The following is a 144,179-nucleotide window of genomic DNA, read 5'->3' as shown; positions in this document are numbered from 1 at the left end:
ATGCTATTAATCAAACTTGTGATGAATTGATATCACTGTTGCTGTTTAATAGCTGCTGTCTCAACAATCAGCTTTGCAAGCGCTGTGAAATTATATCGATTATATTGTCACTGTGCAGCTAAATCAAATATACCGTCTCTATAAGATAATGAAAAGCTGAGCATTTCTTAAATAATAATATTCTAGTATCGCCAACAATGTTTCAAAGTATCAATTGTTTCTAAATTGCTTATTTAATTACCAATGGTTTTATTAAAATAATCAGAATTGTGATAAAATTGATATCACTGTTGTTGCTTAATAGGTCCTGGCAAAATGATCGACTATCCAACCACTGTAAACTTATATCAACTTTAATGTCACTGTGCAATTAATTAATTATACTGTCACTGTAAGATAATCAATTACTGAGTGGTTATGAAATAATAATATTCTACTATCACTATCAAATGTTTTTAAGTATCAATTGTCACAGCAAAAAAAAAACCAAACCCAGCTGCACAACACTGGAGTAAAGTGAGCAGCGGCAATAGGAAGGCAATAGGAAGACAAGGGGCTCCAGCGATAAGGGTAAAGTCAGGGAAGCTCGCCTTTAAGCCTCCAAAACAAAAGGCAGCCAAAGACGCAATAAATGCTGGCTTCCCGGCCACAATGCTAAGCTTCCTGTTGTTCTTCAAACCAGGGGGCTGTGAATGGTGCAGCTGCCGAGCAACAATGTAAAATTAGCCTGGCGATCACTTGAGCCACTAGGGACAAAGAATAACCCTTGGGATGCAGCTTCAGGAAACGCTGTCTCTTACAAATGAGAAGGCTGAAGAACAAAGCCCTTAACTATCGCTTGTTAACTACTATGTTTCTGTTCTGCCCTTAGGCAGCAACTGCTTCTATGGCCCCAGAATGAGTTGCTTGGAAACAGGCAATATTTCCATGGCAACAGAATGCGATTTTACGAAATGAAATAAATGAGAAGGAAGGGGGAGGGAATGTTGGAGGGGGGGATAACAGGATTTTCAAATTAAATAAGCTCCGAGGGGCAGAAACAGCCTGGCTATACGAAATCCCCTTCACCCAATACAATTTCAACAGCAAGAGAGAGGCTGGTTGTTTTGAATGCACAGAGCTGGCCAGCGAAGGGGGAGGGGGGACAATCAACAGAGGGGGCAGTGTACACGCACGTGGACAGCCCGCTCCGAGGGAAGAAACACACAGGAACTAACAGGAAATAATGGCGCTGCCTAGCAGCTGGCTTTTACGACACACTCCGCTGATCGCTTATTCCCAGGCAGCGAGCGAAAATTAAATGCCCCCCAAACCCCTCTCAAACAAGCGCAGCAACACTGCAAGCACACACCAACACAGGAGCCCCCCAACCACCACCGATTTAAGTTCACGCACGAAGGGGGGAAGCGCTAAGTCCCCTGTACCAGGCCGCACACCGGACACAAGCTCCTGCGCTGCCTAGCAGCCAAATTTTTAACCGACACGTCCCTGCTCAATATCTTCCTAAGCTGGTAAACAAAAGGCTCTTAAAAGCATGCCCAAATTCCCCTCAACAGGCACAGCAATACTGTGAAACCACGCAGACACGCAGAGCGTCGTCACTTAGAATCCTGTGGGGCGCAAAACAAGCTCTGGGAAAGTGGAAAACACACACACGCTCACAGAGTGTCTGATCCAAGATCGGATGAGCTCTTTTATCAGATAGTCGGACCCCTGGTCGTACTGTTAAAAAGATCGCGCCGCTGCCAAAAGAACGCGCTGCTGCTCTAGATGTTAAGCGAGGACGCAGCACAGGGATACACAAACAGACTCACCCACACACACCTAGTGTCAGATCATAGGTCGCGCTGGTAAAGGCACGCACACACCACACCGTAAAGAAGGCCCCCCAAACCAGCCGACAAACAAAGCAGCAAGAGTTAATAGATTAGCAGAAGGCGTTTATTTATTTTTGCTGTATCTTCCGTGCTCGAGGCTTACTTCATTCATTCATTCATGAAAACACACACACGGCAAGCACACACACCAGGCACACTTACTATCGGATCGAACGTCGCAACGCTGCAGTTCGTGGCTGGTTGAAAACATGCTCAAGCACAACTAGAGAAAACCAGGGGCAACAGGCAAAAAGGATGGGGGAAATGGGGAAAAACTGGCACAGTAAACTGAATAAGGTAAGCAACTGAACAGGGAAAGCAAGGAAAGGTAAGCCAAATATACTTCCCTGCGAAAGGATCCTCTTCCAGTAGAAACCACGTGGTCGCTGCTGAACACACGGACGCGGAGAAAGATCCTGAATTGCGACGCGACGACGAAGAGTGAGGCCGAGAAGGGGCTGGCGCCACAGCATTTAGGCTGCTGTACACGCCCCCTCGGAGGCACCTGGTTGGGTGCCTGCCGATGGGTGTGGGCGCCAGCCAGGTGAGTGGGAGGCAAGGGGCTAACGCCCCCTGCTAGAGGCAGAGCTCGGGCTCCTGCCCACAACCACTCCCCTCTCTTCCAGGAGGAGAGTCTTTCTACACTCAAACACCCCTTTCTCAAGTAGGGCCAGTGATGGATGTGGCCTGGAAAGAGATAGGGTGGCACTGGTATTTCTCCTAATATACATACTTTAGTGTACCAGTTTACCAAATATATCCCTTTTTGTAAGCAGTTCTGCATAATGTAGTATACTGCATGTTTGTGTGTAGTTTTCACTAATGTACACTTTTAATGTTCACTTCCCCCCAATATATGCATTTCAGTATACATTTTAAGATTAAAGAACTGCACACAATATTGAGAACAGTGTGAATTTTGAAGAATATTTGTGTTTACATTTGCCTGTTGTTTCGGGAATTGTAGTTACATAGGTCTGCAATAAAATTTGAACCAAATTGAATTTCTAGTGCAGCTGTGAAAAAGTTGTGAAAAAGAGGAAAAGTGGAGGGGTTGGACAATTTGCACTTGCTCAGCGTAGAGACAGAAAGAGGCACTCTGTATGTGCTCAAAGACACTTTTACTATATTCTGGCTAGCTAGTAGATTTTTTTTTCTTTTTGACTATGAAACCCAGACATTGTTTGTTGACTGCAGCTAATGTGCACAATGATTCTTACTGAGATACATAAACTTGTTGCACTTAGCAAATTAAGTTCCTAAGTTAATATGGGAAATGCTATTCACAATGGTCTTAAACTCATATATATATATATATATATATATATATATATATATATATATATATATAACTTTAGAAAGTTGGTGAGTGTTCCTAAGTAAACAAGGCTTTGGGGATTATGCCTTTTGGAAATACAGAAGTGGAAATAGTTCCATTGTCTATTTATTTCTTTAAAATAAAATAAATTTCTTATGTAACTTGTCTCATTTCCACATATGTTAATCAGGTAGAAGTTTTATTAGACCCTAGCTGCCTTTTGTTTATTTTGCTAATAATGCTGTAACATCAAATATCCCATCTATGGTTTCTAATTACTCCAACAATCATGGGAGAGGGGGGGAAATCAAATTTTTTTTTGGGGGGGGGGGTGTTCTTACCTTGACTTGAGAAGCTACTTCCAGAATACCCCTCCCCCCATAAAAATTCTGACATGTTAATTAATTGCATGTTGAATGTTTATTACATATTTATATAGTTACTTTAATTCAACGACCTCAGTATGGCTATGTCAGGGAACTGCCATCGGAAAGACAGGTGGTGGAAGGGCTCACGGAGGTTGGGAGAGACTCAGCAGCTGAAGAGGGAACCAGCAGGGGGAGAGGCGGGTCTCTGAGGGAAAGTGAGCAGGAGGGATGGCTCAGAGACACTTCCAGCGAGAACAGTGGGGAGGTTTCTGGACCTCCTATAGGGACACCCACTCCACGCCGGAAACTGTCACGACGTGAGTCCAGAAGACGTGTTTCCGTTAAGGAGCTTTTATGTTGGAAGCAATTCTGAAAGCAACCACTGTTGGAATCTGCCAGTGGCTGACGGAGCCATGATTAAGGGGCTCCATTACAGACAGAGGTTTGCGGACTTGAACAAACTCTGAGGGATTTGGATTTTACGCACAAGCAGCTCATCATCCCATCACAGCATTCCGACAGTCATTGAAAGCAGCTTGTGCAGGACAAGGCATCATGAGCAACCCAGCCGGAACCGGAGAAGCAGGAGTTGGAGCGGGTCCTAGCCTGGAAGAAAGGTACCGGGTGTTGGAGGTCCAGCTAGCACTGCAGACGGCGAGGCTTGAGGAGAGGAGGGCTCAAGATGCAGAGAAGGCGAAAACCACCCCGCTAGCCAGAAAGGTGCCAGGATTGGTGCAGAAATTTGGGGGGGGGAGCCCAAGGACTATCTTGCCCTCAGGACAGAGATGCAATATGCCCTCAATCTGCAGTTTGATGACTTTCCCGACGAGGAATCGTGGGTGGCTTTTGTGATTGGGCATCTTGAAAAGGGGGCGAAAGACTGGGTTAGGCCCCTGATGGCAGCAAATAATGACATCCTAAAGGACACGATGAAGTTTTTTCGTGCCATGGACATGATGTTTTCCAGCGATATTGAGCAGGGAGTGGTACGCAGACAGTTAATGGCTTGTAAACAGGGAAGCCGATCTGTCCGTGAGTACTGGACTGAGTTCACCATGTTGATCCATAGATTGGGGTGGGATCTATCGGCGGAACCCATTCAAATGCTCTTTGAAGAAGGGCTTTCTTCGGCTGTGAAAGACGAACTTTCCCGGGGGCCCAAATCCAGCTGACCATAGGAGCACGCCAGGAGGCGAGAGCCTTGGAGAGGCGGGAAGGGAAGGGGGAACGTTGGAGGGAGTTTCACATTCCAGAGATTCCAGAGCCTCCCTTCCCGCCAGGAGAGCCGATGGAAATTGGAACAGCGTGCGCGTGCACAGTTTCAAAGCCCAGTGAAGGGCAGAAGAAGGAGGGGAAAGGCGCCAAGAAATGTTATCTCTGCCAACAGCCAGGTCACTTTGCCAGAGTCTGCCCCCAAAGAAAGGAATGGCAAGGGATGGCGGGAGCTGTTGGGGAGAGGGAGGAAGAAGTTCCGCAGCAAGTAAAAGCCAACGCCTGGCTGCCACCATCGGGGCACAGCAGCCAGGCCAAAGAGCAGTGAAAGTGCCCACGCCGGAACCGCCTAAACCCGCCCTAGTGATAGAGGTGTTACTAGAGCTGCCAAACGGACACCCACTAAAAATAAAGGCGCTATTGGACTCAGGCAGCTCCTGCAATTTCATGAGCAAGGAGTTTGCGGCTGAACACCAGATACAGACTATCCCTTTAAGCAACCATTTGCAGGTGACCACGATTGACGGGAGGGAGCTGTTGGGAGGAGAAGTCAGCCAACAGACCGTCCCAATGATAATGAGGGTAGCAAGACACACTGAGCTAATAGCGTTTAATGTGGCTACCTTGGGAGGAGCTCCCATTATTTTGGGAATGAACTGGCTAGCATTACATGATCTGCTAGTGGGCTGGCATCAGAGAGTGGTCTCCTTTGGGTCAGCACATTGTCTTGAACACTGCAAAGAGGGGGAGGCTCAAGGAGGGGCCAAAGCCACTCTAGCAGGGACGGAAGTAACGGAGAAAGGGAAGGTGCCCCGACAATACGCCGACCTGAGCAACGTCTTCAGCGAGAGGGAAGCAGACAAACTACCCCCGCATAGACCCTTTGACTGTCAAATCAATTTACTCCCTGGGGCGCAGCTCCCTGTAGGCAAGGTGTACGCCATGTCAGACAGGGAGATGCAGGAGTTAAGGGAGTTCATTGACAAGAACCTGAAGAGAGGTTTCATCAGAGAGTCCAGAGCAGTGGGTGGTAGCCCAGTGTTTTTTGTGGACAAGAAAAACACAGACAAGCCGAGGCTGGTCGTGGACTTTCGGGCCTTAAATGCAGTGTCAGAAACAGTGACTTTCCCCATGCCCAGAATTGATGACATTTTGACAAGGGTCAGGAAGGGAAAGATTTTTACTAAACTGGACCTGAGGGGGGCGTATAACCTGATACGAATAAGGAAGGGAGATGAATGGAAGACCACCGTGTTCACCCCATTGGGGGCATTTGAATATCTCGTTATGCCCTTCGGTCTGCAGGCAGGCTCAGCGTGTTTTCAATCGTTTATGAACCACATCTTGGGACCTTTGCTTTACAAGAATTGCGTGGCCTTCTTAGATGAGGAGCAGAATGTGAGAGATGTCAGGGAAGTGTTGGGCAAACTGCAAGCGAACCAGCTGTGGGTGAAACTGGAGAAATGTCAGTTTCATACCAAGGAGGTGGAATTCCTGGGGTACCGCCTGTCAGACAAGGGATTGGCCATGGATCCAGGCAAGGTCCAGGCGGTGCTGGAATGGAAGACACCGAGAACGAAAAAGGATGTGCAAAGATTCCTAGGGTTTGGAAACTTCTATCAGAAGTTCATCAGAAATTTTGCCCACCTGACGGCTCCCATTACGGACTGTCTCAGTAGTAAGAAAAAATTCGTGTGGGCGGTGGAGGCGCAGCGAGCTTTTGAGGAACTGAAAAGGGCGTTCGCTTCTGAAGAACAACTCCTACATGTGGATTTACAAAAACCAATGAGAGTGGAGACCGATGCATCGGACCGGGCGGTGGGGGCGGTGCTTCTGCAGCCTGGGGAGGAGAAGTCAGAGTGGAGACCGTGCGCCTTTTTCTCGCGAAAGCTGAACAAATCCGAGAGGAACTACACGGTGTATGACCGAGAACTACTCGCCATTCACGAAGCGTTCCGAAGATGGAGGCACCCATTGATTGGCGCACAACATAAGGTGCAAGTGTGCACTGACCACAAGAACCTAGAGTATTGGAGGACGGCACGAGTACTCAACCAACAGCAAGTGAGATGGGCCCAGGAGTTCTCCAAATTCCACTTTGAAATTTGTTACGTGCCAGGCCCAGAGAACATCAGGGCGGACGCCCTCTCACGCAAACCTGAATATTTGGAGGGGGAGGGAGCACCCGAAGAGAGACATGTCATCCCAGAGGACCGCTGGGTGTGTGGGGCGGCATTGGTGGGGCAAAGAGAACTGGTAGAGGAAACAGAGAATGATGAATACGCCCAGAATAAGCTCAGAGGTCTCAGGAGGGAGGGAGAGGAACCCGGAGGTTTTGAGGAAAGAAATGGGGCATTATATTATAAGGGGGCACTGTATATACCCGAAGGAGAATTGAGGGGGAGAGTACTCAAGCAGTTGCATGACAGCCCCACAGCGGGGCATTTTGGGCAACATAAGACCATGTGGTTGGTCACCAGGGAATTTTGGTGGCCCAAGGTCAGGGAAGATGTACGGGAGTATGTAAGAGGGTGTGACCAATGCCAGAGAGCCAAAGGGGAGAGGCGGGCGCCAGCAGGGTTATTAGAACCGTAACCCACGCCAGAACGACCATGGGAGGCAGTGTCGATAGATTTTATGACTGATCTGCCGAAGTCCAAAGGGAAAACAGCCATCATGGTCGTGGTAGACCTATTAACAAAAATGTGCCACTTTATAGCCTGTTTGCATGCAGTCACGGGGGAAGAGACAGCTAAATTGTTTGTAGAACACATTTTTAGGTTGCACGGCGCCCCCTTGAGGGTGGTCTCAGACAGAGGGAAACAATTTACGTCCAGGTTCTGGAGGAAACTCATGAGCTCACTGCACGTAGAGGTAAATTTTTCGATGGCCCGGCACCTGGAAACTAACGGGCAGGCGGAAAGGGCAAACGGTATCCTCCAGCAATACCTGAGGTGTTATGTCAATGACAGAGAGAATGATTGGGTAGACAAGTTGGCGCTGGCGGAATTTGCCTACAACAATGCGGAGAATGTGTCCACAGGGATGAGCCCCTTTTTGGCCAATTATGGGTGTCATCCCAGGGCTTTTCCCGGGGGAGGAGGGGAGAGATGGAGCGTCCCGGCAGCCGAACAGTTTGTAGAAGAAATGGAGGCGATCCATCGTCAGCTCCAACTTAATTTAGAAAGGGCCAAGGCAGAGTATAAGAGGCAAGCAGACAAAAACAGAAGGGAAGGTGAAACCATTAGGGTGGGGGACCAGGTGTGGCTGTCAACCCAAGGGTTGCCGTTCAAAGGGGGTTGTAAGAAGTTAAGACCCAAACGATTGGGTCCCTTTGAGGTCACGCAACAGGTCAACCCAGTGGCTTTCAGGCTCCGGTTACCGAACCACATGAAACTGCACCCAGTATTCCACAGGTCTTTACTGTCACCGTATAAGGGGGAACGGGAAGGGATGTTCACCCGGGGACCAGCAATAGAAGAAAAGGAACATAGCAGTCATGTGGCGGAGATCATCGACTCCAGGTGGAAGGGTGATCAGGTGGAGTATTTGGTAATGTGGGAAGGGGAACCGGAGTCAGAAAACACCTGGGTCATGGCAGAGGATGTCGATGACGAGGTCTTAATAGAAACGTTCCATCAAAGGTTCCCACGGAAACCTCAGCCTGTAGCGAGGTTCCGGAGGGAATACTTTGGCACCACCGACGAGGAGGAGGAGTTGGAAGGATTCACAGAATCGGAGTTGGAAGGAGGAATAGATTCCGATGAGGAGGAGCTTAGAGACCAGGAACCGCAACCGGTGGAGGGAAATGTTCGAGACGTCTGAAGATGAAGGAGATTCTTTCCGGGGTTTTACCTCCTCACCGCCCATAAGGGAGGGAGCGGGAGGGGGTGAAGGGGGCCCTGGAGGGGAGGTGGATGTCAGGGAACTGCCATCGGAAAGACAGGTGGTGGAAGGGCTCACGGAGGTTGGGAGAGACTCAGCAGCTGAAGAGGGAACCAGCAGGGGGAGAGGCGGGTCTCTGAGGGAAAGTGAGCAGGAGGGATGGCTCAGAGACACTTCCAGCGAGAACAGTGGGGAGGTTTCTGGACCTCCTATAGGGACACCCACTCCGCGCCGGAAACTGTCACGACGTGAGTCCAGAAGACGTGTTTCCGTTAAGGAGCTTTTATGTTGGAAGCGATTCCGAAAGCAACCACTGTCGGAATCTGCCAGTGGCTGACGGAGCCATGCTTAAGGGGCTCCGTTACAGACAGTGGTTTGCGGACTTGAACAAACTCTGAGGGATTTGGATTTTACGCACAAGCAGCTCGTCATCCCATCACAGGCTATGTTATAGACAATTGCTTTTGTGAATAAGCTCTCCTTTATACAACTCCCCATATGAACTGACCTGAACCCTGCAATCACCTTCTGAGGCCCTTCTTCATGTGCACCCTCCACAAGAGGTCAGGAGGGTGGCAACACAAGAACGGGCCTTTTCTGCAGTGCCTCCCCACTTGTGGAATGCTGTATTGGAAAGTGTCATGATTTTAAAAATTGCTGCTGCTTTATTAAATGACAGGGATGTATGCATTTGTATAATGTAAAACAATACCTGAGAAGGGCAATATAATTATTTTTTTACATTTAATTGGATGGATCCCAATATATTCATACTTAGAGTTGACCCGTTTAAACCAACAGAACAAGTTAACCAAGCCTATATGGTCCCATTGATTTCAGGGGAACTACATTAAGCATAGCCAAGTCTAGATCCACTGAAAAGTAACCATGCACTCTTTCCATTTGAGTATTACTGCTGCTACTACAATGATTGCAATGAGTTTTTTAATGTATGACATGTGTATTTTTGGTCTTTGTGGAAGCTGCCCAGAGTGGCTGGGGAAACCCAGCCAGATGGGCGGGGTACAAATAAATAAATAAATAATAATAATAATAATAATAATAATAATAATAATAATAATAATAATAATAATAATTGCTTCTGCTAACATAAAAACAACCTGCTGGATAGGACCACTGACCCACATAGTCCACCATGTTTTCTCACAGTAGCCAACCAAATGCTTGTAAGAAATCCAGAAACAGGACCTGAACGCAAGGGCCCTCTGCCCTTCTACAATTTTCTGTAACTGATTTTCGGAAGCATACTGCCTCTGACTGTGGAGATGGAGCATAACCATCATGACAAGTAACCACTGATAAACGTACCCACCATGAATTTATCCAATCCTCTCTTAAAACAACCCACGTTGGTGGCCATCACTGCCACCTGTGGGAGAGAGTTCTCTAGTTCAATTACATGCTGTGTGAAGAAGGACTTGCTTATGTATATTGTGAATTTTCTAATATCTAGCTTCATTGGATATCCACAAGTTCTAGAATCCTAAGAGAAGGAGAAAAACGTTTCTCTATCTACTTTCTCCATGTCATACATAACTGTATAAAGTCCCAAATGCTGCAGCCTAATTCCATAGCACTGGGGAAGCATCACAAAACAAAAACACCCACACACAATGTTATATTATTATAACAGAGGTTTCCAGCTTTGTTGAGTCCACAGCTCCGTTGACCAACTGCATTCTTTCTGTGGCACCCCTGTGGGGCTCAGGAGCCGAGTTATGCTACCCTAGTGCTTTCCAAATGCACTCAGTACTTCTGCTCACTAGACCTGCTGGTCATTTATCTGGCTGAAGGCAACACAAAAGGCTGTTTACTTGGAGTGGACCATTTTAAAAGACATTGCCTCATTGCCTGATGGAGATCTGAAAATGTGCATCACCCGGTCATCTTGGTGCAACAATGCTCTTGGAGGGGAGATCAGCCTCTGCAGGTGGATAGGGTGCAATGGCAGTGGCACGTGGTGTGTGCTGTAATGCTCTAGGGTGGCCTGGAAAATCTGTCACCCCTTGATCAGGTTTGAGTTTTCGGACTTCTTTCGCCTAGGTGGGGTGCACCTGTCAGAAAGCGGCAATTAACATTTGATTGGAAGATCTTTATTTGGGCCTTTGGATTGGTTGTGGGGGCAGGTTTGGATTGGCAGGAGTCAGACCATGGTAGGTCCTCCCTTGTGGTGGAAATGGCATTGGTCAGGATCAACATAGTATGGGGGGGCATAATGGGCCTAAGAGGAGGATTGACCATGGCAAACCGAAGCGTGGGTTTGATATTTGCCTGGTTGAAATCTGCACCCTGGTCCCCCCGTGAGAATTTGCTTGCTTGACTTGCACCACGGCAAGGTTCAACACCGGCTGACATCCGTCGTACAGGTTTGGAACGATCCAAACCCAGAGGATCCATTCCAGCAGCCTGAGGCTTGTGAAACGATGAACTGATCCTGGGACCCAATGCCATGCCAACCTTTGCCCTGCCTGTGGCTGTGAAAAACGGATTGGCCTGATTTTATCCCATCACCATTGTACAGTCTGGTTCTTTTGCTGCGCTCATGAGTCACATGGGCAAAAATATCCTAATTAGCAGAATAGCATCCCTTCTTTGGTGTTCTAAAATAAATTAAGCATGTTGGGATTATGGCCAGTGGGGATTTTGAAGAAATAGTGAGCATTAAAAAATGAAAATATCAGATTAAAAGCTCCCTTCTAGACTAAAGTTAGGCTTAACTCATCAGTTAAACAGATTTAAACCCCCACCCCAGTCTATTAGGATTGTTTGCTAGGAAATTTCCAAAATGATCTTACATCCTGTTTTAATGAGCAGTGTTTGATCAACAGCATTAGCAAATCCTTCTACTTGATCAGTTGTTGAATATCAGCCTATATAACAGGTATTTTAGTCAAGGGGTAGAGAGAAAGAGGGGGAGGGGAGTATTTTGATTTTATAAACATTTATGTCATATCATAGGGCTGATATACATACGGAATCTCCCGGACATTGCTGGAAATTTCCAAAAGGTGGTGCTTTGTTCTGGATCTTCAGCAAGTCAATTTTAGGCATATTTTTGGGCATTTTTGTAAAGAAAAGCTCAACAACGTTCGGGTTGTCCTGGTTTTTACTTTTTGAAATATGGCAACCCTAGGTATCATTACAATAAATCAATAACTGGGAGATGATCCACTATCATCAACTTTTCTTCTACTTTTCAAGGAATACAAAGAGGCATTGTTTTGTTTAATTCCCTACTGGGGAGGCTATTTTAAAAAGTTGAAAATAATATTAACCAATTTGTACTTTAATATCAATTTCTCTCTTTGATAGCTCCGGTCCAATATATGGAACCCAATTAGATAAAGGATATTTAATGTAGAAATTAATTCAATTGCTGATTTCTAGGTTCACTTCACAGGAGACCCATACTTTTACCTGTATAGTTTTACATATAAAATCATTCATCTATTTGCTTTTTCTAACATTGTAAGCTACCCCACTCTAGGAAAGTTGGTAATAGGTGAACAGAGGTTAACTGTATTGTATTTTTTACGAATGAATGTGATGTGACACGTAAAAGAACTTCAATGTCATAGAACTATTATTCTCAAAAACAGTGTTTTGAAGTCACTTTTCATAATATTGGCTTAATGCTTTCTAAAACATTGAGATGTGATGGACATGCTTAAATTTATTGTATTTTGCTATTCTCTATGTCTGGCTGTGAAAGATGCAAACATGCCTACCCACAAATGAAATAATCTGTGGAATAATGAGCCCAAAGGACAAGAAATAACAGGTAATAAAGAAAAAGGAGATCAAGAGACAATGCATTTCCCTTTTTCAATTTCAGATCTGCCCTCATGCAGGACATAGGGGAAAATGAGACAGAAGTAACTGAATTTGTTCTCATGGGATGGTCAGGTCGACCCAAGGCAAGAATGGGATTGATGGTCCTCTTCATTGTATCCTATGCAGTCATCCTTGTTGGAAATGGACTCATTATTGTGGTGGTAATAAATGACTCCCGGTTGCACAGTCCTATGTACTTTTTCCTCTGTAATTTGTCCATCATTGACCTTTGTTTCTCATCAACTGGCATCCCACAATCTATAGTCAATTGTTTAGTGGATAGACCTGTTATGCCTCTTCCGCTGTGCTATTCTCAAATTCTTCTGGGTCTCCTTTTTGGAACGTGTGAATGTTTGCTGCTGGCTGTCATGGCTTATGATCGCTATGTGGCCATTTCCAACCCACTGCGATATACACTCATCATGAACAGGAACATTTGCATCACCTTTGCTGCTATGACATGGACTACTGCCTTCATGGTTACAATAGTTCCCTGTCTTGCGAAGCCAGCACGATTCTGTGGGAACAATGAGGTGGACCATTTAGTATGTGAATTCAAAGCTGTCTTTAAGTTACTCTGCACTGATACGTCTGCAAGCACGCTGGGCATGTATTTTACAAGCATTTTCACACTGATTTTACCCCTAGCTTTCATTTCTTTTTCTTATATGCGCATTCTTATTGCCATCATGAGAATGCACTCAGATTCTGAAGGGGGTAGGATGAAGGCTTTTTCCACATGTGGGTCTCATCTGGTTGTGGTGGTCATGTACTATGGCTCAGGTATGTCTGCATACCTTATCCCTCAAACTAAAGAAACTCATTTAGGTGACAAGATTGTTTATATATTTTACACAGTAGTTACACCTATGTTTAACCCTATGATTTATGCACTCAGGAATCAGGAAGTGATGGGAGCACTAAAGAGACTAATGAGCGGGAAGAAATAATGCAAAATTATGTTATTAGATGTTTCAAATCTAACATTCTGTTGATTTTTCAACTGCAGTCTCAGCTTATGTAAGGGAGTGTTCTATGAAAATCTTATGTAGATAGAAATGTGCACAAGTGCAAATTGCCCATATGGCATCACAATTTTCTCATAAGTGTTGGAAGGGATGTTGAAAAAGAGGCACCTTTTTTCACTTATGGTGGTACAGCTCACAAGTATTCAAATTCAGGACAATGGTTAGTTAAGAAATGACCAAAATACCCGAATATCCCATTGCAACTTCACTGTAGCTTTGTTTTCCAAATCAATGGAACAATCAACTGAAAGATTTCTGCCAGGGATTTTTTTCAGTCTGAATTCATTGGAACACAGCTGGCAGCTGCCAGAATCTCAATTGCCCCCAAATGGACAGGACTTGCAACTTTCATTTCGGTATTAAAATTAAAATGTATTAAATTTAGCATCAGCTGGGGGGGGGCACTAATAAATTATGTGTTGCCAAGTGCTTGGAGTATCATGAAAAAGTATATTGTTTGGTGGGATTTTATCATATAAGCAACAAATGCAAACATATAGGACTCCCTCTCCATGGTACAATGTGAAATTGGGCTTCCTTAATGGTCTTTATTACTTTAAATCTCTTCCATATATACTGCGCTGCTTTTTTGTATTTTTATATCAATTATGTTCAAGCATTAGGAAGGGGCACTCATTGTAGTAGAATTTTAAAAGAATGGGAACTCCAACATGCAACCAACATCTTCCAATAACTAGAATGGAGGTATTTATTTTCAGATTAGGATAATTCAGATTAGGATAATTGTGCCTTTTCCAAAACTAAATATAAGTTTTGGATATTTGAAAACTAATCTGTGAAACTATTGTATTCAATAGAGTTGATGATCAGAAAATAAAATATATTGGTTATTTGGGAATTGTACTGCCTGAACATTCTGAACATGCCACTAGAGAAGGACTCGTGTGTCCAACAACTGATGCCAAGTGAGAACTGTGCCCTTACAAAGCACCGTGTTCCTAGCCTATTCTCTGAGGAAGCTGGGAAATAAAATGACCATGGGTTTTGCATGTAGGGGATACATGAAGCCACCAAGAGTTGAAAAGCAAACCCCTAGCCATGAGGCGATGAAGGAGTGGGAAAAGGTCATTTAAAGTGTTCCCAAGAACCAGTACATATGGTCACCCCAGGGATACACAATGTGGTGAATTACAAACAACTCCCATCCAGCATGGCCAATTCAATGTCTACCTTCCCAAACGCTTCCATTGTTCATCCTATTGTCCACAATAGACCCTGTTGGTTTCTGTGCCCTCACTGATTTATAGCATCTTTTCCCACTTATATATTCTTTGAATATATAAACCCCATTGTTTGAGCTGAATCACTATTTTGTGCCTGTCTGAGGTGGCAAGATCAGCTGGACTATTTAAGGTTTGTAGAAATGACAGGGAGAAGCTGCATGGCACATTATGTAGTATGTTATGAGATGTGTGGTGCCATCTGATGAAAGGGGAGTTGGAGGGAATATTTGGCTGTGCTGCAGTTTTGCAATTGTATTGCATTGCTTAATTGTAGAATCACACAAATAGAAAGAGAACATTGGTTTGCAACTATGGCATTGCACTTACAGAAAAAAATCATTTATATCAATTTGAAAGAAGAAGCAAATTCACGCTTCTCTGTATCATAACATATATAACACACCAGGTGAATGCAATTCTGCTATTTATACACTGCTTAACCAACGATGTTTCTAAGTGGTATACATAAAGATTACAAAAAAGGGCACAACATCCATTAAGATTAATCATAAAACAAAAGTACCATAATAAGTGGTATAGAGATAGGGTGAAATTCTATACTTTTCTCACTGTAATGGGAACCGAGTTCATATTTTCTGAAACAATATGCAAACTGGAACACTGCTATCCTTCTGAAGTGGGTAGGATGAAGGCTTTTTCTACCTGTGGTTCTCATTTGCCGTTGGTGGTCATGCACTATGGCTCAAGTAAGTCTGCATGCCTTATCCCTCAAACTGAAGAAGCTATTTAGGTGCTAAATTGTTTATATATGTTACACGGTAGTCACACTCATGTTTTATAGCGATCCTTCCAAATTTGCACTTCTCCAAATTTTGAACTGCAGTTCTGCAGCAAAAAAAAAAAAAAAAGTCCACAAGAAAGCATATATTTTGGGGAAGTGTGTATACACACAAAAATAACACACAAAAATATATTGGGGAAAATCACTTGCAAAAATGTGTATATTAGGATAAATAAACACAAAAAATGCAGACAATCTTTCATTAGGTCATTTTTAAATATAAAAGAGCTTCCAATATGTGCATTGGATTCATGTATACTCGGTACTTTTTCTGGCAGGATGCAGGGGTACGCATACCCCTAAACATTTTGTGGATTTTTTCCATTTACTGTATTTATTTTTCCCAGTTTGAACTACAAAATTGTGGTTCTCTTGAGTCAAAATGAGAGCACCCATATATATATATATATATATATATATATATATATATATATATATATATATATATATATATATTATAGGCAAATTAACAGAACAACATTCAGTCCCTGATTCTAAAACAAATGAGGCATTTGGGATTATGGCCGTTGGGAATTATGAAGAAATTGTAAGTGTTAAACAAAAAATCAGATTAATAATTCTCTTCTAGACTTGAGATCTACACCCAACATTATCTGAATTATTTCCTAGGAACTTTCCAAAATGATTTCCCACACCCTTTTAATAAATCGGCACAGTTAATAAATCCTTCCACTTGCTTAGATGCTGCATTTCAGTACAGAAATTTGAATCAAAGGGGAGAGAGAAGAAGACGGAGAGGAACTATTTAGAATTTATTACTATTCATGTTGCTAGATTATATTCTGTCCTCATCACCCTACTCACATACTTGTGATATCAGTGCAATCTGGAAGATAAATCACTAACTGGGGGACGATTCACTTTGAAAAACTTATACTTCTTCTTTTCAAGGAATACAAAGAGGCAAGTCCTTTGTTTAATTTTCTTATTGCTATATTGAGATATTATTCACATTTTTTTAAAAAAGGAAATAATACTAATTAACTGATTTGTACATTTATGTCAATCTTTATGTTTAAATGCTATATAATATTGATGCCTACATTTAATAATTGAAATCCAAAATATATGTGTACAGTCAAGAGAGCCATATTCCCAATGTGTAGAAATCAATTCCGTTGCTAAATTCTTGAATGATTTTAAAAGGACTTCAACGTATCATTCAAAGGATTGTGCCTGTTGTGTCTAATTGAATCTCTCAGCCTCTATATCATCACAGTCAAAATGGAGTCGCAAACATCATTTAAAAGCTTTTTTAATTTTAAATTTTTTATCCATCACATTCTTCCAATGAGCTTAGGGTGGAATATATGGTAGCCACCTACACACTATCCTTCCAACAACCTTGTAAATAATGTTAAGTCAAGAAATTGGCCTACAGAGAGCTGAATTAAATATAATACATTTTATGGGCTTAACAATTTTTTCAGTGGTTTGCAAGTAGAAGATACATATGGAGGGGAGGGAACCTAGATCAGTGGGAGATGGTGGGTGTTTAAATACTTTGCCTTTTGTTGTGGTTTCAGTCCAGACTAGTCCCCTGCATCTGTTATTTATACTGGAAGTAAAGCTTCCACTGGTGAGAATGGTACTCAACACCCAGTGTATAGAGCAGGTGTGGTATGCATGTGGCAGGTAGAATCCAGATTGAGATTGCAGCAGGAGACTAACAAAAGATTTTCCTATTGCCTCCAAAGTATAGCCTTCACATGAATTAACACATTTTAAAAAATCAAACAATTATCACTTGTGTGAATGATGCCACGTTTAGTTTATCCTTAAGCACTGTGACTGAAAGGATTGGAATTTTTCGTTCCCTCGTTGAAGTCCATCTTTTATACTAGCAATAGCTAATATGGTGTCTTCCATATATCTATTCATTTTACTTATTTCATAAAATTTATATACTGCTTGATCATAGAAGACATCAAAGTGGTTACTGAAAGATTGGTGCTGTTGGACTACACCCCCCATCATCCATAGTCAGCATGTCAAATGCTCAAAGATAATGGGAGCTGTAGTCAAATATCATCTGGAGGTCACTACATTGATATTCCCTGAATTATTCAAAAATGGATCTATTTTTTAAAAGTTTTATTTGGAATGATTTCCAATATAATCAACATGTATTCATTTGATAAAATGTTGCCCATGGATATACCTAAAGTGAAAAGAAAGGAATGAAATGAATTGTTTCCACTTTGATTAAAAACTGACAGAAGCATTGTATTTTTGTCCATTTTCTAAAATTATTAATCTATTTGCTTCCTCTAACATTATTGAAGGCTACCCTGCTCTGGGATGGTACGTAATAGATTAAGGAACAATTACTGGGTTACATTTTTAAAAACATTTTTTTTAAAAAAAAATTTGTATCTCCTTCATGCTCTCTAACCATAAAACCAAACATTGACAATCACTTCTTAATGTATACCTTTACATATAGGCACAATACTATGTGTGATAATGAAAACTCACAGGACAATAAATAAACGGTAAGAAAGAGAAAGGAGATCAAGAGATAATGCATTTCCCTTTCTTCTGTTTCAGGTCTACACCCATGCAAGACGTAGGGGAAAATGAGACGGAAGTAACAGAATTTATCCTTGTGGGGTGGTCAGATCGACCCAAGGCAAGAATGGGATTAATGGTCCTCTTCATTGTATCCTATGCAGTCATCCTTGTTGGAAATGGACTCATTATTGTGGTGGTCATAAATGACTCCCGGTTGCACAGTCCTATGTACTTTTTCCTCTGTAATTTGTCCATCATTGACCTTTGTTTCTCATCGACTGGCATCCCACAATCCATAGTCAACTGTTTAGTGGATAGACCTGTTATGTCCCTTCCACTGTGCTATTCTCAAATTCTTTTGGGTCTCCTTTTTGGAACGTGTGAATGTTTGCTGCTGGCTGTCATGGCTTATGATCGCTATGTGGCCATTTCCAACCCACTGCGATATACACTCATCATGAACAGGAACATTTGCATCACCTTTGCTGCTATGACATGGACTACTGCCTTCATGGTTACAATAGTTCCCTGTCTTGCGAAGCCAGCACGATTCTGTGGGAACAATGAGGTGGATCATTTAGTATGTGAATTCAAAGCTGTCTTTAAGTTACTCTGCACTGATACCTCTGCTGATACATTGGGCATGTTTTTTACAAGCACATTCACGCTTGTTTTCCCTCTGATTTTCATCGTTTTTTCTTATATGCGCATTCTTGTCGCCATCATGAGAATGCACTCAGATTCTGAAGGGGGTAGGATGAAGGCTTTTTCTACATGTGGGTCTCATTTGGCTGTGGTGGTCATGTACTATGGCTCGTGTATGGCCTCCTACCTCACCCCTCAGAGTAAAGAAACCCATTTAGGTGACAAGATAATTTTTGTATTTTACGCAATAGCCACCCCCATGTTTAATCCTCTGATTTATACACTCCGGAATCAGGAAGTAATGGGGTCATTGAAGAGACTGGTGAGTGGAAAAAAGTAATACAGCAGTATGTTATTAGATGCTTTTAGTCCACTGATATATATTGGTGTTTTCCTATATATAAACTGTTATATTCATACCCCAATCCAATCTTTTTTAAAAAATAAAAAATAAACTTGATTTGGTAGTTTATTTAAAATAAATAGGAATATGTCTGAATTTAACTCTGATTCTCAACAAATTGTGTATATATATATGTGTGCTCATGCACATAAGGTGTTTATTTAAAAATAAAAATTAAAATGTAAGATTTCAGACTACTTCTGTCCATATGCATTGATCATCACAAAATAAAATAAATTGGTTGTTCAGGAGCTATACTGCCTGCACAGTCTGGCTCTGGAATTAGACAGACACTCAAGTGCCCAGTTCCTGATGCCAGGCTATTCCTAGTCTAGCCTCTGTGGCAGATAAGACAGAAACTATTGGTATACCCCATTAAAAGCTCCTTATGTCCCCTGAAGATCTCAAAACCCAAGCAGGTTTGTATGTGAGAAGAAGGTCTTTCAGATAGCTTGGACCTAAACCACATAGGGATTTATACATCATAAAACTAGCGCTTTGAATTGTGCAGGAAACAGGCTGGAAGCCAGCATCTATTGTTTTACCAAGAGAGTTGTATGCTACCTATTACCAGCCCCAGTCAACCATCTGGCTGCAGGTCTTTGACCCAGATGAAGTTTCTAAGTCATTTTCAAAGACAGCCCCACATCATGCATTACATCCGAACAGGATGTAACTAAGAAATATATCGCAGCGGCCAAATCAGATATATAAAGGAATGGGTGAAGCTGGCAACAGGTTCATTACTTCCAAAAGCTGTCCGAAAGCACTCCTGGCTGCTGAAGAGACCTGGGCATTTAGGCTGTGAACTTCTATCTTCAGAGGGAACGTTACTCCATCTAGGACTGGTAGAATTAGGTGAAAGCGTAACTAAAAACGCCTATGTTCATGAAAACAACACACACAAAATGCATTGCAACTCAGAAAATTGCTTGCAATATTAATCAAAACTGCACACAAAATGTGTATCTTTGGAGAAATGTGAAGTAATGTGATGAATTTTAATGAGGAAAGTTTTTTCCCCATGCAAAGTACAGTACTGCAGAAATGTGGAGACCATAATTCTGCATACTTTCCAAGTGTCCCTATTTTCCAGGGACATATTGTTACATGGACAAAGTTTATATAATTCTTACTGCAGTTCCTCTTGAAGCAAACTGTTGCAGACTACAGACTCTGGGCCTTTTAGGTAATTCCTGACTCCCTCTCTCTCCTCTACCCCAGCTTACTCTCTCAGTTGTGAAATCTTGATCACAACTCTGTGACATTTAAATGGGCCAATCTATTGTATTACTATAGCCATCTAACTGAGAGCATCAATGGGGTCTGATGTACTTGTCAAGAGACTTATTTCAGATTTTGGATACCAAAGGAAGCGTATGTTCTGCGCCCACCTGGTGCACATCTGAGAGTGAGGGAGATATGGGGAAGAGCCTCAGAAAGGATATTTCAGAAAGGGAGGGGGAGGCTCCTTCAAAAGGTGCTTTTGCCAAGAACTTCAAGACAGTCTCTATGTCTTAAAACTACAGATAAATCTGAAGCAGCCTCTCCCCTCTTTAAACAAGGGGGCAGATGGCAACAGAGTTGTGACTTTTTTGGTCATGGACCTTTTGTGATAGCTCCACATCTCTCATGTGGAGATAAATGGTCTGGGGGATAAATGATAATGCCAAATTGCCAATGGTAAGCAAGCTTAGGACTGATCACTGCCCAAATGGAAGTCAGCCTTGAAAACCCATAAAGATCCATGGTTGAAGAAAGCTGGGACACAAAAATGCTAAACCAATGTACTAAATAATGTTGATGTATAAATATACTAAATAATAATACTGGCAAGGATGCTACATAAATTCCGCTGGAGGAATGATCTGAAATCAACATGGCATTTCACATTGACTGATATTTAACAATTATTTTACCTTCAAGTTGGTTTTTGCAAAGTTATTTACTGCGGTCATAAGTTTTAGTTATGGAGTAACTTCAGAAAGTAATGAGACATTTGGGAATGCACCCAATGGGAAGACAAAAAGCAGAGTACTAAAATAAAATCTAGCCCATTGTTTCCTAAATAAAAACTCCCATTGAAAATTAGTTACATCTCTATTAATTTACTCAGGCGCCATCTGTGTGGTTTGCTTGGCACTTAAAAAATAATAATAATCCTGATTCTCCAGTGCTAATTCTTCTAAGAGTGCTCGAACTATTAGTGCATTAAAAGGTAATGTAAATTGTATTTGTATTAATGAATAGGACTATTTCAAACCAGGATTTCTACCAAGTTATTTCTTTTCTAGTTTTGCTTACAGTTAAATTTTACCTATGTTTTCTTTTTTAAAACAACACCACCACAGTTTTAACCAATTTGATGCAACTAGCTAATACATAAAGTATGGATAGTACTATTAAAATAGATAATATAAAGAAGTAGAATTTCTTCAATGGCTTTTGATTTCAAGGCGTTTTAAGAAGGTAATGAATTTTCTTACACATTTTATTATTTATAATAATTATACATCATAATACATGTTTTATGCATTTATATCAATTTTGTTCCATATATAATGTGCAAAATACTATTCTCTCCCTCACTCTCCTAGAAACAACAGTAACTAGTCATTAGTATTATAATAAAATTATGGATGTTTCCATTGGCTGTGTAATTTTCTTACTAGGGGGCTGCAACCACTGGTAGTCACAGTCTAAGTACTAAAAGACCAGTTAAAATTAATAGAAATGGCTATGCAAGGTTTGCTCATTTCTGTTTTTCTGACTGTATGGGGAAGGGAGAAATGAAAATGTTGTGGATAAAATGTTCACCATGTTATTTTCTTGTTCTGTTTCGCAAGACATATATTTGCATCATAAATTTTCCTTAAAAGTTTACATTGTGGAAAGGAAACATGTGTCCTTTTACCCTCTAAATGGCCACCCATGAAATCATCATCATCATCATCATCATCATCATCATCTAATAATAATCAGACCCTCCAAATCTCTATATTTTCCAAGGACAGTCCTGGATTTACAGAAGGCATCCTAGTTTTTAATTTGGTCCCAGAATGTCCCACTTTTCCTTAGGGCATCCCTATTTCATTGGAGAAATGTTGGAGGGTATGGAGTTATGGGACCCCTGAGCCAATGCGATAAGTAACTGTACAGACTTTAGGAGAAATCTGAAGGCAGCCTTGTGTAGGGAAGTTTTTTTAACGCTTAAAGTTTTATTAAGTTTACATATATACTGGAAGTTGCCCAGAGTGGCTTGGTCAACACAGTCAGGTGTGCAGAGTAGAATTCTTCTTCTTCTTCTTCTTCTTCTTCTTCTTCTTCTTCTTCTTCTTCTTCTTCTTCTTCTTCTTCGACTAGGACAGCCCTATTTTAATCAGAGAAATGGAGGGTATGATAATTTAAGAAAGTTCAGTGGTTGGAGTCTCTTACTTGAGTATAAGAGACGTTTACTGAGGCAAAGTAGAGGTATAGGCTCAGCAATAGGCAGTGAGTCACAGAAGCCTTTGCACTCTAGCCAGGTGACAGGAAAGGTGAGAGTAGGTAACCTAGAAAGAATAGTTCAGCCCTGCAGAGTCCAAGATCGGGGCAAAGAGTTCAGAACTGAAAAGAAGCAACCGAGTTGTCACAACAGGTCGGGCTAGATGAGCTTGGTGGCAAACTCTTTTGAGTGAGCAGACCCTTGCTGTGTCAGGGGAGGGGTACGTCCATAGACTAGTTCCTGCACACACACTCACACTCCTCTCTATCATCTGTCTAGGCAAGCAAGAGACATGATCAGACTTCGAATGCATATTTCAGCCATGCAAATGTACTTAAGGGTTCAAAACAGAGTTGCTGAGTGTTGCAACCTTGAAAGAAAAGAAAGGCCGGGGGGGGCAGAGACCCAGAGGGTTGCATTCAACTTCTGGATCTGAGGGTCCCCAACCCTGCCATAGAAGGGGGTGTGCAAAGAAGGAAACATATTTCTTTCCATACTCTTCTATGTTTCTTCATGCCAAGAGTCTAGTAATCAACTCCTTAATTTGTGAATGACATTGTTTAGTTTCCAAACTGATAGTCACTCATCTACCTGAATTCACTATTACACAGAATTCTGGCCCTTGAAAGTTATGGACCAAAGTCATATTTATAGTATTATGTAGAAGGATTACTCTGTTTCTAAAGATGCAAAATAGGAGAAATTAATGGAAAATTCCATTGGAAAAGGCACTACCTTCCTTTCCCTCAATAAAATAAAAAGTAATATATAAATACATCAGTGCTTTTATATTTTTGCTCTTTTTATATGTTTTTATCATTCTGTTTTACTGTTTTTATGTTATCCTTTTTAACACTTAGGGATTAAGTTGCTTAGAAATGATGGTAAATAAATGAATAAAATAATTAACTCAACCATAACAATTCTAGACACAAAATAACATTGTAAATATTCCCTGGGATCTCCACATCTCAGGCATTTTGTGTCAGCCCACATTAATACACTCATCTGAGATTTAGATGTTTTTTATGCTCACAAATTTTCCTATATGGTCACATTTAATCTCACAGTCTGATGCTTTATTGCTTCATCTTCTGTTACATAAACTAGGCATCTGAAAAAATGGACATGCCCAGTAAATAACAAATAAATTTGTTCAACTGTATTCTAATCTATTTCAAAACTATTTAAACATCATTATTTATCTCTCCCCGTCCCCGTCTTATCAGCCTTTATGCAGGAAGTAGGAGAAAATGAGACCGCAGTGACTGAATTTGTTCTCATTGGATGGTCGGGCCGCCCTAAGGCAAGGATGGGTTTAATGGCATTCATGATAATTGCATATTTGATTACAGTTGTTGGAAATGGACTCATTGTGGTGGTGGTCATAGCTGATCCCCGGCTCCACAACCCCATGTATTTTTTCCTGTGCAATTTGTCCATCCTTGATCTGTGCATGTCATCATCTGGAGTCCCCCAGTCTATAGCCAACTGCATGGTGGACAGACCTGTCGTATCTTTTCCTTTATGTCTCACCCAACTCTACACTGGCCTTTTCTTTGGCTCAACCGAATGCTTCCTTCTTGCTGTCATGGCTTATGATCGATTCATTGCCATCTCCAACCCACTGCGCTACATGCTCATAATGAACAATACAGTTTGCACCGTCTTGGCTTCTGTGACTTGGTTTAGTGCCTTTATGCTAACAGTAGTCCCCTGCCTTGCAAAGCCAGCTAGATTCTGTGGAAACAATGAGGTGGACCATTTATCATGTGAATTTAAAGCTGTTTTCAAACTCATTTGTACAGATACCTCTATGAGCCAAATAAGCATATTCTTCACTAGCACTGTGACACTGGTTCTGCCCCTTGGCTTCATCCTTTTTTCTTACATGCGTATCCTTGCAGCTATCCTGAGGATGAAATCAGGAGGCAGGATAAAGGCATTTTCCACCTGTGGGTCCCACCTGGCTGTGGTTTGCATGTTCTATGGCACATGCATATTTACATACCTCCTCCCTCAAAATAAGAACACGCGTTTAGTTGACAAAATAATTTCTGCATTTTATGGAGTGCTGACGCCCATGTTTAATCCTTTAATTTATACACTCAGAAACCAGGAAGTGTTGGGAGCATTGAAGAAGCTTCTGTTTACAAAAAGCTTATAGGTAACTAATTACACTTTTAAAATAACTTATTTTGTATGTCTTATCTGTAACTGAAATCTGTTATCTGAAAACTGTTGTGTCTGTTGTACATACCCATCCCAATTTCCAGTCTAGAAATTTAAAATGGTTCTTTTAAATAGTATCTCTATGTAGAACACTAACTGTGGTAGGAAATGAAATATTCATCTTAATTTCTACTCACATTGTCATTTGGGGCTGAGGCAACTCTTAAACATGCAAATCTTCCACAACATTTGCAGCTGGAAGTGGTGAAGTGCCAGTTAAACCTGTTAAATGTGTGAACTGGTTATTGTTGTTGTTGTTTAGTCGTTTAGTCGTGTCCGACTCTTCGTGACCCCATGGACCAGAGCACGCCAGGCACTCCTGTCTTCCACTGCCTCCCGCAGTTTGGTCAGACTCATGTTTGTAGCTTCGAGAACACTGTCCAACCATCTCGTCCTCTGCCATCCCCTTCTCCTTGTGCCCTCCATCTTTCCCAGCATCAGGGTCTTTTCCAGGGAGTCTTCTCTTCTCATGAGGTGGCCAAAGTATTGGAGCCTCAGCTTCACGATCTATCCTTCCAGTGAGCACTCAGGGCTGATTTCCTTAAGAATGGATACGTTTGATCTTCTTGCAGTCCATGGGACTCTCAAGAGTCTCCTCCAGCACCATAATTCAAAAGCATCAATTCTTCGGCGATCAGCCTTCTTTATGGTCCAGCTCTCACTTCCATACATCACTACTGGGAAAACCATGGCTTTAACTATGCGGACCTTTGTTGGTAAGGTGATGTCTTTGCTTTTTAAGATGCTGAAACTGGTTATTAGAACTGAACTGGTTATTAGAACCCCTGAATATTCAGTCACTTCAATAGTTTGATTTGATTGGTTTATAACATATATTTGTAATATGTGATTCGGTGTGTTTTAATTTGCTCCGCTCCGCTTAGAGATGTTGAATATATTAATTGGTATAGAAATAATAATTATATAATAATTATATTATATGCAGCCATCTGACTGAAACTGTGTGCAACAATATTTTCATTTTACCAAGCTGGTGCACCATTCCTAACAATAGATGTCATTCCCCAGAATTCTATTATAACAATATTATAAAATATATGGTTTCAGAGCATTACAGAAGTAGTACAGGAAGTTCATAGCCTTTCCTTGCTTCAAAAATGGGTTGTCAGAAATGCACCTCTTGAAACCGAAGTTGCATTGTAACAACAGAGAGGGGCTTTTAACTTAGGACTTCTCCTCCTGGTTTACTAGTGGGTTTATTCTAATGGAAAGGATCATGACAATATTTCTATCAATAACCTAAGAATTTTCCTCCCCCAGTGTCTGCAAATAGTCTTCTATCTGTATAAGCCTCTTTCAAATTACACACACACACCCCAATAGCCTAAAATGCCCTACCTTTTACTTTCTAGCTATTCTGGCTTCACCTTTCTGGCTATTCATTACTCTAAAGATGAATTGACTAAGAACATATAAAATTAGTGCTGTGCCAAAATTTTCTCCAGTATCTTAAAAACCATTTTAAAACCATTCATCATCAACAGATGGGGGGGTATTCAAAAACTATCAAAGGCGAAAGCAAATTCCAGTGAAATTATCATGGGCAGTGCAGGGGACGGGGGTTGGTTGTGTTCAATTATTTTCAAAGAGGCTAAAGGGGACTAGTGAGTGTTCTTCCTACAAATCAATTTCACAGTTGTCTGGATTTTGTTTTGTAGAAAAGCATCACTGTTAGGATATGAGACCCATTTTTTATGTTTTCTGTAGTTCTGGAGACAAGTAGAGAGCATTTCAACAAGCTGTCCCAGCCAGAGTATACTTGAGACTTATGTGGAAGGCAATTTAATCAGCATCAACACCTGCAGCCTCCCAGGAGCTCCTGCCTCCTGAAAAACTAGCCAAGCTTTCTTGTATGTGTCTGGTTGCTCTCCATTGTTATTCTTTTTATTTTTTGAAAGTAGATGGTTTCATCTTAAAGAAGTCAATTTGGATATAAATAAATGCAGAGAGAGGAGGAGGAGGACTTCCGTTAAGAACCATATGCACTGAGGTCAGGCTATCAGCAATTCATAGCTACCTTTCCCAGTTTCCAACACTTCAGTGAAAAGACTGGATAATTCCTCCCAATGCAGCTTTTTCACAGCAGGAAACCCAGGTAGCAAGGAAGGCTGTAGAACTCTGAAGAAATGTTTAATGGAAAGAAATATGAAGCACACAGTCCCGTCCCCCCTGCACCAGCCACTTCACAGTGATAAAGGAAGCTCAAAACCACACCAGAATCCACTGGAATCCAGTGTCCCAAGAAAGAGATAGGAAAACGGAAGTCCCTTTTACAGGGGAAGAAAACTTCTGAGAAAAATGGAGAATAGGCTTTGGCACAGCACTACATAGAAATTCTGCAATGGTCTCATGTTGTTAAGAAGAATATATTACTAGTTGGAGAGTTAAGCAAAGAAGACTCTCTCATTGAAATCAGAACAGTTACAGATTTGAATACATTTCCCCATGTGTATACTAAGAAACTTTCTGTCATCCTCATCTTTATGGTGACTCAACTCTTTGAATGATGAGCAGATTTCTAAAATAGATAGGAGTCACAGAGGTAAAAGCCTGTATCTATGTATATGGCAGAGCTCTGGACTGGGCTGAATAAGAGTGTAATGTGGAAAGCCAAAGCATCAGCCTGACAGAACTGAGAAAAAGAAAGAGTGGGAAGAAATCTCTATTTTTTTTAATGCATTAGAATTGAAGAGAAGCTAAATTTACACTCAAACCGTAATGCTTTAATGTAGCTAATCATAAATACATTCTACATCATCATCATCACCACCACCATCATCATCATCATCAGATATGGGACTAAATAGTCCTCCAGAACTGACTGGGATTGCACCTGTTAAAGACCTTCTGTATCACAGTAATAGGGCTCTGCATCAGGCTAAGAAGACTGATAATCTCTGTGATATGTATCAGTTTTATTCTTAGATGAATGGTGGTGGAAATACAATGCAAACAACAATAAACAATAATAAACAATAATAGGAGTAAGTGTCTCCTTGACCCATCCAGTCCCCCTTTCCCAAATGCCCTCTTTAGGGACTTACACTGGTGTGAATTATACCAGGGGAGCCCTGAAGTGAGACATGTACTCTCATGTCTCTCTGGTTCACCTGGGAGGTAAGGAACTTACGCTGAGCTATCTGTGGCTGAGCCCTGACCTACCCAAGAAAGTACAAGATTAGCCAAATTGAAATTCTTTTGCCCTGGTGGATCTTGGGTCTGGTTTGTGCTGTAAGACACACATGGATCTTTCATTTCTACTATAAAATAATGCTACAGCCACTATTAGATTGGATGATCTACATGGAAATACCAAATAAGTTTTAGCAATCTCCCTGGCAAACATTTTATACATAATTTTGCAAATCCAGTAGGCATAGTAAATGTATTTTCTTATTTTCCATTTGACTCTTTCTGCTTAATAACTATGACTGCAAATGGACTTGTTGCCTAATGTACCATTTCCTTTGCTACTGGCCCATACTTGATATCTATTTTTATTGCAGCTTCATTCCCACAAGCTATTGCTAACTGCTTGTTTTCACTTTTCTGCCTTTTCATTGCTCTGCTATCACATGATAGGCAAAAAAAATGTGTTAGCCCTATTATTATTATTATTATTATTATTATTATTATTATTATTATTATTATTATTAGGTTTAGCCCAGGATTATGTGTGGCAATAATTAAGAGCACTACCAGCACTTGTGCTAAGGGTCTTTCCTTCATGCACAAATTATTGTCATTTGCCCACAGGGATTCCAGGCGAAATGCCATATTCTTTTTGCCATGAGGGGAGATCATGGCCTAAAGACAATGTGGCAGAATGATTCAACAATTGAGCTATAAAATTAATTAAAGATTACAGCCCTAAAAATAATCATTAATTTTCTGATAGAAAATTCCTTCCAGTAGCAGCTTAGAGACCAACTAAGTTTGTTATTAGTATGAGCTTTTGTGTGCATGCACACTTCTTCAGATACACTGAAACAGAAGTCACCAGACCCTTATATATAGTGAGAGGGAGGTGAGGGGTACTACTCAGAAGGGTGGTGGGAATGGGTGATTGGCTGATAGGTGTGGTAAACCTGTTGACAACTGTTAACGACTGCAATTGGTCTTACAGGAAAAAGCAAGGGGTGAGATGGCTAAAGATAGCTTTATCATGTATAATGAGGTCTCTCCATGGTTTTAGATTTGGTAATAAATTGCAGGGAGGCGGGAGGCACTGTGGGTTAAACCACAAAGCCTAGGACTTGCCAATCAGAAGGTCGGCGGTTCGAATTCCCATGATGGGGTGAGCTCCTGTTGCTCAGTCCCTGCCCCTGCCAACCTAGCAGTTTGAAAGCACGTCAAAGTGCAAGTAGATAAATAGGTACCGCTCCGGCAGGAAGGTAAACGGCATTTCTGTGCGCTGCTCTGGTTTGCCAGAAGCGGCTTAGTCATGCTGGCCACATGCTGGCTGGAAGCTCTACGCAGGCTCCCTCGGCCAATAAACCGAGATGAGCGCCACAACCCCAGAGTCGGCCACGACTGGACCTAATGGTCAGGGGTCCCTTTACCTTTACTAATATGTTGCAATTCAGCAACTTCTCTTTCCAGTCTAGAATGTCCTGGGAGAGTGAAGTGTTCTCTTACTGGTTTCTCTGTCTTGTGATTCCTGACGTCAGATTTATGTCCATTTATGTCATTAACAGTCGTCAACAGGTTTACCACACCTATCAGCCAATAACCCATTCCCACCACCCTTCTGAGTAATACCCCTCCCCTCTCTCTCACTATACATAAGGGTATAGTGGCTTCTGTTTCAGTGTATCTGAAGAAGTGTGCATGCACATGAAAGCTCAAATTAATAACAAACTTAGTTGGTCTCTAAGGTGCTACTGGAAGGAATTTTTTTATTTTGTTTTGACTACTGCAGACCAACATGGCTACCTACCTGTTTCTGATAGAATATTGTGTGTGTGTGTTTATAGTACAATTTATTACGCATGATGAAAGATGCAAGACGTATTATATACTGATCAAGAGTACCAAAGATTCATGTTATGATCCTATAGCTGGTCAGACTGCTTAGTTCCTGAGGGCACCACATGGTTTTCCATACACCTGTTTCATCCTTGATGGACAGAATGAGACTTGATTGAAATTTGAAAGTGCTTGCCAATGTGTGTGTGTGCAACTCATTCACACACATGGCACACATGCACAAGAAAGATCACTGATCCAGAGCCAGACAGATATGACACTTTTCCCCCAGAGACCTAAAAATATTTAACAATAAGCTTAAATCAAATTGAAGGAGGACGACCCTCTAAGTGTCCCTATTTTCCAGTAGCATCCCTGATTTAGAAAAGCTATCCTGGTTCCTGATTTTATCCCAAAATGTCCTACTTTTCCTTAGGATGTCCCTATTTACATTGGAGAAATGTTGGAGGGTATGGAGTTATCCGACCCCTAAGCCATCTGAAGGCAATGCTGTATAAGGAAGTTTTTTTTAATGTTTAATGTTTTATGATGTTTTTATGAATGTTGGAAGCTGCCAAGAGTAGCTGGGGCAGCCCAGTAAGATGTGTGGGGTATAAATATTAAAATTATCATTATGGAATGGGAGGTCCCTATTTTCATCAGATAAATGTTGGAGGGTATGCAAGAATGAGTTGGTGGCAGTATAAAGCACAGTGTTACCTAATTATCTAACTAACACTCAAAGTAGAAAAATAAAACAGGCAGTGTAAACAAGAGTTACGGTCCAAGGGACTGACTTTTAGTAAACGGTTTTAGGAAAGAATAGAACTGGGTTTATTTATATATAAAAACACTTGACTTCTACAAGAAGTTAAAATGCAAACACAGAGCAAAATTCACAGCAGCATTTCCAAACATCTGGGTGGGCTTGTCTAATCAAGAATGTTTTTAGTAGGCTCCTAAAAGGATGCACTAAAGGGCCCTGCTTGATATTAATAGGCAGGGAGTTAAGATGAAGCAAAACACAACCCTCAACTCCACAACTCTTGCAGCTCCTTCACACAGGAAGGAGAGATCTACAAGAAACCAAGTGTCAATCTTATAGGCCCTTTAAATGAAATAAGTTGCTGAACGATAACCTGTTTTTCTTCTTTTAGAAAGGTATACTATTGACCTAGTGTTGCTTTATGCAGGGAGTGACTATTAGAACATATGCAGAAACAATAACAGGGAATGCAGGGCAAATACTATAGAGCAAATACTATAGTAGAAGTGGTGGTGTACACTGCAAATATATTAACAATGCCGAGCTGCAATCACAACTGATAGTATACTTACAAAACAGACGAGAATAAATTACATCACTGCTAACATTACAACAAACATAATTGCAGGGAAATACATTTTTGAAGAATTCTGGATGGTGAACATTCATTTAAAGGGCCTGCAATATTAATCTGAAGTTTACTGAACCTTAAATGAAATCTTGTGAAAATAAAACATACAAAATTAGGTGATTTACAGGGGAAACATCCAAATAAAAAAGCTATGTATCTATTTAATATGTCATGTCTGGTTTTTTCTTACCTATCAGCTTTTTCAATGCTCCCAAGACTTCTTGGTTTCTGAGTGTATAAATTAAAGGATTAAACATGGGAGTCAGCACTGCATTGAATGGCGATATTATTTTATCTATCTCATGTGTCCCTGCATTTTGTGGAAGGAGGTAAGTGAATATAGCTGTGCCATAGTACATGATCACTACAGTCAGATGGGAACCACAGGTGGAGAAAGCCTTTGTCCTACCTCCTTCTGAGTGGATCCTAAGGATGGTCACAAGAATGCGCATGTAGGAAAAAAGGATGAAGCCCAGAGGGAGAACTAGTGTCAAAGTGCTAGTGAAGTACATGCTTATCTGGCTTGAAGAGGACTCTGCACAAATGAGCTTAATAATAGATTTAACTTCACACCCTATATGGTCAACCTCATTGTTTCCACAGAATCGAATGGGATTAGTAATAGATGGAATCACAGTAATCATAAAGGAAGCAGTCCATGTTGCAGTGGCGAGGAGGATGCACACTGTTCTGTTCATAATCATGGTGTAGCGCAGTGGATTGGAAATGGCAACATAACGATCATAAGCCATGACAGCCAGAAGGAAACATTCTGTTGTACCAAACAGAAGAAGAGAATACATCTGTGCATAGCACAAAGGAAGAAGCATTACAGGTCTGTCCACTAAGCAATTAGCTATTGATTGCGGGATTGCTGTTGTTGTGAGACAGAGGTCAAGGATGGCCAAATTGCAGAGGAAGAAATACATGGGATTATGAAGCTTTGGATCATGTATGACTACCAAGATAATAAGTCCATTTCCAATAACTATTATTGAATAGGAAATGATCAAAAAGGTCATTAAAGCCATTCTTGATTTTGGTCGATCTGACCACCCAGTGAGAATAAATTCAGTCACTTCTGTCTCATTTTCTCCAGCTTGCTGCATGAAGATGGATCTGAAAGTTTACAGTGTGTTATATATTATATATTAGCACATTTAAATACATTTAATTAGAACAAACTATTGTGTACCATGGTTGGTCTATTTTGGAATCATAGTTCATGCACAAGCAGCAGATGCTGCTATAGAAGATTTCCTGCACTGCATCATATGAGATTGCATGATAGGTTGCCTCTCAAATCCCCACTTAAAAACAATAAACTGGGAGAAGATTCTAGGCTAACCTTCTAGCTGACATGCAACGCTGAAAGTTGCAACTGTGTTCAACACTCATTCTTTTCATTGAGCCTATAAAATCTTTCAAGAAAGTTATCCCAGGATTTTGACAACCGATTAGTCTTATAACACAACACATGCACACGAAAGCTCATATCAATAGCAAACTTAGTTGGTCTCTAAGGTGCTACTGGAAGGATTTTTTTATTTTGTTTCGACTACGGCAGACTAACACGGCTACCTACCTGTAACTAGAACAACACATATATGTATATTTTCTATATCATATTGTAGGAAGATGAAATGAAAAGAATCAGAAACAACAATAGATTGAAAAGCATATTATGGTCACGATCTTTTCAATTAACCCAAATAGTAAGTTATATTGCACTTTTTGAAACACAATGTTATGCATATTTACTCATCATTGCTGCTATGTTCTGTGAGGCTTAGTTCCGGGGAGGTATTCATAAGACAGCAGCTTTATTTAGCATGCATATTAAAATACACCCATACATTAACTACTGTTTAATTATGCTGAGTTTAATAATTCAAGGAAGAGTCTGATAATAGAGCCTGACATATAACTGAGAGAAAACCACTCCAATTCCAACAATAGTTAGTCAGCTAAGCCATCACCCAGGATACATCTATTCCATTTCTTTTCCATCTGAGTTTTGCATATCTCTCTACGCTCCTCCAATAGTGAGTCAGCATTCCACTGGCCACTGAGCATGAAGTTTATTCCCCATTGAGCTACTTCAAGGGTTACCCACTTGGGGTTTTTATCCAAAAAAGAAAATCGTGTACATCTGCAAAACTTTATCCTAAAAAGAAAATGGTGCACAAATGCTAAACCTTTGGTTCTCACCCCCCGCCACAAGCCTTCTGATAAATTTCCCTTTCTTCATTCCAAAAGTGGGATAGGTGTATTTTAGGATTAAAGAAAAAAGAAAAAGGAATAAACAATGAAAAATAAATGTGTCTGCATAAGCAATGGCACTACTACCAAACAGACTGAATGAGAATTCTTACAATGAGGACAACGAAAAGTAGGCAAAAATTATACTTGCCTTCTTAAATCTCATTGAACTCAGAAGAAGATAATCCACTGTTTTTGGATTGCCTAGTGTGTTTAAGAAGTCAGCAATTACAAATTCATAAAAAGAAAGAAAAATGCAGACAAACTGCTTGAATAAGACTCCCCATATCATCTGTGCAAATGAATGGAGAAACAGCTATCTGGCTTTCAGTGGGAGATATTATTTAAGAAACTATGGCATAGCATTTTATTTGCATACTTATTTACTTACTGTTTTTTATTCCCTCTGAGCAGATTCTCTATTGCCTCATTACTGTTTGAAATTATTACAGTAGTTTTAATTAGTAGAAGTTTTAATGGGTTGTCTACAACTAGTTTTCATGCTGAGTTTGGCGAACTCCCTGTGCAAAACAGTGCAAACAAGCAAGAGTTTGTAGAAGTCTTCTGAAATTTCCTCTGTGAATTTGTCTAATCCTCTTTTAAAGCCACCCATGTTGGTGGCTATTGGCTGCCTCCTGTGGGAGCGAGTTCCAGAGTTTAACTATGTGCTGTATATAGAAGTACTTTCCTTTTTCTGTTCTGAATTTGCCAACATTCTATTTAAATGGATGTCCAAGAGTTCTAGTGGAGAGAGAGAGAACTCTTCCACATCCATTTTCTCTATCCCATGTATCATTTAGAAACATCTATATTTTCATTTCTGAGGAATTATATATAATGAAATGAAAAGGATATTTAAAATAACTTTTGTAACAAAAACTAGAAGCTTTTCTTTTGGGAATTATAGTGACCTAAACTGTATAGAAATTTATTCATGCTGCAGCAAGAATGTTACTTGCCCCAAAATGGAAAGAAGCAAAAGTCCCAGCAAAGGAAGAATGGATACAAAAACTTATGGAATATGCAGAAATGGTGAAACTTACTGGAAGAATAAGAAATCAAGATAACAAACTTTTTATTAAAAAATGGAAATGGTTTCTTGAATATTTAAAGATAAATTGTAAACAGATAAGAACATTGGCAGGATTATTGTAATAACCTGTGGTTTCACAAGAGTATATATTTAAAGAAGATGAATAAATGAGCACATTAATTTGGATATGCAGAAGATATTTAAAATAAATTTAAGGAACTGCAGAAAGAGGGGGAAGGAAGTCAAGTTTTGAAATGTCAAAATGATTGTAAAATTAGTGAAATGTATAAACTTGAAAAGTATAATCATTTTAAAAAATAAAATAAAATATTATTTAAAGCGTTTATTAATTTTCCAATAAAAACATCCAATTAACATATCAAATCAAATCCAATAAAAATAAAAACTAAAATAAAAAAGGTCCCATTGTCTTCCAAATTGTAATAATTTTGTTTTGACTTTCCACGGTCTGAATTTCGAAGCGCATAGTCCTGCTTCTCATCATCCTCAATGTTGTTCATAATTCCATGTCCGATTTTTCCCTTCCACATTTTGACTCTGGTTCTATGATCCTCATTCATGTCAGAAAACAGATACTTTTTTTCCTATGGAGTGCAGATTTGTCTGTATATTGTACTCCTTCAGCTGTTTTTTCATTGCACCACTTCATTTAATTGCATCCAATTTCAAAGTTCTATCCAGCTCTTTGAGAGTTGTTATTTTGGCAGCTCCCAGATCGTTAATCTTTCCCGTCCAGGTGTTATCAAAGAAACAGAGAAATTTCCTTCTGTAACCTCCTTGTTGAGTTATCTTAAACAGACTGTTTGCAGTGTAGCCATATATGCAGACAGTTAGCAATTGACCTTTGGAATCCTCCCAGTCCCCCCTCCGGGCCCTAGAGGGGGGCTGCCAGACATCCATTTAGCCCCCTCTCTCGCTCGTAATAAAAAACAACATCTTTTTGCAAACAGTTGTATATGTAACATTGTTTCCAGTCTTTATAACCAACCATCCGTTGGCTCCTGTTTCTCTTAATCAGGGAAGTATTTCAGATATCCAATAACGATGTAGTGGGTAGAAGCCATTTTGTCCTCCTTTGTTTTCGTCTTTAACAGACATTTCCGGTCTTAGAAGAGAAGTGGCTGCGAGTAGATCCCAATTATATATGAAAGTCCATCTGAACTCACTTTTTGAAGAGCAATTTAAGTTCTTAATGAGGCTTGGCATGCATTACGGATTGTTGATGTTAAGAATAAAAGAATGTTTTTTTACATACCAAGCCCCTCCACATTCCAAACGTCATGATGCGGATCTCTTTGAAGTTCGATCTTTTGCACCAGAGACTGTACATACTGCAGGTTTTTTCCAGCTTCTTCAATTCAGAGCGTGTCTGTTTGTTTTCCAAATCTTTATATTTTCCCAAACAGATGCGTCCGGCTATGGGGTGGCGTCGCAGGAGTGTCAGCCGTCCCTAGCTCCGTGACCCAGTGCCCCTGCCGTCTGCCACATCGGCAATCTGGGGCAGACTGCGGGTTGTTGAGACAGTCCTCCCCTGCCCTGGGGAGGCTGCCAGGGCTAATTACCCCATATCAGCCCTGAATTATCGGAACGGCTGAGGTCCGATTGTGTGGGATCAGCCATTTTCCACCGCCAGAAACAGGAAGTCATCCCAAATTTCAGCCCAGCTGGTGTTTGTTGCAGGGGAACCTGTGCAGACTGGAACTCTTCAGGGTCAGGCCCCAGACTTGTTTCAGATGATGCCTGAGACAAACGATCCGGTGCAGATTGAGACTCCTCTGGTTCCGAGTCTGAGCCCGAGTCCCAGGCCATCACACAGAATTTCAAAACTTTCTCAAATTCAATTTACTTTCAAGTTAACCACACTACTGATATTCACTATGACTTGAAGTTTTAGGTAAGAATAACTTTGTGAAGTAATGAGACATTTGGGAGCATGCCTAAAGGGAATAAGAAAGCAATAGTTTTTCTTTTTTTCTTTTTAAAAATCACATACGAGACAAAGTTTTTCTCCAACCATTTTTATTGATGTTAGTAAGGGAATTACACTGCAGCGTCTTACTTGCACATTTTTCTACTTATAAATGCATGTGTTGTATCCTTAGCCATTAGTACACAATTCTGTATTTAAATTAACATCTGATTAAAGTGCATTTTTATTAAGTAGTAAACTATTTCAAAACAAGGCTTCCGACATTTGAAGCACATTTATATTGGCTTAGAGGACATTTTTCATGTTTTTTAAAAATCAACTTGCTACAATTCAGCTTAGAGATAAGAGTTATACCAATTAAGATAAGAATTCAAAAGACAATTGGATATTGTCAGCCTAAAGGATGGTGATTTCTGCTATGCAAAGGGCTTAAAAAGGCAAGTAGTGAATTTTCTTACTCATTACTGACCTCATTGTGATTATCTTTATTTTTTTTTAATGAAGATACGTTTGAATTCATAAATTTCCATTAATTCCCCTTGTATGATTTATGCAAACATCTATTTTCCCTCCCAGTTCTACATTTAAAACCCTATATGGTTAGCCTGTTCAGTACAGCGCCAGTTTTCATTTTAAAATCTGATACAGAGGGTTGAGAAACCTTTGAGATATAACAGAAGGTGGAGCAGGGGGCTGCCAGGGGTGTGTCAGTTGCTCCCCAAAACCCAGCCTTCTTCCCTGTTCCACTAGCAAAAGTAATTTTCTTAATTTATCCGACAGTAGTTTATTTGTTTTTAATGGGCATTTCGCAGAAAATGCTTGGTTGATGTTGTTCTCATGCTAGAATAAGTGCAATCTAACTTTGGTCCACAATGATAAATATTATATAGATTTCCTCTTGACACCCTTCTTATTAGTCATGCCTTCCCTGTGGAATGCCCTCCCATCAAATGTCAAGGAAATAAACATCTATTTGACTTTTAGGAGACATATTAAGGCTACCCTGTACTGGGAGGTTTTGAGTGTTTCTTGGGTTTTTTTGTTTTTAATATTTTATTAGAAGCTGCCCAGAGTGGGTGGGGCAATGCATTCAGATGGGGGGCATATAAATGTTGTTTGAGTCAACAAAAGCTATTTATTGAAATGCTTAAATATTTAATCGAAGAACTCACAGAAACTGCTTTCCAGTGCTGAAATCCTATGCATTTTTACCAGTGAGTAAGCAAGCTACAATGAAAACAATAGGATTTACTTCTGATTAGCTATGTGCTAGCTCATAATGTTTGTGGGGAGCAGAGGCATAGCATAAAGAGAGGAATCATTTTCTTCTGTCCCCATCATTTGTTATTCTATTATTCTATTTGCACCTATCTGAATTTTGCAATGAAAAACTCAGTGTACAACCAAAAACTGTCTCAAAAAATGCTTATATTGGGGAAAAGTATGCCTGAAAATGGACTCATTGGGAGAAATAGCATATTTGCACATTTGGCAAATGTGCATTCAATGTGTATTATAGGAGATTGCATACCAAATTGCTGATGAGGACCTTCATTGTGAATTCCTAGAGCTGACTGGGGAGGAAAGATGAGAAACTTTGAACTGCTTCAGTCAGGCTCTTCTAATGTTCATATGACACACACAGTAAATATTGAAAATAAAAAAATTCCTTCCAGTAGCACCTTAAGGACCAACTAAGTTAGTTCTTGGTATGAGCTTTCGTGTGCATGCACACTTCTTCAGATACACACTTCTTCAGATACACATGTGTGTATCTGAAGAAGTGTGCATGCACACGAAAGCTCATACCAAGAACTAACTTAGTTGGTCTTTAAGGTGCTACTGGAAGGAATTTTTTTATTTTGACTATGGCAGACCAACACGGCTACCTATCTACAACTGGTAAATATTGAGCAGTTCATGCTTACTTGATGCAAGAAATATTTCACGTTTGCACTCTGGTGCCATTTTAGAAAGTTTAGCATACCGTATTTTTCGCCCTATAAGACGCACTTTTTCCCCTCCAAAAATGAAGGGGAAATGTGGGTGCGTCTTATGGGGCGAATGCAGACTCCTTGGCTTCAGCGATAGCAACACGAAGCCTCCGAAGCCTGCGCTCCGGAGGCTTCGCGTTGCTTCCGCTGAAGCCAGGAGAGTCTGCTGTTTGAGGCTGGCGGTGGAGGAAAGCAGCGCTTCCCCCATCGCCAGCCCCAGAGGATGGGGGGCAGCAGGAAGGCGCGCAACGCCTTGCTGCTACTCTCCAACCCGGGTTTGAGGCTGGCGGTGGGGAAAGCAGCGCTTCCCCCATCGCCAGCCCCAGAGGATGGGGGGCAGCAGGAAGGCGCGCGACGCCTTGCCGCTACTCTCCAACCCGGGTTTGAGGCTGGCGGTGGGGAAAGCAGCACTTCCCCCATCGCCAGCCCCAGAGGATGGGGGGCAGCAGGAAGGCGCGCGACGCCTTGCCGCTGCTCTCCAACCCGGGTTTGAGGCTGGCGGTGGGGAAAGCAGCGCTTTCCCCATCGCCAGCCCCAGAGGATGGGGGGCAGCAGGAAGGCGCGCGACGCCTTGCCGCTGCTCTCCAACCCGGGTTTGAGGCTGGCGGTGGGGAAAGCAGCGCTTCCCCCATCGCCAGCCCCAGAGAATGGGGGGCAGCAGGAAGGCGCGCGACGCCTTGCCGCTGCTCTCCAACCCGGGTTTGAGGCTGGCGGTGGGGAAAGCAGCGCTTCCCCCATCGCCAGCCCCAGAGGATGGGGGGCAGCAGGAAGGCGCGCGACGCCTTGCCGCTGCTCTCCAACCCGGGTTTGAGGCTGGCGGTGGAGAAAGCAGCGCTTCCCCCATCGCCAGCCCCAGAGGATGGGGGGCAGCAGGAAGGCGCGCGATGCCTTGCCGCTGCTCTCCAACCCTCCTTTGGGCTTTTGCCGGAGATGGGGAAATTCCCCCACCTCCCGCAAAAGCAGGCAAAAGCCGTGCGCTCTTTAAAGGGGCTCCGCGGCTTCTGCTGGCTTTTCTACGAGGGGGGGGAATTCCCCCACCTCCTAGAAAAGCCTGCAGGAGCCGTGCACCTTTTAAAGAGCGCGCCGCTCTTGGGGGCTTTTCCCCAAGGAGGGAGAAGGGACTGACTAGCCGAATCAGTCCCTTCTCCCTCCTTTGGGCTTTTGCGGGAGATGGGGGAATTCCCCCACCTCCCGCAAAAGCCCGCAAAAGCCGTGTGCTCTTTAAAGGGGCTCCCCGGCTTTTCTAGGAGGTGGGGGAATTCCCCAACCTCCTAGAAAAGCCTGCAGGAGCCGTGCACCTTTTAAAGAGCGCGCCGCTCTTGGGGGCTTTTCCCCAAGCAGGGAGAAGGGACTGACTGGCCCTTTCAGTCCCTTCTCCCTCCTAGTCGAAAAGCCCGCAGGAGTCAAGTGGGGCTCCTGTGGGCTTTTGCGGGAGGTGGGGGAATTCCGCCACCTCCCGCAAAAGCAGGGAGAAGGTCTTGGAGTAGCGCACAGGCTGCGTGCAGCCTGTCCGCTGCTCCCAGAGCTGCGGGGGGGAAATCATATTTTTTTCCTTGATTTCCCCCCCTGAAAACTAGGTGCGTCCTATGGGCCGGTGCGTCTTATAGGGCGAAAAATACGGTATGTTCCATTTTGGTTGTGTAAGAGTCTGTTACCCAAATGTTTTGCAAACTTCCATACCTTCCAAAGGGAAGCAAAATATTTAGATCCTACCTGCTTCTTTACTATAATCATCTATGAAAAGCCCAATGCACCTATATTTATATTTGGGGTGTGTTTGTGTGTTAATAAAGGCATGTGAGATTACAATCTTAATAAAGTGGACGCTCTGGTTGCGAACGTGATCCATGCGGGAAGCACGTCCGCAACCTGCAGCGCTGCATCTGTGCACAGGCGGGTAGCGATTAGGTGCTTCTGCGCATGCCCAAAGCACCATTTAGTGCTTCTGCGCATGTGCAAGCACCGAAACCTGTTCCACTTCCAGGTTCGGCGTGGTGCGCAACCCAAAATCACACAACCCGAAGCATCTGTAACCCGAGGTATGACTGTAGTATTGTCTGAAATTTATTGTATTTAAAATTTGAGGTTCAGGTAGAACTCTCCTCTCTGACACCACAATTTCTAAATGCAAGGTGTTTTTTTCTATATCCAACCATGTTCTCTGAAGTGATATAGTCATGGAAACATTTTACAACCTCATCAGCTGTTTATGTGAACCCAGACACCAAAGGAGACCAAAAGTACAACAACAACAACATCATAGTATCTTACCCTTTATCTACAGATAAAGGGTGGCATAGTATGTTGTTGTTGTTGTGGAAGGCAGTTCACAACAGTTCACAGCATAGAGCGCTGTTATTTTAAATTTGCTTAAGTATAGCTATTTTCAAATTATTCACATTGTATTTCTTTTGCTATGTTCCAGGCCAGCCTTTATGCAGGAAGTAGGCGAAAATGAGACAGCTGTGACTGAATTTATCCTCATCGGCTGGTCAGGTCGACCCAAGTCAAGGATGGTTTTAATGACAGTTTTTATAATTTCCTACTTCATAACAGTTCTTGGGAATGGACTTATTGTTGTGGTAGTGATATGTGACCCACGGCTCCACAACCCCATGTATTTTTTCCTCTGCAATTTGTCCATTATTGACCTCTGCCTCACAACAACGTCACTCCCACAATCTATAGCCAACTGCCTAGTGGATAGGCCTGTAATGTCTCTTGCTGCATGCTATACACAAATGTATTCTATTCTCTTATTTGGTACAACTGAATGTTTCTTCCTGGCTGTTATGGCTTATGACAGATACATTGCCATCTCCAATCCACTGCGCTACACACTCATCATTAACAGGACAGTGTGCATCATGTTGGCCACTTCCACATGGATAGCAGCCTTTCTTATAACAGTAGCCCCTTGTCTTGCTAAGCCAGCTAGGTTTTGTGGAAACAATGAGGTGGACCATATAGGATGTGAATTCAAATCTATGTTTAAGCTCATTTGTACGGATACCTCTATGAGCCAAATAAGCGTATACTTCACCAGCACTTTGTCACTAATTATTCCCCTTAGTTTTATTCTTTTCTCCTATATGCGCATTCTAGCAGCCATTGTAAGAATGCACTCAGAAGGAGGCAGAATGAAGGCTTTCTCTACATGTGGGTCTCACCTGGCGGTAGTGACTATGTACTATGGCACAGCCATATTTGTCTACCTTTTCCCTCAGAATGAGAAGACTCATGAGATGGAAAAAGTACTTGCAGCATTCAGTGCAGTGCTTACACCTGTGTTTAACCCTTTAGTTTACACACTCAGAAACCAGGAAGTTTTAGGAGCACTGAAGAGACTTTTAGGTAACAAAAAGCCAGGCATCACATACTAAACTTGTTTATGCAGCTGTTTAAGTTGCAATGTTCCTTCATAATGTGAAGCAACATTTCCTTGATTGTCCCATAGTGTCACTTCTTTTTACTGTTTTTGGCAATGAAATGGAAATACACTACAAATGTAACAGGAATGTAAAGTTAACGTTCATGTTATGGCATATCTTATCCAAAAATATAATTACCTACAAAATGTGAACTTAGCTGTGGTGTTATTTTTATTCTCCCTGTCTTATAAACCTATCAACAGCTTGATCTCTAGCTCAGCAGAGTATCAATATTGGTGGCCCATTCTTGTATATAGAATTTGCCCAGGAATCTCAATTAATGGTCCTGCAATAAGAACACATATTCCATCTTGGGTGCTTCACAAGTTGGATATAATGGTATAAACACTTGCTAGTTCAAGCACTGAAACTCAAAAATATACTTTTGGTGAAAATAGTGTTTGCATCTCAGCAGCAGACTGGCAGGCTGTTACCTGCTTTTGGCTCGCTCCTAAGACGGGCTTCCTTTCATTTTAGTTGATGGGTTCTATCAGTTTGGGTGGGGAGCAGACATTTTGCCTGAATCCACCAAGTGAAATAAAAGAGGAGGAGAAATATGATTTTCAAGGGAGAAGGAGGGGGAATTACAATTGTCACAAAAAGATTTTGCATCAGTCATGGCTCGTGACTGAAACATTGTTGTCACCAATCCATGAGTACTACACAGATCATTAAGAGGGTGGTTTGCATCATGTTGGTCACTGTTACTTGGACTTTCATAATTATTGTAATCCCATGTCTTGATAAGACAGATAAATTGCTTGGGAAAAATGAGATTGACCATGTAGGATATGAATTCAAATCTTTCTGTAAGCCTAGTTGTATGGATACTTTCTCAGAGTGACAAAAATTGTTCTGACATGGTTTCTATTCTTTATCCCTATTACATACTTTTGCAAATGTAATGTTGACTGCCTTATTTTTCTTCAGTGTCATGCTCAGTCAGTCAATTTATTGTATATAGCCAAAGGCCTTCACACTGAACAACAGGGGGCAACAACAAGGTATTTCTCTAAAATCACACCATAACCTTTAAAGTCTATGGTGTAAAAGCCTACAGCATAAACATTTACAGCATAAAAAATTAGAATTACAATGCACTAACATAACTGGAGCAAAGCTTCTTATCTTCCAGTCCAAATTTGGCTACCAGTTTGTAGATATTTATTGGCTAAGAGTTCAACTACCACGGGGGGGGGGGGTTAGATTGACCTGAAAATCAGTAAAGAATAGGAGATAAAAAATATCTGAGCACTATTTATAAATTTATAAAAACAATTAACAGTACATTATATCGTCAACCTGCTTACATCCATAAATGCATTTCCTTTCCATATGAGCTATTTCAATGTATTTCGCCTCTAAATATGCTGAAGGCATCTGCTGAAACCTAAGTTCAACAAAGGCCCTATATAATTGTGAAAAAGTCAGCCTTTCAAGGTAGTGAGGCCTTGAATGGTTGTTTTTAATTTGAGGGTATCAAATAGAGTATCAGGCAGAAAAAATGGATTTTTTAAATTGGTTAGCACCATAACTGAAGTTCCAAGTTCTAAGTTCACGTAAACTAAGTGATAAATATTTATTCATTTGGAGATTATAAAGCCTAAGATTGTCTTGACACTTCTGTGCCGAACTTCCTGTCCTTAGTTGCTCCAACCAGCAGAGCATGGTAAGAATATGGTCTTCAAAGGTCTACATCATTTAGGCTAGATCAATTATGGCTGCTATCAGGGGAAGACCCAAAGTTCTAAGATGAGCTGGTGGGGTCCCATGAGGTGACAGTAGGAGGCCCTGTAGGAGCCTGTTCATGACACTTAGCATGTGGTGGTGATCAAAACCTTGGGATTTACATGTTGAATGCTTCAAGTTTTCTTTTTTAAATGTAAAACAAATTAGTCAATGGAGATTCGTTCATGTGGGAACCCACAAAGAAGAAATACAAGTCAGAAATAATAAAGTCATCTTCACCTTTACCTATTTGTGGAAACGACTGTGATTTACTTGTATTTATTTATTCACATGTAAACCTGAATCTATATTCTATAAATAAAAGGAGTCACATAAAACTATAGAAACATCAGACCAAGGGAAGTCAGGAACCATAAATGCTGTAGCTAATCTCAGGCATTCATTGTGAGACCTTTATTTGAAGAGGATTTTTAAATGTATTGATAGATGAGCTAAGATAAGAACTGCTCAGAATTTTAGGGATATATGTAAAGTACTAGCTTTTAACATGACAAGAACTTTACTATCTATGTTCTGCCTTCTGAATCCTCTTGAATTACCTTTGGGTCATTTTGCAGATTTATGCTAAATGGAACAGCATCCTTAACGTGGGGGTTTTTTTGCAGGGGGAGGGCGAGAAATGCTCAATGCTCTGAAGGATTTTTTCCACGATTCCTCCTCCAATCTTCAGTGAGTAAAAAAAACCCAACAATAAATGGTAGGCTATTTTGTTTATTCGTTACACATTTTTTAAATATTTGTGGTCACTTCATGAGGCTTGGCTTAATAGGTTTCTCACTGTTCTTGTATGGACTAGCATATTTGTGCCATGAAGTATTCCAAATTACATCTTACACATTTATACATTTTCTCTTAAGATCACCATTTCAGGGAAGCAGGTTGAATGATCTAAATTCAAAATGAGGGGGAATCAATTAAACAGCAACCAGAAATACTTTCAATCAATTGCAAACATTTCATTCTACATACCTTGGAAATCTGTTGGCGGAAGGGAATAAATCCACTAAATAATTGTGTGGAAGCATCCAGATATAATAATGAAATAAATGAATGCAATTCTATATTTTTCTACTCAGAAGTCCCATTAAAATCAATGCTTACTTGTAGAAAAGTTGATATAGTATTGCAGTCAGATAAAAAGTCCAGTTGTAAAGGTACTATTTCTTCCAAATGGAGGTCTCATATTTCTCATAGGAGCATAAGTTTTGTCATGCTTTGTCATGCATTGCCAGTTCAGTGCTTCTAATCAGCGCCTCTCACTGTCAAAGCTGGTGTTACATGAGCTTTTCACAAGCATAACATGAATACACCACCTATTCTTCTTTGTTCCATCTTTGAAGTAAGATGTTTGAACATTACACACTTTGACCATTACAAGCATAGTAGAGACAGCCTTGTACAAATGAATTTCATTATGACTATTTCTCTGGAGACTCAGTGCTTGTAAAGGAAGTCACCTACTACCTCAACTCTCTTTATATTAGAAAAATGAGTAGTGTAGAAATGTCTTAGAAATTTCATATGGTACTTCTGGTGAATGACATCTTTCTTTTCCTCTTGGAAATTATTTTAATAGGATTAAGGGAACATTTATTTAAAATTTGTTTCATTCTGTGTGGTTGTCTAGAGCTACACATTTGTTGTAATTTCTACTAATTTTCAGTTTAAGAATTTACACATGCAGTGTAAGGGAACTTTGCAGCTTCTGTTATAATATCAGTATGATGGCATTAGGTTAGTAGAATTAGACTAAATCAAACCTAAGATCATAGAATCATAGAGTTAGTCACATTTAGGTTTTGTTGAAATTCATGGGACTGATGGCTAATTTTTCACACTGAATTCAATGAAACCCAAGTACTACTAGCATATTAGACCTGACCAGGTTTTAATGATTTTATAATGGCTATAGAAATCCAAATGGCATTTCATTTCTTTTGCTTCAGGTAACATCCTGATGCCACAACTAGGAGAACTGAATAATACTGAGATAACTGAATTCGTCCTCATTGGATTCTCAGGGAAACCCAAGACAAGGATGGGTTTAATGAGCTTTCTTATCTTAGCCTACTTGGTGACAATAATTGGAAATGGACTCATTCTTTTTGTATACGTAGCTGAGTCCCGGCTTCATAATCCAATGTATTTTTTTCTTTGCAATTTGTCCATACTTGATGTCTGTTACACCACAACTTCAGTCCCTCAAGCTATTGCCAACTGCTTGGTGGACAGACCGGTCATGTCCTTTAACATGTGCTACCTTCAAATGTACACTGGGTTATACCTTGGATCAACAGAATGCTTCCTGCTTGCTGTCATGGCTTATGACCGATATATTGCCATCTCCAATCCCTTACGTTATATGGTCATCATGAACTGGAAAGTTTGCATTGCTTTGGCAGCTATCTCCTGGGTAGGTGCCTTCATGCTCTCTATAGTTCCTTGTCTTGCTAACCCAGCACATTTTTGTGGACACAATGAAGTGGATCAGATAACATGTGAGCTCACAGCCCTCATGAAATTAATTTGCTCAGATAACACTGTGGGCCAGCTTGTTATGTATTTTACAAGCAGCTTCACTCTCCTCTTCCCCTTCTCTTTCATCCTCTTTTCCTATTTACGTATTATTGTGGCCATCCTAAGGATTCATTCGTCAGGTGGGAGGTGGAAAGCTTTCTCCACCTGTGGTTCCCACTTGACTGTGGTGTGCATCTACTATGGAACATGCATATTCACCTATCTAAAACCTCAGTCTAAGGTGATGGAAGAAAAAGACAAGGTTATAACTGTGATTTATGGAACCGTTGTTCCTCTGTTAAACCCGCTAATCTACACACTGCGAAACCAAGAAGTGAAAGGTGCACTTAAAAGGCTGACTGGGAAGAAACAGAGATCTCAGCATTGAATCTGTATTTATTTATGAATTCTCATATATATATATATATATATATATATATATATATATATATATATATATGTATATGTATATGTATATGTATATGTATATATATATATATATGTGTGTGTGTGTGTGTGTGTGTGTGTATATATATATATATATATATATATATATATATATATATTGCTTTTTTCTTAAAAAAGGGGGTACTCTCATTTTCCTACTCATATTGAAATACTGCCCCTCACTGAGGCCAAACCTAGATTCAGAAAATGTTTAGGGATATGCATATCCCCACATCCACCCAGAAAAAAGCACTGTATGTATATATTGTGTCCAATGTGGTTTCCGCTTTAGAAAGACTACAGTGGTGCCTCGCAAGACGAAATTAATTCGTTCCGCAAGTCTCTTCGTCTTGCGAGTTTTTCGTCTTCCGATGCACGGTTTCCCATAGGAATGCATTGAAAATCAATTAATGCGTTCCTAGGGAAACCGCCTTCAGACCAGGTCCGGGGACAGTCTGTCCCCGGACCTCTTCTGAAGGCTGGGGGGGGGGGACAAGGGCTTTTCTTCCCACCCCCAGCATTTTAAAAAACCCCGGGACAGCGGAGGATTTCTCCGCTGTCCGGGGCGATTTAAAAGCCCCTGGGAAGGCAGGCAGGGGGGACAAAGACTTTTGCCCCCCGCCAGCCTTCAGAAGGTGTTCCCTCCCCGCCGCCCGGCTTCGGAGCATCGTTCAGAAGCCGGGCAGCGGGGGCAGGTGTTCCCTCCCCGCCGCCCGGCTTCGGAGCATCGTTCAGAAGCCGGGCGGCGGGGGCAGGTGTTCCCTCCCCACCGCCCGGCTTCGGAGCATCGTTCCGAAGCCGGGCGGCGGGGGCAGGTGTTCCCGCCCCACCGCCCGGCTTCGGAGCATCGTTCCGAAGCCGGGCGGCGGGGGCAGGTGTTCCCACCCCACCGCCCGGCTTCGGAGGAGGTCCGAGGACAGTGGGGAAGACGCGCTGCGCTTCCCCGCTGTCCCGGATATTTCCCTATGGGCTGTCGTCTTGCGAAGCAAGCCCATAGGGAAATTCGTCTTGCGAAGCGCCTCCAAAACGGAAAACCCTTTCGTCTAGCGGGTTTTCCGTCTTGCGAGGTGTTCGTCTTGCGAGGTACCACTGTATTTGGGATTTCAGCCTAAAGGTCATAAAAATGCCTGTCTTTTGTATTTCCTTAGGGCCAATATAGACCAGATGGGGTTGGCCATATTTATGGTTCATGTGGCTGTCATATTACCAAACAAGGTGGGGTGTGTGAAGTTTCTTTTATGTCAAGAGTTGTGCTTGGTTTTATAGAGCTCAACCTTCCTCACCCAATTCTGTTGCTTCCTACACATCTCACTTCCAGTACATCAGCAATTTACTGGTGGAAGAATAGGATGTGTGTGAGATGAGAAGGCTCAGTTCCATACTTCCATTCAATAGGTTTTAAACAGCCTCACCTTGCCTTCACTTTATATGATAATGAGGCAGACATGTACAAATTCACTCTTCTTCTATCTGCATTTGCCCTATTTCACATGATAATTTTGTCCTCAAAATAATACTTATTATTTTCCCCAGAATATGTCAGCATCATCAGCATCACTAGTGTAAAATTAGGAAAACTCATTTAAACATGTTTTTCTGTATATATCTACTGTAAGTGTTTTACTATATGTATATTGGGTCTTGGGCTATCTTACCCAAAGGTTTCAAGCTAGAATAAGCTGATAGAAATATATTTTTTCTCTGTCTTGATACACCAAAATGTAAGGAAAAAACAAACTGTAAGGAGGATTAACACTCCCCCAATTATTATATATATACTTTCCAGGTGCATGTATATATCTGCGTATGTAATGAACCAATAATAAAATTATAAGTTATCAAATGTAACTTTGTTGAAATGAGTTTATCATAGTCATATTTACACTTTGGGTTGGGGGACAGCAATCTAAGAACTAGTAATTGATTAAAGTAAAATGTGTCTTAACCAGTAGTTAGAGATAATGAAGCAGTCCATAACTGTAATATATAGTTACTGACTCACACTTGCATGCACAAAAGCATTAACTTGCACCCTGAGTGACTCTCCGAAGCCTTTGTGCTCGCTCTCACTCTCTCTCACATTGCATTGGAATGTGTTTATGCCTACACTCCAGATAGCCATCACCAGTCACGGCCCACCTGATGCCCCGATCCTCCAACTGGGCGAGAACAACCTTGTCATTTGAAAAAGTACGGACTTGATTTTGACAGCAATCGCTGACCTGGAGCAACTGCAGTCTGCATCTTTTGGTCGTAGCTCCTCCCACATTGTCAGTGGCATAGCACAATGAGATCAGCCACCTAAACTATGCCCTTGTAAAAATCAATAGGGCCTTGCGACAAGTAATGCAGCATCTTCAGCATCGCATAATTCAATACCCAGACATTAATCCCAATATGCCCAAATTGTTTCATCCTGATGGTGTCCATTTCTCCCCCTTGGGAAATGAGCATTGGGTAAAACCTGTGTTTTGCGATGAATCCACCCCTGAATAGACTCTGTCGTGCCTCAGTTGCCCCAGAAGGGGGGGCTGAGAGGGATACACACCCAATGCCTATGCCAGGGGTCAGCAAACTAAGGCCCGGAGGCCGGATGCAGCCCACCGGGATTGTAAATCTGGCCCTCAGACTCTGCGGACCCTGCTGCCCACGCGGTCAGTCCCCACACTAAACTAGCGCAGCACAGGGGCCTCGCCACATGGGGACAGATTTCCACTATGCTGGCACGGCTTCAGAATGGCTGCAGGAAGTTCCTGCAGCCAATCCAAAGCTGCGGGCACCTCTGGACGATGCCCCTTCCTGCTGAGGCAGCCGTGTATGGCCAAGAGCCAAGCGGAAGGAAGCAGCAGTGGCGGGGAGGCTGCCTCCACCACCCAGGCCAGTGGCCTGGGCTCTGCGCCCCGTGGACCCCTGGCCAAGGCAGAGGACGACAACACTGCCAAAGAAAAGGCGGCAGTGGCGGCGGTGTGAGTGGCGGCAGGGGGTCCTTTCAGGAGAGGGTGGATCCAGTCCCCACAAGGTCTGAGGGACTCCTGAAAAAGTTTGTGGAACCCTGGCCTAGGCCAAAGCTTCCTACATCTGAAATCAATAAAGTTGTGGCTGTTTAAATCCCAGACAGTTGTGTCCATTCATTTACCACTCAGCTATTAGGCGCGCTGGGATGGGGGACAGTGGCTGGGCATGCAAATGGATCCTTAAAAAAAGAAAAAAAGCAAGTTGAGTGCAAACTGAATGTTTGGAAATTTAAATAGATCACAATGGTTTGCATTTATTTATTTGACAAACATCTGTAAACCCTTTACTAGGGAAAAGAAAAAGTAGTTTTCAAGAAAATCTTTAAAAATAGGTTAAAATGCCAATGAAAAGCCAAATATTGAAAAACGGGTTCTGTTAAACAAAACAAAATTTCAAATAAAAAAAGAATTTTTAAAACTCTTACACCTACTAAAATCACAGGGCTGCACAGGCTATTTGGAACAAAAGCATTTTCACACTAAAAATAAGTGTAGATGCTGCCACCTATACTTTATTTAACTGGATTCATGCGGTGAAATCAAAGCAGATCTTGATTGCTTTCTAGTGAACTCAGTGGAATTCCTTTTGATTAAATGGGTGAGGGCTATTCTCTCTGTTTGAAACATAGATGGTCTTGTGATCATTACTTCAGATTTATATGTTGAATAGTTATCGGTGGTTTTTGAGTGCTCTCAAGCAAATTAATCAGTAGAGATTAGGTCATGTGGGAATGCAGAAGGTTAAAGAAGAAATCAAAAACTAATATAAGGTTACTCCTGTTTACCTGAAAGTAACAATGCTTCAAGATGCATTTTCACTCACATATAGATAGATCCAGCTGTTCAAGAATGGAAGATATGTTTCCTACATAGCTATGGTTATTGGATGCCCAGATTACATAAGAAAAAGAACTTGTAAAGTGAATATGTTGTAGCTAGTTTGATACCTTCATTGTATAACTTTCTTTTTAATTTGCTAATAGTGGATCAAAAAGGATCAATAAAATGGATTCTTAAAATGTATTGGTGTGAGTGCACTAGATTTGGAATAACCTTAAGGAAGAATTTAAAATATTTATTTTTAATCTGTAAAGAACTCCAACTTAGCTTCAAAAGCTCTTTCTCTCACCTTTCCCAAGTCTCTTGAAATTAGCTCAGCTTGCCCCAAGCTTCTGGATTAGCGCAGGGGTCCGCTAGCCCTGGGAGAGGCGCCCGGCTCTCCCACGCTAGCGGAGACCTTGCCGGCACGCAGAAGCTTGGGGCGCGCTGAGCTCCGCACGCCCCAAGCTCCTGGTGTAGCGCAGCGCACCTGGGGGGGGGGGGAAATAAATTTTTTCCCTTTATTTCCCCCCAAAAAATCTAGGTGCGTCTTATGGGCCGGTGCGTCTTATGGGGCGAAAAATACGGTAAACTCACATAATTAATTATACATTGAGGATTAACATATCATTGTGAACTTAAAGTGAACTAAATAGAAAAAAGTGTGGTATGCAAGGAATGGAATGTAGGGATCTGTGTGCCAGGGACAGGCTTTCGCCGTGTGCGTGAAGGAGGGAGAGAAGCGTGTCTGATTATAAACAGACTTTTAAGTCTGTTTAGAAGCGAAAGATGCTAGAAATAATTCCCAGAATGCAAGAGGAAAAAGAACCAGTGTTTTACTATACTGGCACATAAGAATAACATGTCTACAGAGGATAAGGAATCAACAACCTGCACCTGAAAAGGATGATAATCAACAAAACAATAAATAGGGATACTAAAATAGAATACCAGTCATCTACTGTTAAAGATGTCTTAGAAATGTGAAAATGTAACAAATTTAAAATGGGCTTTAAGTAAAATAAATCTCCAGCACCTACGTAATTTGATTATCATGAACTGGTAAAGTTGCATTGCATTGGTGTTTGTTCCATGGTTTGTTGGTTGTTTCATGGATTTCCTATGTTCCCTTTTCCCAGCCTTGCCTAAGCCAGCAGGGACTTGGAAACAATAGAATGTATCATGCAGCTTGTGATGTCAAAGCTTGCATTAAATGGGTCTGCTCAGCTGGTGCTATGGGTCACTTGGTTATGAAATACATATACTGCTCTTTCCCCTTAACAGGTAATATTGTGGCCATTCTGCAACACTTTTCAGCACATGGCAAATGGGAAGCTCTCTCCCACTTGAACCCCACTTAGTTGTAGTTTGCATCTCTATGAAACTTGCACATTCAAATATCTAAAAACCCAGTCTAATATCACACAAGATAAGCCTCAAAATTGCATTTTACTGACCAGTGATTTGTTTGTTAAACAACTTAATCGACACACTGCCATTTATTTATTTATTTTTAAGTTTGCGATCTTTCCCCAAATATAAGTCTCTTTTAGAAAGTTGAAAAAAATAAAAGCAAAACTGACCATAAATTACATGTGGGTTATTGCCCTGTGGGGGGCACTAATTAATGAGCTTAGAGTCCTTAGGGGCCAAAGAAAGAAAGGATGATTCCATACCTGTTTGGTCTGACTTTATTTCATTTGTAAGCAAGGAAGAACATGGCTGAGAAACTCCCTTGGCCTATGAATGATTATGGTTGCGACTCAGAGTATTTGAAAACTTTAATTACTTTTCTCTGGTATAATAGCATCCATGTTTTGTAACCCTCTCTGGTTTAACCATTATGTCTGTCCTATAAATAGTTCTAGTTACTATGTTCCACATATTCAGATACCCGTGGTTTATTTTATTTGGTTTTATTTTATTTCTGATTTCATTTGACAGTGATCTATAATTGTATATGGACTGTGTTTATTGTTGCCAAATCCTGTTTGATAATACTGTATTTTGTTGAATTTTGTATAACATTTCTTTTTAAAATAAAAAAATTAAAATATAGGCTTTTTGCCTGTAATATATGCAATGCATAGAAATAACTCTTGACCTATTTCTCATTGAATAATGTACATATTTTCCCCACTTGTTTTCCTTTTATTCTGTACGATCATTGGCTGTAAAACTAAAAATTGATTTAATTTGACCTATATAACCTGTTTGTGTGTGTCTATGATTCAGATTACAAACATTTTAATCTAGTTATAAAATTATCAATTTCAATATCACGTTTCTACTATTCTTTTTATAAATGCCTGTATTATATGTAGCCAATACTTTCTCAAATATTGTGCATTTTCTGTTTCTTCCCTTGATTACCAAAAGCAAATTCCTTATGCAGAATCTAGGAGACATGAATGAGACTGACATCACTGAATTTGTCCTCATTGGATTTTCCGGACATCCCAAAATAAGAACAGGATTAGCGGCTTTAATGAGCATCATCTACTTAGGAAATGTTGTTGGAAATGGACTCATTGTCTTCGTGGTCACAGCTGATCCTCGGCTTCACAATCCAATGTATTTTTTTCTTTGCAATCTGTCCATCATTGATATTGGTCTTTCTACTTTTTCAGTTCCACAATCTATTGCCAACTGTTTGGAGGACAGACCTGTCATGCCTTTTGCTTCATGTTACATTCAAATGTATGCTGGCATATACCTAGGAGGAACGGAATGTTTCCTGTTAGCAGTCATGGCTTATGACCAGTATGTTGCCATCTCCAGTCCACTGCGTTATATGATTATCATGAACTGGAGAGTTTGTGTTGTTTTGGCTATTGCATCATGGACAATGGCCTTTTTGCTAGCTATTGTTCCCTGTCTTGCAAAACCAGCCCACTTCTGTGGACACAATGAGGTGGATCATTTTGCCTGTGAGCTCACAGCCCTCATGAAGTTGATGTGTTCAGACATGGCAGTGAGCCAACTGATCATGTACTTTACCAGCACCTTCACAGTACTTTTCCCCTTCTGCTTGATCCTTTTTTCCTATTCACGTATAATTGTGACCATTTTGAAAATAGATTCATCTGGTGGCAGAAAGAAAGCTTTCTCTACTTGTGGATCTCACCTGGCTGTGGTGGTGGTTTTCTTTGGAAATGCTATAGTCCAATACATCAAGCCTCAATCTAAGGACAATCAGGATAGTGATAAATTTATTTTTGTCTTCAATGCAGCAATAATACCCATGTTAAACCCTTTAATCTATACACTGAGAAACCAAGATGTGCTGGGGGCACTTAAAAGACTGATACGGAAGAAACTGTAATCATATTGTTGACTGAACCTTAGGGTTTCTCTTAATACTTGAGAGTACAGTGGTACCTCTGTTTACATACTTAATTCGTTCCGGAGGTCCGTTCTTAATCTGAAACTGTACTTAACCTGAAGCACCACTTTAGCTAATGGGGCCTCCTGCTGCTGCCGCGCGATTTCTGTTCTCATCCTGAAGCAAAGTTCTTAACCCGAGGTACTATTTCTGGGTTAGGGGAGTCTGTAACCTGAAGAATATGTAACCTGAAGCATATGTAACCCAAGTTACCACTGTATGTTAAACTGAAATGATGCTTTAAACTTTGCATTTTCCTTAGGCCAAAGAGATGTGAAGGGGCCACATATATATTTATACAGTGCTCTCTTTTAATGTAACCCTTTTAATAGGTTGTTAGTTTTGTTAATTAAGAATATGGAGATGTCTATTTTTTCCTGAAAGGAACAAAAAATGAAAATAAAGGAAATGTGCAGTTTTTCTTCACATAATGTATCTGCTGTATATAAGTACCTTAGCTGTGGCAGATGAAGGCATCAAGTTGTGCTGCAAAGGATGCACAATAGCTCTTCTTCTCATTGTGCTCCTCCCTGTAGGGATTCCTCTTTTGGACACTGCTATGGATACTCAACTTGCCTGTCTGTCTCTAGGCACTGTGGTTGTATACAAGGGTTGATGTTCCCTGCCTTCAGGTCATGTATGCAGACATCTTTGTAACACAGAGTTAGTCTGCCAACAGGCCTGGTGCCAGAAGCCATCTCCACATAGAGCACATCCTTGGAGACCCTGACATATTCCATACTGTGGACATGGGCAAGCCAGCATAGATGTCACTGAGACAGGAGTGTGAACCTAGTCAGATAATAAAATAATAAACATTATTATAAATAAATAAATAAATTCAAGAGGTTAGTTGGTTAACTACTCTATATAACATGAGTTCTCTTCAGTTAGTATGCATCCTTTAATCAGGCTGTGTCAGGTACTGTCTGGATGAGGAGTGTGAGGATCCTTCCATCCAGGAGCTTCCCAGGGAAGATGAAGACTTAGACCCCTGGTCCTGGTGGTGGGACAATGGGGAGGGTTGAGCTGGGTGGTGGTGGAAGCATGAGGGTGGAGTGATCAAGGGGGGTTAGAAGGCCTTTCCAGGACAGGGCTGGAGGTTGAGCATCTTGGTGTGAATGCATACAGAAACAGGGAGGAATCAGAGAGTACACCTGCCATACCATAGCAGGGTAGTCTCAGTCCTGCTGGCTCTCCTCCTCTCACACACCCCTTTAGTAGAGTCCTACATGTTGCCTAGCAATGAGCCAGAAAGACCCAGAGAAGGAGCTCATCCCCACGTCACAGTCTCTTGTCTGTTGGGGACGGCTGCAGAGTGAGAGGCTAGAGGGGAATGGCAGGGCCATAGCCCAAGTTTCCTTTAACGTCTCAAGCTGAAGGAGTTAAGCCCAGGAGAACTCACTATGTTACTTTCTGTGAATAAAAAGTCAAGTGCATTCCAAGTCTCTGGCCTCTTTCTTATTGACCTGCAGGGGCCTGGCACTTCCCTGTTAGCCTTCATTACAGGCTGTAAGGCTAGTTAGAAAATGCAGCATGGACACATTAATGGCAAAATGTAATACTGAATCCTGCTGCCTAGACATGCGGATGATTTCTACTGGTTAGGGTTACAGGTCTGGCCTTCAGGAAAGTGGACACTATCTAGATGATTATGTATTAATGGGGCCAGCTTCATTGCAGGCTTGTTGGCAACTCATGGAGTTCACCACTTTGACAGGGGAACTGTGCATTCCACTGGCCACAGATAAGACCGGCGGTCCAGCCACTATTAGGGATATAATAAGATTCAGTGGCCCAGACTGAAAAGTTAGTCTGTAAGGTCTGATTGATCAGTTGCTACAGCAAAAGAAGGCTACTTCAAGGCAGGTGCAATCCCGTCTCAGTCACCTGAACTTCACTTGCCAGGTTATAGCCCCAGGCAGAGTCTTTTGCATTTCTCTAGCCCAACTCTAGCCCTCCTGCATATTGGCTCCCCATCATCATGTTAGTCTCACAAAAGCTTCCAAAGCTTATGTATTGGTTTGGCTAAAGTTCCTCCAGGATGATAGTACTGGCCTAATATTTCTGGGCAGGAAGTTGCAAAGTGCCACCAGCACTTTAGAAGACTCTACTGTTTTCTAGTAAACTTGGTGTGATTCCTTTTCATTAAATGGTTGAGGCCTAAACACTCTTTGCTGAACATACAGTGGTACCTTGGTTGTCGAAGGGGCTTGGCTCCCGAACAAATCGGCTCCCGAGCACTTCAAACCCTGAAGTGAGTGTTCTGGTTTGCAAATGTTTTTTGGAAGCTGAACGTGTGACACAGCTTCAGCAGTTTCCAATTGAGTGCAGGAAGCTCCTGCAGCCAATCAGAAGCCATGCCTTGGTTTTCGAACAGTTCCAGGAGTCAAACATACTCCCAGAATGGATCAAGTTCAACAACCAAGGTACCACTGTAAATAGTTTTGTGATAATAACTATATATTTATATGACTAGTTATAAGAGTTCCTTGAATGCTTTCAAGTAAATTAGTCAGTCGGGATTATTTCATATGGGAATGCAGAAGGATATAGCTGAAATCAAGAAGTAATATAATGTTATGTATCTTTATCCAGATGTGACAATGCTTCAGTATATTTTTTCATTGAAACATAAATACACCTGATTAAGAACCAAATCTGTGTTATCTATACACAGATAGCTATTGAAGGGCCAGAGAGCATATGAAAAAGAACTCAGAAAGTAAATGCCATATAGCCAGCTTTGAGATTTTAATTGTATTAGTTCATTTTTAAATTGATAAAGCTACTAAGCCAAAAGGAATCAGAAAAAAGGATTCTGCAAACATATTGATATTAATGTGCTAGATACAGAACAGTTTTGAATTTAAGGGATAATTAAAAATATTACTTTTTAATTTGCAAGGAACTCCATCATAGCTGCAAAAAGGCCCACTTTCTTTCCCAAAGTCTCTTGAAATTGTTGTTGTGTTATCCTACCAGAACTATGGGGAAAATATTTGGAAATAACCAGAATACACTGAATGTTTTTAGAGAAAGCCTATTGTCAAAACTGAATAGATTTGAAGATTGTATTTAAAAGGTAAGCTATCATTTTTAATTAACCTTATGTATTCCACTTAGTTATTCTTGGATATGCTAGCTTGTACATTAAATACTATGCCTCTGTTGTATAAAGCTTCATTAGAAGAGTTACATGCATACTTACATATCTACCACTGACATGAATGAAAAAGTACTTAAAAGAAATAAAATTATATTATATGGGAGTCATATATTCAAATGTCTGAAATCTCACTCTAATATAGCACAAGAAATAGACAAAATTATTTTGCATTCTATTGACCTGTTATTTTTATGTTAAACAATTTTTTAGTGAATTCACTTAGAAATCTTTTTAAAATGTGTTCATGATGTTTCCCCAGATGTGGTGTGAGAACGCAGGAACATAGGAAAGAAAAAAAGGGAAACATCTAAAAAGATCTCAGGCTTTCTCAATAAATTACCTGTGATGCATATTAGTTGAGCTGTCTATCCAGGGAGTTTCTATAATTTTGATCCTACACATTTTTATCTAATCATAGCATTATCAATTTCAAGGTTGATACTGTAGTTTCAATACTGTAAATGTCTAGTTTATATATAAATTCTGTTACTTTCTCAAATATTAAGCAACTTTTATTTCTCCCCTGATAACCAAAAACAAATCTTTATACAGGACTTAGAGGATATGAATGAGTCTGAAATAACTGAGTTCATCCTCATTGGATTTTCTGGACATCCCAAAACAAAGATAGGATTGGCGGCTTTAATGACCATCATCTACTTGGGAAACATAATCGGAAATGGACTCATTCTGTTTGTAGTCATAGCTGATCCTCGGCTCCATAATCCAATGTACTTCTTCCTTTGTAATCTGTCCATCATTGATATCTGTCTTTGTACATCTTCAGTTCCACAATCTATTGCCAACTGTTTGGTGGACAGACCCATCATGTCTTTTGCTAAATGTTACACTCAGATGTACACTGGTATATACCTTGGATCAACAGAATGTTTCTTGTTGGCAGTCATGGCTTATGACCGGTATGTTGCCATCTCCAATCCACTCCGTTATATGCTTATCATGAACTGGAAAGTTTGCATTGTTTTGGCTATTGTATCTTGGACAATGGCCTTCTTACTTGCTATTGTTCCCTGTCTTGCAAACCCTGCCCACTTCTGTGGACATAATGAGGTGGATCATTTTGCATGTGAGCTCACAGCCATCATGAAATTAATTTGTTCTAACATGGCTGTGGGACAACTGTCAATGTACTTCACCAGCACCGGCACAATTCTTTTCCCCTTTTGTTTCATCCTTTTTTCGTATGCACGTATCCTTGTGGCCATTTTGAGAATCCATTCATCTGGAAGCAGACTGAAAGCTTTCTCTACTTGTGGATCTCACCTAGCTGTGGTGCTGGTGTTCTTTGGAAATGCTATAGCACTATACATCAAACCTCAGTCTAAAGACAAACAAGCTAGTGACAAAATTATTTATATCTTTAATCAAGCACTGGTACCCATGTTAAACCCTTTAATCTACACACTGAGAAACCAGGATGTATTAGGAGCACTTAAAAAGGTGGTGGGGAAGAACCTGCAGTCATAATATTGGATGAATCTTGTGAGTTTTAATGGCATTTTAAATTATCATATCACTGTCATGTTTTTAATAAGCTTTTTAAAAAAATTCCTTGTAAATAACCCTATATTTCTGAAATGTGCAATAAAAGGAAATAAAAACATAAAAAATAAAACATAATAATAAGAAACTAAAGCACAGGTTTTGTTGTCATAATGTATGACCTCTTTATCTATCATCTATCTATCCAGTTGTTCTGTAAATCAGATATGGGTTATCCTACCCGAATGATTTAATCTGTTCAATATATTAGAAAGATAAGCTATTATTTTACTGATAAAGCAGAAATGGTGAATTGGTGGTCCTACAAATGATCTTTGACTCCTTCTCAGAGCAGCCTGAGACTGAGCAACCGTAATAAGTACTCAGGGATGATAGAAGCTTTAGTCCTGCAATATTTAGAAGTCCACAGGTTCCTCAACCCTATGATAAAGCAAATAATTTGGAAACCAAAAGGCCCAGTTATCAGATGAAATCTTCCTATAACCTAGCATTGAATCACCTCTGGTTTCTGGAACTAAATAAGCCCGGCAGAGATCTTAATTTGTTCTGTAAAGTCATGTTTGCCAAGTCAAGCCACGTTCTTCCACCCTACACCTAATGTCAAAAATTTAAATTCTGAGAAGTTATTTAGAATGTATAAAAATGTTCCAAATACCGGCCGAAAGTGTCAAGAAAAATGAAGGGACATTTTATCATGCTTGGTGGACATGTAAAAAAGCTTTTAAATAGTATTGGATTCAAATACATACGCTGATACAGAGGATTTTGGAGATCAAGTTTCATTTGAAACTAGAACTCTTCCTACTGGGACTAATGGATATAAAATTAGAAAAAGACTGAAACTTTATTTCAATATGTTTCAATATAGCAGAAATACATTTGTTTCAATATAGCAGCAATACATTTATATGCACAGATACCTACAGTTGACGATAGTTATTAAAATTACTGGACTTAGCAGAGTTAGTGAAATCAATGCGCTTAATCAGAATAATCACTGTTAATATTTACTAAAGATTGGAAACTTCTTATAGACTTTTTGCATGAAAAAGAAAATGAACTTTTAATATCTAGCTTTGAAAATTGAAAATAATGTTGGTTTATAGAAGGTGGATTTGCTGTTGGGTGTTATCTTGGAGTGGGTGTGTTGAATAATTTTCTATATAGCTGGCAGATGAAGAATCAGAAGTTCTCTTTATTTTTATCCCCCCCCCTCTTTCCCATTCATTTATTCCCTTCTTTTCCCTATTTCTGCCCTGTGTTTTTATTTAGATTAGCATTCTGGTCTTGATAAAAAGATATCTGATAGTCATATTTGTACCCCCCCCCCAATTTTAATAACATTTACTAAAAAAATAAAAAATAAATAGGCAACTTTTAAAAATTAACGCATACAACTGCAAGGTGATTTTTTAGTCCAATCCACAACCTTGCTATATTTCCAGTCATTTCTTTGGAAAATGAGATACAGCATAATATAGACAACATTTATGTGTTATACAATAGAACAGAAGACCTATAAGCATTTTACAAGTCTATTATATTCTTCCAGAATACCAATAAAATGCAAAATAAACATTAATTTCAGGCGTTTGTGTGTGTGGACGTGTGTGTGTGTAAACTAGCATGTATAAAATGTGTTTACTTTTCAACATAACACAACTTCTGGAGCACAAAAAATAATAGGAGGCACCCAAAACAATGCCCTAATGTTGTCTGCCTAATATCCTAGGGTAGAAAGTTCTAAAGTGCCACCTACACTTTTTTAAGACCAGACTCAGTGGATGCAGGAGGGGATCAGAATAACCCTTGAGTGTGTTCAAGTAAATTCAGTGGGATTAATTTTGCTCAAGTTGTTGAGGTCTACTGTTTCATTGTGAAACCTAGTTTTCTGATGATAACTTCAGATTTATAAGCTGGATAGTTGTAGATCTATTTTCAATGCTCTCAAACAAAGTAGTCAGTGGGGATTGTATCATATGGGAATGTGGAAGGGCAAATCAGAAATGAAGAACTAAAATAGCACTGTGTATCTTTAGCTGGATGTAACAATGCACACACACAAATACACATACCTGTATGTTTAGGAATTAAACGTATGCTACTTATATAAGGAGAATATGCTTTTTTAAACATCAGCTCATTGTGGTAGATTTCCCCCCACAATTTTGGTAAGATAATTCAAGAATATTTTGGTAACATAATGCAAGACTGAGAAGAAGATGTTTGGAGCTATAGTGCCATTTTTTGCAAATTAAAAACGTAATATATTTAGTTCTCCCTTAAATTCAAAACAGTTCTAGATCTAGTGTATTACTAACAACACAGGTTCAGAATCCATGTTACTGATTCCTTTTGACTCACTATGTTCATCAAATTAAAAAGAAAGGAAAGCAATAAAGGTCTGAAAGCTGGCTACAGCACTTTTACTTTCTTAATTATTTTTCTTACATTATCCAGGCCTTCAGTAATTGTCACAACTGAGTAGATTTTTCACCCTCATTTGAAGAGATTTTTAAAAAGGTAAGCTCTTCTTTAATTGACATGATTATTTGGATTCCACTGTTTCAATTTGTATTGTAAACAACTCTGTGATCCTTGGATGAAGAACAATATATAAATTTAATAATATTATGAAAATAATATACCTCCATTCTATAAAGCTTCATTAAAAGTGTCACAATGCATCAGTCCAACTGAAATCCCTGGAATTTTTAAAGATTTAACTTTGACAAAGCCTTACCCATTTTTAACCTTCATCTGAAAGGGACGAAAATCAATGAAATAATAATCTGGGATGCTTCCCGCCAACTGAAAACAGTTTTTCCCCCTTCCTCTTGCAACTGTTAAAAATGTTTTAGAAACATACTGGGGAATTTTAAAATTTGCCTTAAATGAAAACATGTTGTTTTGTTTTTTATTAGTGTGCATTTGAAAGTGTAGAAACCATCACATAGTTCTAGATAAAATGGAAGATAACAAAATAAGAGAAAATAGCTTTAAAACCCCTATTTCACATATAAATTATAATTAGATAGCATAGCATAGTTACCTTATACTGAGTCACACCATTAGGCCATTTAGCTCATTATCTTCTAAACCGACCAACAGTGACTCTTTGGGGTTTCAGACGGGGAGCGTTTTTGTCCCTATCTGAAAATGCCAGAGATTGAATTAGGAACCATCTGCACACAAACCAGATGCTCTTCCATTGAGCTGCAGCCCTCCTTCCTAAATTATCAGATATTATGACATTAGGTATATGCAGATAAAATGAATGCCCATTGGTATCAATCATTTTGGCTGAATAGTGTTTTGTGTATTTGGTCTACCAAAGGGACGTGGGTGGCGCTGTGGTCTAAACCACAGAGCCTAGGGCATGTCAGTCAGAAGGTCGGCAGTTTGAATCCACACAAAGGGATGAGCTCCCATTGCTCATTTCCTGCTCCTGCCAACCTAGCATTTCGAAAGCATGTCAAAGCGCAAGTAGATAAATAGGTATCGCTCTAACAGGAAGGTAAACGGCGTTTCCGTGTGCTGCTCTGGTTCGCCAGAAGCAGCTTAGTCATGCTGGACACATGACCCGGAAGCTGTACGCAGGCTCCCATGGTCAGTAAAGCAAGATGAGCGCCGCAACCCCTGAGTCGTCCGCGACTGGACCTAACAGTCAGGGGTTCCTTTACCTTTATTTGGTCTACTGCCTCTAGCACTTTTTACTAACTTATTCCAAATGGAACTTAGCCACATCATAGAAGCATTAGCCATGTCAGACCAATGGTCCATGTAACTTTTTGTTTTGTTCTTCAAATGATGCATAGTAAGGTACCTGGAACCTTGGCAGCACTTAGTTTTACAGGGAGTAGCTGCATCCGTTGCCCCCTCCACACTGAGGTCCTATAAGAAGGCTTGGACCGTTTTTTTGCATTTTACTGGACAATCTGTGGTAGGGGGAACTTGCACACCTCATTCTACGGCTCAGGTGCTCCAATATTTGGCGCATCTATTTCAGATGCGGAGGGCAGCCAGGACGCTGAGATTGCATGCGGCTGCTATTTCTTTCTTTAGCAAAGTTTATTTTAATAATGACCCATGTGGGAAGTTCGTGGTGCGCAAGGCATTGGAAGGGTGGGGCCGGCTGTGCCCCTCCAGACCAGCTACGAGGAGGCCTATAACGTTTGGTTTGTTGACCAAGATGCGAAGTAAACTAAGGGGCATCTGTTGGTCTAAGTTTGAGGCGCGGTTATTTTCCGCAGCCTATTCAATAGCTTTTTTTGGAGCCCTGAGGCTTGGGGAGGTGGTGTGCGAACCTAAGCAGGATGGGGGTTCGAGAGGTTTGTTGCTGCAGGACGTGAGCTTGTCTCAGTCTGAATTGCAGATCCTTGTAAGGAGTTCCAAAACTGATCAACTGGGCAGAGGGGCAGTTATTCGGCTCCCAGCAACTGGGCTAGGGGGCCCGTGCCCAGTCAAGGATCTCCAGAAATATATGGCATTGCGGCCTACTGGGGAGGGGGCCCTGTTTATTCACGAAGATGGGCGTCCATTGGCACGTCATCAATTTACTGGTGTTTTGCGCAAGGTCGTTGCAGCTTGTGGCTATGCAGCCTCGGAGTTTGCTCCGCATTCCTTCAGGATTGGGGCTGCAACTACAGCCGCCCATTGGGGCTTGTCGGCTAAGAGGATTAAAGACCTGGGTCGCTGGAAGTCGGACGCATACAGGGGTTATGTGCGGAAATGATGTTGATCTCATGTACTCACATCTTCTGTTTTACCCTAGGTCTGCCCACTGTCCGGGTTTGGATAGTGGGGCACAGTATTGTGCATTGGGCTGCTTGCAGAGCTCGGCAATCTGAATTGGGAGTTGGCCTTGGCTTTCCGCAGCACGTACGAGTGTCCTGGATCTCCAGAAGGGGATGCGGTGGAAGGAACTCTTACCGCTAATGCAGAGGCGTGTTCTTCTGGAGGGCCCCCCTACGGCGCTTGTGGTGCAGCTCGGGGAAAATGATATGGTTTCTTTTTCCTGTTATGTTTTACGTGCTGTTATTTTGCAGGATTTGAGGGACCTAGCGGCCTTGGTGCCCGCTACTAAGTTAATTTGGTCACAGTTGCTCCAGCGTTGCATCTGGAGGGGTAGTCCCTGCCCTGCGGCCACCGAAAGGGTGCGAAAGCGTATTAATTCAGCTGCAAGCAAGCTGGTGTCTGATCTGGGTGGGCTTGTGATTCCCCACCCAGATATTAATGTTAAAGCCACTGATTGCTATAGGTTTGATGGGGTTCATCTTACCTCTGTTGGGAATGATGTATGGTTGAGGTCAGTGGTGGCTAAGTTGAGAGTATGTTTAGGTTTGTGAGTGGTTGGCGGTGAGCGTAAGGGCTCAGGTGGCGGTTAGGCATTGGTTTAAATTGGTTGGTGGAGGGGTATGGATTGGCTGTGCCTGCCCCTCAGGTGATGCTACTGCACGGGAATTCCGTTAAAGGAATTCAGGGGCTTACCATCCTTTCGTCCAAACCCCTGGAATCGGGTTTGGGCCGTGTAAGCCCCTAGGAGCATGTGGGGAGAAGCTGAGGGTCTGTGTCGCAGCTCCAGTTATCCCTGATCTTGTTCCTCCACACTGGCTTCCGCTAGAATCCGGAAGTCAGTGCTGTCCCCAAGGCGGGGGGACAGCTAGTCTTAACCAATGCCTAAGCAACCACTCACAATTTGTATGATAATAAAGTTGTGGCCAAAATTATGCCAAAAACCTTAAACAAAAATTATGTGTGAAGTGTGAGTTATTTGGGATAAGGGTGTTTTGGGGGACCTCAGCACGCAAAGTCTTACCCAGTGAAATGATTTTGAAATAACATAATACTGTGTCATTTTTCTGTATATGTGTGCTTGTGCAATCTGCAGTGTCATTTAGCTTGTAATTTTGCAGAAGAGGATAAGGAATCAACAACCTGCACCTGAAAAGGATGATAATCAACAAAACAATAAATAGGGATACTAAAATAGAATACCAGTCAATTCAAAACAAAATATTGCTCATCTACTGTTAAAGATGTCTTAGAAATGTGAAAATGTAACAAATTTAAAATGTAAAATAAATCTCCAGCACCTACGTAATTTGATTATCATGAACTGGTAAAGTTCATTGCATTGGTGTTTGTTCCATGGTTTGTTGGTTGTTTCATGGATTTCCTATGTTCCCTTTTCCCAGCCTTGCCTAAGCCAGCAGGGACTTGGAAACAATAGAATGTATCATGCAGCTTGTGATGTCAAAGCTTGCATTAAATGGGTCTGCTCAGCTGGTGCTATGGGTCACTTGGTTATGAAATACATATACTGCTCTTTCCCCTTAACAGGTAATATTGTGGCCATTCTGCAAAGCGTGTTCTCCTTAACAGAGAGCACGTGTTGCGGTTGGGGGAAACAAGCCACCTGACTGTGATTAGGCAGATTTGTGTAACCCAAGCCTTCTAAGGGGTTAAAATTGGGCGGCTGGGGAGTTTCATGTGTGGAGAAATTGGGAGGGGTTAGAGGTTATAAATACATGGGGCCAGAGGTTGGACTTCCTCTTGGCCGTTTTTGCATCGGATCAAGGAGCAGCTACCAGTATCGGTTGTATTCTGAGCGATTTTAAATCCTAATTTCTTGCCCTTCGCCTCCCATTCCTCTCTTCTTTCCCCTTTTTCTTCCCAATATCCCTCTCCCTGTTCTCTTTTCTTGCCATTCCTGTCAATTCTGTTGATTTTCCCTATTAATTTTTGGACTATATTTTAGTTAATTTGGCTGTGGGAGGGTTCCCCCCCCCCAGCCCGGGGAGGCTTCGCCTCCCTGCTATTAGGGCTCGTTCCTTGCTAGGAGGGAGGGGGGCTGAGGCCGTTCTCCCTGATTTTGTTTTGCTTTTGGATTTACGGGAGCCCGCATACCCCCCCGGCCTCTAGCCGCGGCTCCGCGATAGCGGAGCGCGGGTGGCTCCTTCGTCCCCCCTCCCCTCCCTCCCCTGTCTCGCAATAGCTCACCTGGGCGCTTCCTGAGGAAGCGTTCCGCGTGTTTGCTGCCCGGCTTCGTTGCGCTGTTGCTGCCCTCCTGCCTTATCCCCTTTTAGCGTCTGGGGGGGCCGTCCGATCAGCTGGGAGGCGCGCTGGGTGGCTGCCTTCGGCCCGCGCTCTTGGGAGCGCTTTCAGGAATACTCCGGGGCAGAGCGATTTGCCGGTTATTCCCTAGGGCCTGCTCGGGGCGGCAAGGCCTTGCCGCGGCCTGTGTTGTTTAATAAGTGCTGCGTTAACAGTTGGGGCCTTCTATTTTGCGTGTGCACGTGGCGCGTCTTGGGAGAGCGTCTGCTTTCGCTTTCCCATTGCCTGCCGATCCGCAGTTCATTAGCTGCTATTGCAGCTTGCCTGCGTCTGTGCTCCCCCTGGTGGCTCTCTGCTGCATTACATCCTTCTCTGTTGGATTGCCAGGGCCAGCTTGGGACCCCTGCTGGCCTGCACAGGCATTGCAGCCTTGTTCTCCATAATAATATTGGTTTTAGTTATAAGTTTAACCACTGTTATTTACTTCTGAGTGTTAATTATTTAATTACTTCTAATTGTAGGTTGTGCATTGATCCTTGGCTAAGGGAGGAATTGTTTAATAGACAGTTAATTTTATATTGATCCCTATTGAGTGTATTTCAAGTAATTTTAATTACACACGTTGGGTTATTCTGTTGGTTAATTTTAGGACTGGTTAGCAGTTACACCAGTGGTGCTTCAACGTTGAAAGGTTTTGTTCATTGGGGTTAATTCCTTTTAGGGTTTGATTTATTTTGGGGTCCTTATTGGCGGGAACTTGTTGATTTTATCTTTATCCACGGCCAGCAGTGACGTCTGGCTGTGGCACTCATTAATTCTCTGTTTGATTTCAAGTAGCAGATATGGCTCCCAAGAAAGTCACTGCCCGCCCCGGCCTGGCTTCCGCTGCAAAACGGCCTATTAGAGGTCCATCGCAGGCCCTTCGTTCTCCCACCCCGAGGCAACCTGTGGGCCGGGTGCAGGCTCTGGTGGAAAGCATGGCCGGCAACCCGGTTGCCTTGTCTCGTTTCGCAGCCGAAATGGATGGTCTCCTTCAACAATGCTCTGCCCAGCCTTCCACGTCTGGGAGTCGTCCTCATCCGGTAGCGGCGTCGTCTCCTGCGTCACCATCGTCTAGTGAAGATGAGAGAGAAGGCTCTTCATCTAGGGGTTTGCTGTCTGATGCCCAGCCTTCCCAGCCCCGCGACTTACCTGCTGTTCGCGGCCGTGCGCGAAGGCCACGCCGTTCCTCTGGGAGAGCCACGGGAAAGAAAAGCCCTTTGACAGCTTCCTCCCGCCGAAGTGGACGCACCCAACCTTCGGAGGAGGTGGCTTCTGGTTCCGGCCTCTCACTTGTTGTTTCTCCTCCATCAGATCCAGGTATATCACACCTGAGCCCTGACTCTGAGTCTTCCATAGAGGATAGTTTGCCAGTCCCTTCCAGGAAGTCTTCGGGTGGAAAGCGCCGTCGCAGGAGGTCTTCCCGGAAGCGTGCCAAGAGGAGGAGGGGCGAATCATCTTCCTCTTCTTCTGGTATGTCATCTTCTAGTTCTGATGATGAGACGGGAGCCTCACGGGAACTTTATTGGGGTTTTGGAGAATCCACGGGGCTGCCTCGGTGGGCTTGGGATCGGAGGGCCAACACCCACCGGGCAAGGTATGGAGCTGTGCAAGAGTGTAAGGATGGCGTTTTGGTACCTGACGTTAAAGTATCTACCAATTCCGCCAGGGACATAATCCCAGGTGCACATTTGTCATCAAAACTGCGCTCTAGGGTACTGAACGGCCGTTATGTAGACATTTTCAAACTGGCCCCTCCTTCGGAGGACCAGGAGAAAGGGAAATCGTCAAACAAACGCCAGGGTGTTTCCCCATCAGATAGGACATTCGAGATATGGCTTGACTGTTTCCAGGTCTTTGCTGGCGTGGTGGTAGCGGCTTACCCGCGGAGATCTCTTCATTTGATGGTTTACTTATCCATTGTTCGCTCCGCCTTTACTAAAGCCGGTGAAAAAGCGGCGATAAAATATGATGAACACTTTAGGCGCCGCGCCGCCAGGATCCCCTCAGCTCGATGGGATCGTAAGGATCTCGATGTGTGGACCACCTATGTTGCTCCGCTCATCGATAAAAAGGTGCCTGAGCAACAGAAGCCGAAGAACCCGGCTTTTAGGTCCAGCCGCCGCTTACCTTGCTGGGAGTTTAATAAGGGCTCCTGTCAGCGTCAGGGGTGCAGGTACGCTCACATATGTGAGAAATGCAATGGCTCTCATCCTGCCTCTTCCTGTTTTGGGTATCGGCGGCCCTTTCGTGGGGGAAAAGGGGGTTCTCAGCAACCCCCCAAGCAAAACACCTCTCTCCCTTCTACATCAGGCACAGGGAAATGAGTTGTTGTTCTCCCTAGCTCATACCCCCGTCCGTTTGCCGGCTCTACAACATTGGCTGCAATCTTATCCTGATAGGGACGCTGCCGGCTATTTGATTGATGGCTTTTCTGTTGGTTTTCGGATTCCGGTAGCCATGCCACCCGTGGCACGGAATCCTGCTAATCAAAAATCAGTTCGCGAGTTACCTGAGGTTGCCCGTAAAAAGATAGCAAAGGAGCTGGCCATGCATCGGATGGCAGGCCCTTTCGATGCCCCTCCGTTTCATAATTTGCATGTATCCCCATTGGGTATCGTGCCAAAGAAGGCCCCAGGTGAATTTCGTCTAATCCATAATTTGTCACATCCTAGGGGCACCTCAGTTAATGATGCTATACCCCCGGAGCGTTGCTCCGTGAAGTATGCATCTCTTGATCAGGCGATCAAGATGATTCGGAAGTTTGGCCGCGCGGCCCTGTTGGCGGAATGTGATATTGAATCGGCATTTCGCCTCCTCCCGATTCATCCGGATGATTTTTGGCTACTGGGTTTTCAGTTTGAGGGAAAATTCTATTTTGACAAGGCCATGCCTATGGGCTGTTCAATAGCGTGTGCTGCTTTTGAATCTTTTAGCACCTTTCTGGAGTGGGCTCTTAAATCTAAAACAGGGCTGGGCGGAGTCACTCATTATTTGGATGATTTTTTATTGGCCTCTGCCCACGACACTGGCGATTGCTCGGTGTTGCTGCAAGCATTTGCTGACCTTACCCAGGAGCTGGGGGTTCCGCTGGCAGCGGAAAAGACGGAAGGTCCGTCTACCCAGCTTACCTATCTGGGTATCCTGTTGGATACGGTTTCCCAGACTTCTAGTTTACCACGTGACAAGCTAGTAGCCTTGAAGAAGGTCATAGAGGAACTGCTTCCTTTGAAGAAAGTTTCCTTGTTGCAAATCCAATCCCTGTTAGGGCACCTGAATTTTGCATGTAGAGTGGTGGCGCCTGGGCGCCCTTTCTGTTCACGCTTGGCGCGTCTCACTGTGGGGTTGAGGGCTCCTCACCATCGAGTGCGCCTATCTAGTGAGGTGAGGTCGGATCTTTCCGTATGGTTGGAATTCCTGGAGGAATTCAATGGGGTTTCATTATGGCAGGACACGTTGAACCTGCGCAATGATTTTCAGGTCCATTCGGATGCTGCAGGTTCCCTGGGTTTTGGTCTTTACTGGAAAGGGCGATGGTGTGCTGAGCGCTGGCCGCCCGCTTGGCAGGGAGGAGAGATTTCTCGGGACCTAACATTTCTCGAGTTTTTTCCCATTGCAGTGGCCGTGCATTTGTGGGTCGAGGAATTCAGGAACCGCCGTGTTTGCTTCTGGACCGATAACCAGGCGGTGGTGTCCGTGCTGGCAAAGCTGTCGTCACGTTCACCCAGGGTGTCCGCCCTATTAAGAGCCTTCGTATTGCACTGTTTGCGTTATAATATAGTGTTTTCTGCACGTTTTATTCCCGGGGTGACTAACGAAATTGCTGATGCTCTGTCCCGTTTTCAGATGGAGCGGTTCAGACTCCTGGTTCCAGAGGCGCGGATACGTCCGGAATATTTCCCGGATCATCTCTGGAACCTTGGCAGCAATTAGTTTTGCAGGGAGTAGCGGCATCTGTTTCCCCTTCTACTCTTAGATCCTATACAAAGGCCTGGTCCGACTTTTTGGCGTTCATGCGCCCGGCTGCCAGCGAGTTAAAAGGCGTCCCCCCCTCCTCTGCGCAGGTGTTAAGTTATCTGGCGCATTTATTTCAGCTGGGGCGTGCAGCTAAGACTATTAGGATTCAGGCAGCTGCTATAGCATTTTTCTGTAAGACATTTTATGATAAAGACCCTTGTGCGAAGTTTGTTGTGCGCAAGGCTTTGGACGGCTGGGGTAGGCTTCGCCCTTCTCAGCCAGCACCACGGCACCCAATTTCTTTTGACTTGCTAAGCAGGATGCGTAAGAGGCTGCGGGTGGTTTGTTGGTCAGGGTATGAGGCTCGCCTGTTTTCGGCTGCCTTCTCTATTGCCTTCTTCGGAGCATTGAGAGTGGGTGAGCTTGTGTTGGAAGATCTCAAGGATGGTCGTTCTAGGGGCCTTTTGCTCCGGGATCTTCAGCTATTCCCTGCAGAGCTAATAATTACAGTGAGGAATTCAAAGACGGATCAAAAGGGTAGGGGTGCCGTCATTCGTCTCCCTGCTACGGGGGGGGCAGGCCCTTGCCCTGTAAAAGATGTTAACAAGTACTTAGCAGTGCGTCCCCCAGGTGATGGGCCTTTGTTTAAACATGAAAATGGGCTGCCCCTAACAAGGCGCCAGTTTGCGCAGGTGATGCGAAAGGCGATTATGGCTTGCAATGGCACGGCCTATGGTTATGCCCCTCATTCCTTCAGGATTGGGGCGGCAACGACAGCGGCTCATTGGGGTTTGTCGGCTGCTAGAATAAAGGATTTGGGCCGCTGGAAGTCGGATGTGTTTCGTGGTTATGTCCGCTGATTGTATGGGATTCTCACATTGTTTATTTTGTTTACTTCAGGTCTAGTGGCTGTCCGCATCTGGATGGTGGGGCACAGCATCATCCATTGGGCGGGCGTCGCAGCACAGCAGTCCAGATGGGGTCCAGGCCTGGGCTTCCCTCCACATGTGCAGCTGTCGTGGCTGGCCAGAAGGGGAATGCGCTGGTCCGAGTTCTTGCCGCGAATCCAGAGGCAATTGCTACTGGAAGGGGAGCCCTCGGCTATAGTGGTGCAGCTGGGTGAGAATGACCTGGTATCCACAGACTGTTTTTCACTGCGTGCTGCAATATTAAGTGACTTGGAGGTGCTGCGGGCGTGGATGCCATCAGCAAAAATATTCTGGTCCAAGCTGCTGCGCCGCCGCATTTGGAGGGGCAGTCGTTGCCCGGCAGCTACGGAGAGGGCCAGAAAACGCATCAATTCTGCGGTAGCCAGAAAGATGTCCGAATTGGGTGGGGAGGTGATTTCACACCCAATGATTCATTTTCAGGCGGCATCCCTTTTTAGAGCCGATGGTGTGCACCTTTCTGCCCCCGGGAATGAGGTTTGGTTGGGTGCAGTGGTGGCCAAGCTTAGGGCTTGGCTGGGGTTGTGAGTGGTTTGGCGGTGAGCTGTGGGCTCTATGGCGGTTAGGCACTGGTTAAATGGTGCTTGGAGGGGTAAGTGCCTACCCCTCCAAATGAGCGAAGGGAATTCCGTTAAAGGAATCCAGGGGCTTGCCATTCTTTTCGTCCTTGTCCCTGGAATCGGACTTGGGCCATGCAAGCCCCACAGGAACAAGAGGGTGAGAAGTGCGGGACTGAGACCCAGCTTCACTTTCTCACCCAATACTTGTTTCCCACACTGGATTCCGCTGGTGTCCGGAATGCCAGCTCTGTCCCTGAGGGCATGGACAGATAGTCAGAACCAGTGCCTAAGCAACCACTCACATTTTGTATTGAATAAAGTTGTGGCCAAATTATGCCAAAAACCTAAACAAAAATTGACGTGTGAAGTGTGAATTTTTTTGGGGGGTGGCAATTGTGGGACTCAACACGCAAAGCGTGTTCTCCTTAACAGAGAGCACGTGTTGCGGTTGGGGGAAACAAGCCACCTGACTGTGATTAGGCAGATTTGTGTAACCCAAGCCTTCTAAGGGGTTAAAATTGGGCGGCTGGGGAGTTTCATGTGTGGAGAAATTGGGAGGGGTTAGAGGTTATAAATACATGGGGCCAGAGGTTGGACTTCCTCTTGGCCGTTTTTGCATCGGATCACCCGCCCTCCCTCCCTTTAATAGGGTGGTTTTTTGTTTTGCTCGCTTGACCTTGCTATGCCTGTCATGGTGTCGTTCGCCTTGGTGCGGGGGCACGGTAGGAATTTTACCATCTGGCTGATTGGCTGGTGCCATTTGGTTTCTGCCTACTGCGTAGCAAATCGTCACAACTTGTAAGGTTGGCGGTTAGGCACTGGTTAAATGGTGCTTGGAGGGGTAAGTGCCTACCCCTCCAAATGAGCGAAGGGAATTCCGTTAAAGGAATCCAGGGGCTTGCCATTCTTTTCGTCCTTGTCCCTGGAATCGGACTTGGGCCGTGCAAGCCCCACAGGAACAAGAGGGTGAGAAGTGCGGGACTGAGACCCAGCTTCACTTTCTCACCCAATACTTGTTTCCCACACTGGATTCCGCTGGTGTCCGGAATGCCAGCTCTGTCCCTGAGGGCATGGACAGATAGTCAGAACCAGTGCCTAAGCAACCACTCACATTTTGTATTGAATAAAGTTGTGGCCAAATTATGCCAAAAACCTAAACAAAAATTGACGTGTGAAGTGTGAATTTTTTTGGGGGGTGGCAATTGTGGGACTCAACACGCAACACTTTTCAGCACATGGCAGATGGGAAGCTCTCTCCCACTTGAACCCCACTTAGTTGTAGTTTGCATCTCTATGAAACTTGCACATTCAAATATCTAAAAACCCAGTCTAATATCACACAAGATAAGCCTCAAAATTGCATTTTACTGACCAGTGATTTGTATGTTAAACAACTTAATCGACACACTGCCATTTATTTATTTATTTTTAAGTTTGCGATCTTTCCCCAAATATGAGTCTCTTTTAGAAAGTTGAAAAAAATAAAAGCAAAACTGACCATAAATTACATGTGGGTTATTGCCCTGTGGGGGGCACTAATTAATGAGCTTAGAGTCCTTAGGGGCCAAAGAAAGAAAGGATGATTCCATACCTGTTTAGTCTGACTTTATTTCATTTGTAAGCAAGGAAGAACATGGCTGAGAAACTCTCTTGGCCTATGAATGATTATGGTTGCGACTCAGAGTATTTGAAAACTTTAATTACTTTTCTCTGGTATAATAGCATCCATGTTTTGTAACCCTCTCTGGTTTAACCATTATGTCTGTCCTATAAATAGTTCTAGTTACTATGTTCCACATATTCAGATACCCGTGGTTTATTTTATTTGGTTTTATTTTATTTCTGATTTCATTTGACAGTGATCTATAATTGTATATGGACTGTGTTTATTGTTGCCAAATCCTGTTTGATAATACTGTATTTTGTCGAATTTTTTATAATATTTCTTTTTAAAATAAAAAAAATAAAATATAGGCTTTTTGTCTGTAATATATGCAATGCATAGAAATAACTCTTGACCTATTTCTCATTGAATAATGTACATATTTTCCCCACTTGTTTTCCTTTTATTCTGTACGATCATTGGCTGTAAAACTAAAAATTGATTTAATTTGACCTATATAACCTGTTTGTTTATCAATTTCAATATCACGTTTCTACTATTCATTTTATAAATGCCTGTATTATATGTAGCCAATACTTTCTCAAATATTGTGCATTTTCTGTTTCTTCCCTTGATTACCAAAAGCAAATTTTCCCCACTTGTTTTCCTTTTATTCTGTACGATCATTGGCTGTAAAACTAAAAATTGATTTAATTTGACCTATATAACCTGTTTGTGTGTGTCTATGATTCAGATTACAAACATTTTAATCTAGTTATAAAATTATCAATTTCAATATCACGTTTCTACTATTCTTTTTATAAATGCCTGTATTATATGTAGCCAATACTTTCTCAAATATTGTGCATTTTCTGTTTCTTCCCTTGATTACCAAAAGCAAATTCCTTATGCAGAATCTAGGAGACATGAATGAGACTGACATCACTGAATTTGTCCTCATTGGATTTTCCGGACATCCCAAAATAAGAACAGGATTAGCGGCTTTAATGAGCATCATCTACTTAGGAAATGTTGTTGGAAATGGACTCATTGTCTTCGTGGTCACAGCTGATCCTCGGCTTCACAATCCAATGTATTTTTTTCTTTGCAATCTGTCCATCATTGATATTGGTCTTTCTACTTTTTCAGTTCCACAATCTATTGCCAACTGTTTGGAGGACAGACCTGTCATGCCTTTTGCTTCATGTTACATTCAAATGTATGCTGGCATATACCTAGGAGGAACGGAATGTTTCCTGTTAGCAGTCATGGCTTATGACCAGTATGTTGCCATCTCCAGTCCACTGCGTTATATGATTATCATGAACTGGAGAGTTTGTGTTGTTTTGGCTATTGCATCATGGACAATGGCCTTTTTGCTAGCTATTGTTCCCTGTCTTGCAAAACCAGCCCACTTCTGTGGACACAATGAGGTGGATCATTTTGCCTGTGAGCTCACAGCCCTCATGAAGTTGATGTGTTCAGACATGGCAGTGAGCCAACTGATCATGTACTTTACCAGCACCTTCACAGTACTTTTCCCCTTCTGCTTGATCCTTTTTTCCTATTCACGTATAATTGTGACCATTTTGAAAATAGATTCATCTGGTGGCAGAAAGAAAGCTTTCTCTACTTGTGGATCTCACCTGGCTGTGGTGGTGGTTTTCTTTGGAAATGCTATAGTCCAATACATCAAGCCTCAATCTAAGGACAATCAGGATAGTGATAAATTTATTTTTGTCTTCAATGCAGCAATAATACCCATGTTAAACCCTTTAATCTATACACTGAGAAACCAAGATGTGCTGGGGGCACTTAAAAGACTGATACGGAAGAAACTGTAATCATATTGTTGACTGAACCTTAGGGTTTCTCTTAATACTTGAGAGTACAGTGGTACCTCTGTTTACATACTTAATTCGTTCCGGAGGTCCGTTCTTAATCTGAAACTGTACTTAACCTGAAGCACCACTTTAGCTAATGGGGCCTCCTGCTGCTGCCGCGCGATTTCTGTTCTCATCCTGAAGCAAAGTTCTTAACCCGAGGTACTATTTCTGGGTTAGGGGAGTCTGTAACCTGAAGAATATGTAACCTGAAGCATATGTAACCCAAGTTACCACTGTATGTTAAACTGAAATGATGCTTTAAACTTTGCATTTTCTTTAGGCCAAAGAGATGTGAAGGGGCCACATATATATTTATACAGTGCTCTCTTTTAATGTAACCCTTTTAATAGGTTGTTAGTTTTGTTAATTAAGAATATGGAGATGTCTATTTTTTTCTGAAAGGAACAAAAAATGAAAATAAAGGAAATGTGCAGTTTTTCTTCACATAATGTATCTGCTCTATATAAGTACCTTAGCTGTGGCAGATGAAAGCATCTAGTTGTGCTGCAAAGGATGCACCATAGCTCTTCTTCTCATTGTGCTCCTCCCTGTAGGCATTCCTCTTTTGGTCACTGCTATGGATACACAACTTGCCTGTCTGTCTCTAGGCACTGTGGTTGTATACAAGGGTTGATGTTCCCTGCCTTCAGGTCATGTATGCAGACATCTTTGTAACACAGAGTTAGTCTGCCAACAGGCCTGGTGCCAGAAGCCATCTCCACATAGAGCACATCCTTGGAGACCCTGACATATTCCATACTGTGGACATGGGCAAGCCAGCATAGATGTCACTGAGACAGGAGTGTGAACCTAGTCAGATAATAAAATAATAAACATTATTATAAATAAATAAATAAATCCAAGAGGTGAGTTGGTTAACTACTCTATATAACATGACTTCTCTTCAGTTAGTATGCATCCTTTAATCAGGCTGTGTCAGGTACTGTCTGGATGAGGAGTGTGAGGATCCTTCCATCCAGGAGATTCCCAGGCAAGATGAAGACTTAGACCCCTGGTCCTGGTGGTGGGACAATGGGGAGGGTTGAGCTGGGTGGTGGTGGAAGCATGAGGGTGGAGTGATCAAGGGGGGTTAGAAGGCCTTTCCAGGACAGGGCTGGAGGTTGAGCATCTTGGTGTGAATGCATACAGAAACAGGGAGGAATCAGAGAGTACACCTGCCATACCATAGCAGGGTAGTCTCAATCCTGCTGGCTCTCTTCCTCTCACACACCCCTTTAGTAGAGTCCTACATGTTGCCTAGCAATGAGCCAGAAAGACCCAGAGTAGGAGCTCATCCCCACGTCACAGTCTCTTGTCTGTTGCGGACGGCTCCAGAGTGAGAGGCTAGAGGGGAATGGCAGGGCCAGAGCTCAAGTTTCCTTTAACGTCTCAAGCTGAAGGAGTTAAGCCCGGGAGAACTCACTATGTTACTTTCTGTGAATAAAAAGTCAAGTGCATTCCAAGTCTCTGGCCTCTTTCTTATTGACCTGTGGGGGCCTGGCACTTCCCTGTTAGCCTTCATTACAGGCTGTAAGTCTAGTTAGAAAATGCAGCATGGACACATTAATGGCAAAATGTAATACTGATCTTCTTCTTCTTAAAGAAATGGGAGTGCCTGATCACCTCATCTGTCTCCTGAGAAATCTCTATGTGGGACAAGAAGCTACAGTTAGAACTGGATATGGAACAATTGATTGGTTCCAAATTGGGAAAGGAGTACGGCAAGGCTGTATATTGTCTCCCTGCTTATTTAACTTATATGCAGAATTCATCATGCGAAAGGCTGGGCTGGATGAATCCCAAGCCGGAATTAAGATTGCCGGAAGAAATATCAACAACCTCAGATATGCAGATGACACAACCTTGATGGCAGAAAGTGAAGAGGAATTAAAGAACCTTTTGTTGAGGGTGAAAGAGGAGAGCGCAAAAAATGGTCTGAAGCTCAACATCAAAAAAAAAACAAAAATCATGGCCACTGGGCCCATCACCTCCTGGCAAATAGAAGGGGAAGAAATGGAGGCAGTGAGAGATTTTACTTTCTTGGGCTCCATGATCAGTGCAGATGGTGACAGCAGTCACGAAATTAAAAGACGCCTGCTCCTTGGGAGAAAGGCGATGGCAAACCTAGACAACATCTTAAAAAGCAGAGACATCACCTTGCCAACAAAGGTCCGTATAGTAAAAGCCATGGTTTTCCCAGTAGTGATGTATGGAAGTGAGAGCTGGACCATCAAGAAGGCTGATCGCCGAAGAATTGATGCTTTTGAATTATGGTGCTGGAGGAGACTCTTGAGAGTCCCATGGACTGCAAGAAGATCAAACCTCTCCATTCTGAAGGAAATCAGCCCTGAGCGCTCACTGGAAGGACAGATCGTGAAGCTGAGGCTCCAATACTTTGGCCACCTCATGAGAAGAGAAGACTCCCTGGAAAAGACCCTGATGTTGGGAAAGATGGAGGGCACAAGGAGAAGGGGACGACAGAGAATGAGATGGTTGGATGGTGTTCTTGAAGCTACCAGCATGAGTTTGATCAAACTGCGGGAGGCAGTGGAGGACAGAAGTGCCTGGCATGCTCTGGTCCATGGAGTCACGAAGAGTCGGACACGACTAAACGACTAAACAACAACAACAATACTGAATCCTGCTGACTAGACATGCGGATGATTTCTACTGGTTATGGTTACAGGTCTGGCCTTCAGGGAAGTGGACACTATCTAGATGATTATGTATTAATGGGGCCAGCTTCATTGCAGGCTTGTTGGCAACTCATGGAGTTCACCACTTTGACAGGGGAACTGTGCATTCCACTGGCCGCAGATAAGACCGGTGGTCCAGCCACTATTAGGGATATAATAAGATTCAGTGGCCCAGACTGAAAAGTTAGTCTGTAAGGTCTGATTGATCAGTTGCTACAGCAAAAGAAGGCCACTTCAAGGCAGGTGCAATCCCGTCTCAGTCACCTGAACTTCACTTGCCAGGTTATAGCCCCAGGCAGAGTCTTTTGCATTTCTCTAGCCCAACTCTAGCCCTCCTGCATATTGGCTCCCCATCATCATGTTAGTCTCACAAAAGCTTCCAAAGCTTATGTATTGGTTTGGCTAAAGTTCCTCCAGGATGATAGTACTGGCCTAATATTTCTGGGCAGGAAGTTGCAAAGTGCCACCAGCACTTTAGAAGACTCTACTGTTTTCTAGTAAACTTGGTGTGATTCCTTTTCATTAAATGGTTGAGGCCTAAACACTCTTTGCTGAACATACAGTGGTACCTTGGTTATCGAAGGGGCTTGGCTCCCGAACAAATCGGCTCCCGAGCACTTCAAACCCTGAAGTGAGTGTTCTGGTTTGCAAATGTTTTTTGGAAGCTGAACGTGTGACACAGCTTCAGCAGTTTCCAATTGAGTGCAGGAGGCTCCTGCAGCCAATCAGAAGCCATGCCTTGGTTTTCGAACAGTTCCAGGAGTCAAACATACTCCCAGAATGGATCAAGTTCAACAACCAAGGTACCACTGTAAATAGTTTTGTGATAATAACTATATATTTATATGACTAGTTATAAGAGTTCCTTGAATGCTTTCAAGTAAATTAGTCAGTCGGGATTATTTCATATGGGAATGCAGAAGGATATAGCTGAAATCAAGAAGTAATATAATGTTATGTATCTTTATCCAGATGTGACAATGCTTCAGTATATTTTTTCATTGAAACATAAATACACCTGATTAAGAACCAAATCTGTGTTATCTATACACAGATAGCTATTGAAGGGCCAGAGAGCATATGAAAAAGAACTCAGAAAGTAAATGCCATATAGCCAGCTTTGAGATTTTAATTGTATTAGTTCATTTTTAAATTGATAAAGCTACTAAGCCAAAAGGAATCAGAAAAAAGGATTCTGCAAACATATTGATATTAATGTGCTAGATACAGAACAGTTTTGAATTTAAGGGATAATTAAAAATATTACTTTTTAATTTGCAAGGAACTCCATCATAGCTGCAAAAAGGCCCACTTTCTTTCCCAAAGTCTCTTGAAATTGTTGTTGTGTTATCCTACCAGAACTATGGGGAAAATATTTGGAAATAACCAGAATACACTGAATGTTTTTAGAGAAAGCCTATTGTCAAAACTGAATAGATTTGAAGATTGTATTTAAAAGGTAAGCTATCATTTTTAATTAACCTTATGTATTCCACTTAGTTATTCTTGGATATGCTAGCTTGTACATTAAATACTATGCCTCTGTTGTATAAAGCTTCATTAGAAGAGTTACATGCATACTTACATATCTACCACTGACATGAATGAAAAAGTACTTAAAAGAAATAAAATTATATTATATGGGAGTCATATATTCAAATGTCTGAAATCTCACTCTAATATAGCACAAGAAATAGACAAAATTATTTTGCATTCTATTGACCTGTTATTTTTATGTTAAACAATTTTTTAGTGAATTCACTTAGAAATCTTTTTAAAATGTGTTCATGATGTTTCCCCAGATGTGGTGTGAGAACGCAGGAACATAGGAAAGAAAAAAAGGGAAACATCTAAAAAGATCTCAGGCTTTCTCAATAAATTACCTGTGATGCATATTAGTTGAGCTGTCTATCCAGGGAGTTTCTATAATTTTGATCCTACACATTTTTATCTAATCATAGCATTATCAATTTCAAGGTTGATACTGTAGTTTCAATACTGTAAATGTCTAGTTTATATATAAATTCTGTTACTTTCTCAAATATTAAGCAACTTTTATTTCTCCCCTGATAACCAAAAACAAATCTTTATACAGGACTTAGAGGATATGAATGAGTCTGAAATAACTGAGTTCATCCTCATTGGATTTTCTGGACATCCCAAAACAAAGATAGGATTGGCGGCTTTAATGACCATCATCTACTTGGGAAACATAATCGGAAATGGACTCATTCTGTTTGTAGTCATAGCTGATCCTCGGCTCCATAATCCAATGTACTTCTTCCTTTGTAATCTGTCCATCATTGATATCTGTCTTTGTACATCTTCAGTTCCACAATCTATTGCCAACTGTTTGGTGGACAGACCCATCATGTCTTTTGCTAAATGTTACACTCAGATGTACACTGGTATATACCTTGGATCAACAGAATGTTTCTTGTTGGCAGTCATGGCTTATGACCGGTATGTTGCCATCTCCAATCCACTCCGTTATATGCTTATCATGAACTGGAAAGTTTGCATTGTTTTGGCTATTGTATCTTGGACCATGGCCTTCTTACTTGCTATTGTTCCCTGTCTTGCAAACCCTGCCCACTTCTGTGGACATAATGAGGTGGATCATTTTGCATGTGAGCTCACAGCCATCATGAAATTAATTTGTTCTAACATGGCTGTGGGACAACTGTCGATGTACTTCACCAGCACCGGCACAATTCTTTTCCCCTTTTGTTTCATCCTTTTTTCGTATGCACGTATCCTTGTGGCCATTTTGAGAATCCATTCATCTGGAAGCAGACTGAAAGCTTTCTCTACTTGTGGATCTCACCTAGCTGTGGTGCTGGTGTTCTTTGGAAATGCTATAGCACTATACATCAAACCTCAGTCTAAAGACAAACAAGCTAGTGACAAAATTATTTATATCTTTAATCAAGCACTGGTACCCATGTTAAACCCTTTAATCTACACACTGAGAAACCAGGATGTATTAGGAGCACTTAAAAAGGTGGTGGGGAAGAACCTGCAGTCATAATATTGGATGAATCTTGTGAGTTTTAATGGCATTTTAAATTATCATATCACTGTCATGTTTTTAATAAGCTTTTTAAAAAAATTCCTTGTAAATAACCCTATATTTCTGAAATGTGCAATAAAAGGAAATAAAAACATAAAAAATAAAACATAATAATAAGAAACTAAAGCACAGGTTTTGTTGTCATAATGTATGACCTCTTTATCTATCATCTATCTATCCAGTTGTTCTGTAAATCAGATATGGGTTATCCTACCCGAATGATTTAATCTGTTCAATATATTAGAAAGATAAGCTATTATTTTACTGATAAAGCAGAAATGGTGAATTGGTGGTCCTACAAATGATCTTTGACTCCTTCTCAGAGCAGCCTGAGACTGAGCAACCGTAATAAGTACTCAGGGATGATAGAAGCTTTAGTCCTGCAATATTTAGAAGTCCACAGGTTCCTCAACCCTATGATAAAGCAAATAATTTGGAAACCAAAAGGCCCAGTTATCAGATGAAATCTTCCTATAACCTAGCATTGAATCACCTCTGGTTTCTGGAACTAAATAAGCCCGGCAGAGATCTTAATTTGTTCTGTAAAGTCATGTTTGCCAAGTCAAGCCACGTCCTTCCACCCTACACCTGATGTCAAAAATTTAAATTCTGAGAAGTTATTTAGAATGTATAAAAATGTTCCAAATACCGGCCGAAAGTGTCAAGAAAAATGAAGGGACATTTTATCATGCTTGGTGGACATGTAAAAAAGCTTTTAAATAGTATTGGATTCAAATACATACGCTGATACAGAGGATTTTGGAGATCAAGTTTCATTTGAAACTAGAACTCTTCCTACTGGGACTAATGGATATAAAATTAGAAAAAGACTGAAACTTTATTTCAATATGTTTCAATATAACAGAAATACATTTGTTTCAATATAGCAGCAATACATTTATATGCACAGATACCTACAGTTGACGATAGTTATTAAAATTACTGGACTTAGCAGAGTTAGTGAAATCAATGTGCTTAATCAGAATAATCACTGTTAATATTTACTAAAGATTGGAAACTTCTTATAGACTTTTTGCATGAAAAAGAAAATGAACTTTTAATATCTAGCTTTGAAAATTGAAAATAATGTTGGTTTATAGAAGGTGGATTTGCTGTTGGGTGTTATCTTGGAGTGGGTGTGTTGAATAATTTTCTATATAGCTGGCAGATGAAGAATCAGAAGTTCTCTTTATTTTTATCCCCCCCCCTTTCCCATTCATTTATTCCCTTCTTTTCCCTATTTCTGCCCTGTGTTTTTATTTAGATTAGCATTCTGGTCTTGATAAAAAGATATCTGATAGTCATATTTGTACCCCCCCCCCAATTTTAATAACATTTACTAAAAAAAGAAAAAATAAATAGGCAACTTTTAAAAATTAACGCATACAACTGCAAGGTGATTTTTTAGTCCAATCCACAACCTTGCTATATTTCCAGTCATTTCTTTGGAAAATGAGATACAGCATAATATAGACAACATTTATGTGTTATACAATAGAACAGAAGACCTATAAGCATTTTACAAGTCTATTATATTCTTCCAGAATACCAATAAAATGCAAAATAAACATTAATTTCAGGCGTTTGTGTGTGTGGACGTGTGTGTGTGTAAACTAGCATGTATAAAATGTGTTTACTTTTCAACATAACACAACTTCTGGAGCACAAAAAATAATAGGAGGCACCCAAAACAATGCCATAATGTTGTCTGCCTAATATCCTAGGGTAGAAAGTTCTAAAGTGCCACCTACACTTTTTTAAGACCAGACTCAGTGGATGCAGGAGGGGATCAGAATAACCCTTGAGTGTGTTCAAGTAAGTTCAGTGGGATTAATTTTGCTTAAGTTGTTGAGGTCTACTGTTTCATTGTGAAACCTAGTTTTCTGATGGTAACTTCAGATTTATAAGCTGGATAGTTGTAGATCTATTTTCAACGCTCTCAAACAAAGTAGTCAGTGGGGATTGTATCATATGGGAATGCGGAAGGGCAAATCAGAAATGAAGAACTAAAATAGAACTGTGTATCTTTAGCTGGATGTAACAATGCACACACACAAATACACATACCTGTCTGTTTAGGAATTAAACTTATGCTACTTATATAAGGAGAGTATGCTTTTTTAAACATCAGCTCATTGTGGTAGATTTCCCCCCACAATTTTGGTAAGATAATTCAAGAATATTTTGGTAACATAATGCAAGACTGAGAAGAAGATGTTTGGAGCTATAGTGCCATTTTTTGCAAATTAAAAACGTAATATATTTAGTTCTCCCATAAATTCAAAACAGTTCTAGATCTAGTGTATTACTAACAACACAGGTTCAGAATCCATGTTACTGATTCCTTTTGACTCACTATGTTCATCAAATTAAAAAGAAAGGAAAGCAATAAAGGTCTGAAAGCTGGCTATAGCACTTTTACTTTCTTAATTATTTTTCTTACATTATCCAGGCCTTCAGTAATTGTCACAACTGAGTAGATTTTTCACCCTCATTTGAAGAGATTTTTCAAAAGGTAAGCTCTTCTTTAATTGACATGATTATTTGGATTCCACTGTTTCGATTTGTATTGTAAACAACTCTGTGATCCTTGGATGAAGAACAATATATAAATTTAATAATATTATGAAAATAATATACCTCTGTTCTATAAAGCTTCATTAAAAGTGTCACAATGCATCAGTCCAACTGAAATCCCTGGAATTTTTAAAGATTTAACTTTGACAAAGCCTTACCCATTTTTAACCTTCATCTGAAAGGGACGAAAATCAATGAAATAATAATCTGGGATGCTTCCAGCCAACTGAAAACAGTTTTTTCCCCTTCCTCTTGCAACTGTTAAAAATGTTTTAGAAACATGCTGGGGAATTTTAAAATTTGCCTTAAATGAAAACATGTTGTTTTGTTTTTTATTAGTGTGCATTTGAAAGTGTAGAAACCATCACATAGTTCTAGATAAAATGGAAGATAACAAAATAAGAGAAAATAGCTTTAAAACCCCTATTTCACATATAAATTATAATTAGATAGCATAGCATAGTTACCTTATACTGAGTCACACCATTAGGCCATTTAGCTCATTATCTTCTAAACCGACCAACAGTGACTCTTTGGGGTTTCAGACGGGGAGCGTTTTTGTCCCTATCTGAAAATGCCAGAGATTGAATTAGGAACCATCTGCACACAAACCAGATGCTCTTCCATTGAGCTGCAGCCCTCCTTCCTAAATTATCAGATATTATGACATTAGGTATATGCAGATAAAATGAATGCCTATTGGTATCAATCAGTTTGGCTGAATAGTGTTTTGTGTATTTGGTCTACCAAAGGGACGTGGGTGGCGCTGTGGTCTAAACCACAGAGCCTAGGGCATGTCAGTCAGAAGGTCGGCAGTTTGAATCCACACAAAGGGATGAGCTCCCATTGCTCATTTCCTGCTCCTGCCAACCTAGCATTTCGAAAGCATGTCAAAGCGCAAGTAGATAAATAGGTATCGCTCTAACGGGAAGGTAAATGGCGTTTCCGTGCGCTGCTCTGGTTCGCCAGAAGCAGCTTAGTCATGCTGGACACATGACCCGGAAGCTGTACGCAGGCTCCCATGGTCAGTAAAGCAAGATGAGCGCCGCAACCCCTGAGTCGTCCGCGACTGGACCTAACAGTCAGGGGTTCCTTTACCTTTATTTGGTCTACTGCCTCTAGCACTTTTTACTAACTTATTCCAAATGGAACTTAGCCACATCATAGAAGCATTAGCCATGTCAGACCAATGGTCCATGTAACTTTTTGTTTTGTTCTTCAAATGATGCATAGTAAGGTACTGCTTGAGCTTTTGCAAGCAGGCATGATAGAGCAACCAATCCTCCTTCGTTAGGTCCCACCACCCAGTGTTTACATGTGTAGTGTCTGTGTAGTGTACCTTTTTCAAAGATGCTTAATAGCAGAGGCAGATTGACCATCATTTGGAGGAAGAAATCCATCGTATTTGGTGCAGTCCCAAGATGATATTTATTCATCTTTGGGTTTTTCAGTTTATTCTGGCAGATCTATTGTACTGCTATTGTTAGAGTCATATTTTAATTTTTAATTATTTCTAATAAATCCCAGTACAAAACCTGGAGCCATATGTAACTCAATTGGTTTCCTTTCTACTGAACAATTCTATAGTTGGAATTAGGAGAATTATACAGAAATATTTGTTTTTCATTGGATATTGGATATATTAAATTAACTATATTGCTTTGGAATTAAGGCCAGAATGGGCTTCATGAATTTTCTGATCTTAACCTTGGGGTCAATAATTATAAATGGACTCATGGTCTTAAGTAGTTGCTAAGTTGAATGCACATTTTTCATTTTTCCATGGTTGACACTCTTTTACCACCACTTCATTCTCATAAGCTAAAACGCTGTTTAGTGGACAAACCTATCATGCCATTAACCAGGTGTATGTTGCAATCTCCAGTCCCATACATTATATGATCATCATGAAATAATATGTTTGCATTGCAATGCATGCCTCATGTACATAAACTTGCAGTTGGTAGCTGTGCCCTTGTATTGTCTCATGCACTTCATATTTCCTACTGTTTCGAGCTTTGCTGATTCAGCAAATTAATTTGGACACAGTGATACATAACATGTAGCATGTAGCATGTAACATGTAGCATGTGAGGTTTCGTTAAATGGATCTACTCAGTGAGCATATTGGACAAACTGGTTATGAAGTACATGTTCTTTCCCCCCCAAGTCTCCTTCCCTACAATATCACTGGGTTTTTTTTGTATATCAGTTATGTGATGCATGTTGTTGTTGTTGTTCTGCCCTATACCCAGAGGTCTCAGGGTGGTTCACAGGGTAGTTCACGGAATAAAATCAAAATATAAAGCCACAAAATACGTAATCAAAATAAAAACAACAACCCAATATCCCCAACCCCCCTCCGCTTGATTATCTATTTAGCTATCAGTTCTATAGTTCAGATCCTAAAAAATGTTGATGCAATTTAATGGTATCAATATCTTGGTTCGCAATATTCATATAAATTAGATTTATATATAAGTTTGATTAAATATGGTTAATCATCTCGCTTTATCAGATATTGAATATCTTTAATATCTTCCTTGATCACTCCAAAAAATCTTTCTGCAGAGCGTATAAATGAATGAGTCTGAAATAACTGAGTTCATCCTCATTGGATTTTCTGGACATCCCAAAACAAAGATAGGATTGGCGGCTTTAATGACCATCATCTACTTGGGAAACATAATCGGAAATGGACTCATTCTGTTTGTAGTCATAGCTGATCCTCGGCTCCATAATCCAATGTACTTCTTCCTTTGTAATCTGTCCATCATTGATATCTGTCTTTGTACATCTTCAGTTCCACAATCTATTGCCAACTGTTTGGTGGACAGACCCATCGTGTCTTTTGCTAAATGTTACATTCAGATGTACACTGGTATATACCTTGCATCAACAGAATGTTTCTTGTTGGCAGTCATGGCTTATGACCGGTATGTTGCCATCTCCAATCCACTCCGTTATATGCTTATCATGAACTGGAAAGTTTGCATTGTTTTGGCTATTGTATCATGGACAATGGCCTTCTTACTTGCTATTGTTCCCTGTCTTGCAAACCCTGCCCACTTCTGTGGACATAATGAGGTGGATCATTTTGCATGTGAGCTCACAGCCATCATGAAATTAATTTGTTCTAACATGGCTGTGGGACAACTGTCAATGTACTTCACCAGCACCGGCACAGTCCTTTTTCCCTTCTGTTTCATCCTTTTTTCATATGCACGTATCCTTGTGGCCATTTTGAGAATCCATTCATCTGGAAGCAGACTGAAAGCTTTCTCTACTTGTGGATCTCACCTAGCTGTGGTGCTGGTGTTCTTTGGAAATGCTATAGCACTATACATCAAACCTCAGTCTAAAGACAAACAGGTTAGTGACAAAATTATTTATATCTTTAATGCAGCACTGGTACCCATGTTAAACCCTTTAATCTATACACTGAGAAACCAGGATGTGTTAGGAGGGCTCAAAAGGCTGGTGGAGAAGAAACTGCAGTCATAATATTGGATGAATCTTATGAATTTTAATGGCATTTTAAATTATCATATCACTGTCATGTTTTTAATAAGCTTTTTTTAAAAAAAATCCTTGTAAATAACTTTATATTTATGAAATGTGCAATAAAAGGAAATAAAAACATAAAAAATAAAACATAATAATAAGAAACTAAAGCATAGGTTTTGTTGTCATAATGTATGACCTTTTTATCTATCATCTAGCTATCTAGTTGTTCTGTAAATCAGATATGGGCTATCCTACCCGAATGATTTAATCTGTTCAATATATTAGAAAGATAAGCTATTATTTTACTGATAAAGCAGAAATGGTGAATTGGTGGTCCTACAAATGATCTTTGACTCCTTCTCTCAGCAGCCTGAGCAACCGTAATAAGTACTCAGGGATGATAGAAGCTTTAGTCCTGCAATATTTAGAAGTCCACAGGTTCCTCAACCCTATGATAAAGCAAATAATTTGGAAACCAAAAGGCCCAGTTATCAGATGAAATCTTCCTATAACCTAGCATTGAATCACCTCTGGTTTCTGGAACTAAATAAGCCCGGCAGAGATCTTAATTTGTTCTGTAAAGTCATGTTTGCCAAGTCAAGCCACGTCCTTCCACCCTACACCTGATGTCAAAAATTTAAATTCTGAGAAGTTATTTAGAATGTATAAAAATGTTCCAAATACCGGCCGAAAGTGTCAAGAAAAATGAAGGGACATTTTATCATGCTTGGTGGACATGTAAAAAAGCTTTTAAATAGTATTGGATTCAAATACATACGCTGATACAGAGGATTTTGGAGATCAAGTTTCATTTGAAACTAGAACTCTTCCTACTGGGACTAATGGATATAAAATTAGAAAAAGACTGAAACTTTATTTCAATATGTTTCAATATAGCAGAAATACATTTGTTTCAATATAGCAGCAATACATTTATATGCACAGATACCTACAGTTGATGATAGTTATTAAAATTACTGGACTTAGCAGAGTTAGTGAAATCAATGTGCTTAATCAGAATAATCACTGTTAAAATTTACTAAAGATTGGAAACTTCTTATAGACTTTTTGCATGAAAAAGAAAATGAACTTTTAATATCTAGCTTTGAAAATTGAAAATAATGTTGGTTTATAGAAGGTGGATTTGCTGTTGGGTGTTATCTTGGAGTGGGTGTGTTGAATAATTTTCTATATAGCTGGCAGATGAAGAATCAGAAGTTCTCTTTATTTTTATCCCCCCCCCTTTCCCATTCATTTATTCCCTTCTTTTCCCTATTTCTGCCCTGTGTTTTTATTTAGATTAGCATTTTAGTCTTGATAAAAAGATATCTGATAGTCATATTTGTACCCCCCCAATTTCAATAACATTTACTAAAAAAAGAAAAATAAATAGGCAACTTTTAAAAATTAACGCATACAACTGCAAGGTGATTTTTTAGTCCAATCCACAACCTTGCCATATTTCCAGTCATTTAAAAGTTGCCTATTTATTTTTCCAGTCATTTCTTTGGAAAATGAGATACAGCATAATATAGACAACATTTATGTGTTATACAATAGAACAGAAGACCTATAAGCATTTTACAAGTCTATTATATTCTTCCAGAATACCAATAAAATGCAAAATAAACATTAATTTCAGGTGTTTGTGTGTGTGGACGTGTGTGTGTGTAAACTAGCTTGTATAAAACGTGTATACTTTTCAACATAACACAACTTCTGGAGCACAAAAAATAATAGGAGGCACCCAAAACAAAGCCATAATGTTGTCTGCCTAATATCCTAGGGTAGAAAGTTCTAAAGTGCCACCTACACTTTTTTAAGACCAGACTCAGTGGATGCAGGAGGGGATCAGAATAACCCTTGAGTGTGTTCAAGTAAGTTCAGTGGGATTAATTTTGCTCAAGTTGTTGAGGTCTACTGTTTCATTGTGAAACCTAGTTTTCTGATGATAACTTCAGATTTATAAGCTGGATAGTTGTAGATCTATTTTCAACGCTCTCAAACAAAGTAGTCAGTGGGGATTGTATCATATGGGAATGCGGAAGGGCAAATCAGAAATGAAGAACTAATATAGCACTGTGTATCTTTAGCTGGATGTAACAATGCACACACACAAATACACATACCTGTCTGTTTAGGAATTAAACTTATGCTACTTATATAAGGAGAGTATGCTTTTTTAAACATCAGCTCATTGTGGTAGATTTCCCCCCACAATTTTGGTAAGATAATTCAAGAATATTTTGGTAACATAATGCAAGACTGAGAAGAAGATGTTTGGAGCTATAGTGCCATGAAAGCTTTCTCTACTTGTGGATCTCACCTAGTTGTAGTGCTGGTGTTCTTTGGAAATTCTATAATCACATATATCAAACCTCAATCTAAGGACAGTCATACTATTGATAAAATTATTTACCGGTATATCTTTAATGCAGCACTGATACCCATGTTAAACCCTTTAATCTATACACTAGAAACCAGGATGTGTTAGGAGGGCTCAAAAGGCTGGTGGAGAAGAAACTGCAGTCATAGTGTTGATTGAATCTAGTTTGTTTAGACATTATTTTAAACTGTCATGACACTTATATTTTCAGTTTTCTTTGGGTGAAAGGGAGGGGGTAATGGAGCTGCATTAATATTTTTCTAAACAGAGTGAATAATATTGATAATAATAGAAATAAAAACAAAAAGATAGGTTTCATTTATATAACATATCCACTGTATATACTCAATTACTCAATCCAGTGGTTCTATAAATCCTGAGAGCAGAATATATTCAAATAATGAACAAATTCTCTATAGCAAATTAAGCTCTGGGGAGAATGCATAATATGAACCTATGAGGACTTTAAAAAGAAAAATGCATTCCAATACATAGTGATGAGAAAAATGCTTTACCCATGAGGATATCCTCATGGGTAAAGCATTTCTTCTAGCCAATTTTATCTGTGCAAAAGCACTTACAGAACCTAAATGAAACAGCCCATAGGCAGAGCTTTTTTTCAGCTGGAACTCACCAGAACCCAGGAAGGTGTTCATGCTGAGTTCTGGCACCTCTTTTTCTAAAAAAAAATATTTAAAAATGGCACTGCCCATGGGCGCAAGGCTTTATCAATATACCAGCAGTGATTAAATTCGAAACCCAGCATTCAGAAATCATCTGGATGCACAGGGGAGCAGGCAGAAAGCAGATTCAGTGTCACATTTTGCCAAAGGTACAGCACAATCTGATCAACTTCATCATGATACACAGAGGCATTCCACACTGAGCATAATTTAAGTGGGATTACATCATTCACAGACACACCCGCCCCCTGCCTAGGATATGACAGATTGTGAAATACTTGCCCAGAGCCTTTTTGGATATGAGGCCCAAAGTATGCACCTGAAAATCCTCTAGGGGTGGGTCCATGCAGGGGTCAGAAATCCTCTCTGTGGCTCTCTCTCTTTCTGCAGCAATGTCAGGATGCTCCCTGAATAAACTCTGGTTGGAGGCCTCATGGCAACTGTGCTCACCCATCACTGGGATCCTCAAATCTTGGGTGGAACCATCCAAGATATATTGAGTGGCTTGATGGTTCACATAAAGTTAACACAGAGGGTATACAGCCACTAACTTGATAGGTATGGAGGCTATACACCAGTCCTGAAAGACTTACATTGGCTCCCAGTACGTTTCTGAGCACAATTCAAAAGTGTTGGTACTGACTTTAAAGCCCTAAATGACCTTGGTTCAGTATACCTGAAGGAGTGTCTCCACCCCTGTCGTACAGCCCAGACACTGCGATCCAGCTCTGAGGGCCTTCTGGCGGTTCCCTCCCTGAGAGAAGTGAGGTTACAGGAAACCATGCAGAGGGCCTTTTTGGTAGTGGTGCCCATCCTGTGGAACGCCCTCCCATCAGATATCAAGGAAATACACAACTATCTTACTTTTAAAATACATCTGAAGGCAGCCCTGTTTAGGGAAGTTTTTGATGTTTGATTACAGGTAGGTAGCCGTGTTGGTCTGCTGCAGTCGAAACAAAATAAAAAAAAATCCCTTAGAGACCAACTAAATTTGTTATTCGTATGAGCTTTCGTGTGCATGTACACTTCTTCAGATTATGAATTCTTCAGATGTATCTGAAGAAGTGTGCATGTACACAAAAGCTCATACCAATAACAATCTTAGCTGGTCTCTAAGGTGCTACTGGAAGGAATTTTTTAAATTTAATTTTAATATTTGATGTTTTATTGTGCTTTTATTTGTTAAATCATTTTTATTAATTTCCCAATAAAAAACATCCAATTAACATATCAAATCATAATCAAATAAAAAGGGGAAAAAACTAAAATAAAAAGGTCAAATTATCTTAAAATTTTAATTATTAATTTTTCAGGCTTCCTATAGTCTGGACCTTGAAGCATAACTCCAAATCTCAATTCTGTTTCTTGTTGTTGTTTCCATATTTCCACATCTCAATTATAACACTCTAAGTTCTTGTCTCTGTCTCTGCGATTCTCAATCATGTCAGAAATCATATATCCTTTCGTCTGTCAAGTATAGCTTTATTTGTGTAATATACTTTTCCAACTGTCTTTTTGCTAGCACAGCTTCAACTGGCTCCATTCCAGTCTGGGCTGTTATCCAACTCTCTGAAGTTTAATGTCACGACAACTCCCAAATCATTAATCCTTCCAGTCCAAGCTGTTGTCCAAACCTTCCTTTTGAGATTTAAAAATACAGTACCTTCCACATTATTGAGTTATTCTTTATAATTATTAAGCAGGCTGTTTGCTATGTTGCAATATATCAGTCATTTGGTGATCGATCAGCCTTCCTGACTGTTTTAAAAAACAATATTTCACAATAAAATGGCATGTGGAAATTACATGCCTGGGGAGGCTTGTGGAAACAAAACAAAAAAAGAAAAAGAGGTTTTCAAGAGGTGCCAAAAACAAGACTATGAAGGTGCTTGCCTGCTATTACTGTTCAGACCAGCCCTTCCAACGTGCAATTTAGTGAGAGTGAGCAACAGGGAAGAGACAGAGGCGATGGAACCAGAAAACACTGTTGTGCACTTTTTCTTATATGACTGCAATTAGATGGTGGTGAATGCTAGGATCCATGTCACTCCAGTATAAATTCTAAAAGTGACCCACTATGCCTCAATAGATATTAATGCAACACTTTAATGAGTTTGATTACTAGCCCCGTTCACATTAGCACACACCCTAATCTGTGAAGATCTTCAAATAAATAAAGGCAAAAATGAAGCTGGCGATATCCATAGACCATCCTATGGCCTCCTTTGTGAGGATGTTGACTCTCCTTCCATGGATTTTTTTTAAAATATAATTTTTATTAACAGGCCAATCAAATCACATTAATTCCAAATCACATTAGTTCCAAATTATACAGCCAGAATTTTGTTGGGGGTACCCATACTTCAGGCTCCGAAAGGGATCCAAACATCACTCTTGCTGCTGCTTTAATTAAAGAGTTCTATCCAGTTCTGTTCAGATAGTCTCTTTGTTATTTTCCTCATCTTCTTGTTGTTATCATATATTCCTTTCTTTGTTATCTCTGATAATCTTCACAAGTGGATTGAAAACAAACATATCCTGTGTGGGTTTTACACTCTCCAAGAGTCATATCACATAAAGGACAGACGCCATTTCCACACCTCCGTAAATAACATTCCCACAGTCTGTCCGTTGATTTCCACAGGCTTGCCAATCTATATCTCAGGGGGCCCTGCCAGGTCAAGATCACATTCCGATAACCATACATTCACATTCCAATGACCCTGGTCCTCCTCCCCCTCGACCTCCTATGGGCAAGCCTGTCTTAACGAAACTCCATTTGTAACTGCGTCATAAAACTTTCTTTACATTCCCCGATGTTTCCACCAGTCCTCTCTTTGATCAGTAATTCATTTCCACACAGTTATTAATCTCCTGCTTGTGATTAGTAATTTGCAATGATTCTTCTCTCTGGAGGGGAGGGTTATTGGTACTCACATAAGACCAAAAAAAAAGGAAAAGTTTTTTCCTCCCCCCCTTTCCATTTCACTCCAACATACCAATCTTTTAATGATGATTCTTCACTTGATTTATTGTCCAGCCTGTCACTCCACTCACAGAGATCCCATTAATCAGCAGTCTTTACTCCCGATCTTCACTTGATGTATGTGCATTAGCTTCTTTCCAATTATATATTTCCAATTATATATTTCGAGCTAATGCTAACCAGTGCGCGATTAGAGACAGTGTCAGGGAGAGCCGACCTCACCCGAGGGCTTCGTGCCAAGTGCCCTCACCCCCTTCTTTCGAATCCGGGGGTGAATTATGGACACAGCTGGCAAGGCAGTCCCCCCCCATTCCCTTGGGGGGGCAAGGGAGGCTGCATACTCCCATATCAGCCTCTTAATTACCTTGTGTGCATCAGAGAGATGTTATTGTCGGCCATCTTCCAATGCGCCCCCTGGTGGCCCCCTCCATGGATGTTTTTTAAGTCATTTGTTATGGATGCTTTATTTGAGATTCCTGCATCACAAAGGATTCGACTAGATGAACTTCTGGGTTGCTTTCAACTCTATAATTCTATGATTCTATATTTCTGGGTACATTTAGCAATTAAGGCTCTTAAACAAACAATCTTGTGAATGCATGGATATTAGAAGCTCCTTTTCAGTGTGTTCATTTTGACTCTAATTACCCTCTACACAGCAAAGAAGAACACAAGGAGTTTCTTGCTGGGACAGGAAAAAGCCCATTTAATCCAACATCTTGTTTTCCAAAGAGACTATGGGAGGCTCACCAGCAGGACCTGTCCAACACAAGTTTTCCTTCAGATTAAGCATTATGTAGGTCTATATTCCTGCAGAGTGGCATGAAAGTTTGTATTGTTTAAGAATATACTTGAGAATGCTGATTCATTCCCCTGGGATTATGCACCAATGGGAGTGAAGAGGGAGAGTATTCATTAAAAATAGCAAGCAACTAAGGAACAAAGTCAAACAAAGTCCCATTGGGCTTTTTTTTTACTGTTATATGGATGCATAAGAACAACAACAACAACAAAATAGTCGGATTTTTGTTCTGTGGAACACAAAAGAAGACTTTATTCATGTAAGTATTTATTGTGGGGCTGCACAGGGACAATTTTCCCTGTGCAAATTTTCAATTATGATGCCATCATGAAAGAGATGCAAAATGCATCCTCTTATACGGTATCTAGTTTTACTTAATTTTCTTCTTCTTATTATTATTATTTTGAAATCTCATAAAAGATTATGTTGAATTTGTTTTCCTAGTTGCCATTCAAACATCTTTAGATTTTTCTCATTGTTCCACATACTGATTGGATCCAATTCCCATGTAATTTAAAGAATCCTGCTTCTTGATTTAATAACAAATGCAGACACAGGACATCCACAGAGCCTTAAAGGGCAAAAGCATTTAAAGGTATTGTTGTGTTTTCATTTCATTCTTTATTTCTCTTGCCAAATTTATCCAGCTGAAAGATGCTGTGCTCTGTTTTGACAAACTGTTAGTATTCAAACTGCAATCAGATGAAGCGAAATCGCTTGGATCTAGATTTGCTTTTAGGCAATTCACATATTGCAGTTTCTAGGGTATATAAAGTGAAATACTTGAGTTCATATTTCTGAGAGAGATCTAGTAGGGATGTGTGTGTTTGTTTTGCCATGGCAGGTGTCCAGAGAGTGAGAGAGATTCTCAGCAGAGTTTTAAAGGATTTTCTTGAAGGTATTCAAAACTAAATGACAAAAAATAAGCACGTTTCAATGCTGCTGGTTGTGCTTCCTATTTTATACTTTATAAAATTCACGTCTGCCTAATAAAATAGTCTTTCCACTGAAATGCTATATTGGATATTATGCCAGTGCACTCATCCTAATACAATTGTTCATTTATTTTAATGGTTTCATGGTAGTGGTTTATTTTGTTATTGGTATTTCTAAATTTTTCCTTCACTTTTCCTGTAATTAAGTTCTTGAGAAATATATCAGCTTCACTAATGGCATTGAAGTGTTGTTGCTGTTTTTCAATTATTCCTAAAGTGGAATGTGAGGTTTTCCAATGCACAGCAATACAAACTTAAGTTATCATGAATAAAATTCTTAACAGCTCTAGACGTACTGGTTCATTTTTAAAAAAAATCATGTAAAACATATTTCCAAAATAAGTGGGTATAACTATCAAATATGCGTTAAAGCTGTCCTAACAGATTCACATCTCCAACATTATTATTAATGTCATTTGGATGTATCTCATTTAACATAGGTGGAGAAAGATATATTGTTTGTAAGGTGAGTTTTAGTTCAGTTGTTTCATCACCATGCAAATGTTTCAACATAGACTGCAATCCTATACCCACTTACCTTAGAGTAGCTCCAGCCAAACTGAATGGAGCTTACTTCTAAGTAGATATGTCCAGGGATGTGCTTTGAATCGCTTAATGATTTAGCATAATTTATATTCCGAACCTGCAACAAAAAGCTATATTTCCAAGGTGCCCCAACAACCAAAACAACAATCATAAATAAAGATAAAAAGTTTACTGGAAAATGGTTCTTTTTGTAAATTAATGGAATAATAAAATCATAGCTAAGCAACATTCATTTATTTATTTTCTTAAGAAAAGGTAAATAATTAATACTTTATAATAATTTTATTTTAACTATATTTACATCTTTATTAATCTTGTCTATAAATTTGAGTATGTTTTCTTGTTTTTTTGTTTACCAAAAATGCATTTTTGTTTTTGTTTTTTATATAGCATATTTATAAACTTAAAAAGTCCTAAACAAATACATTTTGGATTACATTTTATTGCTTTCAAAGTATTGTTTTTCATAATTTATTCAAGAATCTCCTACTCTCATTTGAATAAAAAGAATGCATGCAAAGAATTATACAATGTGAATTATTTAAATTATACAATGTGAATTATTTTTCCTATGATACTTGAAGAGAAGTAATATTTTCATGCTAACTTTCTGATTAAATAAAATAAATAAAGCATCATAAGAAAAAGCCATCCTCCTCGCTGACTGAAAGGCTTACTTGCATAACGTTTTTGTAATTTGACCGTGGCCTTGATTTAGATTAATTCCTTTCTCCATGTCTTTGCAGATAATACTGAATTCAGGATATGGAAGAGGAAAATGAGACAACAGTGACTGAGTTTGTCCTTATCGGCTATTCTGGTAGACCAAAGACAAGGATAGGATTACTCGTTTTCATAACTGTTGTGTATTCTATAACAGTGGTGGGAAATGGCCTCATCATCTTGGTGATTGCAGGTGATCCTCGACTGCACAACCCCATGTACTTTTTCCTCAGTAACCTTTCCCTCCTTGACATTGTATATTCAACATCTTCAGTCCCACAGTCCATTGAAAACCTTCTGGTAGACAAGCCCACCATGTCCTATACAATGTGTTACTTGCAAATGAGCATTAGTGTTGGCTTGGGTGTGACTGAATGCTTCCTTTTGGCCATCATGGCTTATGATCGGTATATAGCCATTTCCAGTCCACTACATTACACACTAATAATGAGCAGGAAGTTTTGTATTCAGTTAGCAGCTGGGACATGGACAAGTGGCATATTCTTGGGGGTAATCCCGATTTATACCATGCCAGCTCGCTTTTGTAAACAAAATGTGATTGACCATTTGACATGTGAACTCAAAGCAGTTTTGAAGTTGGTTTGCTCAGATACTTCCATGAACCAACTGGTGATGTTCTTAACTGGCGTTCTTACCTTGCTTGCCCCCTTTGCCTTTATCATTTTCTCATATTTGCGTATTGTTGTGGCAATTCTGAGAATTCATTCATCAGGTGGGAGACTGAAGGCTTTCTCCACATGTGCATCCCACTTGACAGTAGTAACAATATTCTATGGCACTGCTATATTCTCGTATCTCCAACCACAAACTAAAAGTACCCATGAATTAGACAAGATAATTTCTGCCTTCTATGGAATTGTGACTCCCATGTTAAATCCACTCATATATACACTCAGGAATCAGGAAGTAAAAGGAGCATTAAAAAGACTTGTGGGAAGAAAAGAGAAATAATAATTAAAAAATGAGCATAGATAGAGATATAGTGAACAGAATTAAGTTCTCATAGGTGCTGCTACTTTTGAACAAGCCTTTATCCACTGGTATGTTCTACTTGATTGTGATAAAAAAATAATTAAATGGCGCCACTATATTCTATTATTTTCTACCCCCTAGTTAAATCTACTGGGGATGTAGAATTAAGCTTATGTTGTGCAATGATCTCTGCAAGTGCGATTGAATTTTCCTTTCTTCTCTCCCCATGCTTTCTCCACACTCCTCCCAGTTGACTCTGAAGGATTGGGGATGATACTAAGCACGTTTCTGGGGTGCACAGGGGAAGGAGAGGTTGGGACTTGCAAAAGTTGTTACAGTCATGCAGTGATTGAGGTCACAACCATACCATATATTAAAAGCACATTGCTTCCCTCAAAGAAACATGGTAATTGTAGTTCCATTTCACTTGCAGTAGGACCCACAGAGCATAATGGGCCTGACTACTAATTGAATAAGCATGCACACAATTGCACTGTAAATTAATTAGAAGTGGACTTATAATGTTGGTTGTGAGTACTAACTCTTCGCTTCACAACCTTATGTACTTTTTCCGTCATGAACTCTCCTTCTCTTGTAGCTAATATTTTTCACCTTTCAGAGCACAGTTTCTAGAAAACCTGTAATTTCATTTGTCAAATGTGTTGCTCAAATAACCAGGGTGCTTTTCTAGGGCATAGCTCAAAGCAGTCAGAGATTATAAACATTTATGACCAGTATGCTTCTTTCTTTCCTTTATTTTCTTGTGTTATATATTCAATATGAATGTAAGAATCAGAAACAGATGGTACAGGACTCAAGGACATGCCTTCTTGCTATGGCTGGTTCTATGTCAGTCAATGAAGTCTAATATTTATGGGCACCATACTTCTGAGGCTCTGGCACTTCTAAATCTCATATCTCAGTTGGTCAGCTGCTTGTTTTTCATGCTTCTCCCCCTTCTTATTTCCCAATCCTTCCATTTTAACTCATGGAGAAGTAATTGAAACTTGTAAAAGAGCTTGGAATTAGAATATGGTTACTCAGTAGCATTCTTCAGAGGTCCATGCCTATGTGATTAGATTTTTGCAAGAAGGAGAGTGGGGGAAAGTCCATCTGCCCTGTTCCTTCATTGAATTCTAATCACGCAAAGCGTGTTCTCCCTAAAATGAGAGCACGGGTTGCGGTGTGGGCTGCCAGGCCAGCCCTCTGTTGCCAGGCAGGTTAATAGTTATTGCCTGGTGCAATGATTGGCTGACTAGGTTGCTGGGGCAAATTGCTTGTAGCAAATTGGTGGGTGGGACCATAGTCTTTAAATATTGGGGCACTCTGGCTTTTGCTTTCTCTTTAGCAGAGTGCATCAGATCGCCTGCCCGCCCGCCCCCCCTGTGTTCTGGTTGACCTTGCTTTGCCTGTCATGGGGTCGTCTGCCTTGGGGCAGGGGCCTAGTAGGAATTTTACCATTTGGCTGATTGGCTGGTGCCACTTGGTTTTTGCCTACTACTTAGCAATTCGTCACAACTTGTAAGGTTGCGGTTAGGCATTGGTTATAAAAAGCTGGTGGTGGAGGGGTCAGGATAGGCTGTGCCTACCCCTCCAATGGTGTGCGAAGGGAATTCTGTTAAAGGAATCCTGGGGCTTGCCATGATTTTGTCCAATCCCTGAAATGGGACCAGGGCCGGCAAGCCTTGGGGAGCTGGTTGGATGAGCGGTGAGGGCTGTCGCTCAGCTCAACTGATCCCCAACATTGTCTTTCCCTTCACTGGCTTCCGATGGAGTTCGGAATGTCAGTTCTCTCCCAAGCGCGGGGACAGATAGTCATAACCAATGTCTAAGCAACCACTCATAGATTTTGTATTTTAATAAAGTTGTGGCCAAAATAGTGCCCAAAAACCTTAAATTTAAATTACGTGTGTTTTGTGAATTATTTTGAGGGGTGGCTTTGGGACCTACACACGGAACTATATATCATTTCATGAACTGGGAGCTGAAATACTTTGGGGAGATTACTCTGCTCTCCACACAGTTTAGAATCCTGGACTGTAAGGGTCCTAAATCACAGTGGAGCCTACTAGGGATGTTGAAGATGTGGAAATGGCTGATATTCCCATATTCATCCTGTGTCCAGAACAGAAATCAATCAACCCAGTGACTAGAAATCGGTAATAACTGTTGTTATTTAATGACACTGTGCAATGGACATGTAATGTATGACATCCCCTGCTGTTTAATTTGTGTGGTGTCCCCCCCCCCCGCCCTTTGCATTGACAATAAATGCTGTGGAAATAAAGTATGTTATTTATGTAAATTTGTAACATACATAAATGAAGTTAAAAAATTATGTAAATTGCATTGAATAGTGAATGAGACAAATAAAATTGACCCCTAGAGCCAACATAACAGATTCCAAGCTATGATAAAGCCCGTCATCTACACACTCAGAAATCGGGAAGTAAAAGGAGCATTAAGAAGACTTGTGGGAAGCAGAAAGGTGTCACAGTAAAAGTATATTTAAAAAGGGAGCAATGCTTTACTGGACCTGTTCTGATCATATTGCTAATAAAAGATTCTTGCAAATCTAGTTGACTTGTCAAAGGTAAACATTTTTAGGTAGAAGTATCTCCATCCATGTCATTCAGTGGCCAACCTATTCAAATTCTAAGGAAATGTATGTAGATAAAGGGAATTTGGAAATCAGCTCATCATGAAATGAAACAGTGAGGGGGGTGAGTTTGGAACTGCTGTGAAACACAGGAACATTGAAAGTCACCTTATACAAGCTCAGACCACTGATCCATGTGGTTCGGCATTGTCTTCCTTGACTGGTAGCAGATTTCCAGGATTTCAGGCAGGGAAATTTGCAACACTACCTGGAGGTGTTGGGAAATATTTCGTGTACAATGTACTCTACTGCTGTGTTATGGACCACCCCCACATATAATACACTAGATTTCTTTCTTTTTCTTTGCAATATGAACAGGTACAGATGAAACTCTGTATTGCATGAGTGTTCTTGAGGCTGCTGAATCAATGAGGCTCCTGGGACTATGTACCCAAGGGAATGCAGAATAAGAATGTAAACTAACTAAGGAAAAAAACTGAGAGAAGGACTTTTCTTTCCAAGAACATATATCTACTGCCTTCTGCAATGCCCTTCTCTCTACTGGGAACATTGGGAACTTTCCAAGGATCAGAAATTGATACTCTATTAATGCAACCCTTTATCCTGTGTACCCATAATGTTATAAAACCTTTTCAGATTAAGGGTCCACCTTTACCTCAAATATTAATTTTTCAACCTGCTTTTATTTATTTATTTTTTACCTTCCATAAAAGACTGCTCTGGAGGGCCATCTTGGGTCTGGCTGTGAACCCTGAGTGGATCATGATGCACCAGGTGAAGACCAGTGGTTAAAAAATGTCAACTCTCAGTTTAATAACAAATGCTGATGGAGGACACCCAAAATGCTTTGAGGGTCAAAGGCGTTTGAAGGTATTCACTGTCTATTTTAAAAGTATATTTCTATATGTATTGAATGAGCAACCGTCTCTTTTTAAAAGAGAAAATGAACTTGAAAGATGTATTCAGCTTGTAAATTTATTGGGAAGATGAAACAAAAACAAAAACAAAAATTCAAATGAGCAAACAGCAATCGATTTATCCGCATTTACTGGTTTGGGCATCCATTGTAAGCACACACAAAATGCAGTCCCACAAATCTTATTTGTTTGATCACTTTATGAAAAACTTAGAGTATATCTGAATGAATTCAGTATGTCTTTACTTATGATTAATAATAATAATAATAAAATTTATTTATATCCCGCCCTCCCCGGCCGAAGCTGGGCTCAGGGTGTTGGATGCAATCCTATATGAACTTACCTTCACAAGTCCCTTTGAACTCTGATGTTTGTGGGACTGAAATTGAAAGCAGCAGTATAATTATAATGTTATGGAGGTTTGCAGAAGAAGAGTTTTCCATCATCCTTCTGCAGCTCTTTTGGAGAGTCAGGGAGATTCCCTGAACAATGTATTGCTTCAGTGGCAGGGGAAATCACAAAAGTGTAACTTGAATCCTGAGTTAAATGAATTTAAGTAAGTTAGCATTAACTTTCTCCCATTAGTCCAACTGAATTAAGACAATATGGAGACTTCTGCATAAATACAAAGTACAAGATTTAATTATTAATTGGACTGTGTGATCCTTGCTGCATTCACCAGAAGGATCAAAAGTTGCCCTTCATTTTTAGTGCCTCTTCCCAATGCATCCATCAGGAAATTCTTATATTCATTGCTTAAAAATAGCACTCATTCAGGATAGTTCCATCATTTCACTGTACTTAGGCAACATTTTTATCTTTTCAAATGATACTGGGTAAATTTTGTCGTCTTGCTGGAAAACTTCCGTGTGACCATAATTTCTGAATTATTAATGCAGCTTTTCTAAAATATGTACCGTATTTTTCGCTCTATAAGATGCACCAGACCATAAGACACACCTAGTTTTTTGAGGAAGAAAACAAGAAAAAAAATATTCTGAATCTCAGAAGCCAGAACAGCAAGAGGGATCGCTATGCAATGAAAGCAGCAATCCCTCTTGCTGTTCTGGCTTCTGGGATATCTGCGCAGCATGCATTCGCTCCATAAGATGCACACACATTTCCCCTTACTTTTTAGGATTGAAAAAGTGAATTTTATAGAGCAAAAAATACGGTATTTCAGATGGTCTCTGGGAGATGTATGCTATACTATTAACAAGTCAGACCCCAATGTGTGCCAAGATTATGCGTGATCAGCCAGCCATTTGATGATGAGATTAAACCAGCAAGATACAGAAGAAGAAATGGCAGATCAATAGGGGATTTCCATAGTTTGCAATGCATTTATACAAACTTTTTGCTTTTATAACTAAACTATTTCTCAGTTAAACAGGATAAAATGTAGGAAGGTTACAAGAGTGCCTAAATGGCTGCAATTTAGTTTTTATACAATTTTTAAAGGGAGCAATTTGTAACATTTTAAAAATAACTGCATGTTAATCTGCATTTTACAGTATGTTAATGACTGAAATACCTGAATACTATTGACTAGCAAGTTGGTTATTTCCTTTCTTTAGAAAATCCCATTCTCAGTGTCATTCATGATAATACTTGGTTCAGGCTATGGAAGAGGAAAATGAGACTACAGTGACTGAATTTGTCCTCATTGGCTATTCTGGTCGACCAAAGACAAGGATGGGATTAATAGCATTCCTGACAGCTGTCTACTCCATAACCATTGCGGGAAATGTTCTTATTATTTTGGGCACCATTGCTGATCCTCGACTCCACAACCCCATGTACTTTTTCCTTGGTAATCTGTCCTTCCTTGACATTGGGTATTCAACTACTTCCATCCCACAGGCCATTGCAAATCTCCTGGTGGACAAACCTACCATGTCCTTTGCAATGTGTTCCTTGCAAGCCAGCAGTGGTGTCTGGTTAGGTACAACTGAATGCTTCCTGTTGGCTGTCATGGCTTATGACAGGCTTATAGCCATTTCCAGCCCACTACATTACATGTTAATCATGAACAAGAGATTGTGCATTCAGTTAGCAGCTGGGACATGGTCAAGTGGCCTTTTTTTAGGGGTTATTCCCATTTATGCCATGCCGGCTCGCTTTTGTGGGAGAAATGTCATCAATCATTTCACATGTGAACTCATAGCTGTTATGAAGCTTATTTGTTCAGATACCTCCGTGAGCCAACTGCTTATGTTCTTCTCTGGATCCCTCTCATTGCTTGTTCCTTTTGCCTTTATCCTTTTCTCATATTTACGCATTATTGTGGCAGTTCTGAGAATCCATTCATCAGGTGGGAGACTGAAGGCTTTTTCCACATGTGCCTCCCATTTGACTGTGGTAACCATTTTCTATGGCACTGCTATATTCTCATATATCCGACCTCAAACTAAAACCACAAATGAACTGGATAAAGCAATTTCTCTCTTCTATGGAACTGTGACCCCCATGTTAAACCCACTCATCTACACACTCAGAAATCAAGAAGTAAAAGGAGCCTTAAGAAGACTTATTGTAAGGTAAAGGAATTATTAAAAAGAATGAAACAAATGGGATTCAATAATGAAAAAACAACCAAGTTATGGAAAGATATTGTCCCTCCTATTGAGAAATGGTTGATAAAATTATTGGACTTAGCTGAGATAACAAACTTATCATGTTTAATCAGGAAAAAATCATTATATTCTTTTTTAGGGTTAGAAACCTCTTATGAACATTTTGCATAAAAGAGAAGATGAACTTGCAGTAACTGGATATGAAGATAAAAATATTGGTTTATAAAAATTAAATAGTTTGATATCCATTTCAGTGAATACAGAGAATCAAAAGTCTTTTCATCTTTTATTTTTTATTTTCTCCCTTTTACTCCCTCCTTTTTAATAATAATAATAATAATAATAATAATAATAATAATAATAATAATAATCTTTTTCTGAAGTTTTAGAATTCTGAGTTACCACCAAGGGCATTTTTAATTGTGAAGCCACATCTATGAAATACCCTCACCAGAGCATGATATATGGACAGATTTTTTTTTTGTTCTTTCAACTTTTTATTTAATATTGATGTGGGTTGATATTCTAGCATCTATTGCAGCCCTCCTCCCCTTTATTTTAAATGAGTGGTTTTCAACTATGTTTTCTCAGAGTGTACTCAATAGGCGCCAGTAAAATCAGTGTATTTTAATTAGTCTATGACTGCAGTCAGTTTCAGAGATGGCAGCAATCCCATTTGCCCACGTTCATTTTTACCTGAATGAAAAATTATTTGGATGCTTAATTTCTTTCTTTAAATATTAACAGCATGAATTTTGCATGGTGTGAGGCTGTTCTTGGGTGCTGAATCAGTGACATTCTTGGGAATATCCTCCAGCGGGAATGTAGAGGAAGAACATGGTTTAAAAATATTAGCTAACTAAGAAACAAAGTAATAAGTCTTATTGGGCTTTTCTTTCATTTAATACCAACTACTAATAAAGAACACCCAGGAGAAATGACAAAAATATTTAAAGTATTGTAAATACCCAGATACTTAGGTTTATGCAACTTTTAATCTGTTTATAATTTATTGTTACTTAAACTTTTCAAAAGTGTTAAATTATTACTGTTAATTGTTCTTATTGATAGTTTTATCATTTTTGTAAACTGCTTTGAGAGTTTTGTTTTTTGTTTATTTATTATTTGTTACCAAGCAATGTATACTTTTTTACATCTTATTTAATCGGCAAATAAATATGTTTAAGATTTCACATTCAATATTATTGAACCTTTTTTTAAAAACACACACCATACTTTTCATTTTTTTTAACAAATCTGAAACTATTAACCAAAGTAAAAATGATGGTTCATCAGCCTTGACTACAATATATCTCATGATCATCCCAGTTAAGCAATTTACAGCTATTTCCTCTCCACCCTTGAGGTTCCCCCAGTCCTGTCTAGATGGTTGCAACATGCCCCCGCCCCCAAGAGCAGACGTAGATGGATAGGAATGGCAGAAGGAGGAAGAGATATTACAGCTTATCTCGACTCCACGACCCCATGTACTTTTTCCTCAGTAAACTGTCCTTCTTTGACATTCTTGGATCCTTCTTGGATATTCAACAACTTCCATCCCACAAACCATTGCAAATCTTCTGGTAGACAAACCCACCATGTCCTTTGCAATGTGTTCCTTGCAAGCCAGCAGTGGTGTCTGGTTAAGTACAACTGAATGCTTCATCTTGACCATCATGGCTTATGACCAGTATATAGCCATTTCCAGTTCACTGCATTACATGCTAACCATGAACAAGAGGTGTTGTATTCAGTTAGCAGCTGGAACATGGAACACTGATGTATTTTTAGGGATAGTCCCAATTTATGCAATGCCAGCTCACTTTTGTAGAAACAACATGATTGACCATGTGACAGGTGAAGTGAAAGCAGTTTTGAAGCTTACCCGCCCAGATACCTCTTTGAACCATCTGGTAAGGTTCTGAACTGGGGTTCTCGCATTTCTTGGCCCTTTTGCCTTTATCTTTTTCACATACTTGCGTATTATAATGGCCACCCTAAGAATTCATCCATCAGGTGGCAGGTTGAAGGCTTTCTCTACATGTGCTTCCCACCTGACAGTGGTAAGCATTTTCTATGGCACTGCTATATTTTCATACCTCAAGCCCCAAAGTTAAGGCACTCGAGAGCTGGATAAAACTGTTTCTCCTTCTATGGGGTAGTGACACCCATGCTAAAGCCCTTCATCTACACTTTCAGAAATCAGGAAGTAAAAGGAGCATTAAGAAGACTTGTGTGAAGGGAAAAGGTGCCACAGTAAAAGTATATTTAAACAAGGAGCAATGTTTTATCTGGACCTCTTCTGTTAGTATTGCTAATAAAAGATTCTTGCAAATCTAGTTGACATGTCAAAGGTAAACATTTTTAATAATAATAATAATAATTTATTATTTATACCCAGCCCATCTGGCTGGGCTTCCCCCACCATTCTGGGTAGATTCCAAAAAAAATACTAAAACACTGCAATACATCAAACATTAAAAGCTTCCCTAAACAGGGCTGCCTTCAGATGTCTTCTAAACGTCTGGTAGTTGTTGTTCTCTTTGATATCTGGTGGGAGGGCGTTCCACAGGGAGGGCGCCACTACAGAGAAGGCCCTCTGCCTGGTTCCCTATAACTTGGCTTTTAGGTAGAAGAATCTCCATCCATGTCATTCAATGGTGAATCTATTCAAATTCTAAGGAGATGTATGTAGATAAAGGGAATTTGGAAATCAACTCATAATGAAATGAAACAGTGAGGGGGGTGAGTTTGGAACTGCTATGAAACACAGGTACATTAAAAGTCACCTTATACAAGTTATGACCACTGGTCCATCTGGTTAGGTATTGTCTTCAATGACTGGTGGCAGCTTTCCAGGATTTCAGGCAGGGAAATTTGCAACCCTACCTGGAGGTGTTGGGAAATATTTCGTGTACAATGTACTCTACTGCTGTGTTATGGACCACCCCCACATAAAACACACTAGATTCCTTTCTTTTTCTTTACAATATGAGCAGGTACAGATTCAATTCTACATTACAAGAGAGTGTTTTTGAGGCTGCTGAATCAATGAGGCTCCTGGGACTTTGTACCCAAGGGAATGCAGAATAAGGATGTGTATTTAAAAATGTAAACTAACTAAGGGGAAAATGGCTTTTCTTTCCCTGAACATATATCCACTGCCTTATGCACTGCCCTTCTCTCTACTGGGAACATTTTGAAACTTTCCAAGCATCAGACGTTAATACTTTATTAATGTTATCCTTTATCCTGTGTACCCATAATGTTATAAAACCTTTCCAGACACAGGATCCATACTTAGCTCAAATATTGATATTTCAACCTACTTCTTATTTTTTATTTTTTACCTTTCATATATGAAAGACTGCCCTGGTGAGCTGTCTTTGGTCTGGTTGTGACCCATGAGTGAATCATGATCCACCAGGTGAAGACCAGTGGTTAAAAAATGTCAACTCTCAGTTTAATAACAAATGCTGATGGAGGATATCCAAAATGCTTTGAAGGCCAAAGGCATTTGAAGGTATTCACTGTCTATTTTAAATGTATATTTCTATATGTATTGAATGAGCAGCTGTCTCTTCTTAAATGAGAAAATGAACTTGAATGTTGTATTCAGCTTGTTAAATATACTGGGAAGTTACAGATAGGTAGCCGTGTTGGTCTGCCATAGTCAAAATAAAAAAAAATTCCTTCCAGTAGCACCTTAAAGACCAACTAAGTTAGTTCTTGGTATGAGCTTTCGTGTGCATGCACACTTCTTCAGATACACACAGATACACACTTAAATTAGAAGCAGCAGTATAATTATATTGTTATGGAGATTTGCAGAAGAAGAGTTTTCCATCATCCTTCTGCAGCTGTTTTGGAGGGTCGGGGAGATTCCCTGAACAATGTATTGCTTCAGTGGCAGGGGAAATCACAAAAGTGTAACTTGAATCCTGAGTTAAATGAATTTAAGTAAGTTAGCATAGTAACTTTCTCCCATTAGTCCAATTGAATTAAGACAATATGGAGACTTCATATGGCATAAATTCAAAGTACAAGAATTAGTTATTAACTGGACTGTGTCATCTTAGCTGCATTCTCCAGAAAGATCAAAAGTTGCCCCTCATTTTTAGTGCCTCTTCCCAATGCATGCATCAGGAAATTCTTATATTCATTACTTTAAAAAGTACTCATTCAGAATCAATTCCATCATTTCACTGTACTTAGGCAACATTTTTATCTTTTCAAATGATACTGGGAAAATTTCCTCGTCTTGCTGGAAAACTTCTGTGTGACCATAATTTCTGAATTATTAATGCAGCTTTTCTAAAACATGTATTTCAGATGGTCTGTGGGAGATGTATGCTATACTATTAAGAAGTCAGACCCCAATGTGTGCCAAGATTATGCATGATCAGCCAGCCATTTGATGATGAGATTAAACCAGCAAGATACAGAAGAAGAAATGGCAGATCGATAGGGGATTTCCATAGTTTGCAGTGCATTTATACCCCCCCCCCCAACCAAATGATTCCTCAGTTAAAGGGGATAGAATGTAAGCATGTTAAAAGAGTGCCCACATGGCTGCAATTTAGTTTTGATGTAATTTTAAAAGGGAGTAAGATTTGTAAGGTTTTAAAAGTAACTGCTTGTGATTTATTTTTATTTTTTTGCATTTTAGAGTGTGTTAATGACTGAAATACCTGAATACTATTGACTAGCAAGCTGGTTATGTCCTTTCTTTAGAAAATCCCATTCTCAGTGTCACTGAATACTTGATTCAGGATATGGAAGATGAAAATGAGACTGCAGTGACTGAATTTGTCCTCATCGGCTATTCTGGTCGACCAAAGACAAGGATGGGATTAATAGCATTCCTGACAGCTGTCTACTCCATAACCATTGCGGGAAATGTTCTTATTATTTTGGGTACCATTGCTGATCCTCGACTCCACAACCCCATGTACTTTTTCCTTGGTAATCTGTCTTTCCTTGACATTGGATATTCAACAACTTCCATCCCACAGGCCATTGCAAATCTTCTGGTGGACAAACCTACCATGTCCTTTGCGATGTGTTACCTGCAAATGAGCAGTGGTGTCTGGTTAGGAACGACTGAATGCTTCCTGTTGGCTGTCATGGCTTATGACAGGCTTATAGCCATTTCCAGCCCACTACATTACATGCTGATTATGAACAAGAGATTGTGCATTCAGTTAGCAGCTGGGACGTGGTCAAGTGCCTTTTGTTTAGGGGTTATTCCCATTTATGCCATGCCAGCTCGCTTTTGTGGGAGAAATGTGATCAATCATTTCACATGTGAACTCATAGCTGTTATGAAGCTTGTTTGCTCAGATACCTCCATGAGCCAACTGCTTATGTTCTTCTCTGGATCCCTCACATTGCTTGTTCCTTTTGCCTTTATCCTTTTCTCATATTTACGCATTATTGTGGCAGTTCTGAGAATGCATTCATCAGGTGGGAGACTAAAGGCTTTTTCCACATGTGCGTCCCATTTGACTGTGGTAACCATTTTCTATGGCACTGCTATATTCTCATATATCCGACCTCAAACTAAAACCACACATGAACTGGATAAGGCGATTTCTCTCTTCTATGGAACTGTGACTCCCATGTTAAACCCACTCATCTACACACTCAGAAATCAAGAAGTAAAAGGAGCCTTAAGAAGGCTTATGGTAAGGTAAAGGAATTATTTAAAAGAATAAAACAAATGGAATCAACAATGAAAAAAACAAGGAAGTTGTGGAAAGATATAGTCCTTCCTATTGAGAAATGGTTGATAAAGTTATTGGACTTAGCTCAGATAACAAACTTAACATGTTTAATCAGGAAAAATCATTATAGATTTTATAATGGATTGGAAACTTCTTATGAACATTTTGCATGAAAGAGAAGATGAACTTTTAGTAACTGGATTTGAAGATTATGAAAAAATACTGTTTTATAGAAAATAAAATAGTTTGATGTCTATTTGAGTGAATACTTTGAACAACTAATCATATTTAGCTTACAGAGAATCAAAAGTCTTTTCAACCTTTACTTATAATCCCCCCTTTCACTCCCCCTTATATTTTTTCTTTCTTCCATCGCCCTATCTTCCTTCCTTCTCTTTGCTCCTGATTCTTTTTAGACTAATTCCCCCACCCCCCTTTATTCTGGTTTATTTTAAAAAGATACTTTGTGCTGGGTATAAACTTTTTCATATCTTTTGATGAGTATCAGTAAAATTTAAATATAAAACAAAAACAAACCCACAAGCAAGTTCATATACTCATACACAGTCAGTTTAAAAAAGTAAGGATGTAACAACTTAAAGTGAGCAACAGTGTAAATTGGTAAATGACAATAAAGAAGGCCTTGTCTAGTAATCCCAGTAAATTCATTTATCTTGATCTTGGGCCTATGAGTACATTTATCTGAGTACATTTATCTGTTGGCATATTGGCCTTCCTCAACCTGTAGATGGCTTTTAAAGTTCAATAGCAGCACTTTCAATTGTGCCTAGATACGCCCAGTAAACCAAGCGCCATATTTTACATTGTCACTATTATCTATGGCACACTAGCCCTTTGGAGGTTTTATGCAACTTGGTTGTGGGGAAAAACAGGGTCATGCCTTCAGACCCTGAGCCGCTGTCCCTGCCCTATAGTGTCCAACTCTTGGACTATGACTAGGGTCCGACCAAGGGTCCATATAACTCAGCATCCTGCTGTCACAGTGGCCAGCCATAGGCTCATGGGAAATCCCCAAGCAGAACCTGGGCACAAGTGTAGTCTCTCCTCCTGCATTTTCCAGCAACTGGTATTCCGAAGCCTCTAACCATGGAGAGTCTACATGTATTTGGGACCCTCACCATGCCACACCCCATAATGATCTTTCTCCTCAGGTGCATGAATGTATTCTTCAACTGCTAGCTTTGATGGAAGAAAGAGCTATGCACGTATAATCCTTTGATTTTTTTCATGGCAGAAACGCAGCCTATAGGAGAAAGGCTGTATTTTGTATGTTGTTCCCCACATTTTTGGCCTCTGAGCTCAACTGCTTTTACCTTTGCTCTCACCACCAGTAGTATGTGATCCACCCCCCAGAAAGCTGTTCAAGTAAGAATGTGAATCTTCTGGTGGACAAACCCACCATTTGCAGTGTGTTACTTGCATATGAATGGTGGTGTCTGGTTAGGTATGACTGAATGCTTCCTCTTGGCCATCGTGGTTTATGACCAGTATATAGCCATTTCCAGTCCACTGCACTACATGCAAATCATGAGCAAGAGATGTTGTATTCAGTTAGCTGCTGGAACATGGAGCAGTGGTGTATTTTTTAGGGATAGTCCCAATGTATGCAATGCCAACTCACTTTTGCAGAAACAACATAATTAACCATGTGACATGTGAAGTGAAAGCAGTTCTGAAGCTTACCTGACCAGATACCTCTTTGAACTAACTGCTAATGTTCTTAACTGGGATTCTCACATTTCTTGGCCCCTTTGCCTTTATCCTTTTCTCATACTTGTGCATTATAATGGTCATGCGAATAATTCATTCATCAGGTGGCAGGTAGAAGGCTTTCTCAAGCTGGCTTTTCCCACCTGACTGTGGTAAGCATTTTTATTTTTTATTTTTGTCACTGCTATATTTCCATTCCTCAAACCTCAAAGTAAAGACACACGAGAGCTTGATAAAACCATTTCTTTTTTCTGTGGGGTACTGACACCGATGTTAAACCCCCTCATCTACACACTCAGAAATCAGGAAGTAAAAGGAGCATTAAGAAGACATGTGGGAAGGGGAAAGGCACCACATTTAAAGTGGATGAATGATTCTACAACTATTGAAAAATCTATTTTAGGCAGGGAGCAAGGTTTTATCTGCACCTGTTGTGTTAATATTGCTAATAAAAGATTCTTGCAAATCTAGTTGACATGTCAAAAGTAAACATTTTTAGGAATAAGTATGTCCATCTCAGCTTTCCAGGATTTCAGGCAGGGAAATTTGCAACCCTACCCGGAGTTGTTGGGCAACTTTTCATTTAAAATGTACTCAACTGCTGTGTTATGAACCACCCCCACATAAAATGCACCAGATTCCTTTCTTTTTCTTTACATATGAGCAGGTACAGATTCAATTCTGCATTGCAAGAGAGTGTTTTTGAGGCTGCTGAATCGATGAGGCTCCTGGGACTATGTACCCAAGGGAATGCAGAATAAGGATGTGTATTTAAAAATATAAACTAACTAAAGAAAAAACCTGAGAGAAGGGCTCTTTCCCCCCAGATATGAACAAAACATATACCCACTACCTTCTGCACTGTCCTTCTCTCTACTTAGAACATTTTGAAACTCTCCAAGGATCAGAAATTGATACTTTATTAAGGCAATCCTTTATCCCATAATGCTATAAAACCTTTTCAGACTCAGGATCCACTTTATCTCAAATATTAATTTTTCAACCAGCTTCTTATTTTTTTTACCTTCCATATCTGAAAGACTCTTCTGGAAGACCATCTTGTGTTTGGCTGTGACCCATAAGTGGATCATGATCTACCAGGTGAAGACCAGTGGTTAAAAAATGTCAATTCTAATTTTAGTAACAAAGGCTGATGAAGGACATCAAAAATGTTTTGAAGGTGAAAGGCATTTGAAGGTATTCACTGTCTATTTTAAAAGTATATTTCTATATGTATTGAATGAGCAGCCATCTCTTTTTAAATGGGAAAATTAACTTGAATAATGTATTCATCTTGTTAAAAATTTTGGGAAGCATAAACAAAAGAAAAAAAATTCAAAAACAATTAATTCACTCAGATTTATTGGATTGGGGATCCATTGTAAGCACACACAAAATGCAGTGACACAAATCGTATTTGTTTGATAACCTCCAAATAAACTTAGAGTATATCTGATTGAATTCAATATGTCTTTACTTAAGATTATTCATGTTGTTGGATGCAATCCTATATGAATTTACCTTCACAAGTCCTAGTGATCTCTGATGTTAGTGGGATTGTGATTTTTTTATCATGTTAGAGTGTGTTAATGACTGAAATACCTGAATACTATTGACTAGCAAGCTGGTTATGTCCTTTCTTTAGAAAATCCCATTCTCAGTGTCATTGAATACTTGATTCAGGATATGGAAGATGAAAATGAGACTGCAGTGACTGAATTTGTCCTCATCGGCTATTCTGGTCGACCAAAGACAAGGATGGGATTAATAGCATTCCTGACAGCTGTCTACTCCATAACCATTGCGGGAAATGTTCTTATTATTTTGGGCACCATTGCTGATCCTCGACTCCACAACCCCATGTACTTTTTCCTTGGTAATCTGTCCTTCCTTGACATTGGATATTCAACATCTTCCATCCCACAGGCCATTGCAAATCTCCTGGTGGACAAACCCACCATGTCCTTTACGATGTGTTATTTGCAAATGAACAGTGGTGTCTGGTTAGGAACGACTGAATGCTTCCTGTTGGCTGTCATGGCTTATGACAGGCTTATAGCCATTTCCAGCCCACTACATTACATGTTAATCATGAACAAGAGATTGTGCATTCAGTTAGCAGCTGGGACATGGTCAAGTGCCTTTTTTTTAGGAGTGATTCCCAATTATGCCCTGCCAGCTCACTTTTGTGGGAGAAATGTGATCAATCATTTCACATGTGAACTTATAGCTGTTATGAAGCTTGCTTGCTCAGATACCTCCATGAGGCAACTGCTTATGTTCTTCATTGGATCCCTCACATTGCTTGCTCCCTTTGCCTTTATCCTTTTCTCATATTTATGCATTATTGTGGCAGTTCTGAGAATCCATTCATCAGGTGGGAGACTGAAGGCTTTTTCCACATGTGCGTCCCATTTGACTGTGGTAACCATTTTCTTTGGAACTGCTATATTTTCATATATCCGGCCCCAAACTAAAACCACAAATGAACTGGATAAGGCAATTTCTCTCTTCTATGGAACTGTGACTCCTATGTTAAACCCACTCATCTACACACTCAGAAATCAAGAAGTAAAAGGAGCTTTAAAAAAGCTTATGGTAAGGTAAATGAATTATTTAAAAGAAACAAACAAATGTAATCAACAAGGGAAAAACAAGCAAGTTACGGAAAGATATATTCCCTCTTGTTGAGGAATGGTTTCTTTTTAGATTAGGTTTTTTTTTGTTCTGGTTTATTTTTTTAAAAAAAATACTTTGTGCTGGGTATAAACTTTTGTATATCTTTTTACTGAGTTTCAGTAAAATTTAAATATAAAACAAAAACAAACCCACAAGCAAGTTCATATACTCATACACAGTCAGTTTAAAAAGTAAGGCTGTATCAAGTTAAAATGAGCAACAATGTGAATTGGTCTCCCAGGTTCAACACTCTTAACTATACCATGTTTAGTCAAAGTTTCTCCAAAATGAGCTGACAATAAAGCAGGCCCTGTCTCTTAATCCTAGTAAATTCATTTATCTTGATCTTGGGCCTATGAGCAGGATCTCTTATGCTGATTCTTAAGACCTGAGTACATTTATCTGTTAGCACTTTCAATTGTGCCTAGATATGCCCAGTAAACTAAGGGCCATATTTAACATTGTCACTATTATCTATGACACAGTAGCCCTTTGGAGGTTTTATGCAACTTGGTTGTGGGGAAAAACAGGGTCATGCCTTCAGACCCTGAGCCGCTGTCCCTGTCCTCTGGTGTCCAACTCTTGGACTATGACTAGGGAAAGGAACTCCGACCAAGGGTCCATATAACTCAGCACCCTGCTGTCACAGTGGCCAGCCATAGGCTCATGGGAAATCCCCAAGCAGAACCTGGGCACAAGTGTAATCTCTCCTCCTGCATTTTCCAGCAACTGGTATTCCGAAGCCTCTAACCATGGAGAGTCTACATGTGTTTGGGACTCTCACCATGCCACACCCCATAATGATCTTTCTCCTCAAGTGCATGAATGTATTCTTCAACTGCTAGCTTTGATGGAAGAAAGAGCGATGCACGTATAAGCCTTTGATTATTATTTTTCATGGCAGGAATGCAGTTTTTAGGAGAAAAGCAAGTATTTTGTATGTTGCTCCCTGCACTGTTTGCCTCTGAGCCCAACTGCTTTTACCTTTGTTCTCACCACCAGTAATATGTTACACACACCCCCCCCCCGAAAGCTGCTCTAGTAAGAATGTGGAACTCAGACTTTAAAAGCTTCCCCACCTCATCTCCTTTACACACATTCCTCTAAATCGTGGACAGTGAGGGTGTGGGGTTTGTGAGGCCATAAGGGGTAATGTGGATTTCTCTTCATGCTTGGCCACTTAGAACTGGGGCAACTGGTCTTTGTAGGTTTAATGTCTCCTTGATGAATGATTTGATCATTCTTTTTCAGCTATAATTTGTCCATCCTTCCTCCTGGTTAGCTTCTTAGTCAAACACTTAAATACAAGGTGTGAAAGGTTCCCTTGTCCTTGTTTCTAACCCATCAGGCACCTCTTGTTCAATTTTGGCAATTGTCCAGTCCAAGAAGTCTGTCAGGCTTAATTGTTTAGATTTTGTTTTTGATCTGGTTAAGCGACTTGGCTTGGAGGGCTCTCGCTGCCGCTGCCACTTTTTTTTATTAGCCACTGATCCAAAACAATCCTCCTTCGTCAAACTTAATTAAATTCTGGCATCACACTAGTAGGGAGTCCAGCAGTTACTTGTCTTTCAGCAGATTAAGGCAGAGGAACACAGCTGAATCACTCTTTCGATAGGCAAAAATGTTAGGCTAACAGCCTCCTGAATAGCAAGGCTAATAGCCTTGGCTTGTTTCAGGGCTCTCCCCAAGGATGGTCAGTTAAGCGAGTGGGTTTGGGGATGAAAGGTGGGGGTGGTGATTTTGGAGTTGCTGAAATTTTGTTCAATATTGAAAACATCTGAACTGTGTGAGATAACTATATTTGGGGGTGTGCTGTGGGAAAGGTCAAATATAATTTGTATATAAAGATTAAGCCTTCCAATCATATGCTAGCAGCAGCAATTACAACATATCCCTGTGTCTATGATGGCACAATACATGCTTGGAGGCTTGCTATCCTCTGTCAAATCAGATCTACTTCACTGAGGGTACACATTGTGATCGGATCTCTGAGCACGCCCCACTATCTGGTGCGGGCAGAGTAAGCCTGTTCCACTCTGGCTGGTCATTTTGCAGTCACTTGGACCCTAAAGCCAAGCTTGGCTTGGGGGGTGGCCGTGAAACAATATAAGCCCTGTGCAATGATTGCTGGACCTCTTTTACCTTGCACAGTGGAACACCCACCCACCCTTTCCTTTGTGCATCTGGCCTTGCTATGAACTTTGTTGGTCGCCTGTTTTGCAATGGGGGCCTGGTAGGAATTTTTCAATCTGGCAGATTGGCAGGGCCATTTCATTTCCACCTACCGCATAGTAATCACCACAACTTTGTAAGGTTTAGCGGTTAGGCATTGGATCAGCAATGTGTGGGGGAGAGGAGGTGTGCCCATCACATACCCCCCCCCAAGGTCAAGGGTATTCTGTTAAAGGAATCCAGGAGTTGGTCTGGATCTTGTCCGAAACTCCGTGGTAGGGGCTAGGTTCATGCCAGGACCCCATGGGGACACTGGGGGTGAGCTCAAGTCAGTTGCTACTGGCGGGGCTCCCTCTGGTGATGTTTCACCCTTAACAGACTCCCTGCGATGCGAGCGGGAGTCTGATATAGTCTTGGGATTCCAAGGCCTAAGGCAATACCACTCAAATTCTGTATTTAATAAAGTTAATTGCCCCAAAACTTAAGCTAAAATCCTGTGTCACTGTGTCTCATTTTGGGGGGCTACTCAAAGTGCAAGTGCCTCCTCTGCTAAAGTTTTCCTCCTTGCTTCCCCACAACTATTGAATAAATGGGACCTGGCAGAAATCAGCAAGAGGGAAAGCTGAAAATGATCAAATCTCAGTCAGACTTTGAAGGGGGCTTTGGTTCAGCTTGAGAAAGATATTTGAACTGCAGAAGGCCATTTCTGATGACCACATTCCTGAATACATTTAAAGAAGAAAATAACCTTAATATATTTTCCCACTCAAGCAACAACTACATTATGAAGCAATTCTTAAGTTTCTTGGAATGCTACATGTTCCCTGATGGGATTCAAAGTTAAGACCTAATTAGTGCTGTTGGGCTCTAGTGGGAAAATGTCTTTCTGCAGGAAATTAACAGTACTCTGCTTCATAGTTTCTTACTCTGACTTGGAAGAATATCAGGGTACATGATGGGACCTAGCAGATGTTCAGATCTCAAAAAAGGCAAATTGGGAATACTTGAGCAGTAAACTCATGCCACTGTTATTGAGGTTCTCATCCAATTTTTTTAGAAAAAAAATATATTCATAGATTTATACTTGTATTTGTTTCAAGGCTGGGTTATAAATAATGCTGACACTAATACTCCTATTAATGATGCAAGAATTTTGGATAGGTGAAATACTGTTTGTGGAAGGATATTTTGATAAGACAAAGCATATTAACCCATCATATAAGTGTTCTGTCAAAAAAAAAAAAAAATCAGTTGACCCACCCCCTGTTAGTTACCCGAAAGTGAAGAAGCTCCCCATAGTGTTACTTGCCTAATTCCAATTTTGTTTTCAACAATTATACTTTTGCATCAATAGGAAGGGGAGAGAAATTTAATTTTGTTTGTATTTAAATGAGAAGCTGCCTAATTAACACCTCTTGAACTAAAACACAAACCAATGTGCAACTAGCCCTCAAAATTCACATCTATCTGAATATTGTGACATAGGTCTCAAAGCAAACAAAGTACACATATTAAACTCAGCATAAAACTGCATATATTAATACAAAATGCACTACTTTTGCAAAATTGCTTGCAAAAATGTGTACCATAGTGAAAACTGCATAGCAAATGAATTTATTAGGAGAAATTTGCACTAAATGTTAATGAAAAATTGTACTTATGTTTAAGGAGAAATCACTGTGTTAAAGCTGACCAAAATTCCAGAGGTAGCATGATTATCAGTTTACGATGGGGTGGAAGGTTCACAGGCTATGAAGGACTTGCTCACAAATTTATTGACAGCTGTATGAATTATGATAGCTGGGAAGTAGCAAGCAGAATATAAAATTAAAGAATGGTATAAAGAGGTGTGGGATATAGCTATTAATGATAAATTAACATGTGCCATTAAGGTAAGATGAGGAATATGCAGGAGAAATGATTTTGAGGAGATATGGGAAGTGTTTGTAGAATTTGTACTGTTAAAACCATTTGAAGAAGTGTTGAAATTTTTGGAGGTTGGATAGTTAGAATGGAATGGTCTCAGTGGTAGAGTTCACATTTTTATTCTTATTTATTTATGATTGTAGCTTTGGTAAAATGAAATAATAATAATAATAATAATAATAATAATAATAATAATAAGAAGAAGAAGAAGAAGAAGAAGAAGAAAGCAAATACAAAGAAGCTCACTGAATAAAAATCTACATATGTACACATCTATTTTAAAAAAATGCTAATGAATTATCATGGACTGAAAACAGATCACCCACTGCCAGATGATGCCGCACCCAAGGAAAGCACAACATCAAGACTGCCAGAGACAGATCTAATCATTTTTGTACTCTGATCCCCCGAAAGCCACAAACAACTGGACACTACTGCTGACGGCTGGCAATCTGGACAAGTCTGTAAAACAACCCTAGAAAGAACAACACTTCAGACACCTCAAGAATGGCTGTGTTATAACTGAGACAGAGGAAGAGCTGACTACAATCTGCCCTTCACAATGAAGCCAAATTGCCAATGACGAGAGTAGCCTAAATATTATTTCATGGAACATAGCGGGTTGTGCCAACAAAGTAGGGAATGAGTCATTTCATGAGTACATAACGAGTTTCGATGTGATAATGTTGCAGGAAACCTGGGCAACTGACTTATTATAAATAATAAAGAAAACAACAGAAAGTGATGTAGAAATGCAGAGACCTGAACTTAAGATAGGAAAAAATGAGTGGAGGAAATCACAACTACAGATTTGTCCATCCCTTACCCCTGTCAATATGGTCAATGGTCAGTGATGATAGTAGTTGTAGTCCACAACATCTGGAGGCCACCATGTTGGCTACCCCTACACTAGATGAACATATGGAGAATGAAAGCACCTGACAGTATTATAACAGGAGATACAGAGGTTTCTCCATCCCTGTTCAGCAGCTACATTGTAGCCTGTTTTACAAGCTGGCTGCATTTGTGGGAAATGGCAGACATTAAAATACACTCCATCAATTCAGCTGAAACCAACTCTTTGCCTCCTTTCCTTGGCTTCAATTGACAATCATTCCACCTAGCTGCATCTGAAAGAGAGGAGAGGTCCACCCAACAGCTTGGTTTTGACCAAGGGCCATTTCACTCCTCCTTTCCTGTTTCTATGTGCAGATATTTTTCTCGGGTTGAAACCAGAGGGAGGGGAAAGGACAAAAAAGAGAGAGAAAGAAGTCCATCTGCTTAGCTCGAATCAGTAACTGCCATTTTAGCTCCTTTTCTCCAATAGTTATCTCCCCTGTGCCAATTACAGTAGGTCACTATAGGACCAGTTGTGAATACAATTTAACCTTTGGTATCTGAATTTGCTCATTTTTCTCTCATCTATTGTGTCTGATTAACCTTTTTAATGATTACAATTAATTAGCCTAAGTTAATGATGTCCGTTGACTTCAATGGGTCTTCTCTAAGTTGGTCTAGCATTGGATACAACTAAATACAACCAAATACAAAGGGACTAGGAAATAGGGACATAAGTGGAAAGCAAATACATTTGGGCTTTACAGGCTGGTATTTCTACAGGCTGGTATTTTGTAATTTAACTTCTCTACAACATTTAGAAAATTGTAGTCACTTTAATCAACACCATTTCAACTATTTATATGCTAATGCAGAAATTCTAATCGTACAACAGTGCATTTTGTATTAAGATGGTTTGTATTGTGCATGTACATGACTTCCTTAGATTTAATCTCCAACGGTAGATTTAAACACTGTTAGGAATTACTTGCTTTGACATGAAAGAAGCTACTTTTAAAACAATAAATTTATCTTTAGCATATCAGTTATATTTTCAGGGAGCCTTTATTTCCATTTTAACACAACATATTCAGATTTACCAGTTTCAAATGAATTCAGTAGCTGTTAAGGTTGTGATAATAACAGAAGCAATAACATCAAGAGGCACAGAAAATATTTCAATCCTCAATATGATCAAGGTATCTTTTTCATGAATCCACTTTCTTTCCCACAAGTCTTCTGAAGGCCCCTATAACTTCCTGATTTCTGAGAGTGTAGATTAATGGGTTTAACATGGGAGTCATAACTCCATAGAAAATAGAAATTATCTTGTCTACATCCTTTGTGGTCTTAGTTTGGGGGCGGAGATATGAGAACATGAAGGTGCCATAGAATATGGATACTACAGTCAAGTGGGAAGCACATGTGGAGAAAGCCTTCATCCTGCCCCCTGCTGAGTGGATTCTTAGAATTGCCACAATTATGCGCAAATACGAGAAAAGGATAAAGCTAAAGGGACCAAGCAAAGTGACACTCCCAGTGAAGAACATAACCAGCTGGCTCAAGGAAGTATCTAAGCAAACCAGCTTCATAACTGCTTTGACTTCACATGTCAAATAATCAATCATATTTTTCCCACAAAAGCGAGCTGGTATGGCATAAATGGGAATAACGCCTAAAAATAAGCCAATTGACCACGTCCCAGCTGCTAACTGAATGCACAATCTCTTGTTCATGATTAGCATGTAATGCAGTGGGTTGGAAATGGCTATAAGTCTGTCATAAGCCATGACAGCCAAAAGGAAGCATTCGGTCACTGCTAAGTAGGCACCACCACACATTTGGAAGTAACACATGGCAAAGGACGTGGTAGGTTTGTCCACCAGAAGGTTTGCAATGGACTGTGGGATGGAAGAAGATGCATAGCAAATGTCAAGGAAGGACAGGTTACTGAGGAAAAAATACATGGGATTGTGAAGCCGAGGATCAGTTGTGGTCACCAAGATTATAATAAAATTTCCCACTACAGTGATAGCATATACAACAATCAGGAAAACGATGAGTCCCATCCTTGTCTTTGGCCGACCAGAATAGCCAATGAGGACAAACTCAGTCAATTCAGTCTCATTTTCTTCTCTCATATCCTGATTCAAATATTATCTGCAATGATATACAAAAAAGAAAGAAAGAGAAAGGGACCTCATTTTGTAATATTTGCATGGTATTTTGCTAGAAGGTTTGGGAAGGTATGGTACTGTAATAATGAGAACATATTAATGATTAGTTTCAAAAATCTATTAAAGCTTCTCTTTTGTTTATTATGAGCTATTAGCAAATCTAAGGAAATGATTTGCACACTGCTTTGGAGCAATTCAAACCCTTTGACGTTTTCTGTGTTGAAGATTCTTGCACTGAGCATGGGGTGGGGTGAGCCTAGAGGATCCCTTTTGGCAAGAAATAGATGAGCAAAAATGAAATAAACAATGAAATCAGAATAGCTTCCACTATGATCAATTACAAAAATAAAACTCAGAAACTTAGACTTTGAAATTATCTCTCTAATTAAGCAACTTCAATTTCACACATAATTTAAGAAATTTGTGTCCTACATTGAAATACCTGTGAAACAATTTACATAAAAATCCAACTTTTTAATATTATGAAGTTTAATCCAGCAGCATTATATCCTGCTGTATTTCTACAATTATGTTTCAAGATCCAATATTTTGCAGAAATATTGACTTAAAATTGAATATTTTATAGTTATATTTGCATTACAAACAAATTTATTTATTTTGTCACTTTTGACATAGCTTTTTAGTGCATAACACATATGCTCATTTTCATGGATAAAACATTTAGAGAAGCAAGGGTGACATTTTCTCCTTTCTGAATTTCAAAATAAATGCAATTGTTTCTTGAAAGCTCCTGTATTCTTGACCATCCTTCTGATTCAGCATACTGAGCAAAATACAGGACTGCAAAAGATATAGCTAAGTAGAAGAAGCTGTAGTGCTTCTTCTCCCCCTGACCCCACACACATTATGCATTCTTCTAAGCAATACAAATGATCCAGATTGGAGGAAAAGTCAGAGTTCCAGATCAAAATTCCCCAAATGCCTTTTTAACTGCTATAAGGTAGGGTAATGACAATGAAACTAACATGGCAAAGTATATAAACAACTAATACCTTTAAGTGCTTTGGTTTTTCCACACTTCCTGAATGTCCTTTGTCAGCATTTGGTATTAAACTGAGATGGAGGATTCTTCAAACTGTACAGGAATTCTAGTAAGCCTTCAGTGTATGAGATGAGAAAGATTGAAATCGTTCCAGTGGACAATGAAAAGCAAGTTGTCAGTTCACTATTCAAAAAAATAAAAAATGGAATATGAAGAAGGATTCATGTTACATGAATCTCTGAAAAATAACACACTAAAACAGCACAGGATAGCATCTTTATGTATGCAATGCTCTAGATATAGTAGAAACATTTCAGGAGGCATAGATTACTATTTTGTTCCCATGAAAACTTGGAACTGAAAGAGAAGTCTAAGTGTTTTAGTTAGCTCAATTAGATGGGCAATATTTTAAAACCACTTTCTCCATAATTCCCAGTGGCGGCATAATCCCAGGAGCATCAGTGATTCAGCACTCCTAGGGATGCCACATAATAAAAAAAACATAAGATTTAGCATAATATACACATCGTAATAATAAAATAATCATAATAACATCCGCCTTCCCATTTAACAGGCCATGGATTATTTAAAGAATGGGGGTTAATAGAAATGCTTTTGCCTGGTGCCTAAAGACATGTAATGATGGCTCCATGTGATTCTCTCTGAGGGAACATGCCACAGATGGGGAGCCATCACAGAAAAGGCCCATTCTTGTGTTGTCATCCTCAAAACCTCTCGAGGAGCAGGGACATAGAGAAGAGCCTCAGATGACAAGCACAGGATCTGGGTCAGTTTGTATGGGGACAAGAGGTCCTTAAGATACTGAAGTCCTGAGGCATGTAAGACATATTACCTCAGCATTGGTCTCTGAATTGGGCCCAATTATTAATTAGACTGTGTGATCCTTGCTGCATTCTCCAGAAGGATCCATTGTTGCCCTTCATTTTTAGTGCCTCTTCCCAGCGCATCCATTAGCAAATTCTTATACTGATTAATAAAAAAAGCATTCATTCAGGATCAGTTCCATCATTTCACTGTAGTTAGATGACGTTTTTATCTTTTCAAATGATACTGGGAAAATTTCCTTGTTTTGCTTGAAAACTTGTGTGTGACCATCACTGTTTGCCTCCTATCCTTAGTTTCAATTGACAATCATTCCACCTAGCTGCATCTGAAAGAGAGGAGAATTTTATGTTTAGCATATCAGTTAGATTTTCAAGGAGCCTTTATTTCCATCTTAACACATCACATTCAGCTTTCCTAGTTTCAAATGTATTCAGTAGCTGTTAAGGTTGTGATAAAAATAGAAGTATTAAGAGCAAGGGGCACAGAAAATATTTCAGTCCTCAATATGATCAAGGTATCTTTTTCATGAATCCACTTTCCTCCACACAAGTCTTCTCAAGGCCCCCATAACTTCCTGATTTCTGAGAGTGTAGATTAATGGGTTTAACATGGGAGTAATTACTCCATAGAAAATAGAAATTATCTTGTCTACATCCTTTGTGGTCTTAGGTTGGGGGTGGAGATATGAGAGCATGAAGGTGCCATAGAATATGGATACTACAGTCAAGTGGGAAGCACATGTGGAGAAAGCCTTCATCCTGCCCCCTGCTGAGTGGATTCTTATGACACCATGTCCTTTGTGACGTATTACTTGCAAATGAGCAGGGGTTTCTACTTATGTACAACTGAATGCTTGATGTTGCCTGTCATGGCTTATGACAGACTCATAGCCCTTTCCAGACTCACTGCATTACATGTTAAACATGAACAAGAGATTGTGCATTCAGTTAGCAGCTGGGACATAATCAAGTGGCTTATTTTTAGGGGTTAGTGGGATCATCTTAAAATATGGCCCTGGTTGCGGGAAGGCCATCAACCCAGTTCTCCCCACCCTGGTGTGGGTGGAGTAATATCCTCACGCCAAGGTGGCACCACGATCATCCCAGGCCTCTTGGCCAATCATTTTGAGTGTATTGGCAAAGCAGTCATCGTGTTCCCACAGGGTTACATGCCTTCTGCGGGCCTTTGTCCTGCATTGTTTAAAATTTAGCATTGTATTTTCCACCAAATTTATCCCTGGGGTGTCTAATGAAATTGCTGTTGCACAGTCTCAATTTCAGATATACTGCTTCAGATTATTGCCACAAGAAGCACGATGGCTGCCCAAGCCTTTTGAAGACCACCTCTGGAACCTTGGAAGCATATATTGACACAGGGAGTAGTCGCCTCCTTGCTGCTGCTAACATATGATTTAGCACCAAACTAACGGGTTTTCCAAATGTAACCCCTGTAAGCATGGACTTCCAGCCACCCATGTTAATTCTGCTTGCAGACAGACCCCAATGCACTGCCGTCATAGCAGCCCCAATTCAAAAAAAGGCTGCATATTCCGCAGGTCAGTCTGCCACCATTTCATTTTTCAGCAAATCAATATTTGACAGCACAGAGGGGTCTCTGCCTAGTCAAGGAAGCCAGGAGGTTTCTGCAACTCAGGCCTCCTGGAGCTGGCCCATTCCTTAATCACAGTGATGGAACTCATTTAGCTAGGCACCAGTTTACCAGAGTGATGAGAAAGGCTATTCATGCCTGTGGGCTTCCAGCGTCGGAATATGCAGCCTATTCTTTTTGAATTGGGGCTGCTATGACGGCAGTGCATTGGGGTCTGTCTGCAAGCAGAATTAAAACATGGGTGGCTGGAAGTCCCATGCTTACAGGGGTTACATTTGGAAAACCCGTTAGTTTGGTGCCTAAATCATATGTTAGCAGCAGCAATGACAACATATCCCTGTGTCTATGATGGTACAATACAACCTTGGAGGCTTGTTATCCACTGTCACCTGCCTCCTCTCCTAAAATTTTCCTCCTAGCCTCTCCACTACTATTGAATAAATGGGACCTGGAAGAAATCAGCAAGAGGGAAAGCTGAAAATGATCAAATCTCAGTCAGACTTTGAAGGGGGCTTTGGTTCAGCTTGAGAAAGATATTTGAACTGCAGAAGGCCATTTCTGATGACCACTTTCCTGAATACATTTAAAGAAGAAAATAACCTTAATATATTTTCCCAGTCAAGCAACAACTACATTATGAAGCAATTCTTAAGTTTCTTGGAATGTTACATGTTCCCTGATGGGATTCAAAGTTAAGACCTAATTAGTGCTGTTGGGCTCTAGTGGGAAAATGTCTTTCTGCAGGAAATTAACAGTACTCTGCTTCATAGTTTCTTACTTTGACTTGGAAGAATATCAGGGTACATGATGGGACCTAACAGATGTTCAGATCTCAAAAAAGGCAAATTGGGAATACTTGAGCAGTAAACTCATGCCACTGTTATTGAGGTTCTCATCCATTTTTTTTAGGGAAAAAAATATATTCATAGAACTATACTTGTATTTGTTTCAAGGCTGGGTTATAAATAATGCTGACACTAATACTCCTATTAATGATGCAATAATTTTAGATAGTTGAAATACTGTTTATGGAAGAAGATTTTGATACGACAAGGCATATTAACCCATCATATAAGTGTTTTGTCAAAAAAGAAAAAGTCAGTCGACCCATCCCCTGTCATTACCCGAAAGTGAATAAGCTCCCCATAGTGTTACTTGCTTAATTCCAGTTTTGTATCTCTCAAAATTCCCATTCATCTGAATTTTGTGACATAGGTCTCAATGCAAACAAAATGCATATGTTAAACTGAGCATAAAACTGCATATATTAATACAAAATGCATTACATTTGCAAAATTGCTTGCAAAATGTGTACCTTAGTGAAAATTGTATAGCAAATGAATTTATTAGGAGAAATTTGCACTAAATGTTAATGAAAAATTGTACATATGTTTTAGGAGAAATAACTGGGTTAAAGCTGACCAAAAGTCCAGAGGTAGCATGATTATCAGTTTACGATGGGGTGGAAGGTTCACAGGCTATGAAGGACTTGCTCACAAATTTATTGACAGCTGTATGAATTATGATAGCTGGGAAGTAGCAAGCAGAATATAAAATTAAAGAATGGTATAAAGAGGTGTGTGATATAGCTATTAATGATAAATTAACATGTGCCATTAAGATAAAATGGGGAATATGCAGGAGAAATGATTTCGAGGAGATATGGGAAATGTTTGTAGAATATGTACTGTTAAAATGGAAAGGGGTCAAACCATTGCAAGAGGTGTTGAAATTTTTGGAGGTTGGATAGTTACAATGGAATGGTCTCGGTGGTGGAGTTCACATTTTTATTCCTATTTATTTATGATTGTTTCTTTGTCAAAATAAGAATCAGAATAATAAGAAAACAAATACAAAAAGCTCTTTGAATAAAATTCTACATATGTACAATTCTATAAGAAAAATAAAATGCTAATAAATTTTCATGGATTTATTAGAAATAATAAAACAACAGAAAGTGATGTAGAAATGCAGAGACCTGAACTTAAGACAGGAAAAAAATGATAACCACATCTATAAATTTGTCCATCCCTGACCCCTGTCAATATGGTCACTGGTCAGCGATGATAGTAGATGTAGTCCAAAACATCTGGGGGCCACCATGTTGGCTACCCCCACACTAGATGAACATATGGAAAATGAAAGGACCTGACAGTATTATAACAGGAGATACAGAGGTTTCTCCATCCCTGTTCAGCAGCTACATTGTAGCCTGTTTTACAAGCTGGCTGCATCTGAGGGAAATGGCAGACATTAAAGCACACTCCATCAATTCAGCTGAAACCAACTGTTTGTCTCCTTTCCTTGGTTTCAATTGACAATCATTCCACCTAGCTGCATCTGAAAGAGAGGAGAAATTTACCTTTAGCATATCAGTTAGATTTTCAAGGAGCCTTTATTTCCATTATACACAACACATTCAGCTTTCCTAGTTTCAAATGTATTCAGTAGCTGTTAAGGTTGTGATAATAACAGAAGCAATAACATCAAGAGGCGCAAAATATTTCAATCTTCAATATGATCAAGGTATGTTTTTCATGAATCTACTTTCTTTCCCACAAGTCTTCTCAAGGCCCCTATAACTTCCTGATTTCTGAGAGTGTAGATTAATGGGTTTAACATGGGAGTCACACTTCCATAGAAGAGAGAAATTATCTTGTCTACATCTTTTGTGGTCTTAGTTTGGGGGCGGAGATATGAGAACATGAAGGTGCCATAGAATATGGATACTACAGTCAAGTGGGAAGCACATGTGGAGAAAGCCTTCATCCTGCCCCCTGCTGAGTGGATTCTTAGAATTGCCACAATTATGCGCAAATACGAGAAAAGGATAAAGCTAAAGGGACCAAGCAAAGTGACACTCCCAGTGAAGAACATAACCAGCTGGCCCAAGGAAGTATCTGAGCAAACTAGCTTCATAACTGCTTTGACTTCACATGTGAAATGATTCACCAAATTTTTCCCACAAAAGTGAGCTGGAATGGCATAAATGGGAATAGCCCCTAAAAATAAGCCAATTGACCATGTCCCAGCTGCTAACTGAATGCACAGTCTCTTGTTCATGATTAACATGTAATGCAGTGGGCTGGAAATGGCTATAAGCCTGTCATAAGCCATGACAGCCAACAGGAAGCATTCAGTCACTGCTAAGTAGGAACCACTACTCATTTGGAAGTAACACATGGCAAAGGACATGGTGGGTTTGTCCACCAGAAGATTTGCAATGGCTTGTGGGATGGAAGAAGATGCATAGGAAATGTCAAGGAAGGACAGGTTACTGAGGAAAAAATACATGGGATTGTGAAGCCGAGGATCAGTTGTGGTCACCAAGATTATAATAAAATTTCCCACTACAGTGATAGCATATACAACAATCAGGAAAACGATGAGTCCCATCCTTGTCTTTGGTCGTCCAGAAAAGCCAATGAGGATAAACTCAGTCAATTCAGTCTCATTTTCTTCTCTCATATCCAGATTCAAATATTATCTGCAATGACATACAAAAAAGAAAGAAAGAGAAAGGGACCTCATTTTGTAATATTTGCATGGTATTTTGCTAGAAGGTTTGGGAAGGTATGATACTGTAATAATGAGAACAGATTACTGATTAGTTTCTATTGGTTCATTATCAGCTATCAGCAAATCTAAGGAAAGGGTGTTGCACACTTGCTTTGGAGAAATTCAAACAGTTTGACAGTTTCTGTGTTGAAGATTCTTGCACTGAGCATAGCGTGGGGTGAGCCTAGAGGATCCCTTTTGGCAAGAAATAGATGAGCAAAAATGAAATAAACAATGAAATCAGAATAACTTCCCCCATGATCAGTTACAAAAATAAAACTCAGAAACTTAGACTCTCTCTAATAGATCAACTTCACTATTACACATACCGTATTTTTTGCTCTATGAGACTCACTTTTTCCCTCCTAAAAAGTAAAGAGAAATGTGTGTGCGTCTTATGGAGCTAATGCAGGCTGCACAGCTATCCCAGAAGCCAGAAGAGCAAGAGGGATTGCTGCTTTCACTGCGCAGCGATCCCTCTTGCTGTTCTGGCTTCTGAGATTCAGAATATTTTTTTTCTTGTTTTCCTCCTCCAAAAACTAGGTGCGTCTTATGATCTGGTGCGTCTTATAGAGCGAAAAATACGGTAATTTAAGAATTTTGTGTCCTATATTTAAATAACTGTGAAACAAACATGCTCATTTTCATGGATAAACCATTTAGAGAAGCAAGGGTGACATTTTCCCCTTTCTGAATTTCAAAATAAATGCAATTGTTTCTTGAAAGATCTTGTATTCTTGGCCATCCTTCTGATTTAGCACACTGCGCAAAATACAGGGCTGCAAAAGATATAGCTAAGTAGAAGAAGCTGTAGTGCTTCTTCTCCCCCCACCCCACACACATTATGCATTCTTCTAAGCAATACAAAGGAACCAGATCAGATTGGAGGAACAGTCAGAGTTCGAGATCAAAATTCTCCAAATGTTTCTTTAACTGCAATCATTTGTTAAAGTGGGGTAATGACAATAAAACTAACATGGCAAAGTATATAAAAATCTAATACCTTTCAGTGCTTTGGTCTTTCCAAACTTCCTGAATGTCCTTTGTCAGCATTTGGTATTAAACTGACATGCAGGACTCTTCAAACTATACTGAAATTCTAGTAAGCCTTCAGTGTATCGGATGAGAAAGACTGAAATCGTTCCAGTGTACAATAAAGAGCAAGTTGTCAGTTGTCTGTTCAAAAAAATAAAAATATGGAATATGAAGAAGGATTCATGTTACATGAATCTTTGAAAAATAACGCACTAAAACAGCACAGGATAGCATCTTTATGTATGCAATGCTCTAGATATAGTAGAAACATTTCAGGAGGCATAGATTGCTATTTTGTTCCGATGAAAACTTGGAACTGTAAGAGAAGTCTAAGTGTTTTAGTGAGCTCAATTAGATGGGCAATATTTTAAAACCGCTTTCTCCATAATTCTCAGTGGTGGCATAATCCCGGGAGCATCAGTGATTCAGCACTCCTAGGGATGCCACATAATAAGAAAAACATAAGATATAGCATAATATACACATCAACATAATAAAATAATCATAATAACAGCCCCCATTTAAGGGGCCATAGAATATTTAAAGAATGGGGGTTAATAGAAATGCTTTTGCCTGGTGCCTAAAGACATGTAATGATGGCTCCATGTGATTCTCTCTGAGGGAACATGCCACAGATGGGGAGCCACCACAGAAAAGGCCCATTCTTGTGTTGTCATCCTCAAAACCTCTCGAGGAGCAGGGACATAGAAAGGGCCTCAGATGACAAGCACAGGATCTGGGTCAGTTTGTATGGGGACAAGAGATCCTAAAGATACTGAAGTCCTGAGCCATGTAAAATATACTACATCAGCATTGCACTCTTAACTGGGCCCAGAAACTAATTGGCAGCCAGTGCAATTTGGCGTAAAGCTTAAACCATCTTGTTCTAATGAGCAACCTGGCCATCAGATTTTGCACCAGCTGAAGTTTCTGAACTGAATTCAGAGGCAGACCCATTTATAACACATTATAGGAATCCAACCTAGAGGTTTACAGAGCATAAAGCACAAATGTTAGGCTATCCTTGTCCATAGAGCTAAAGCTGATAGAAGGACCTCCATACCACCAAAGCCTCAGGTGATAGTAAAGGATCCAGGAGCAAACCCAAGCTATGTACCTGTTACTTAAGCGGAAGTGTAACCACCTCAAGAGCAGGCAACCTCCCATCCATCTTGTCTAGAGAACCACCCACTAATAGTGTCTCTGTCTTATCTAGATTGATTTTCAGTTTATTGGTTCTCTTCCAGACAGCTGTCCAGCCTATCCACTGCCCCACCTGTAGTTGTAAAGGAAAAATAGAGCTGCATGTCATCAACACACTCCAAAACTCTGGATGACTCCACCCAGCAGCTTCATATGCTGCAGATATTAAGGCTCCTTGGTGCAATTTTTTTAAAAAAAATCACCTGCTGAAGATGACCATCCAAGTAGGAACAGAACCATTGGAAAGCATGGTCACCCACCCCCAATTTGGATAGCCTCTCAAAAGGAACACAGTGTTTGATGGTACTGAAAGCCACTGGTTCAAGAAGGATTAACAGGGATACATTGCACCTGTCTCCCGACAGAGGTCAACCAGGGAGGTTTCTGTCTCAAAGCCAGGCCACATCCTAATTGAAATGGATCTAGAAAATTTGTCTCCTCCAAGAGCGCCTGGATCATGATAGAATCATAGTGTAAAGAAGGGCATGTTATCAGTTAGTGTGACTTGGAAGTTAAAAAAGAAAAGGAAGAAATTCAGGTCACAACAGGCCTTTAGTCTAAGGCAGCCTTTCTCAACCTGTGGGTCCCCAGATGTTGTTGGACTACAACTCCCATCACCCCTAGCTAGCAAGGCCAGAGCTCAGGGATGATGGGAGTTGTAGTCCAAAACATCTGGGGACCCACAGGTTGAGAAATGCTGGTCTAAGGGCTAATCCACACTTACCTTTTCTGTTCACCCCCTCCCCATCCAGCTGTCTGCCCACAACTGAAGGAGATTATGATATTGTGAATGAGGTGTTTCCCATTTCTTACCTGAATTGGAGTAAAACTCCAAGGAAGGATATTAGGCTTAGACAAATCATGGTAAAGGCAAGTGTGTGAGAGAGTGGGAGAAAGGAGCATGTAAAGGGGACAACATTAACTAGGAGGATAAAGCCTCTCCTCCTCCAGGAGGGCAGGGATTGTGAGCGTGAACTGTTTCCCGCGTTATGCAGGGGGCATTCTGGCCCCTGCCCTGCTCCATCGCTGGCACACCAAGCCTCCCAGAAGAACACCCAATCGGGTGGCAGCTTGGGGGCATGGTTTAGCCGGTCAAATGCGGCCGCACCAGCTCTCCCTGCCATTGCACTGCCGATCTCTTCTTTTTCCAATTGGCAAATTGGCACTGGCCTTTTGGGTTTTTTTGCCTACCTCGGAGCAATCGTCACAACTTTCTCGGTATTTGGCGGTTAGGCATTGGAATATGTTGTTGGTGTATGGAAGTGTAAGGTGTGGCCATCGGCTACCCCTTCACTTTTGGGTATTCCGTTAAAGGAATCCGGCGGTCGTGGATCCTGTCCGATGCCCTGTGCAGCTGGGGGCCATGGCACGACCTCCGGTGACATCAGGGGAGAGCTTATAGTTGTATTTGCATCAACAGGCTCCCCCTACTGGTGGTTAACCCTCATCAGACTCACCCCTCTCTGAGTGGGTGGAGTCAAAATTTGCAGTTGTCCAATGCCTAAGCCGGACGCGGGTGGTGCTGTGGGTAAAAGCCTCAATGCCTAGGACTTGCCGATCGAAAGGACGGTGGTTCGAATCCCCGCGGCAGGGTGCGCTCCCGTTGCTCGGTCCCAGCGCCTGCCAACCTAGCAGTTCGAAAGCACCCCCGGTGCAAGTAGATAAATAGGGACCACTTACTGGAGGGAAGATAAATGGCGTTTCCGTGTGCTGTGCTGGCTCGCCAGATGCAGCTTTGTCACGCTGGCCACGTGACCCGGAAGTGTCTCCGGACAGCACTGGCCCCCGGCCTCTTAAGTGAGATGGGTGCACAACCCTAGAGTCGGACACGACTGACCCTTACGTGCAGGGGTACCTTTACCTTTTTAATGCCTAAGCCAGTACCTCTCACATGCTGTAATCAATAAAGTTGTGGCCTTTTCTAGCACATTAACCTAATATGCTGTGTCCATGTGTCTTTATTATTAGCTTGCACACACCCATGTATTTCTTCCTGGGTAACCTTTTCTTCCTCGAGATCATCTATACATCCAACATTATTCCCAGGATGCTAACCAGTTTGATCTCTGAGAAGACCATTTCTTTTATGGACTGCATGATTCAGTTTTATTTCTTTGGATCACTGGGTGGCACTGAATGCCTTCTCCTATCAGTGATGTCTTATGACCGTTATATCGCCATATGCAACCCTGTCCACTACACAACTGTTATGAACAGCAACATGGGTGTTTGGCTGGCTGCTAGCTCTTGGATCAGTGGCTTTCTGATAACCTTAATTACAGTGTTGCTGATGAAAAGCTTGACCTTCTGTGGGCCCAATGAAATCGATCATTTCTTTTGTGATTTTTCTCCACTGCTGAAGCGTGCTTGTTCTGACACATACCTCTTTGAAAAGACTTCTTTCATTCTTTCTTCCAGTCTAACATTGATCCCATTCCTACTTACGGTTGTGTCTTACACCTATATATTGTCAGCTATTATCAAACAGGCTTCTGGCACCAGGTCTAAAAAGGCCATTTCTACCTGCTCCACTCACCTCATAGTAGTTACAACTTTCTATGGGCTGCTGATTACAATGTATGTGGTTCCTGCTGCTAAACACTCTGTAGACACAAGCAAGATCTTCTCAATCTTCTATACTATTGTGACTCCAATGATTAATCCCCTCATCTATAGCTTGAGAAACAAGAAGGTACGTGAAGCCTTGAAAAGGCTTGTAGATGCAAAACTTGTATTCTGGAAGTAGCAGAAATGGATAAATGTAATGAAGCAGGTCACATTTGAACTCTTACTTATCTATTTACAGAAGGAGAAGCAAGCCTGTAGACCTCCAGATATTGTTGGACTCCTGCTCCCATCAGCCCCAGGCACTACTGCTGATGGTAATGGATGATGAGATTTGTAGTCCAGCAATATATGGAGACCTACAGGTTAGCCACCTGCAATTTCCCAGAGCTATTTGCCTATTATGGAGCATATAATGTAACTTAACTAAATCACAGCAGGCACAGGTAATAATTGAGAGGTGTCAGGTAAGTATAGGCAGTGAAATCCAAAGAGAGAAAAGGGGACAGGGATGTTGGGATACTGCCAGGAAGACAAAGTCCATCATCGCCCCCAAGCTGGCTGCCGGACGATCCATCGATCTCCCGTAGTCACGCAGTATCAGCAATTAGCGACACGAGTTTCCAGAGCTCATGCACACTCTATCAGCAGATAAATCACAGCAGAAGTTGCATGCAGGAGAGCATTATTTACAAGTTTATTCAGCGTTGGTCAGAACAAAGAAAAACATGACTGCCTGCATCAGTGTCTCCAGACACAGAGAGAAAACGATAGCAATAGCAAACATAAACATCCTGTGAACAGGAAATGCACAGACTCTGTGACTCACAAAGCCTGCTTCCTTTCAAGGTGGAACGGAAATATCCTAACAAGGGAGAACAAATTGTTCATCAGAATTAGGGAACCCAGTAAATGAGTTGGAAATTGAACTGTAGTATGGAGGGGCAGTTTGAATCTGGGGGAGGGGGGAGGAACAGCAAAGAAGCCATACAAGAATCAGAAATAATTGTAGAAACATAGCTCTGCCCCAATCCACAAAAGTCACTTTCCCCACACCCCTATCACAGTTCTTGCTCCTCAGTATCATCCATCAAGCCTGCTTTTATAACTCCTTTCCCTAATCTTGTTTGCAAGTAGACTTTGGAGCAGAAATATGATTGCTAGGAAAGAATGACATGGAAATTAGAACATCCAGCAGAGACTCCCACAGTATTCTGGCTTGAATGTATCTGTCAGTTTAGGAGCTTAGTAATAAGAATGCTTCATCATGGAAGGTGGACAGGGAGAAGGTTACCTGATTATGATGTTTGTTCCGGGGGGCGGGGGGAGATGGTGGTGTAGAAATGATGACTGTATAGAATCACCCAGAAGTGATTATTAGAACTCCATCAAATCCATGTACTGCTGCTAATTGTTCCTAGAAAGATTTTGGTCTATCGTTTTCACAGATATCAGTGCATCTGAAATGTTTTAGAATTATCTCAGTTTTATTGGTGTTTAATATGAATATATTTCCATTAGTTAAGCTATATTATATTTGTATACCTTTATTTATTTATTTAAAAATTAACTGTTCCCATTAGTAAACATGTTATATTTGGACAGCTCCATCATTTTGCTTTATTATTCAATATACAGAATGATGCATACCTTCTATTTTTAAATTCAGTGCACAATTCACTTACCATTGCATGTTTCATGATACCTTCTTCTGTATAACTTAAATATTTTCAAAATAAACAAAGTAAGAAGCCCCAGTTATTTCAATGAGTAAGTCAATGTGTTGAGATTCCTGCATTGCAGAGAGTTGGACTAGATGCTTGAGGTTCCTTTCAACTTTACAGTTCTATTATTCTTATAGCCATGTAAATAGACACATAAATGAGAAATTTATATGGAGTAAAATTTGCAATGTTCTGAATTTTGCAGTGCAGTTCCCACATGAAGAAATGTTGACAAAAATACATACAGTAAAATTCATGCATTTGTGACATTAACATACAAAAATGCATTATATTAGGGCACATTATTTTCCAAAAATGTGTCTCTTAGGCAAAGATATATACAGACATGATGGATTTTCATGAGGGCTGTTTTATAATGCAAACTGATGTGGACATGTGGTAAATGAATATAATTAAGATTAGAAAAATGAGAAATGGAGAGAAATTGAAATGGACAGATTCATACATCCCAAATGGTGATTTAACATTTTAGCTACTGCAGCACAAGTCATATTTCTTTATGTGCAGTTACCAAATACATTGAACAGGGATGAGAGGATTTCATTCAACTTGATATTTTTGTTCTTTTGGTCCATTCTTTCCATCTTGTTTCATAGATTCAATTGGGGGTATTTTATTTCCTTTTATGAATGCATCAGACAAAGTTCCAAACTAAGATTTAAAACTGCCATATCCATTAAAGATCACAATGGAAAAGAGGCTCTTCTTAACCTTTTCACTTCATGACATTGTATCACTGCCCACTATGCCTCAAACATATTTTTCCCATCTCAGAAAAAAAGAAAAGAAAATCCTTTTTCTAATGGCATAAAATCGTAAGGTGCATTTTCAGCAAACCAAACAGCAGGCAAGTAAAGGACTAAAGTCCTTTAGAAAGTTAATTTTCCATTCCAGTTAACATACCTTATTTAATAATTACATTTGCAAAAGCTGGAAATAAACATTTAAAAATCCATGTGCGGATTTTTGTTAAAGCCACAAGAGGAATGAAACAAATTTGAACGGGGAGACTCTTTATCAGAATGTATATAGTGCAGTTATAAGAATGTCTCCTGGTAACTGTGTCTGTGTTCAAAATCTTTTCAAAAGGAAGCCAGTTTAGGTCATTAGTGGCAATGGAGACCGCCTCTCAGTTCCCTGACTCAACAGTGAACTGGTAGACTAGGATTGAAAAACTTCAGCCCTGGAGGTCAATGACAACCCTCCAGACATCCATTTTTGGTTGTTGGGATTCTTCCCAGACTACACATCTCCTCAGGGATGTGACCCTTCTATAAGTGTGTTTGCCTGGTTAAAATGTGATCTCAAAATATGATAATGCCTCTTAATTACTTGGATGGAGGATGGACAAATAAGTGGGAATGTCTACAACCCTCTGATTTTCAACGGTTGAAATGTAGCCTATGTGCAAAGGTAAAGAACACATCTATTGTTTCATTCAGTTTGGGGTCGGTCCTCCCCATCACTGAAATGTGGCTTAAAAAGATCCACTAGATCTAATGCAGATGAAATTAATATATATCAATGGTGAAGTCCATGCATGAAGTCAGTGGTAGTGAGAAGGTTTCCCCTTTCCTCTAAAAAATTTAATAAGTTCTCTGAAACACCTGGAATGATTTTTTAATTGCTTCCTTTACCTCTTTGTTCCTCAAGCTGTACACAAGGGGATTGACTAGTGGGGTGAGCAAAGTGTAGAACAGAGAAAAGAGTTTCTTCAAGTCACTCAGTGAACTGATATTTGGTAAGACATAGACTATCATCAGGGAGCCATAGAAGCAAGCAACCACAGTCAAGTGAGAGGAGCATGTAGAGAATGCCTTTTGTTTACCAGTGGTGGATGGGATTCTTAAAATGCTGTTGATGATGAAAATGTAAGATGTCACAGTTATGATAAAGGGTGCCAGTGTACCTATGAAGGATATTATGAAGGCTGTAGTTTCAACCAGATTAGTATCATTGCAAGAAAGTCTTATCATTGGGATCAAATCACAGAAGAAATGATTGATTTTGTTGGGTCCACAGAATTGCAGCTGAGATACCAAAAATATTATGAGACTGATAAACAGTGATCCACTGATCCATGATCCAGCAATAAGCATGATACAAATTCTCCCATTCATGAGCATTACATAATGCAATGGTTTGCAAATGGCTAAGTAACGATCATAAGACATCACTGCTAGAAAGTAACATTCTGTAGTTGCGAGATAACCAAAGAAATACAGCTGGGCAAAGCATCCATTAATAGAAATGGTTCTGTCCCCAGTCAGAAAACTGACCAGCATCCTTGGCATGATGGTTGAGCTGTAGCAAGTCTCCAGGCATGACAGGTTTCCCAGGAAGAAATACATGGGTGTGTGAAGATGCTGATTGAGGACTACTAGAATAATAATGAGAATGTTTCCAGCCATTGTCACAAGGTAGATAGGAAGAAAAAGTATGGAAAACAATGTCTGTAAGTCCTCACTATTAAAGTCCAAGAGGATGAATGCCACAGGAGCTGTTTGGTTTTCCTCTTCTGTGTTGACATTCAGTTTCATCTAAGTAATATCAGATAATATTAATGAATATTTAGGTTTGAATATGTGATTGAGAAGTTACAGCCTGTTAGCTGTATCTAGATCAAACATGATGAAATCAATGGACGTTTTATTATTATATTAACCTTCTATTGTTTTCTCTCCATGAAGTGCAAGGTAATACACATTCTTCTCCCACCAGCTTCTATCCTCACCTTGTGAGGTTAGGATAAGGGGAAGCAAGGATTTGAAACTGGATTTCCCTAGGCATGTTGTTCTAATCACTACTCCATTCTGGATTTCAAGACTAACTTAAGCCCCATTGATTTAAAAAATTCAGCAATGGTTTCTGGTGTATATCTATGAAAGTTAAGCAACCCACCATAACACTTTTTAACAATGTTCTGAAACTAAGAATGCTTTACATCTAAGTTCTTTTCTAAAGTTTCTAACAGTGATGGGCCACTATGGCTCTACTTATGTTATTGGACTACAAGTACCATTACTCTTGACCATTGACCATGATGACAATGTATAGTGAGAGCTGGAGTCCAAAATCTTGTTAGTAGTATTATTATTTTTTCAAAAAAAATTGTTGTTCCAGTAAAAATCTGTAGCTTGATCATTTTCCTAGGCCTGTTTTACACATACTGAAGTTCTCTCAGGAACTCAGGAAGTTAATAGCCAGCTCATCCTTGCATGGCAAAGAGGAGGAACAAAATTTATAGTCACAAATATTTGACTAGAAATCCTGTCTACTACAATTTACACCCTACTGAACTTAGTGTGGCTTGCTCTCAAACATAGTGTTTATAGGATTACAATCTTAAAAGACTGAAAGCTGTTATGTTACCATAGATATATCAATCTAAAATGTAGAATCCAAAAAGAAGTTATTTAAGTGATGATATCTGGATAACATAGCAGGGACACGGGTGGCGCTGTGGGTAAAACCTCAGTGCCTAGGCCTTGCCCATCGCATGGTCGGCGGTTCAAATCCCCGTGGTGGGGTGAACTCCTGTCTTTTGGTCCCAGCTCCTGCCCACCTAGCAGTTCGAAAGCACCCTTAAGTGCAAGTAGATAAATAGGTACCGCTTTATAGCGGGAAGGTAAACAGCGTTTCTGTGTGCTGCGCTGGTGCTGGCTCGCCAGAGCAGCTTCGTCACGCTGGCCACGTGACCCGGAAGTGTCTCCGGACAGCGCTGGCCCCCGGCCTCTTAAGTGAGATGGGCGCAGAACCCTAGAGTCGGACACAACTGGCCCATATGGGCAGGGGTATCTTTACCTTTACCTTTATCTGGATAACATAATTAGATTTTTCTTTCGTATACATGAATTCAGAACAAAATGCATTATATCAATCAAGAGACATAGGGGACTCCAACAGGCATATTTTAGGGTTTGCAGAACAAATAACAGCTAGATTGCTTTTAGGGCCACTGTGAATGGTGTCAGGTGTGAAATGGCAAGTCCTAAATCTTAAATCCAATAAGTGGGCTGCTGACAAGCCAAAAAGTAACATGTCCCACTACAATGACAACTCTTTCAGCTCTGCCTTAGCAGTTGTGGGTGATAGATCCCTCATTACCATGGATCCTTACCTTAACATCAGAACACATTAGGTGATGAATCCCATAAAGTTCTGGATCAATCTACCTTTTCATTGTGGTATTCAGCACACATCTGCTCTCAAATGTAAATTGCAAGGATGTCATCCTATTACCGACAATCCCTCAAAACATCCATCTAGAAAATGTCCTTGCATGTTTGACAATTCTCTGTTTATATTGAAAATATGAATGTCTCTTCTTGGTTAATGTCATCCATTGCCAAATATATCTTATATAAAGTTATATAATGCACCTGAAAAGTCTCACTGATAAATGGAAGAAACATTTCAAAATCATTTGGGAAATCACCGACTCCCCCCTGATCAGTGAGTTACCTTAATGATTGCAAATTCTCTGTAGTTTTTCCCCCCTGAGGTCAAGAGCTATGAAGAAATTCACTAGAAAAATAATCCCTGCCAGTAAATCTTGTGTTCAGAGCTCTATATGATTTTGTATATTTTTCCACTTTTCCTTTATTTTGCAAGTTGCAAATCCATCTACGAGCACTGAGATCGCCACTCAACCCAGGTTGTTATAATGAAGACAGTGAATACATTATAGTGTAATGCATGTTAGCAATTCCTGGGAAACATGTCATGTCTGGAGCCTTGCTCATTCTTCTGCTTGCTTTTAATGAACTTCTTCACCACACCTAGCTTTGACATGAGTCAATCCTCACTTCACTAACTTTGTCTTTTAAGTGCCTAAAGACTCTTTGCAATGTTTTCCTGAAAAAAGACTAACAGGCCTCTGCAAAATTAATTAACACTGAAATGGACACACAGGAAGGTAATTTATTTGTAAATATTTGTTAAACCATCATTTGATGGCTGATATATGAACTTTTACTCTGTGCTATAATCAGTGCTTTTTTTCTAGGGGTACGCATACCCCTAAACATTTTGTGAATCTTTGTACAGTGGACCCTCTGGATACAAATTAAATTTGTTCCGGGGGTCTGTCTGCAACCTGAAAAGTCCATAGGCAGAGGCGCCACTTCTGCGTATGCGTGCATGGCAAAAGCCGGAAGCATACACTTCCGGGTTTGCCCCATACGTAACCCGAAAGTTATGTATCCAGAGCAGTATGTAACTAGAGGGTCCACTGTACTTTTGTCCATTTACTTTATTTATTTCCCTTGATTTGAACTATAAAATGGTGCTTTTCTTGAGTCAAAATGAGAGTACCCCAAAACATTTTTTAAGAGAAAAAAAGTGCAGGCTATAATACATTCTTTTAAAGCAAGGTGAGGAACCTCAGGCCATATTTGCTCTCTAAGCTCCAGGCACACATACCCTCCTCCAGTTCCTGGAAGGTCTCCCTGAACTCTAATAAAGCCCCTTGCTTGCTGGGTTTGAGAGATGTCCATGAAGAAACATCTGGCATTCATGAAAAAAGTTTCCGCACTTTAGTTTTAATAAATGAATAGCCAATGTGGCTGGTACTTAGAACAATAGGAACACAGAAATATAAAGTTGGAAGGGGACCGAATGTTGGAGGGTCATCTAATCCAGCCCCCTGGAGTGCAGGAATCTTTTGCCCCATTGTTTGAATGCCAACAGGAAGCTTAACTAAATAACAATTAAAAAGAGACTACAGTGGTGCCCCGCAAGATGAATGCCTCGCAACATGGAAAACTCGCTAGACGAAAGAGTTTTCCGTTTTGGAGGTGCTTCGCAAAACGAATTTCCTATGGGTTTGCTTCGCAAGACGACAATGTCTTGCGAGTTCCTGCTGGTTTTTTTTCCTTCCCCCCCCTTTTTCTAAGCCGCTAAGCCGCTTATCAGTTGATCCGATAAGCAGATAAGCCACTAGAAGCTGCTAGAAGCCGCTAATAGCGCTAATCCGCTAATCCTTCAATGGGCTTGCTTCGCAAGACAAAAAAACCGCTAGACGAAGAGAATCACAGAACGGATTCTTTTCGTCTTGCGAGGCACCACTGTACATTCCAGGGTCCTGTGTCCAAAGTGTAGACTAATACAAAATATATAAAAAGTTTCTTTATTAAACACCAGACACCAGAAACATTCATACTGAGGATATAGAATGGTATCTACTTGATTTCTTATTATGCAGTTTCCCCCATTTCTCCCTAAATTTCAATGAATTCTATGAAACACCTTGAACCCTTTTTTTTCTTGGCATGTGATTTATGTCATTGTTCTTCAAACTGCATATAAGGGGTTGACCAAATGGTCTAAGGCATATATTGTGGTTGGAAGAATGCCTCCTGATAGTTGTGTCAGTGTTTAATGTCTTTCCAACTTGAGTGTCAACAAGAGCTACAAAGAAGACAATTTTCCAGGATCCTGCCTCTAAAATTATGATTTAACAACATGCATTAATATCACTTCCTTTATTAGTCAGCATAAAGCATTCACATTCTGAAGGTAGAAAATTTTTCCTTAATAATAATGCCTCTGAAGCATCTTGCATGTTTTTTTAATTGCTTCCTTTACCTCTTTGTTCCTCAAGCTGTACACAAGGGGATTGACTAGTGGGGTGAGCAAAGTGTAGAACAGAGAAAAGAATTTCTTCAAGTCACTCAGTGAACTCATGTTTGGTAAGACATAGACTATCATCAGGGAGCCATAGAAGCAAGCAACCACAGTCAAGTGAGAGGAGCATGTAGAGAATGCCTTTTGTTTACCAGTGGTGGATGGGATTCTTAAAATGTTTTTGATAATGTAAACATAAGATGACACAGTTATGACAAAGGGTGCCAGAGTACCTATGGAGGATAGTATGAAGGTTGTAGTTTCAATCAAATCAGTCTCATTACAGGAAAGTCTTACCATGGGGGTGAAATCACAGAAGAAATGGTTGATTTTGTTGGGTCCACAGAAATTCAGTTGAGACATGAAGAATATTATTGGACTCATTGCCAGACACGCAATGATCCATGGTCCAACAATCAGCAGAATGCACATTCTGTCATTCATAAGTATTGTGTAATGTAATGGTTTGCATATTGCTAAATAGCGATCATATGACATCACTGCTAGTAAGTAACATTCTGCAGCTGCAAGAGACCCAAAGAAATACAGTTGTGTAAAGCACCCTTTAATAGAAATAGTTCTGTCTCCAGTCAGAAAACTGACCAGCATCCTTGGCATGATGGTTGAGCTGTAACAGGTCTCCAGGCAGGACAGGTTTCCCAGGAAGAAATACATGGGTGTGTGAAGGTGTTGATCAGTAACCACTAAAATAATAATGAGGATGTTCCCAGCCATGGTGACAAGGTAGATAGTTAGGAACAGTATGGAAAATAACATCTGTAGGTCATCATTGTTAAAATCTAACAGAATAAATGCCACAGGAGCTGTCTGATTTTCTTCTTTCTCATTGACAGTCAAGTGCATCTAAGGGATAATAGATAGCAATTAGGCATGAATATTTGTTTCCTCAGGATCCTCAGAAGATTAGTTTATGACTTAGAGCAGACTGATTGAAATATATCGCTTTAACTCCAAGGAGTACAGCTGCACTCTTACACTAACCACCACAACATTCTGTGTCTCACGACCAACTTCCCCCCTTTATTTCAAAGGCTCTATTTTTGTTTTGTGAGTATATCCAGTATTAACTAGGAAAAATTAAACAAGAAATCTTTTGCAAGAATATGTTGCAAAACTCAGTATAACAATAAAATAATGTGTGTATGTGAAAGAAATGGGTGCAACAGATGTGGGGAGCCTGCGGCTATCCATCTGGGATTCGACATTTATTCATGATGGCCACAGATTCCAAATTCCTGGTTTTCATTGGTCTATTTGTTTTGCTTTAGTTACAATAAAGCTCATTCAGTTAATCTCTCAGGAGCTCACACACTTATTCCCTAGTAGTGATGTTGGAAGATTCTGTTGAACAAAAAAAAATCAAGCACATTTCCTTATGTTGAGCCCATCTTACCCCCCCAAATGTTTGCAATGATTTATTTCACCACACATCTCTACTAATATATATATATTTAGAAACATGAACACTTTGTTTAAGGTACCGTATTTTTCGCTCTATAAGACACACATTTTGCCTCCTAAAAAGTAAGGGGAAATGTGTGTGTGTCTTATGGAGCGAATATAGGCTGTGCAGCTTTTGCTGAAGCCAGAACAGCAAGAGGGATCTCTGCGCAGTGAAAGCAGTGATCCCTCTTGCTGTTCTGACTTCACTTTGCTGGAGAGGTGCTGCGCAGAGAGGGAGAGCTGTGCAGTGCCCCTTGTCTAATCCCCTTTTGAAGTCATCCAAGTTAGTAGCTGCCACTCAGTCTTGTAGCAAGTTCTGTCTTTTAACCATACATTGTGCAAAGTTCTTCCTTTTGTCTGTCCTGATCTCATACCTAGCCGCTTCCTTGGATGAGTGTGGGGCGGGGCGGTGATATAAGTATCTTCAAGGTTCAGGGGATCCTGATGAAACCCTTTGGTTGTTTATTAATTAGTTTAGTACAACATTTGATTCAGAATATTTTTTTTCTTGTTTTCCTCCTCTAAAAACGAGGTGTGTCTTATGGTTGGGTGTGTCTTATAGAGTGAAAAATATGAAAAATATTTTCATACCACTTTAGGTAAAGGAAAAGGATAATTAAGTCCAGTCAAAGGCATCTGGTGTTGCAGTGCTCATCTCGCTTTAAGGCCAAGGGAGCTGGAGTTTGTCCACAGACAGCTTTCCAGGTCATGTGGCCAGCATGACTAAACTGCTTCTGGTGCAATGGAACACTGTGATGGAAGCCAGAATGACGGAAATGCCGTTTCCCTTCCCACCACAGCGGTACCTATTTATCCACTTGCACTGGCATGCTTTCAAACTGCTAGGTAGGCAGGAGCTGGGACAGAGGAACAGAAGCTCACCCCGCTGTGTGGATTTGAACTGCCAGCTTTCTGATCGGCAAGCCCAAGAGGCTCAGTGGTTTATACCACAGCACCACCCTCATCCACTTTATCATTAATATTGCTAAGTAGTACATACTATTCCAAAAAGTAAACTATATAAAATAGAAGAATCATTTCAAAATCATCAAAAAGCTTGCTGATATAAGAAAGTGTTTTGTCACATGCCAGAAGGTCAATAAAGAGGGTCCCTATCTAAATCTCAGGCCAGGGGAAATTTATGAGGCTTGGGCCTTGTAAATACGTACATAAGTCTATTGGATATGGAAGAGAGAGAAGAGACTGACTGCCACCCAAGAAGATGGTGGCAGATAAAAAGGGCTTAATTCTCCACAAAATCAGATCCTTACAATGTCTGGAGCCAGTGAGCCAAGCAAAAAGAATTCATATGGAGAACAATTGATTAATCAGGTGTAAATCAGGAAAAGGTTGTTCCTTGTGGTGGCACTGTCAGTGATGTGTTTTACTAGTAGTCAAAGACATTCCTGTTTGCCTAAGCATTTATTATTTAACATTGTTGTACATTACTGTGAAACATTTTGTGAAAAGCAATATAAAATATATAAATTAAAAATCAGATAAACAAGCAACAACAACAAAAAATACCCCATTCACTGAGAGGACAGCAAAAAATAAAACCCAAGAAAGGATGGAAGAAGCACAGGATTCAACAGAGTCTTGTATCATTTCCATAATGTTTCAGACTTGAAAAGCCTATTACAACATAGCTGAGTTACATTTTACCTTAAGACACTGGGAGGCAACTGTGGAGGCCATCAGTGCCACAACCGGAACCATGTGATCAATAATGGGGAACCTATGGCTGTCCAGATGTAAGTCAAGGGTGGGGAAACTGTCACCTTCCACATGGACTTGTAGCCAAGCAGCATCTGTAGGGAGAGAAGTTCACCACTTCTGAGCAACAATAAAAATCACTTACACAGTGGTTGCTCTATCAGCACACCCTCTCTATCAACTGCTCCATCCCACTACCTCAAGGTGTGATTTCCCCCTCCTAGTTTGAACATAATGCAGTGGGCAATGCTAGTTCAATGTATCAGTGTGCCTCAGAGTATTTCATTTTCCCATAAGGAAGGGAGGGAAATAAAGAGTCCAAGTTGGCAGATCAATTTCTTAAGGGGACACTAAGTATATGGAATCAGATATAGAACACAAAAGTCCTAGCTGACATGCTCAAAAGACACGAATGCAATTCCATTGATGTGTCTCTCTTCAAACTTAACAGCCATTTGGTTTTTGGTCATTTGACTCCTAGTCCAAGAGAGAATAGATTGATTTATGCCATTTTAAATCTTCATTTTTACATCTTTTAACTCAAACTGGAAGCTAAATACATAGAAATTTAAATGGGCATGAAACTATGTCCAACAACTTCATTCATATTCTGCACCAGATCACTGAATTCACGCTAAAGTGCTCCCTTCAAGGAGTTCTTACCTTAAAGCCACAACACACTAGATGGCTGAAGAGTTGGTTTTGCTTCATCTTAGAATGCAAAGTACAGTACTTGTAAAAGAACGGAAATAAATGCACTTTCTGCTGGTCTTCAGTGCACTCTATCTTTTGAATGTATATTCTATCATGTATTTCATGAAAATTTGGCAATCCTCTGTAATAATGAAAAGATTATTGTCTCTG

At 40.3% G+C, this 144,179-nt stretch overlaps 14 protein-coding genes and 1 pseudogene across 15 annotated transcripts; 11 read left to right on the top strand and 4 right to left on the bottom strand.

Moving 5' to 3' along the window:
• Positions 1 to 12,604: 12,604 nt before the first annotated feature.
• On the top strand, positions 12,605 to 13,465 carry LOC308570583 (olfactory receptor 13H1-like; the record flags this gene model as incomplete). The annotated part of the gene is made up of 1 exon (XM_081165502.1): positions 12,605 to 13,465. One exon carries the CDS (start codon positions 12,605 to 12,607, stop codon positions 13,463 to 13,465), a length of 861 nt encoding a protein of 286 aa, XP_081021628.1.
• Positions 13,466 to 18,248: 4,783 nt separating this feature from the next.
• Positions 18,249 to 19,109, top strand: LOC308570582 (olfactory receptor 13H1-like; the record flags this gene model as incomplete). The annotated part of the gene is made up of 1 exon (XM_081165501.1): positions 18,249 to 19,109. One exon carries the CDS (start codon positions 18,249 to 18,251, stop codon positions 19,107 to 19,109), a length of 861 nt encoding a protein of 286 aa, XP_081021627.1.
• A 4,781-nt stretch (positions 19,110 to 23,890) lies between these two features.
• Positions 23,891 to 24,823, top strand: LOC308570666 (olfactory receptor 13H1-like; the record flags this gene model as incomplete). Its single annotated transcript, XM_081165577.1, has 1 exon — positions 23,891 to 24,823. One exon carries the CDS (start codon positions 23,891 to 23,893, stop codon positions 24,821 to 24,823), a length of 933 nt encoding a protein of 310 aa, XP_081021703.1.
• Positions 24,824 to 31,435: 6,612 nt separating this feature from the next.
• On the bottom strand, positions 31,436 to 32,383 carry LOC308570665 (olfactory receptor 13H1-like; the record flags this gene model as incomplete). The annotated part of the gene is made up of 1 exon (XM_081165576.1): positions 31,436 to 32,383. One exon carries the CDS (start codon positions 32,381 to 32,383, stop codon positions 31,436 to 31,438), a length of 948 nt encoding a protein of 315 aa, XP_081021702.1.
• Positions 32,384 to 56,898: 24,515 nt separating this feature from the next.
• LOC308570570 (olfactory receptor 13H1-like) lies at positions 56,899 to 58,533 on the top strand (the record flags this gene model as incomplete). The annotated part of the gene is made up of 2 exons (XM_081165487.1): positions 56,899 to 56,961; positions 57,598 to 58,533. The coding sequence occupies exon 2, from the start codon at positions 57,610 to 57,612 to the stop codon at positions 58,531 to 58,533; it is 924 nt and encodes a 307-aa protein (XP_081021613.1). The 5' UTR covers positions 56,899 to 56,961; positions 57,598 to 57,609.
• Positions 58,534 to 78,709: 20,176 nt separating this feature from the next.
• LOC308570569 (olfactory receptor 13H1-like) lies at positions 78,710 to 80,344 on the top strand (the record flags this gene model as incomplete). Its single annotated transcript, XM_081165486.1, has 2 exons — positions 78,710 to 78,772; positions 79,409 to 80,344. Exon 2 carries the CDS (start codon positions 79,421 to 79,423, stop codon positions 80,342 to 80,344), a length of 924 nt encoding a protein of 307 aa, XP_081021612.1. The 5' UTR covers positions 78,710 to 78,772; positions 79,409 to 79,420.
• A 5,199-nt stretch (positions 80,345 to 85,543) lies between these two features.
• LOC308570571 (olfactory receptor 13H1-like) lies at positions 85,544 to 86,467 on the top strand (the record flags this gene model as incomplete). The annotated part of the gene is made up of 1 exon (XM_081165488.1): positions 85,544 to 86,467. One exon carries the CDS (start codon positions 85,544 to 85,546, stop codon positions 86,465 to 86,467), a length of 924 nt encoding a protein of 307 aa, XP_081021614.1.
• Positions 86,468 to 95,633: 9,166 nt separating this feature from the next.
• Positions 95,634 to 96,563, top strand: LOC308570664 (olfactory receptor 13H1-like; the record flags this gene model as incomplete). The annotated part of the gene is made up of 1 exon (XM_081165575.1): positions 95,634 to 96,563. One exon carries the CDS (start codon positions 95,634 to 95,636, stop codon positions 96,561 to 96,563), a length of 930 nt encoding a protein of 309 aa, XP_081021701.1.
• A 5,181-nt stretch (positions 96,564 to 101,744) lies between these two features.
• On the top strand, positions 101,745 to 102,665 carry LOC308570572 (olfactory receptor 13H1-like; the record flags this gene model as incomplete). The annotated part of the gene is made up of 1 exon (XM_081165489.1): positions 101,745 to 102,665. One exon carries the CDS (start codon positions 101,745 to 101,747, stop codon positions 102,663 to 102,665), a length of 921 nt encoding a protein of 306 aa, XP_081021615.1.
• Positions 102,666 to 107,472: 4,807 nt separating this feature from the next.
• Positions 107,473 to 108,393, top strand: LOC308570575 (olfactory receptor 13H1-like; the record flags this gene model as incomplete). Its single annotated transcript, XM_081165492.1, has 1 exon — positions 107,473 to 108,393. One exon carries the CDS (start codon positions 107,473 to 107,475, stop codon positions 108,391 to 108,393), a length of 921 nt encoding a protein of 306 aa, XP_081021618.1.
• Positions 108,394 to 111,840: 3,447 nt separating this feature from the next.
• On the top strand, positions 111,841 to 112,761 carry LOC308570574 (olfactory receptor 13H1-like; the record flags this gene model as incomplete). The annotated part of the gene is made up of 1 exon (XM_081165491.1): positions 111,841 to 112,761. The coding sequence occupies one exon, from the start codon at positions 111,841 to 111,843 to the stop codon at positions 112,759 to 112,761; it is 921 nt and encodes a 306-aa protein (XP_081021617.1).
• A 6,129-nt stretch (positions 112,762 to 118,890) lies between these two features.
• LOC308570663 (putative olfactory receptor 2B8 pseudogene) lies at positions 118,891 to 128,040 on the bottom strand (annotated as a pseudogene). The gene is made up of 3 exons (XR_014013391.1): positions 127,964 to 128,040; positions 125,950 to 126,889; positions 118,891 to 119,912 (listed from the first exon to the last, which is right to left on the bottom strand). The product of XR_014013391.1 is annotated as a putative olfactory receptor 2B8 pseudogene (transcript).
• A 3,097-nt stretch (positions 128,041 to 131,137) lies between these two features.
• LOC308570662 (olfactory receptor 11A1-like) lies at positions 131,138 to 131,944 on the top strand (the record flags this gene model as incomplete). The annotated part of the gene is made up of 1 exon (XM_081165574.1): positions 131,138 to 131,944. One exon carries the CDS (start codon positions 131,138 to 131,140, stop codon positions 131,942 to 131,944), a length of 807 nt encoding a protein of 268 aa, XP_081021700.1.
• A 3,150-nt stretch (positions 131,945 to 135,094) lies between these two features.
• On the bottom strand, positions 135,095 to 136,048 carry LOC308570520 (olfactory receptor 6F1-like; the record flags this gene model as incomplete). Its single annotated transcript, XM_081165425.1, has 1 exon — positions 135,095 to 136,048. The coding sequence occupies one exon, from the start codon at positions 136,046 to 136,048 to the stop codon at positions 135,095 to 135,097; it is 954 nt and encodes a 317-aa protein (XP_081021551.1).
• Positions 136,049 to 140,042: 3,994 nt separating this feature from the next.
• LOC308571697 (olfactory receptor 2AP1-like) lies at positions 140,043 to 140,999 on the bottom strand (the record flags this gene model as incomplete). The annotated part of the gene is made up of 1 exon (XM_081167339.1): positions 140,043 to 140,999. The coding sequence occupies one exon, from the start codon at positions 140,997 to 140,999 to the stop codon at positions 140,043 to 140,045; it is 957 nt and encodes a 318-aa protein (XP_081023465.1).
• Positions 141,000 to 144,179: the final 3,180 nt, after the last annotated feature.

This window comes from Podarcis bocagei (assembly GCF_964188305.1).
Source record: "Podarcis bocagei genome assembly, chromosome: 13".
Taxonomy (NCBI): Eukaryota; Metazoa; Chordata; class Lepidosauria; order Squamata; family Lacertidae; genus Podarcis; species Podarcis bocagei.
This window is presented reverse-complemented; position numbering and strand designations above follow the sequence as displayed.